Source organism: Diceros bicornis, chromosome 5 (assembly GCF_020826845.1).
Source record: "Diceros bicornis minor isolate mBicDic1 chromosome 5, mDicBic1.mat.cur, whole genome shotgun sequence".
NCBI classification, from domain to species: domain Eukaryota; kingdom Metazoa; phylum Chordata; class Mammalia; order Perissodactyla; family Rhinocerotidae; genus Diceros; species Diceros bicornis.
This window is the reverse complement of record NC_080744.1, coordinates 47,029,098-47,138,377: the sequence shown is the minus strand read 5'-3', so window position 1 is coordinate 47,138,377 and position 109,280 is coordinate 47,029,098. Positions and strand designations below refer to the sequence as shown.

General features: G+C 38.6%; 1 protein-coding gene across 1 annotated transcript; it reads right to left on the bottom strand.

Annotated features, from left to right (window-relative positions):
* Positions 1–30,452: 30,452 nt before the first annotated feature.
* AP4E1 (adaptor related protein complex 4 subunit epsilon 1) lies at positions 30,453–86,113 on the bottom strand. The gene is made up of 21 exons (XM_058541571.1): positions 85,911–86,113; positions 83,574–83,645; positions 80,697–80,820; positions 76,581–76,654; positions 75,351–75,472; positions 73,267–73,426; positions 71,671–71,837; positions 67,818–67,891; positions 61,566–61,688; positions 61,356–61,465; positions 59,723–59,862; positions 58,400–58,512; positions 58,169–58,287; positions 53,266–53,568; positions 51,174–51,288; positions 46,344–46,467; positions 42,051–42,309; positions 38,384–38,938; positions 37,100–37,287; positions 34,967–35,124; positions 30,453–33,623 (listed from the first exon to the last, which is right to left on the bottom strand). Exons 1-21 carry the CDS (start codon positions 86,058–86,060, stop codon positions 33,463–33,465), a joined length of 3,411 nt encoding a protein of 1,136 aa, XP_058397554.1. The 5' UTR covers positions 86,061–86,113; the 3' UTR covers positions 30,453–33,462.
* Positions 86,114–109,280: the final 23,167 nt, after the last annotated feature.

The window sequence follows — 109,280 nt, the reverse complement described above, 5'->3', positions numbered from 1 at the left end:
TAGCTCATGGACACGGTGACCGCTTTCTCTGTCTCACAGCCTCGCTTTCACACTGTGGCTCCTGACATCTGTTCATCATAGTCTCAAAAAACATCAGGCCGATGCATTTATTGCCTTATAATGTTGTCTGGAGGACGCCACATCAAGATACTTGCTCTTCCTGCATCACCTCCCGTCCTGCTGTGCTTCTCTCGTATCTGATGATAATGTAGAAATACATCAGCTCAGCCCCATTCTTCATCCCACCCCATGGTCTCGCTCTAGCAAGAGCATGGAGAGATGGTTTGTGAGAAGGTGTGAAACCATGTCCACTGAACCTACCAGTGGCCGTTCAGCCTCAACTGGCTCCCATGTTAACATCCGTACAAACCATCCAGTAAATTCTTCAGCCACCAGCACTCAAAATTAGTTCATAGGAAGGATGTCCAGTATGGAATAGAGAATAGTTGTCAGCCCCTGTTCTCCACATTTGACAAGCATGGCCTAGCCCCTCCTTGCAGACCTGAGGATGGAACAATGGAGCCCTGTGCACATCTGGGCTGGAGAGGTTGTTGGTCATTTGGGCAGTGCTGGTGGAAGCTGCAGGCAGCAGGCTCCTTCCTTCCCACCTGCCCACTAAGCAGCCAGCATCCCAGCACTGGCCAAATTTTCACATACAGAGTCCTCAATACCTGCTTTGGAGTACTCGTCTGATTAAGAACAATTTTCTAGAGGCCGGCCCCGTGGCTTAGCGGTTAAGTGCATGCACTCCGCTACTGGCGGCCTGGGGTTCGATCCCGGGCACGCACCAACGCACTGCTTGTCTGGCCATGCTGAGGCAGCGTCCCACATACAGCAACTAGCAGGATGTGTAACTATGACATACAACTATCTACTGGGGCTTTGGGGAGAAAAGGGGGGAAAAAAAGGAGGAGGATTGGCAGTAGACGTTAGCTCAGGGCCGGTCTTCCTCAGCAAAAAAAGGAGGATTGGCATAGATGTTAGCTCAGGGCTCATCTTCCTCACAAAAAAAAACAAAAATAAAAAAAATAATAACTGCTTTCTACTTTGAGGGAATGGTTCTAGAAGCGGGTTCTTTTTTCACTAAGTTGGTGGACCTATCCAGAAAACTCAGACCCAAAAGGAATGGGTGGAAGTGTCTTCTGTCCATCTGAGACACAGCAGGGAAGAAGGGGGATCCCCAGCCAAAGAGGATTACAGGTACTGCCCGCTCCGCAGGCCGCAGCACACAGCAGTGGCAGCAGAGGAGGGCTGAGCAGGTCCTGATAACCTGTGAGTCTCTAGAGGAACCGGCCCTCTGTGTTCTGGTCAGAGATAGAACAGCACTTCCACCAGCAGGTCTCAGCAAGTGCAACAGCAGAATGTAGATAGAAACATGTTCTACTGCCTTAGGCCTCCCCACCCTGAGGCAGCTGAGGGGCTCTCTACTGCAAGGTCAGCTGGGTGTATCTCAAGCTTATCAACAGTAGCCTGGGGGAGTTGGGCTACCCATGTACAAGTAACCCACCACAGCCTCTAAAAATAGCCAAAACCAATCCTATGTGTATGTTTCAAACACACCACTGGCATGTAAATTCAAGTGATTATTGAGTTTCATCAACCAGCTGGGGGCCGGCCCAGTGGCGCAAGCGGTTAAGTGCGCGCGCTCGGCTGCGGCAGTCTGGGGTTCGCAGGTTCAGAACCCCGGGCAGTCTGGGGTTCGCAGGTTCAGAACCCCGGGCAGTCTGGGGTTCGCAGGTTCGGAACCCCGGGCACGCACGGACGCATCGCTTGTTAAGCCATGCTGTGGCGGCGTCCCATATAAAGTAGAGGAAGATGGCCACGGTTGTTAGCTCAGGGCCAGTCTTCCTCAAGGAAAAAGGGGGAGGATTGGCATCAGATGTTAGCTCAGGGCTGGTCCTCCTCACAAAAAAAAAAAAAAAAAAAGCATCAACCAGCTGAAAAGCTTACAAATTTCAAATACCTTGCATAACAATCTAGTGACCAGAGAAAGAATGTCTTTATTGGTTTATCCTGAGGACTTCAACCACGTCACTTCGTGGCCCTGAAAAGCTGTTTTGGCTGGAAAAAATATGACAGAGGCCAGCAGATGCTTTCAAAAACAGGACTCTGTAGATGTGCATTTGTGCTTAGAACTCTGTACAAAATTTTCGATAATGAGAACCCACAAAAGCGAATGTGGAATATCTACATTTAGGTGGCACCCAAAAGAAAACTGATTTCAAAAGAAGCAGCAGGGGGCCAGCCCCGTGGCTTAGCGGTTGGGTGCGCTCGCTCAGCTACTGGCGGCCGGGGGTTCGGATCCCGGGCGCACACTGATGCACCACTGGTCCGGCCATGCTGAGGTGGCGTCCCACATACAGCAGCTAGAAGGATGTGCAACTATGACATACAACTATCTACTGGGGCTTTGGGGAGAAAAAGGGGGAGAAAAAAGGAGGAGGATTGGCAATAGATGTTAGCTCAGGGCCGGTCTTCCTCAGCAAAAAGAGGAGGATTGGCATGGATGTTAGCTCAGGGCTGATCTTCCTCACAAGAAAAAAAGAAGAAGAAGAAGCAACAGCACAAAATCACTCAGTTGATCCAGCCCCATACAAGCTTCAGAGAGCAGTGCCTGGCTCAGCAAACAAGGGCAGAGACAGGACTCGTTCTTTAAGGAGCAGCTTGTCACCTGGAAACATCACTGAGTCTTCAACCATCCCTGAGCAATCAGCTCTGTCCCCACAGGGGGATACTCCACTCCCGGTTACGTGTCCTGCTTCGTGTATCTGAAAGCTGCAGAAACATGCCCTGCTGCCTGTGCCTGCCGTGTGTCCACATCACTTAGTCCACACGCTCCCTGTGTTTGCAGCTGTGAGTCTTGACACCCTCAGCAACTCCAGGTCTCTGCTCAGTGACAAATCAAAATGAAAAGACTTCTCCATCTGTGCTTCTCCTTCAAACTCCCATCTCCCCCATCTGTACATTTTTCAGAAGCAAATCAGTGCTTTCACTGGCTGCTCCAATGAACTTCTTGTATCCATTTACATTAAAAAAGAAAGGAGCTCAAATCAGGCCTACATGCCCTCTGCCCCAGAATCTTTGGGGCCTTTTTTTTTTTTAATTCAACATGGCCCCAGATGTCAATAGCAAAACCAATCAAGTGAAAATTCTAGATCAGCCAACTTTGGCAGCCAACTTTGCATTAGCAGGAGCTGTCCAATAATGGACTGAGATGTTGACAATAGGGTCATGAATTAGATGGCCTTGAAGGAGAGGGTCACCAATGCCCTCCCAACTCAGAATTGTGTGGTCAGTGGGTTTCCTTTGTTTAGTCTGACCCTGCTGTGGGGCCACAGACCCGGCCCACCTCCTGCTGTTTCCTTGGAGGGAAGTCTTGCTTGTTAGGAGGAAGGACTCTTCTACAACCCTGTTCCTCAAAATGGCATCTAGGAATCCCTGAGAGTTCTAGGGGAATGGGGTGGAGGAGAGGGAAGAGACCATGAGTTCTAAAAGAAGTTATAGATTTTTGTTTCACTCTGACAACTTTTTTTAAAAAAAATCAAAATCAACACAAGTACCTTCTGAATCATGTGGGGATGACTACTTTAGAGGCAAGTGATGGCATCTGGCTTCAGGGTCTGAGTTTCTCTGTGTTTACAATGTCATTCATGCTGATTGTTCAACTCAAGCGAAAGAAAAGAATTTAACTGAACGTATTTCTCCAACTAGGCCTGGCATCCTCATCCCCCGGGTCTGCAGGCATAGGTTGGGGGTCCATAAGTTCTCAATTTTGAGACACATTACTACAACATATGAAAGTGTAGGCTTGCAAAGAATGAATGAGTGTCACCCTACCCTTGATGGTGACTCATTTGTGAGAGACCAAAGGTTGAGGGGTGAACCAGCGTCTGAGGCATAGAGCAGCTGCAGAAAGAGGGGGCCTCCCACATGTCCTGCCTGCCCTTTGAAAACTGGCCAGGAAGAGGTACTACATATAAATCAGAGAATTGGCCAGTCCATCTTGGCAATTCTAATCACAAATCTCAAAGGTACAAGAGAGGCCATCGCTGGACACACCCGGCACTGTTCCTTTCAAGGAAGGGAATAGAGGAGAAACCTTGCAAAGCTTCATTGCGAAGAAAAGTCACCTGCACCCACTCACACTCCATCCCAGTTCCAGCTTCACCTGCTGGAGTGCAGAGTCCCAGGTGTCAAGGGTATGTGTCGTTCAGGATCCCAGGAGCGAATTCCTTGGATGAATTTAAGAATAAGGCACATGGCACTCGGATACTGGAGGCACTGAATTCCTCCCAGTCCCAGAAGAAGGAGGCGTCAGCCAGAGCAAGGACTCTCTCACACCCCACCCCCAGCAGCACCTCAGTGCAGCTACCAACCTGTCCCTTCCTTTCCTTGTCCTTCCATTGCTGAGCTGGGGCAGGTCTCTACAGAGGAGGGGTCCTGGCTGCCCACTCCAGCAACCAGAGCTTGGGCAGCCAGGCCCCCCAGGCTTTGGTATAAAGCTCCTCCTTGCTGACTGCTAAGACCATTCTGGACTGCTTCCTAGGACAAGGGAGTCTGGGGTTTGGCTCCACCTCAAAGAGGGGCTGGGTGGGAGCCAGAGCTTGGTACAGAGTGAGTGCTGGAGGCTAGTGGGGAGGCAGCAATTAGGTTATGTTGTGGAGGGAGAGAAGTGCTCTTCCAGACTCTGTCACTTGTAAAGGAAGAGCCTGTGGCCTGGTCCTCCAGGAGTGATTTGGGTTCCTTCCACCTCTCAGAGCAGCCGCTTCCCAGCTGAGAGGGTCATATTCCCTCACTGCTGGAGACGGGGCTGCCCCTGCTCTGTGTTCCAGAAACAGTTACAAGTTGATTTTAGAAACAGATTGTTGGGTTTGGTGTGGGGAGACAGGGGAGATGGGTATTTTGGGTTTTGTTTTCTTTTCAGCTTTCATAGGCAGCACAAAGCCTAGAACGTGGAACGAGCCACGGGTCAGAAGGTTTAGTCTCAGCTGGCCCGCTACCTGGTGATTTCCTTATCCTTCACCTCTCTGGGCCTCAGTTTCCTCAACTGTAAAAGCAGAGAGTTGCACAAGGTCTCTAAGAATCCTTCCAGTTCCATAGTTCTGTGTTCTGAGCATCATAGGAGAGATGCTCTAGGGCACTTCTGCATTGTAGGTTTCTTAGAAGGAAAGCTATTATGAATAGTGACACATAGTGAATTATATATTCATTATATATATATAATATAAGTATAAAATATATATAGCAATAGCTGCCAAATAGACTAACAAATGGCTCCTTGATGATCCCCTTCAGGACTTTTGATCATAGATCTAAGTTCATGATTTCAGAAGGAAAAGCTTTAAGCCAGAAAATGCAAGGTAAAATCAGGACTCCATGAAGACCAGAGAACTGGACAATGTGGGCCCAGGTGGTCAGCCAGTCACCAACTTAGCTGGAGCCCACTGGGATTCAACGTCAGGACCGACCCTCTACTGAGACATACATTTCAAACTGAACTATGTCAGACTCCAATACTGTACTTCTGTAGAGATAACAGGGTAATAAGCAAAGTCATGAATAAGTCATTACTAATTTGAATCAAATATCATAGGAATTATCAGAATTATTTTTAAATATATTAATAAATTCCCCCAACGAATGGGACATTTTATGGAATTCTCAAACCTTTTTTTCCCTCTACCGTCTGAAACATTTTTAAAACATGTCCCTTTACTTAGTGTATTCCATGCACCCCGGGGCGGTGAACACATTGTGTCACTGAAATAACACTATCCTTATTCATATACACAACTTGCATTCTTTGAAACATCTTTAACGTGTGTCTTTAGTGTTTTCCATGCACCTCAATGTTGTGAACTGACTTTTTTTTAAACAGCTTTATTGAGTTACAATTCACAAAACAAACTATCCACCCATTTAAAGTGTACAATTCAATAGATTTTGTTATATTCACAGATATGTGCAACCATGACCACATTCAATTTTAGAACATTTCATCACCTCAAAAAGAAACCTGATACCCTTTAGCTATCCCCTGCCTCCCCCCTTAGACCTTACTAGCAATATAAAAGTTGCTCACCTCCTCCATAAATATCACAAATAATAATTTCTCAATATTGGAATTGCACTATGTCCATAGATTCAGAGCAAGAAAATCTCATGTGTGACTAATAAAATTCATTGTGCTGAACCAGGTTGAGCCTCAAGCCTCATCTGTGTCATTCCCATGAGAACAAGCCTCCTTAGCCTCTTAACAGGGGTGGCCGCTGCCGGGAGGTAGATTTGGCTAAGTGTAATGACAACCGGGCTGACTGCAAGAGACGCCTGAGTTGGCAGCACTCTCATCATCCTGCCACCCCATCACTGGACACAGAGTCAATGGCCATGTGCTGGGGGAGCCACAGAAGGAGCTCAGTCATCACATGGGGCAGAGGGCCTCAAAGTGAGGACCACGAACCACCTGCATCAGAATTCCTGGGGACAGGGGATGGTTGCATTAAAAACGCAGAATGCTGGGGTCCACCCCCAAAACTATCTGAGTCAAATCTCTGGAGATGGGGCTTGGGAATCTGCATTGTGAAAAAGCCCCCTGGTCATTTTTAGACAAGTGAAGTTTACTGACTCTAGTATAGAGAGCTCCACTTGAAGTCCTTTGCATTTCTTAGTCTATGCTTCTAAGAGAATGTGATTCCCCATGAATTGTTTTTACATCCTCCCTTTTCCAGCTTTGAGACTGAGTCCATCCCATTCTCCCTTTGTGTCCATGAGGCACCCCCGGGGCACTCGCTGTTCTCCTCGTGTATTCCATCACTCTGGGACTGTCATAAGCCCTGTCCTCACCAGCTGCAAGTGCCCCAAAGACAGCTGCCTTCACTGCAGTGGACATCGTCAGTTATCTCCAATACAGAGAGCCATGGGAACCATGGGAAAAGTGGCACGAGGTGACCCTTGCTGTCCTGGCAATGCCGTGAGTTTCACATTTGTTGTTTTTTCTATTTCTCCTCTCTCAATTAATTGATTACCTTCTAAAGTAGCTCTCTGAAAATTTTCTTCCAAGGTCAATGACCTGGGATGCTGATCTGGAAATATAATTTCCAAAATTATAATTGGTCCAATTGCTCCAGGAAGAATAAGAGTCCCTCAGGGGCACATTAAAGATGGCATCTTCTGCTAGACTCCTCTTTGGCCCTTTTCTTTCCAAGACCCCCTCTCTACTAATGTAGGATGACCTGGAACCACCAGTGAGGGGCAGGGTCGCTCCTGGAACCTGGAAGTAAAAGGGAGCAGAAAGAGCCCCCCAGGTGACCTGCCTTTCTTTCAGCTAGTGGAGAAATGATCTAAAAGTTGAACCTGGGCTCAGATGAGCCAGCCATGGGACTCCCCGACAGAAGGGGGAGAGGAGCCAGGGGCACACAGGGACACACGGAGACACAGGGGAGAGGACCCCAGGCACATGGATGTTTGGTTCTATGCGGTTGCAAGTTGATCAGGGCTACCACACCCCTTCAATGGTCCCTATCCAAGCTCTCTTTGAGGAGAGGGGAGCTGGCTTTTTGCCAAAGGAAGACAGACAGGGGCTTCCTCTCAGAAAGGGACCTTAATGAAGCAAAAAAAGGAATGAGGGGGGCTCCACCCATGTTGTGGGGGTGAGTGTTCATAGGTCTCCCCAAAAAGCCAGGTCCTCCTCATTGTGGGTCCCCTAGCACAGGGCAGGACTACAGATGCTGGTATGCCAGGCCCTTCCTGGCCAGAGTTGAGTAAGGCCCTGCAAACATGAGGGCTTGCCCCAGACCTCCTGCCTCTAATCTGACAATGGCAGCTCATTTCTGGAGAGATCAGCCAAGTGATGGTTCAGGTTACCAGGCCATATCCTGGCTACGCCCCAAGCTCAAGTGCCTAGAAAACAATGGAGTGCTTCTCTCCATTCTATGTAGATGGAGGCACATTTGCTCATCATTTATTTGTCAGGGGCAGAGAATTTAAACTGTGTTTCCTTCTTGCTTCTCCACACAATGACAAGCACATTCACTTTTTTCCCCCAACTTTTTTTATTGTGATAAAATACACATAACATAAAATTTACCATCTTTACCATTTTTAAGTGTACAGTTCAGTGGTATCAAATACATACACATTGTTATGCAACCATCACCATCATCCATCTCCATAACTCTTTTCATCTTGTAAAACTGAAACTCTATATCCATTAAATGATAACTCTTCATTTCCCACCTTCCCCAGCCCTTGGAAACTACCATTCTACTTTCTCTGTCTATGATTTTGACTACTCTGAGTACCTCATAATTAGTGGAATGATACAGTATTTGTCTTTTTGTGATTTATTTCACTTAGCATAATGTCCTCAAGATTCATCCATGTTGTAGCATGTATCAAAATTTCCTTCTCTTTTAAGGCTGAATAATATTCCATTGTACATATATACCACATTTTGCTTATCTATTTACCCATTGATGTACACTTGGTTTGCTTCCATGTTTTAGCTATAGTGAAAAATACTGCTATGAACACAGGTGTACAAAAATCTCTTTGAGACTCTACTTTCAATTCTTTGGGGTATACCCAGAAGTGGCATTGATGGATCATATAGTAATCCTATTTTTAATATTTTGAGGAACTGCTATGCTGTTTTTCACAGCAGCTGTAGCATTTTACATTCCCACCAACAGTACATAAGAGTTCCAATTTCTCCACATTGTCGCCAACATTTGTTATTTTCCGTTTTTTTGCTAGTAGCCATCCTAATAGGTGTGAAATGGTATCTCATTGTGGTTTTGACTTGCATTTCCTTCATGATTAGTCATGTTAAGCATCTTTCATGTGCTTATTGGCCATTTGTATATCTTCTTTGGAGAAATATCTATTCAAGTCCTTTGCCCATTTTTGAATTGGGTTGATTCTGTTGTTGAGTTTTAGGAATTCTCTATATATTCTGGATATCAATCCCTTATCAGACTTATGATTTGCAAGTATTTTCTCAGATTCTATGGGTTGCCTTTTTACTCTGTTGATAGAGTTTTTGGATACATACAACTTTTTTAATCTTCATGAAATCCAATTTGTCAATTTCTTCTTTTGTTGCCTGTGCCTTTGGTGTCATAACCAAGACATCATTGCCAAATACACTGTCATGAAGTTTTTGCCCTATGCTTTCTTCTAAGAATTTTATAGTTTTAGGTCTTACATTAAGTCTTCGAGCCATTTTGAGTTAATTTGAATAGCACTTTATTGTAGTTTTCATTGTACAAGTCTTTCACTTCCTTGGCTAAGTTAATTCCTATTCTTTTTGATGCTATTATTAATGAAATTGTTTTCATAATTTCCTTTTCAGATTGTTCATTGTTATTATATAGAAATGCAACTGATTTTTGTGTGTCAACTTTGTATCCTGCTACTTTGCTGAATTATCTATAAGTTCTAACAGGGTTTTTTTGTGGAATCTTTAGGGTTTTCTACATATAAGATCATATTATCTGTGAACAGAGATAATTTTACTTTTTTTCCAATTTGGATATCTTTTAATTCTTTTTCTTGCCTAATTGCTGTGGTTAGAAGTTTCAGTATTATGTTGAATAGAAGTGGCAAATGCAGGCATTCTTGCCTTGTTCCTGATCTTAGAGGTAAAGCTTTCAGAATTGCACCATTGAGTATGATGCCAACTGTTTTCATATGACTTTTATTATGTTGAGGTAGTTTCCTTCTGTTCCTAGTTTGTTGAGTGTTTTTACCATGAAAGAGTGCTGAACTTTGTCAAATGCTTTTTTTGCATCAATTGAGATGATCATGTGTGTTTTTTCTTCATTCTGTTAATGTGGTGTATTACATTGATCAATTTTCATACGTTGAACTATCTTTGTGTTTCAGGAATAAATCCCACTTGCTTATGGTGTACGACCCATTTAATATGCTGCTGAATTCTATTTGCTAGTATTTTGTTGAGGATTTTTGCATCAATGTTTATAAGGGATATTGTTCTGTAGTTTCTTTCTTGTAGTGTGTTTGGCTTTGGTGTCAGGGTAATGCTGCCCTCATAGAAGGAGTTAGGAAGCATTGCCTCCTCTTCAGTTTTTTGGGAGAGTTTGAAAAGGACTGGTGTTCATTTTTCTTTAAATGTTTGGTAGAATTCACCAGTGGAGCCATCGGGTCCAGGGCTTTTCTTTGTTGGGAAATTTTTTTATTACTGATTCAATCTCCTTACTAGTTATAGGTCTATTCAGATTTTCTATTTCTTCATAATTTAGTCTTGGCGGTTTTTGTGTTTCTAGGAATTTGTCCATTTTCATCTAGGTTATCCAATTTGTCGGTGTACAGATGTTCATAGTACTCTTTTACATCATATATATCTCTTACTTGTATCTTTTTTATTTCTGTAGAATTGGTAGTAATGTTCCCCACTTTCATTTCTGATTTTAGTACTTTGAGTCTTCTTTTTTTCTTAGTCCATCTAGCTAAAAGCTTGTCAATTTTGTTGATCTTTTCAAAGAACCAGTTTTTGGTTTTATTGATTTTCTCTATTGTTTTTCTATTCTCTATTTCAATTATCTCTGCTCTAATCTTTATTATTTCCTTCCTTCTGCTAGCTTTAGATTTACTTTGTTCTTTTTCTAGTTCCTTAAGTTGTGAAGTTAGGTTGTTGATTTGAGATCTTTCTTCTTTTACTTTTATCGTGGTAACACTGGTTTATAACATTATATAAATTTCAGGTGTACATCATTATATTTCGATTTCTGTGTAGATTACATCATGTTCACCACCCAAAGACTAATTATAATCCATAACCATACACATGTGCCCAATCACCCTTTCACCCTCCTCCCTCCCCCCTTCCCTTTTGGTAACCACCAATCCAATCTCTGTCTTTATGTGTTTGTTTGTTGTTGTTTTTATCTTCTATTTATGAATGAGATCATATGGTATTTGACTTTCTCCCTCTTACTTATTTCGCCTAGCATAAAACCCTCAAAGTCCACCCATTTGTTGTCACAAATTGTTGTCCACTATTTGTTGTCACAAATAGCCAGATTTCATCCTTTTTTATGGCTGAGTAGTATTCCATTGTGTATATATATCACATCTTCCTTATCCATTCGTCCCTTGATGGGCACCTAGGTTACTTCCAAGTCTCGGCTATTGTGAATAATGCTGCAATGAACATAGGGGTATGTTTTCACATTATTTGGATAAATACCCAGCAGTGGAATAGCTGGATCGTATGGTAGTTCTATTCTTAATTTTTTGAGGAATCTCCATACTGTTTTCCATAGGGGCTACACCAGTTTTCACTCCCACCAGCAGTGTATGAGAGTTCCCTTTTCTCCACGTCCTCTCCAACAGAGATCTTTCTTCTTTTTTAATGTAAACATTTATAGCTATACATTTTCCTCTTAGCAATGTTTTCGCTGTATCTCATAAGTTTTGGCTTGGTGTGTTTTTCTTTTCATTTGTTTCTAGGTACTTTCTAATTTCCCTTGTGAGTTCTTCTTTGATCCACTGGTTGTTTAAGAGTGTGTTGTCCTATTTTTAAGAGTGTGTTGTCCATTGTCCTATCTTCAAGTTTGCTGATTCTTTCTTCTGCTTGCTCAAGTCTGTCTTTGAATCCCTCTAGTAAAATCATTCCAGTTATTGTACTTTTCAGCTCTAGAATTTCTTTTGGGTTTATTTTTAAGTTTTCTATCTCTTTATTGATATTTCCATTTTGTTCATACATCATTTTCCTCACTTTCTCCATATCTTCCTTTAGTTCTTTAAGCATCTTTAAGACACTTGTTGTAAAGTCTTTATCTAGTAGGTCTGCCATCAGGTCTTTTTCAGGGACAGTTTCTGTTTTTATTTTTTTCCTTTGAATGGGTCATACTTACCTCTTTCTTTGTACGCCTTGTGATTTTTTTGTTGAAAACTGGACATTTGACTCTAATAATGTGGTACTCTGGAATTCCCTCACTTCCCAGGGTTTTCTGGCTTTTGTTATTGTTTTTATTGTTATTTTTTTATTGTTGTAGGCTGTCTCTGAGCCAGAATCAGCCTGAGATATAAACATAAGGTCTTCTCATGTCTTTTCTGAGCCTGCACCTTTCCCTGGGCATGTGCAGTCACTTTCTAATTTTTCCCGTATATGCAATTGCCTTTGAATGTCCTAGTCTTCAATATCTGGCTCCCGAAAGAGGGAAAAAAGAGAAATATAAAGGAGGGAGGGCACTAGCCCTTTGAATCTCCTGGAAGTTACTTCAGCTGGAGGAGGGGTTTGCAACAATGGCAACAGGTGAAGCAACAATGGCCACCTGCCTCTTCATCTGCACCTCTGTGATCAGAAGCAGCAATCAGTGATCAGAGCACAGATCCCCAATATTTGGAGGACAGGGTACTTTTTGCCTGCCCTGTTTCCTGCAAGCTGTGTGCACAGCTGCCTGCTTCATGGCTGGGGATGGGGGATGGGTAGCTGCTACTGTGCTAAGAGCTGAAATTGACCAAAATTAACCATCTAAGCCTTTCCCTGGAAGTTGCAAGCCTTATTCAATAAACTCCAGGGCTCTAAAATAGTTCATCGGACAGATTCTGCCAATGCAATTGTTGTCTCGCTGAGGAGACAGATTCCTGGTGCTTCCTACTCCACCGTCTTTTCAGAATCCCCAATGGCACATTCACTCTTAGGTCTCCTGCCTACTCGCCCCATGCCCTGTCACGCCTATATATTTATGACCGCCAGCTTTCCTGCTCCACCCCCTGCTTGGATGTTAAGGCCATTGAAGTGGTCATGAGTCTGCTCAGCAGTGGGCACCGGCCACATGTCAGGATTCATCAGTCCAGGAGAACCAAGGACCCACCTCTTTAAACCTATCTCACTCCTCCTCCTCACCTTTTTGCAATCATGTATCCTTTCACATTTTTGCCCAATTTTCTACCACTGTGATCAAAATCCCAAGAAAAGGAGAGGGATCTCCATGCTATGTATATGTGTACACACATGTGTGGGGCACATGCACCTTCTCCTCTAACTCCCAAAACCACAGCAAAATATTTTTTTTTTCATTTTTTAAAGTCAAATCCAGTTGACAAATTTCCCAAAACTCGCTGAGTTAACTACAAACAGGAGTGCTTGGAAGATTCTTGGCAAAACTTATCTCGGAGAACTTGAACAAGGAAAATCAGTCCATGAGCACGCATGCTTGATGCCTCCAAGCCTAGAGCAGGTCCTCCAACCATCACTAGTGGAGGGAAGAAGTGGTGACGTTTTGCCTCCCATCCCTCCCCTTGCCACCTCTCTCCGTCGGAGTGATGTTGGTCTCATTTGTGGACTAATTAATGCCGGGTTGATGTGAGGGGAGATTATAGGCCCTTTCACCCAGGAGAGAACTGCAGCTTGACTGCGCTGCTGAACTGGGCCTTTGTAGGGGATGGGTTCCCCCTGCATCTCCTCCCCCACCTTGTAAATGCCCAGGAGAAAGAGCCCACAGGGGAGTGGATGACCCTCACAGTCGTAGCTGGCCAATTCCTTACTTGCCTGTGAGTTCCCAGAGGAAATGCAAACAAATCAGACCACACTTGGCTGCTGGCCAATGAATCTTTCAACTTCTTCAATAAAAGTCTTTAAAACTTTGGTTCTGCCCCAAATCTTTTGCTCCAGCATAAAAACTGCTGGGTCTCAAGTCTCTCTGTTTAGGGAAACAGTGTGTCTGTGGCATTTGAATAAGGGTGTTTATCCCAGAAATGGTTCCTTGAGTTCCACCAGGTTCTATAATAAGTTGACTGTGCCTCACCTTCAGCCATCAAACCTTCCTGAATATTTAGTATGTTTCCCTACACCCCTTACAGTGGTTGTTGGATGTATTTACTTGTGAATGTCTCTAACTCTGTCTTCTTTCTTTGTAAGCCCCCAATTGTGCTTTGTAAAATGGCCCAGAGATTGCTGAGTTTCCACTGAAACCAGGACAAGAGAGAACAAACTCTCCAGCAGGAGGCGTTTAAAAGGTATTCATCACTGGTATTCACTATACAAAGCGGTCCTGGAGCTACTACCATTACAAAAAATAAAAAATAAAATTTAGGGAATTGGTGAAAAATAAGGTGTAGGTTTTTACTTTTAGACTAAAGGGTATATTAGATTTTCTTTTCATGCCCCATTTGTTGCTGCTTACTTCCAAAGCAGATTATATGGCAGACACCCGCTCTCCAAAGCCACATCTCCTGCTAAACAGAAGTCTCAGGAGGAGGGAGAACCAAGTTTTCCAGACCTAGGCATTCCTCTTAGTCCCATGTGTTCTCCAAATTAATACCCTCACCACCTCCACTTCCATACCTTCCTAGAAATAATATTATTGAGTCCACTTTGAGCCTTTGAGAGGAAGTTTGGAGGAAATGAGTTGCCAGCAAGCCACTAATCAGTGGTTTTTTAATCTACCCTATCACCAATTACATATACAACATGGACATTCAAACAGCAGCCGAACCCACCCCAGTGTGTCGCCTGGATACTACGCTTGAACCTTCTCAACCTGAAATCTGCCGGCTCCAAACCTGCAGCACATCTGGGGATCAAAGGCATCAAGAAAGTTCCCCAGAATCCCAAGTAGCTGGAAAAGTAACTGGGAGCGGAAGAGGATTCCAGACTCAAGGAAAGAAGAGAGAATCACAGATCATACTCTACGCATATTTTTTAAGAAAAGTGGAGTGAGCAGTAATTGTCAACCCACTTCCATAATTGCTCCCTTAATTAACACCTTCACAGAGTCAGGCCCAAACTGTTCATTTTCACCTGAATGACTTCTGGTGACAATAGATGGGAACCAACTCCATTTCAGAATTAATTTTCTTTTATGGCACATTTTCAGACATGTCACAAGGCATGGAATGTTGTAAAATAACATTTTTTGTTACTCTTAAAGTGTCAGTATAAATTTACATGTACATAAATGTGCTGGGTCTAGTATTTTAAGACACCGCCAAATCATTTACAAAGACGGACATCATTAACTAGAGAAAAAAAGAGGTTCTAAAGATGCCTGCTCCTTGCTTTCCCTATTTTTAGGCATCCTTTCTTTCTTTTTAGACTGGTGGCAATATACATAACATCCTCTCCTCCCCCACCAAAAAAGGTTTACTTTAACCACCCATAAAACAATTTCATATTCTATCATAACATTTGTGGATTAAATGTGATACTTGAACTCATTTTGTTCTGCTTGTCTCATTTTTTTACCATTATATTCATATATTTACATGGAAACTTCTAAAATTGGCCAGAACTCTCTTGAAGCAGACAAATTATGAGAACAGATGAAATAACATATTCATAGATATTTATGATGTTGTAACTTTCTAAAGCACTATGAAGTCAACTCTTCGTATGAAGATAATATTGCTAGCACTGGTATTTATGCCAAGTCATAAACGAACGTGTTCGATGCCTATTTTGGGTAATGGCTGCTTTTAAGGCTTTGGAAGAATCCCTCACTGTAGGTCACTTTGTTTACATTACTCCTTCCTCTGGGGAATTTCTGGATGGCTCTTTAAGAGGAGGCTGATCCTGGAGGGAGACCGCCAGAGCTACATATAAGGGGGTGCAGTCATTGTCACCTGCCCGGGTAGAGTGGTTTCTGTTGGTCTCAGGTTATAATGTGTCCTATTTTGGGCTGCCCTGAACTTTCATACATTGCTGGTGGGAATGTAAAATGGTGCAGCCACTGTGGGAAACAGTGTAGCAGTTCCTCAAAAAATTAATCATAGAGTTACCATATGACCCAGCAATTCCACTCCTAGATATATACCCAGGAAAATTGAAAACATATATTCATGTAAAAACTTAAACACAAATGTTCATAGTAGCATTATCCATAATAGCAAAAAAGTGGAAACAATCCAAATGTCCATCAATTTGAGTGGATAAACAAAATGTGATATACCCATACAATGGAATACTATCTGGTCATAAAAAGGAATGAAGTGGTGTTAAATGCTACAACAGGGATGAACCTTGAATACATTAAGCTAAGTGACAGAAGTCAGACACAAAAGGCCATATATGGTATGATTCCATTTTTATAAAATGTCCAGAATAGGCAAATCCATAGAGACAGAAAGAACATTAGTGGTTGCCAGAGGCTGGGGAGAGGGAAAAATTGGGACTAACTGCTAATAGGCACAGGGTTTCTTTTTGGGTTGATGGAAATTAGATAGTAGTGATGATAGTACAACATAGTTAATATATACTAAAAACCACTGAATTGTACACTTGAAAATGATGGATTTTATGTTATGTGAATTATATCTCAATTTAAAAATTGCTAAAATTTAACCAAATTTAATTATGGTTTCCAGAGAACAATATCAACAATTTCAAACTTACTAACTACAAAATGCAACTTTGAAGAAGATTGTAGGCAATTTTAAGAAAAAAAATTAATAAGATATATCTTATAATGCATTCTTTGGAAAAACACCTGTGACATGTTTGGGGACAGAAATGGCTAAACAATATAAATATGTTCCAAGAAAAATAGTGCTGCTTATGTTATTTTTTAAACGACCAGATAATCAATATAAAGATGTTAACTTTTGCTTTGATGTACATAGATTTGTGGGGTTTTGTCCAAAAATTTGTTGGAAATAGCTTTTTATTTTATCTATCTTATTAATCCACCAATATAATAAACCAATTTATCGATCAATATTTCAAAAATTATATAATTTAAATTATATTTAAAGCCCTCATTCACTTTCAAAAGTGTGTTACTTTCCACCATAAATTATATGGTCATCCTACCAAGAAAGAAATAGTCCAGAATAACAGGTAATAGCTCCTTTGTACCCTGAGGAACCAAGACACTACACATTCCAAGGAGAAGGTCCCCTCCAAACACCTTGTGGGGCTCCTGCCGTTACCTGTGTCCCCACCCCCTACACTCTGCCATCTAGATATTTCCCCCAAACGGGGAACTCCCCATTGACAAGAACCCAGTCTCATGCTCCAGGACCTAGCACTGTGACTAACCTATAAAAGGTGCTCAAAGGAAGGAAATAAGGGAAGGAGGGAGGGAGGGAGGGAGAGAGGAAAGATTACCCCCACTTGTCCACTCTATGCTCTGTTCCAGCAGCTCCAATCCTTCGGCGGTTGTGTCCCCTCTGTTCTCTAGTGTGGGGTCCGGGGAGAATCGTGGGAAGCCTCGTGTGACAACTGGTGCTTGCCCCCTCTCCTCTCTGGGCTTCTGGGACTGGCAGCCACGCACCCCTAGACCAGACAGTGAAGCCTCACATCCAGCCTCAGACAGCCGACCCGCCCGTGGTCGAGACACGCATCCCCTGAACCCCGGTCCTGCAGCCCAGGGCTTGCTCCCAGCACTGTGGACACGAGCTGGTGCTCTGATGATTCTATACTGTGCCCTGTTGGGAGCAGCCAGGACACACTGGCTGAGAAACTTTATATTCAGAGGGTCTCAAGTTGATGTGGCTGAAATAATTCATTAATTTAAAAAAGATCTTTAACATATATAAACAAAATAGTTAATAATTTCAAACATGTTTATTTCATTAAATAATTATATATGTACATGAGTGTGTATCTGTGTATGGACGCTGGATTAATCTACTTATCAGTCTTTTTTAGTGACGACTGTTCTAATACAAAACCAAAAAAAAAAAATACCAGTGAATAATCAATCTTCAATGATTAACTTGTTGAAAATAGTTTTCCTCTGGCTTCACAATTACCTGCTTCAATTAAATAAAATCATCAGAGCACTATTTAATTTCCTGACCCAACTGCCAAATTAATCTAAAATAAAAAAAAATTGCTATAACTTCTCAATTTTCTTTAGACTAGCTGGACTTCTGGCATTCAGAATGGCTTCAAATCTGGAAGTAATCAGGAAAGGAAAAAGCAAAATGTGTCTCTCCCCAGTAGAAAAAGAAGAACCCTCCCAGTGACAGGCTTGTCAATCTGCTCGCAGAAGTGATGGCACCCTCTAATTGGCAGAACTCCCAAAGGGCCAGCTGCTCCTTACCACAGCCAAGAGGTGTGGAAGAAAAAAAAAAAGGAAAAATGAAATAAGAAAAGAGGCAGAGGATATTCAAGGTCGATCATAAAATCCCAGTCTGAGTCCTAACTCTACTGCTAGATATCTGTGTGACTTCAGGCAAGTCACTTAAGTTCTCTGAGCCTCAGTTTCCTCATCAGTAAAACAGGAAAATAATATCTGTGTTTATGGGTTTGGGAAGATTCAGCACATGATAGTGTTTAGAAGAGCTGCTGACGTAGTGGCACTCAATAAATGTTTCCTTTTTGTTGTAATGACAAATTACTTTTCCTTGGAGGCCTTTTGGATTTCATTAGGGGTAGAGAGTTATTATCAATAGTAGATAAATTACATGGAGAGGTAAGGCTGAGAGGAACTTGCAGTCTACATGTTGGGAATCCCCTCATGTGAGGGAGGTTGATATTTTAAACCAACTATGTACTCCTTAAGACAGAGAGGACAAATAGGTTTCATTCTGAGTGCCAACTCAGACTAACTAGTAGTGGATGCCTGAAGTGCTATGGTAGGAAGGATTCTGAAGCTGAGTCTTGAACACAGAAGCAGGAGGGACATGACCGATTGCAACGTCTGCCCTGATCTCAGAAGAGGAAGTGATGGCCTGTGCCATTCCTGATGTTCTAAGCACAAAGGACACACCTGCAATGACTTTGGTAGCCAACTTCATAAGAAAAACTCAGACAAGTAATAGTACTTTTCAAACCAAGAAATAATTCAATTCAGAATCACTTCATTTAAAAAAGAGTATCTAACAAAAATGCCAATACTGATAAGATCCACGGCATTTACAGGGACAACTCTTCAGGGATATCCTACCTTACTGACCTAGGCTCTTGAAACTGGAGGAAGAGGTTGGGAAGGGAGACTCTGTTGGGCAGCCTACCCCCCAAAATCCTACTATTATGCATGGACAAATCAGTAGTTCAAAGTCCACAGTATTCTCCCACAAAGAACATTCCCAAACACCACTCCCAACGCTGGGGAGAGTTCAGCTCAGACTGGCCTACCTCAGAGTTCTTAGCCTGGGGCTGCTCCAGCAAAGGCCTCTGCTTGTGCCCTCCTGGCCTGTCCCACAGTGTCTGTTGATGCAAGTCTTCAGAGGCTTCATTCTGATGGGAAGATTTAATAAGTCCTCATCTACTCCACTCTGCTTTTTGTGTGTGTGTGTGAGAAAGATTAGCCCTGAGCTAACATTCACTACCAATGCCCCTCTTTTTGCTGAGGAAGATTGGCCCTGACCTACCACCTGTGCCCATCTTCCTTTACTTTACGTGGGACGCCTGCCACAGCATGGCTTGATGAACAGTGCGTAGGTACGCGCCCAGGATCCGAACCTGCAAACCCCAGGCTGCCGAAGCGGAGCGTGCGATCTTAACCACTATGCCACCAGGACAGCCCCACCACTCTGCTTCCTTAATCAACACTTTGCTGCCACAATGAGGGGCTCTTCCTTTTGATGCTAGTTGTATTCCCTAATTGTAGGTACATTATCTTTAATAACCCAGCTAAACCTAAAACATACAGAGGAGGGTTCCGTGTCTACACAGAGTGACACACGCCTCTTCCTTCCAAATGCTATACTGAGTTTGATCAAGTGCCTCAGGAATTCCCAGAATAGGGCAGGAATGTATCCTTCATGAAATGAAAACCTGGTTAGGACACTGCCTCTTCTGGCCAAGAGTAACAAGGACTAGATTTATCCTCCTGCCTTAAACAACTAGGAAACTGGAGAAATTATATGAAACCATGATTTTTTAGACACTGAAAAACAACCAGCACAGGACTCTGATTTCCCTGAGAGAAGGGAAACAAAAACAAGGCCAGCCCTGTGATTGTCCCAGCTTACTGGCTGGAAGCAGTTTCCAGGGCACAAGATAGGGAGGAAAAATTCTAAAAGTTCAGGGAGGCCAGGGGGGATAGAATTTGGGATGGAAATAGTTTATGTTTCTACCAGCCAGAGTGCCCTCATGATACAGAGGTAGAATCCTCAGACAGGTGTTGCCTTAGTGGGGATAAATTAACCCTAGACCAAAGACTGCTCTGGATTCAGCCTAATAAAGCTTGAAGGCAGGTCTTGAAAGGATCACACTGATCCCAAGCAACTTAACTGGGCACCAGAACAAACTCCAACACTATGTAAAAGAATACAGTAAAATCCAGCACCCAACAAGGTAAAATTCACAATGTCTGGCATCTAGTAAAAAATTATCAAGCATGCAAAAAGGCAGGAAAATATGACCAATGACCAGGAGAAAATGCAATCAACAGAAACAGACACAGGCCCCATAGTATAATGGTTAGCATTCTGGGCCCTGAAACAGACACAGAAATGACAGAGATCCCGGAATTACCCAACAAAGACATTACAACAGCTATTAAAAATACACTCCATATGTTTAAGAAAGTAGCAGAAAACATGAGCATGATGAAGAGAGAAACTGAAGATATTAAAAAAAACCCCAAAAGGAACCTCTAGAGATGAAAAATATTATATCTGAACTGAAAAACACATTATTAGCAGTTTAGACAAAGATAAGTTAGATATAGGAAGGAGACAAAAAACAAGAACAAATAGATACCAAATTCTTCCAGAAGTAGAAGGAAATTCTTCCTTTTAAAAAGACATAATTTGAGCCAGCCCTGATGGCCTAGTGGTTAAAGTTCAGTGCACTCCGCTTTGGCGGCCCGGCTTTGGTTCCCAGGCACGGAACTACACCACTTGTCTGTCAGTAGCCATGCTGTGGCGGCGGCTCACATAGAAGAACCAAAAGAACTTACAACTATAAACAACTATGCACTGGGGCTTTGTGGGGGAGAAAGGAAGGGAAAAAAAAGGGGAAGATTGGCAACAGATGTTAGGTTAGGGGAAATCTTCCCCTGAAAAAAAAGAAGACATAATTCTCTCCAAATTTAAAAATAATGGACTTAATGTCAGGATTAGCAGCAAGGAAGGGACAGAATAATCACTGATTGTTTTTGATCTTTATAGGACTATAAATTGAGACCTTGGTTGAATGTTAGATCCAAGACAGCACTGTCCAACAGAAATATGATGCAGTCACATATGTAAGTTTAAATTTTCTAGTAGCCACATTAAAAATGAAAAGAAACAGGTGAAATTAATTTTATTAAAATATTTTATTTCATCTAATGTATCCAAAATAGTATAATTTAAATATCATTAATATAAACATTTTTAATGTTTGACGTTTTTTGTACTAAATCTTTGAAACCCAATGCTTATTTTATACTGAGAACACATCTCAATTCTGACTAGGCACATTTCAAGTGCCCAATCACCACATGTGACTAGTGGCTAACATACTAGACAGCATGGGTCTAAGCAGTGGCATCAGTCAGGGTAATGGTAGGTGGTGTAACAAGCCCAAAAATCTCAGTGGCTTAACACAACCTAAGACTTATTTTTAATTCAGCTCACAATCCAGGGAGTTTGATAGGGAAAAGAACTCTGCTTCACTCAGGGGCTCAAGCTTCTTCTTCCAGTCACCCCCCCTGTCTCCTTTCTGGAGACTTTTCACTGGATTCTCTTCATCCAGCCATCTGATGAGCAAGGAGCAAGGGCATGCCACTGAAGGAGCAGCAGCTACTGGTGCATTCTCTCCTTGTGACAAATCACAATTATACAAGAGCCAAGCCAAACCACACACACATTGAAGACCTCTCCTCATATTACATTTGCTAACGTTCCATTGGCCATACGAAGAAGAATGGAAGGAGAAAGGAAAAGGGGAATGAATGTGCTGAACAAAGAAGTATCATATCTTGTGGATGGTTCACTTTCAAAAGTCTTGGGAAAAGGGAGAAATTAAAGCTCAGCAACTGATGTGTTTCCTTCCACACAGGCAGTGGTAGTCTTGCTGCCCCTACATTCTCCAAGTAAGATACAACATAGATTAATAATAAGCAATAATATGGGCTAAAAATAATCATCATTATAGGAAATGGCTCAAACTTCATCACTAGGGGCCTCTTAATGACCTAAAACTTTTTTTTAGAAAACTTTTTTTAAACTGTAAAATAAAACTTTGATACAGAAAACCACACTATAGCAATGGATAACCTAATAAATTATTAATAAGAGGGAAACTGTTGTAATAGCACCCAAGTCAAGAAATACTTTGCCAGCCACCCAAAAAGGCCCTCAGTGTGCCCAATTCTAATCACAATCTCCTCCCTGCCTCCAAAGTAACACTACCCTGGCATTTACTACAATCACTTCCTTGCATTTCCATTAGTTTTAGTTTAGTTTTTTATTTTTTGGTTTTTTTTTTTCTTTTTAAAGAAGATTAGCCCTGAGCTAACATCTGGCGCCAATCCTCCTCTTTTTGCTGACGAAGACTGGCCCTGGGCTAACATCCGTGCCCACCTTCCTCCACTTTATGTGGGACGCCGCCACAGCGTGGCTTGACAAGTGGTGCGTTGGTGCACGCCTGGGATCCGAACCCTGGGCCGCCGCAGCAGAGCGTGCGCACTTAACCGCTATGCCACTGGGCCGTTAGTTTTAGTTTTAATACCAACTGCGAATCCCTAGACACCATAGTTTAGTCTTGCCCATTTTTAAGAAACCTGATATGTCTCTTTTAATCTGAAGATTCCTCTCCATCCCTTTCTTTTTCTTATCTGTTGAACAACCCAGGCTATTTGGCCTCTAGAGTTTTCCACAGTATGGATTTTGCTGATTGCAAACTTCCAGTGCAGTTTAACTTATTCCTCTGTCCTCTGTATTTTGAGTTGCAAATTGGCAACTCGATCTAGAAACTTGAACAAACTCAGATTATTCTATCACTTTGGTGAAGACCATAGGTGATTTGTATTCTTTCATCAGGAAGCATAAAACATCTGGTTGCCTTTCTTTGTGATATTAGCAGTTGTTGGTATTCAATGCCTAGATCCATTAATTCATTGAAGATTGCAAAGTGTAGTTATTCTATCATTTGTTTTTTCATTTATTAGCAGGAATACTTTATTAAGACATGCCTCTCTTCATCTACTATCTGGCTACCCAATGGTTTGATCTCTGTATTTGCTAGTTTTCAAGAGAATGAAATTATTCCCTACAATCCTCCAAAGGTCAACATTATGAACTCAAGGATTTAATCATATTTGGATTTCAATGCATACCTGTAGGGAAGTTCAAATTATCTCATTTTTGGCCAGTGGGAGCCTCTTCAAGTTAGCTACTTTGTCCTTTGTTATGACTTCAAAAGTCTTTGATAGATTCTTTGCTACCTGGTTTTGAAAGACATTCCAGGTTCACCTTGTATAATTTCTGCCGCAGACCTGGAATCAACCATTTCTCCAAGAAACCTAGTTTCTTTTAGTGGGAAATGGTGTTATAGTATTTCAGGACCATAATCTGGGCAGTAGGGGTGTGCATCTGTGTGTGTGCCCTTAATACAATATGAGAACTACAGAGTTTACTCATCCTCTTCTATTTTATATCTGCATTTACTTTCCGCCACTCTGAGAATCCTGCTCTCAGTATACAGATTATGATAAAACTGAAATATCTCATAATTACTCATTTATTTTATCCCACATTACACAAAGAGTCTCAGATTCTACTACTACTGATATAATTACTAAAAATTTTTTTAAATTTTGCATATGCATTATCCATTTCCCCTTTCCCCCAGTTGTACTATATCTACATTTTCAGTGCATACAGCCATTACATACTTTACTTTCTCCCTTTTAATCCTTACTTATTCCTAGCTCTACAAATAACCATATATTTAATGCTTACAACCAGTCCTTATGAATCTCATTCTATAGTAAGTTCCTCAGGAAGGGCTCATAGCAACAATATTCCTTGACTACTTACACGTTGATAGCAGTGTATGCTCTTTATACTTGAAGATCAGTTTTACTCAACATAAAATCCTTGGTTCACACCTTCTTCCCTTGAGTATCGAAAATATATTATTCTATTTTCTTCCGGCATAAAGCATTTATCAAAAAGTCTGACAATAACCAAAAACTCTTTTCCTGAGTCACTTCATCTTTTTTCTTAGATGGCCAAGGAATTTTTTTCTATTTTTAAAATGGTTTAGTAATCTTACTAGAATGTTTTGTCTTGGTGTTTGTCAATTCATATCCTCAGGTACACAGTGTACTCCTAGTTTCAAATCATTTTTTTTTTTTTTGTGAGGAAGATTGGCCCTGAGCTAACATCTGCCAATCCTCCTCTTGTTGCTAAGGAAGACTGGCCCTGGGCTAACATCCACGCCCATCTTCCTCCATTCTACATGGGACGCCGCCACAGCCTGGCTTGCCAAGTGGCGCGTTGGTGCGCGCCCGGGATCTGAACCGGTGAACCCCAGGCCGCCGCAGCAGCAGAGCACACACACTTAACCACTTGAGCCACCGGGCCAGCCCCTCAAATCATTTTTAAAAATTGTACTTTCAGGAATGTTTCCTTGGATTATCATGTTTGGTATTTGTTTTGGTCCTGTGCTTTGATTTCTTCTTTTTTTGTATGAGGAAGATCAGCCTTGAGCTAACATCTGTCGCCAATCCTCCTCTTTTTGCTGAGGAAGACTGGCCCTAGGCTAACATCCATGCTCATCTTCCTCTACTTTATATGGGACACCGCCACAGCACGGCTGGACAAGCAGTACATCAGTGCGCACCCAAGATGCGAACCCCGGACCGCTGCAGCAGAGCAATGCACTTAACCACTACACCACCAGGCCAGCCCCTGATTTCTTCTTTAAGAGCTCCTATAACCCATTATGTTGGACCTTCTTTGCCTATCTTCAATATCTGGCACTTTCTCTTGCATTTTTACCACCATTTCCTTTCTTTATTTTAAAAATATCCTCCTTTTCACTTTTTTTTTTTGGTGAGGAAGACTGGCCTTGAGCTAACATCTGTTGCCTATCTTCTTTTTGCTGAGGAAGATTGGCCCTGAGCTAACATCTGTGCCAATCTTCCTCCATTTTGTATGTGGGACACCGGCACAGCATGGTTTGATCAGCAGTGCGTCAGTCTGTGCCCAGGATTCAAACCTGCAAAACCCTGGGCTGCCGAAGCAGAGTGCGCGAACTCAACCACTATGCCACCAGGCCAGCCCCTCACCCTGTTTCTCTTAAGGCATTATTTTTTTAGTATATTTGCACTTATGTTTCTTCTGATTTAGTCTTCAGTTCTGAAATTTTTAAAAAATTTCTATTTCTTCCCTAAGTTTTGTCACTTCATTCCTGAGTTTATATAGCTCTAATTTATGTTGCTCTTTCACATCTTGAATCATTTTCTTAATTTCATTTAGCTTGTTTTGAAACAGTAGGTTAATAGTTTTGATCTATTTTGTGAGCATGTTATACTAGTATGCTTTTATTTTCTGTAGAGATATTATTCCACTCTCTCTTCCCTCTCCTTCTCCCTCTCGTCCCTCTCCCTCCCCCTCATAATCAGTTTATATGGGATTTGACCAAGGTATTTTTCTGTTGCTTAAATTTCTACAAAATCAGCTTTTCTAAATATTCAGGAGACATGGTTCAGAACAGCTTTTCTAACTTCACAAAGCTCTCTTTTTTCTGTTTTTTCTATAAGGTTAAAAAATATATCAAGTTGGGGCTGGCCCGGTGGCATAGTGGTTAAGTTTGTGCGCTCTGCTTCGGCAGCCCAAGGTTTGCAGGTTCAAGTCCCGGGCACAGATTGATGCACCACTTGTCAAGCCATGCTGTGGCTGCATCCCACATACAAAATGGAGGAAGATGGGCACAGATGTTAGCTCAGAGCCAATCTTCCTCAGCAAAAAGATGAGGATTGGCAACAGTTGTTAGCTCAAGGACAATCTTCCTCACAAAAAAAAAAAATGGCAACTTGCTTTCTGATGTTTTCTGGCTCTACTAAACTTCCCCACATTTATCTGGACCATTTCTTTCCTTCATCTTTATTGCCCCCTCTTTTTTTTTTTCATTTTTTTTCTCCTAATGATGTTAAGAAACAGAGATCATGATCACATGAATCACTATGTACCTGACCTCATTTCACAATAATCTCATAAGGTAGATATTATTATCATCTCCATTATACAGATGAGAAACTGGGACACAGAGTTAAGACAAAAGTTAAGACAAAAGTCTCAACGAAAGTTAAGACATTTGCCCAAAGACACAAATTAGTAATTAGTGGAGCCAAGAATCAAAATTTGATAGTCTGACATCATCAGAGCCTATGTGTCCTGCTCAATTTTGATACCTCTCCAAGCAGTTTCTCCTCAGTATGTTGTTGTCCTATTCTGGAAGGGAGCCTTGACCAGTCAGTTCAAGAGTTCATAGGGGCTAGACTGCTTCAGATCTTTATTGTGCCTCACACCCATTCCCTGAATTGTGCAAAACCCCTTCCAGTTTCAGATGCTAATCTCAAATTGACCCACTGTGCATTCCAGAGATCTCTTGGCTATTCTGGAGTTGTCCTGTTCTCAGGTCTATAAGACAACTGTTGTTTCCCTTTGCTTCCTCCCGTAGAGCTGCAAATAATATGCACATATTTTGGCTGCAGTAACTTGTCCCCACCTGCTTGTATTTTGGGGCTCATGGGGTTACCCTGTCACTTAGTTTTGTTACAAAAATTGTATGTGGGTTTTCGGGTTTGCTATCTAGTTTCTCTGCCCATTTTCATGTGGTAATTCAGGGAAATTCAAACACTAAGTTGCTACTGCCACCATCTCCCCAGGACCTACAACTTTTTATATACTCACACAAGATTCCTCCCCTATACCTACCCAATCTTCCCAAATAACACCATTACTTACCTCCCAAACACTCAATACCTAATTACTTTTAATCAATCTCAATTGCAGGAAGGAGTGTGGGGAAAACACAATCACAAACAATCCCATTGAGGAAGAGAAGAGCAGGGTAAGACAGCATCTAAAACAGTGGTTCTCAGACTTGGCTGTGCATTGTAATTACCAGTGGTGTAATTGCAGGTGGAAGCCTGGGTCCCAGCCCTCAGAGATTCTGATTTAATGGTCTCAGGCATGGGATTTTAAAAAGGTCCCCAATCTAAGGGACAGCATGGTGATTACAGTTAGTAATACCATATTGTATACTTGAAATTTGCTAAAATCTTAAGTTTTCTCACCATACACATAAAAAGTAACTATGTGAAGTGATGGATGTGTTAACTAACCTGATTGTGGTAATCATTTCACAATGTATATTAAATCATGTTGTACACCTTTAAAAAAAATCTCATTGTAGGGGCGAGCCCAGTGGCATAGTGGTTAAGTTCAGTGCACATCGCTCTGGCAACCCGGGGCTCGCAGGTTCGGATCTCGGGTGTGGACCCACACACCGTTCATCAAGCCATGCTGTGGCGGCGACCTACATACAAAATAGAGGAAGACTGCCATAGATGTTAGCTCAGGGTCAGTCTTCCTCGAGCAAAAAGAAGAGGATTGGCAACAGATGTTAGCCCGGGGCCAATCCTCCTCACCAAAAAAATAACAAAAACAAAAACCAAACCACATTGTACAACCTAAGTATATACAATATTTATTTGTCAATTGATGCATTTTTTTCCCACACCACCAAGCAGTTCTCCAATTCTCAAGAGACATACACTGGGTGTCCTACAAATTAACTCAACTCTGACACTATCTACCTGAAGATAGCATCAGATCTTACAAGTTAAAGGCTCAGTCCCACAAGACTGCTCCCACTTCAGATGCCAATTGCAAGTCCAGGTTGTCTGACCAACTGGCTATAAACCGGAGGTTCCCACGACCCCCTTTCTCAGGTTCAATTAATTTGCTAGAGTGGCTCATAGAACTCATAGGAACATTTACTTATGTTTACCAGCTTATTATAAAGGATATTATAAAGGATACAGATGAACAGCCAAATGAAGAGGTACATAAGGTGCGAAACAGAAGGGTCCAGAGCACAGGATCTTTACCCCCATGGAACTGGGCTGCACCACCCTCCCAGGATGTGGATGCGTTCACCAACACTGAAGTTCATCAAATCCCATGGTTCAAGACTTTTTATAGAGCTTAATCTCCAGCCCCCAAACCTTCCCTTCCCTGAGGTTGGTGGGTGGGGCTGAAAGTTCCAACTCTCTGATTACTTGGTCTTTCTGGTGACCAGTCCCATTCTGAGGCTATGTATAAAGAGCCCTACTCTAAGCCATCTCATTAGTATAAACTCAAGTGTGCTCAAAGAGGCTCCTTATGACTAACAAAAGGCACTCTTATCACTTCTATAGATGAAGAATGGTGCAGTATTTGGGTTCAAATCATTTCTTTTTTCCCATAGCTCACAATAACTCTTCTACTTAACCCCATCATCCTTTACTCAGCCAACTAAGATGAAGAAATAAATTCTTATGCCTTGATATCTATCATCAATGGGGATCAGCTTGTTCTAGTCACTGATTTTGCCCTTACCATCGTTAAATTATGTAGTAGCAATTCAGACCAAATGCCTCTCCCTAAGAATATATATGCCTTGCCCTTGTTCCTACTTGTCACATAATATAAGGGGTGGAGGAGATGTGCAATTAAACAGATGTCTAATTACTTTTCTCTCACTGAAATACAAATAATCTCCTGGCTCTAATCTTTATCCACTTGGCATATGTCCTGCCAGATCCCATTAGGGAAAAACTTCCTAAGCTCAGCCATTTAGTCACATTGGCAATTGAATGTTTTGGGGAAGGAAAAGCACTCATCCACTTAGGAAAACAGTTTAAAATAACTAAAGGAAATTGATTCCTTCCCTTGGAAAGAAGCCCACAATCTAGCTGCAAACACTTACAAGGACACTCTATTTTTTCAGCATTACAGGTGCTCCAGAAAACTCATGGTGTTTGTCATCATCTGTACTTTCCCCACAGCCAGCCCATCTACTCTGTATCCAGGCCATAATCTCTAAGTTCTCAGCGTTCTCAGAGACTCATTTTTTGGGTACGCTCCTATCTTGGATCCATGCACCTATCATAAATTTTCCCATGTAATGCAAATGAAACACATTTCCTTTTAAGTAACTCCTTTTCCTGCTGCTTTACCCCAGAGGGCCTGTTCTTTCCCAACTTTCCTAATGCTCTTGACGTTATTAATGTCAATGTAGTTGTCTCTCCCATTATCATAGTGCTCACTTTCTAAAGAAATAGATGATGCTAATTTAGCTGGTAAATCTGCCTTATCATATTCATTAGCTCCCTATCTTTAACCTCAATGATCAAATGTCTACCGCTTTCTGCCCCAGAACAAGTTCTTCTAGACCAGTAAAACTTTATGGACATCTGCTATAATACAGAAAAGTCCCCCTCCTTCAAGTCATGATTTCTATTTGTAATCACACTGCGTTTGCAGAGAGATCTCTTAAATGGCATGGCAAGGTCTCATAGGACTTAGCCTTCATGCTGGTAAGGGTCTCATCAAGCAGTCATGTTTCCTCTCTCCTACCTGGCACAAACTAGCAGAAGCTATTTTCACCAAAACCCTTTTCCACTGACATATCTATAAACCAGATAAGATGATCACTTTTCTTTACTTCTGAGAGAGCCACAGGATTACTAAAATCAATTCCTGTATATTACCTGGTCTCAGATTACTTATTTCGAGGGGACAGGTCTCTTTAGTCATTCATTCAATAAGCCAAGCGCCTATTACTGAGTCCCTATTACATACTAGGCAAAAGGGACATAAAAATATGCACATGGTTCCCAAGCATAAAAGGCTCACAGTCTCTCATTATGCACACACATAAGCAAGCAACTTTCACAAAGTCATTAACCCTGGCCCATTTGGCTGCAGGGCACCTCTCTCTTCAAGTGCTGCCTTCTTTTCAATTACTGCAGTGGGTGTGGTGCATTTAAACCTCCTTTACGTTCAGCGCCCCAAAGAAGGGGCTTCAAGTCTCAGAACTTTTTTCCTGCTATACATTATAGCCAACAAGAGGCATAAATCAGTGAAATTTAAACGCCATTTCTGATCTAGCTTCGTGTTTTAGAATACACAATGCAGAGATAGCCAGGGGACTCAGAGTCTTTGGTCACTAAGTCTCCATCTGACTTACTATGTTTCCTGCATCTTGAGGCAGCTGTAAGGAAACGGCATTATAAAACAGAACACTCTGCTTTGAATACTCTGGTCAGGCTAGGATAAAAGCAGGGGATATGGACAGGCACTCAAGGACCAAACCACACTCTAACCTATCTGAAGCCCACAAAGTTCTCTCTGAACATCACATGGAACCGCAGTATCTTTACTTTTAACCAATTAGACCAGATTCTTTGGGGCTACAATGAGTAAATTACTCTTTTCATCCCATACCAATTGCTTCTGCTCTTTTTAGCTAATGTTTATCAAATTACTGAATAGTATTACTTATTATTCAGCTATTTAGATAATAAAGAATATATAGACCAAAGAACAGTACAGATCACTTTGTATTTATTACATGTTTAACTGAATCTTTTCAAATTACAGAATTCAACTCCAAAATAAGGTAATTAACGCCTGTTAAGTTGTTATTCACTTGCATTTTTCACTCCTAAAATTTTAACACAGCAAAACACCTTAAAGACATGTGAATAGCTTCAGTGCACTTTCAGTGGCTCTCAATCATGAGAAAAAGACATTTATCCGTGAAAAATAAGACAAACAGCTCAATATTTTAAAATATTATTGACGTGAAATAAAACAAAGGAAAAAATAAAATACTGCCTTTTCACCACCACTGTTTTGGTAGATGGTAGTAGAATCTCGTTTCAAACACTGCTCCTCTGCAGAGCATGTGCTGGGCTTGGCAGGCGTGGCACATTAGCACCTGACAGCTGCTCAGCTTCCATCCGCAGTTTCTTAGAATGACCCTTCCCTGGAGCCCACTTTCCCCTGAGCCTGATCTGCCTGCCTCCACAGGGACTATTCTGGTGGGAGCCTGATCCTTCTTCCTCCACCTGCTCGTAAGGCTTTCCCGTCTGCCCTTTACTCTCCCCTAGATCCCCACTTGCTGCCACCTGCACTCCCAGCAAAGACGCCCAGCACAGAACTCACACAGCTGAGTATCCCCGCACAGCTCTCACTCGAGAGGTTGCCCCTTCACTTGACTAAATTATGTCTGTAAGGTAAAGAGACGATCTACCCACAAAAATCATTCTCCCTACTTTATAGTCACATCTCCTACAATGCAAAAAAGGTTGGTGATGCCCAATTTAGAACTTAAAACATTGACTTAGTTTAGGCAGTATAGATACTGCTCTGAAGTGCTTTAAAATCTACTCTTTCCTATTATTGTTGTTTGTTTTTAAAACCACAAAAATATAAAAATTGTAAACACTCTACTAAACATTTCAGTAGAAACCCTGTTACCCCACTTTTTATTTAGTGGGTTCAGAGAGCACAAAAGTGACACCGTGTCCCCTTTGGCAGACCCAAAATCACGCTCCCAGCCCTAACCCTTAACCTGCCATTACACACCTCCCACCATTAGACAGCTCTGTAGGCCGAGCACGCCTCTCGTGACAACTGCTGCTGCCACTCAGGAGCAGCCTTGTAACAAAGCAGCACAGCAGCTCACTGTAATCTCTCCCAGACAGCTGTCCCTCTGCTTGCTGGGCACTTTACATCTACTGCTCCACACTAGACCCACACTCGTGAACCACGCAAACACGTGGAAGTAAGGACACAAAAAACTGGAGCACCTCCTTTGCTACACGCTGCATTCCTCCGCAAAGTGAGAGGGCACGTCCTATCTCTGTCAGAGTAACAGCAGAATCAGGTGGGATGGGGGGTGCTGCCGACAGAAGTAGGAAGAAAGAGGAAGCTGATGAGTTCAGCCACAGTGTCTAGCACACCCCCCCAGACAGCACATTCCCGTCACCATGACACTGCCGGGAGCTTGAGGATGAATCTGATCTTCTATTCAAAAGGAGAAACCTACACAGGAAATTCCAGTCACTTTTCATTGCTGTTGTAGCAAGGTTTTACTGTATGTTTTTAAAAGCATAAAATTAATGAGGTCTTACATTTTTTTTTAATGAATAACTTAAAAAATAGTTTAAAAAATACTGCTTTTGTTTTTAGGGAGGAATACGCTAGACATGAATGACTAATGAAATCTATCAGCTCTGGGGAACCCCCTTAGCATCTTTATCAGATATGATTAATGAGATAACCTAAAACCAGAATTCTACACCTCGGTGATAAACAGTACCAATTAACCAGAGTATTAACTGCAATGACTTAAAACTGTATTACCTGAATAGTCTTCATGGTGAAGTATCAGAAAAAGTGAAATAATAAATATTTTCCACAGCACCGTAAGGTTTTATAAAATACTATTTCAGTTTTTAACCTTAATGTACAATCTCAAGATTCTGGTCCATCATTCATATTGGGCTTAACCTCTTCTTCTACTGATAACAGTTCTGACAGAGGCCATATGGGCACAACTATCACATGAAAATGATGTATTTTACTGAAGAACCTGTATGGTATACTTATGTTTCTGTTGTATGCACCGAGTACTAGTGGATTCAAAGGCCAGGAAAGACAGTTTTGCCATTTATACTCTAATCACAAATTTTAATTTACCAAAAGGACTTAAGTGGTAACTGACTAAGATACTTGCCATAACCAAAAAGTCCTTTTACATCTATTTGCATTAGTACTGTGTGCTTTTATGGGTTTTGTTTCTGTATGATATTTTGTAATTGGCTCTAAGTTTTTAAAGTAAGTTTTTAAAATAAAATAAGTGATTCACTTTGAATTTTAAAAATAAATGCAAGTGGAAAACAGACAAATTTTGTAGCCAAATTATCTGCAGTTATGTGTAACAAGTTATCTGCAATAAAGACCATATCACAGATTGAATCTCCCCAATATCCAGCATGCTCCTGGATCTCTTGAACGGTTAGTGTGTGCTGTGCCAACTTAGTTCAACACTGATACTTAGTTTCAACATAACTGAAAGTAATGACTTGCCTACCAAAAAGCATACACTGCATTCCAAAGCCAGATATGAATTAGGTTTGGGATTATCAGTTCCATGTCTCCCCTCCATTAATGCAGAGAACTGAGACTTGGCTTTACTACAAATCAGCTAGCACTAGAGTAAATCTGCTATAAAATTATTTATAACAAAATAAATATTTTCAGTCCCTCACACTAAGTGATATAGAAATCATTAGCAGTTTATAATATTAGCTTAGGTCACTTTTTTGGGACCCAAACAAACTGTACAATCCTGAGTAAAAGGTTAGGGATACAGTTTCTTGGGGATCCTTCTTGATCAAGAATCACAAAGAAAACACATAAAACCACAACTTGTAATAATCCCCATTTTCACTAGAAGTACCATGAGTTCTTTTTACTTTGGTAAATAAGTTTATCTATGTAAACCATTCATTTTGATGGAGTAAAATATAAACACAACTTCTGCTAGGATCCCTCCATCACCTTTTGACACTGATACAGTAAATAGTCAGGAAGAGTAGAGCAGGAGGATCTGAACCACAAGGCTAACATGTCACCGTGAACTCGGAAATGCAGCAGGCAGGGGATGCATGGGAGCAGCTGACAGGCCAATAGCCCTTCATTGCCTACAACAAAACAAAAATTAAAAATTCTTTAATATAAAAGGACTTCAACAGACATTTCTCCAAAGAAGTATACAAACGGCCAAAAAGCACATGAAGATATTCAACATCACAGATCATTAAAACAATACCAACCAACCCACAATGAGACACTACTTCACACCCATTAGGATGGCAATTATCAAAATAAATAAACATAAAAGTGTTGGGGAGGATATGGAGAAACTGGAACCCTTGTGCATTGCTGGTGGGAATATAAATGGTACCCTTGCTGTGGAAAATGATATGACAACTTCTCCAAAAACTAAGTATAGAATTACCATATAATCCAGTAATTCTACTTCTGAGTATATAACCAAAAGAATTGAAAGCAGGGACTCCAACACAGATATCTATAAACCCATATTCAGAACAGCAATATTCACAATAGCCAAAAGGTGGAAGCAAACCAAGTGTCCATCGACAGACGAATGGAAAAACAAAATGCGGTATATTCATACAATGGAAAAATATTCAGGTTTAAAAAGGAAGGAAATTTTGACACATGCTACAACATGGATGAACCTTGAAGACATTATGTTAAGTGAAATAAGCCAGTCACAAATGAATAAACATTGTATGATTCCACTTATATGAGGTACCCAGAGTACTCAAATTCACAGAGACAGAAAGTGGAATGGTGGTTGTCAGGGGCTGGAGAGGGAGAAGGAATGGGCAGTTAGTGTTTAATGGGTACAGAGTTTTAGTCAGGGAAGAGGAAAAAGTTCTGGAGATGATAATGGTGATGGTTGTACAACATGAATGTACTTACTGCCACTAAACTGTACACTCAAAAATGGTTAAAATGGTAAATTTTATTACGTACAGTTTACCACAAAAAAAAAATTCTTTAATAAAGTCTGAACAACACATTTATCTGAAAGATACTCATAACAAGAAATATAGCTCTAAGAAATATGACACTTATGAGTTGATTTGTGGGGGGGGCAGCCCAGTGGCACAAGCAGTTAATTGTGCGCCCTCTGCTGCGGCAGCCCAGGATTCGCCGGTTCGGATCCCGGGCGCGCACTGACGCACTGCTTGTTAAGCCATGCTGTGGCAGCGTCCCATATAAAAGAAAAAAGTGGAGGAAGATGGGCACGGATGTTAGCCCAGGGCCAGTATTCCTCAGCAAAAAAGAGGAAGATTGGCATCGGATGTTAGCCCAGGGCTGGTCTTCCTCACACACACACACACACACACACACACACACACACACACACACACACACACACGAGTTGATTTGTGTTCTGATTGTGAGAAAGCCCCTATAGACATAGGATTGCCTTTTCAATAATTCTACAAACCTATGATGTCAACAACATGAAGTCTTAGTTTCTGTTGCAGGGTCTTTAGGGCAGAAGGCAGAGAGGCTTGAGATTCTGACATCTTTACATTTTGCTTTACATCATTGGCGAAGGATAACCAGAGTTTGCCAAAGTCTTCAGTTGAGATTTTTAAAGGTCTAAAAATAATATTTAAAATTAGATTTATGTCAAAAAGAATGAAAAGATTCTACACAAACAAATACATTTCAAATGACTCATGGGAATAAAAAAATCATTGTAAATCTGGGTCCCATAAAATTTATGTTTTTAAACCAAATAGAATTAGAATGCTTACCATCATCCTCCAAGCTGATGAAAATACTGAAGGCAGGAGATGTTATTAAAGAGCAAATGTCTTTTCAATAAATCACCCAGTTCTCCCTTTCTGAGTATTAGTCATTTCAGTAAAATTTTACCAAGTAACTTCATGAAACATTCAAATATAATATAAAACTTTTCTTCCAGGTATACTTTGGATTTGGGGATAATGAGACACTCTATCAAAGTCACATACAAGAGTATGAATACAAAGACCCACACCTCAAGTAAATTATACCAAGAGAAAGGATCTTAACAGATGTACTTGTTTTTCTTTTTTGTACTGCGTTTATCATGTGTAGATAGCAACATTTTTTTTTAATTATTTTATTGAGGTCATACTGGCTTATAACTGTGTAAATTTCAGGTGTACATTATTATATATCAGTCTCTGTATAGACAGCATCGTGTTCACCACCAATACTCTAGTTTTTTACCCAGCAAACACATGTATTTCAACAGCGGTTCATGAGACTGAAGATCAAATAGTTAACAATGGGTATCTTGGAATGGGATTATAGGGAACTTTCATATGCTACTTATATTTTTCTATATTATTTGAATTTTTATAATAAGTATGTATTAATTTTATAATTAGTAAAAAATACTTTTTAAAGATACAGAAGATTTTATTAATATGCACAGAAGAACTGTTTGTGTTATATATATATTGTGCTTCTTCAGGTAACTTATGCTCACCATGGAATATACCTCCATAGTCACAGAATGCAAGGTTTCTGAAGGCTGGATTCTATCTTATACAGTGCCATGGGCATTAATATTCTTTGACAGATTGATAGACAAGTTCTTACTAAAAGACTTTAAAGACTGAGCAAAAATTATAGTAGTGTAACAAAACTGGATGTGTGGAGGTTAAAAAAATTTTACAGATATTCATTGGTATTCTGCATTCTTGGTTCAGGCAGCCTTCATTTTAAAAATTGTTTGAGGGGCTGGCCCAGCGGCATAGCGGTTAAGTTCGCGCAGTCCACTTTGGCAGCCCAGGGTTCACAGGTCTGGATCCCGGGCACAGACCTACACACCACTTATCAAGCCATGCTGCGGCGGAGTCCCAAATAAAGTAGAGCAAGATGGGCACAGATGTTAGCCCAGGGCCAATCTTCCTCAGCAAAAAAGAGGAGGACTGGCAACAGATGTTAGCTCAGAGCTAATCTTCCTCAAAAAATAAAAAAAAGTTTGAATACAGTACAATATATTCATAAGATTAAAGAAGAGCAGAAGAGTTAAGAGGTTGTTTTCAATTATTTTGGTAACACTGTACAGTGCCTAGTATAATGCTAAATACTGAATGTCTAATAAAAGTTTAATAACTTTGTTGAATAATTGTCTTACAGACCTCTAAAGCTTAATGAACAGATTTTATGAAAGAATTAATCAAATAAATGAAATACAAATGAGAGAAACTTTAAAAGCTTAAAAAAAAAAAGCCATGCAGAATCTTTGAAGTTATTTCAGTTTAAATATTACTTTAATATTACTTTCTCTCAGAAGGTTCCCAAGATCACTAAGCAACCCCAACCCAAACTGAGTCCCATATTATAATTGCTCATTGTACCCTTTACTTTCTCTTCATGGCACAATTATATATGCATTTATATGATTGTTCAATGTCTCCTCCCAAGACTGGACACTCTCTAAAGGTAGGAACTGCATCTAGTTTTGAATTGTTATACTTCCTAGCACCAAGCATAGTGCTTCTGCCCAGAGAAGAGGCCTAATAAATATTTGCTGAATGAATGAATAACTTGAATTAACATTCCAGAAAATATTTACCTAATGAAATCTAATAGTGATAAGTTTACTGAAAATTCAAGCTGAACAGGAGTATCCATCATTTGATAATTTATGAAACCAGAAAGACTCTCTTCTGTAAAAGGCTTTTCCATCTGCACACTATATTGAAAGTCTTTGGTGTTTTCTGCTTCTGTTATAGGCAAGCAGCATCCAGCTTGCTCAGTGATCTGTAAATAAAAGTAATACAAGTACACAAGAAGAGATCAATACAGACTATAACATGAATACCAATTTTCTACTTAATTGAAGTGGTACAAAAACGTACTATTATGAGATGTTAATAACCAACCACATTATGAAGATGACTGACAACTTTACTTGAGAAAAATTCACTAGCACAGATAACTAAGAAATAAGTACACAAGTCAAGATTATGTAACAAATGGCATTACAATGAAAACGGTAAAATTTAACAACAAAAAAAGGTTATTAAACTTTAGTCTTGTGGCTCTCAATCATAGCTAGCACCAGATTTTGAAAGCTAGGAGAGTTAGAAATAAATAGATAAATACAGGTGTCTTCCGTTCTCATTTTCCTCCCTTACTCAAGTTCTGGTGGCAGAGCCCAGCAAGTGGGTTTTGTTTTGCTTTGTCTTGTTAGGTTCCACAAGTGATTCTAATGCACACCTAGAGTCAGGAATTTGTGTCCTGGGTAGGCCCTGGTAACATCCCATTCAACATATTCTAGCTCACAGAAGAAACTGGGTCAGTTTTGTGGAATACTGATCTACTGGTCAAATCTCATTATAACTTCGCCAAGGACACCCACACAATAATGCAATTAGCATATTTCCAGAAATCACAATGGCAGTCTCTTGAAGCTAGGGAAGAAACAGAATTGATGCCTGAGCACTCAGTATAGTACAGAGGCACATACTATTCATATCTTCATTTTAAATGGGAGGAAACAGGCACAGAGCAGTTACGTAACTTAGCCATGTAACACAGCTCAAAAGCAGCAGATGCAAGATTCAAAGCCGCGCAGTCGGAGTCAAGAGCCCACATTCTTAACTACTGTGCTCTGCTGAAACCCACTTTATATTTATGGCCTTCCCCAATACAATCTTTATTATGTTTCCTTGTCTCTTTTGAATAATTCATCCCTACTCAAAATAAAAAAATCTGTCACACCTTTTACTTCTTTTCCTAAAGAGTGAAGAAGGATATGGAAGAAATTTATAAACCATTAGAAGAGCCAACAGCAGAAACACTAAGTAAGCATTGTCCATTTAAGGCAGAAATAATGAACCATTTATTGCCTTACCTTGAAATTTTCTGCAGGAGCAATTTCTAAGTTAGCACTTTTTAATTCTGAACCACTCTTATTAGAAACTGACCAGACCATCAATAAACAATCATCTTTCCAAATCTTGTAAGAAGTCACTGATATGGTTTCATTATTACAGACCTCCATAAGATCTGAATGCATGTGTTCAGGAGTTTCTTCCAACAAAGAAGAAACTAAAGAGATTTCACTGGCAACTGAGGCTGCAGTGGACTGAAGAGGGTGAAAAACTTCCATGTTATTATCAGCAAACAAAGAAGGTGGAGCCAGCCTGCAATTTGAGAGTTTTTCAACCAAGGGCAATTCTGTCAGTGACTCAGAATCCAAAAGTTCTGAATTGAGAGAAAATTTCTTTAATTCTTTGTCTCCTCTATCCTGCAAATCATCCAAATAATAATCTTCATAAGTCACATTTGGAGAAGAACTAAAGGCAGAACAAGTCATATTAGGAGCAGTGGTTGTTTCTCCACTTTTGATTTCCTTGACTTTTGCTTTTCTTCTGAACTTGTGAGAGACAGTATCTGCTTTTCCTAGCTGCAAAAATAAAACATAATATAAAAAGAAACCACTCTACTAGTCATGAGTTTTAAACATTTTTCTATAATTTCAAATGAGCAATTTACTAACTCGCTAAGGTTTTATCTATAAAACATAGATTAACAAAGAATCAGAGATGAATAAAATGTTAAGCCCTAAAATTCTGACAGCTACATAACTTTGAACTATTAGCTAAATCTTACTTCTCATTAAAAACACATAAAATCAGAAAAAGAAATAAGGTCAAAAAGTCAATTGTGAACAATTCTAAAAACTTGTTAGATTTCAGAATACTAGAGTACAAATTAAAAAGTGAGAAACCTAGCCATTTTTTGAGTTTCCAGAGTTGTCCTGTAGAAGCTAAGATACCCTTAAATACAGGAATGGCTCAAATTCTGGTTCAGTAATCCATAATATGATTTCATGGCTTGTGAGTCAATAAACAGGGAAGAAAAATCGATTTTACCTCAAGAATCAGCTGGCAGTAGTTGACTGGAACACACAGCAGAAAAGAATTCTGTCTAGTGATGTTTGCTACAGACTCAGGAGGCAGGAAGGGCAAATTTGCCACCCTTGAGCCAACCCTCCTGAGGAATGGTCTACGAATCTATGTAAGAAGACTGATGGCTCAAGTGTCCCCTTGCCTCACAAAGTTCTGTCTAGACCAGTGCAGCAGACTGGTATTACTCTAAGCTCATGTCTCTAGCCTCCTGGGGGCTTTCACACTGTACGGCCACCCTTCACATGATTCTAGTTAACCAGAATTCTAGTTCCCTTTTCATACCCTCTCATTCCCTCAAGTCCCAACATCTCTTCCAACTCTCAGCAGATGAGTTTGCCTCCTACCTTTCAATTCAGAAGTCCAAACTAGAACTAAAACTCTATTAACACAAAAATGAAAACAAGTGAAGGAGGGGGAAAAGTGGGTGAAGGACTTCCATTTCCAGTGCCCATGGGATTCGAACTAGACTTATATTAGACTGCTCAATATTGTTCCTCAGGTCACTGATGCTCTGGATTTGCCATTTGTTTGGTTTTTTTGTTTTGTCTTTTCTTTCTTTCTGTATTTCATTTTGGATAGTTTCTATTACTTTGTCTTCAAGTTGAATGATCTTTTCTTCTGCAATGTCTAATCTGCTATTGATCAGAAGCTACACAAGCCAGAAAACACAGGACTGACATCTTTGTTAAACCAGTTAAAGAAAACAGTCAACCTAGAATTCATTACTCAGAGAAAATGTCTTGTAAAAATGAAGGTAAAATAAAAGGCGAAGGTGGGGGGTAAAAACAACCTTGCCCCTTACAGTGAACTATGTAAAACAAATTAACTCAAAATGGACCACAGACCTAAAAATAAAAGATAGTTAAAATGAAATACATCAATGTAGCCTTGATCCATGTAATTGAGAACCTTAAACATTAGAAAAATTGTAAGGGAATAGGATCGCTGGAGAAAAACAGCCATCTAAAAGACGGAGCATATCCACTCAGTGCCAATCCTGTGTGCTCTGCCCTAGTGACAGATGAAAAGTTGGGGTTGAGGGGAGAGAGGATACATGCTAATTTTATTAATCATTTGCTTCCCCTCCTTTCTGCATGATGCCTTCTGAGTTACAACACAGTTCCTCACAGAATTCAGAGTCCCATAAAACAGGGAAATACACTCCCCTTTTTTTAAAAAAACTATTCTAGTAATAGCTGAGGGGAAAAGAAAAATATAAGGGGTAACCCAAATGGATTCAGCGTAACTTAAATAGAAAAACTTCTTAATTATATTTCTGATTTCAAGCCCACTACAAAAAAGTTTGATAATTAATTTGTCACCCTCAATGTTCTCTGGAGAAAGACTAACTGAAAGCTATGCACTTTGCTCAGAAGCAGGAATCCTTCAATGCCAGCAATGAGGTTCACAAATCAGGGCTCCATAAGCCTGGGCGCACTCTGACCTGGGTGAGCTCTGATGGCTGAGAACTTGCCCCAGCAGTGCCAGAGCATCCACTGGCACCTTCACCACAGCCTGCTGGAACAACTCAAAGACCCAAGATCAGTCACTTTGCTGCTGAACTGCAAATGCTGACTGAGACAGCATTAAGATACGTTACTTACAAATACTTTTAGGCTGAATTTGTTTTTTCTTAGAAGAGAATATCAAGTCTGACAGAAACTGGGTCTGGAAAACACAGAGATACAGGCAGAGTATAGCCTAGAGTCTGGCCTAGTGTTGACAGAAATGGAGGGAAAATCCCCCCAAGGGAGAAGAAGGATGAAAGAACTGGGCTGATGCAAAACCGAAGAAAATGCAGCTCTAGTCACAGTTTTGTTCTAGGTAGGTTCATCAGCCCATCGAACAGTAAATTACAAGGAATTCTCAGATGCTCAAAAACAGCACCTGTCCTTCACTCCAATTTTTCACTCTTTTACTGAGAACAATATATCAGCATAAAAAGTTTTGAAAATCATCATAACTGTAATGCCTGAATATAATTTTCACTTTTGTGTAATTCCTTTCAGTCTCAACACACTTTTCTCTTAACAGTAATAAACAAGGTGTAAATAAAACTTTATATTCTGCTTTTTGCGCCTAATACATCATAAGTATCTTTTTATTTTACAATGCAGTATTTATCAATTTTAATGGCTGGGTAATATTCTGAGCTAATATAATTTATGTACCCATTCTCCTACTGTTAGACATGTAAATTGATTCCTGTTTTTCACTGTTAAAAATGCCATTTTGAGAAGAACTTTTTCCATAGACATATCAACATTGTTCAACTATTATTACTGACAAGGAGTCATTAAGCCTCCTTTCCACCAAGATCTGTCCTACGGCACCCACAGGGGTGAGAATACCCATGGTCATATTTGGAACTGTATTTGGACCTTGACCCTTGTCCTAGCTGACTGGACTAAAAAGAACACCTGACTCGAGCTGAGCCATCAGATTTCCCCTTTCAAGAATATAAAAGGTGTGTCGCTGGTGGCTCTGGAGCTGGGGAAGCCACTTCCCACCACGTGTATAAACGACAGCAAAGAGCTTTTGTAGAGCCAATTTTTTTGTACAAAACAGGGGACACAGATTCTCAGGGTAATATAACCGATTACTTACCAAATTGATTGTACTTTCTGATCCGAGCCCAACAAATAATGATGATGCCAACAGCTGCTTTTCTTTCTCCTCTTTAGATTGGGTGAGGACTTGAGATTGATCCTTTTTTGTTACAGTTTGATCTGCATTCTCCATTTTCATACTTTCTTGAGGTACAGGTGAAGCTTCAGTTTCATCACCAGTTTTGCTTTCCTTCTTGGGAAGATAGCCCTCTTTCCCCCACAATTTCTTTATACCTTCTAGTTTCAAGCTATTTGTCCTAAGGAGATTGATAATAAAATCTGGTCAATTTAAATAACTGCTAAATAGTTACTTTCTTGAGGCATTTTTTAAAACATATCATTGCCATGGTTTTTTACAAACAGCTTTCACATTATATCCTATAGGCCAGCAGTAAAACCTAGATCTCTAGATTTTATTTTAGTTATAGCCAACCTCCCTCCACCCTTCAGCCAAAGGATTTAAGGCAACAAAACTCTAGACTTAGTTAAAAATTTCAGATCATTTAACTTTCATTTAGTTGCTTGAATAAGTTGTCTAAAAATAGAACTACTGTAAATCAGATCCTTTCCCCCATTGATTTTTCAAAAATATCTTATCTTTAATTCTGAATGCATTACAGATCAGAAACGACTCAAGTTTCTGAGCTATAATCACTCAACAAAGGAATTAACCCTACATAGTCACTAAACCCTAAAAATTCACTAAATAAAACACTATTGAAAGCAAAAGAAATCATTCAAATCCACTACTATGTGTAAATTTACCTTTAATCCAAAAGGTTTTCTTAATGTGAACACTAGCTAGATTTTCAACTATTATAAATGTAATTTTATTAAAATGAAATAAGGTTTGATCTATAAAAGAAAACACTAATATTTCTGGAAAAAGCATGAAGGTTAAGAGTTTTTATACCTGAGTTGAAGAAGAATTAAAGCAGTGATTAGAATTTGAACTCACCTACTATTGTCCCAAAAGTTACACCTGCGAATCTGGAGTGACTAATATAGTCATAAGTGCAGGCTGAAACAGCCAAAGACTGCCTCTATTGTTTTCATATAAGAACTACGTGTCCTTGGCACTTGACTCATTTAAGCAACCCTGTCATAATCCAAAATAGCATTTTTAAAATTTGTACTATAAGATAGGCAGCAGATCATGAGATGAATCTAAAAGAAAGACTCAGAAATATCCACACTGATTATTATTCTCTTCTAATTTATTGGAATAATGAACAATTTGACTTTCTATACTATGCCAGAAACAAAAACAGGTAGTTATACTTCATACTGAGTGAAGAACTGATGCTATTAAGTACTAATTGGCTGAAAGAAAATCTGAATATTAATAAAGAACACCCTACAGGGAATTAGTCCATTCCTCCTCAATCAATTTTACTTCGGAATGTTTCTTTATAAATATCTTCATTTCTCCCTTTCTTTCAGGTACCAAAAGAGTTTTCTAAAAAGTTTTTAAAAAAACAAAAACTGTTAGTTATCTATCAAACCTCTTAGAAGAAAACTGATTGTCCTTGCATGAGCAGATCCAAAAGTAGTCATGGGAACCACTAAAATGATCCCTGGCATCTCTAGGATGCTCAACAGCAGCAACTAAAAGGGATACACAGAAGGATTACAGTGTTCCTGTAACCCTGTTTACCAAAACATATCCTTTAATTATTAAGGAAAAAAAAAAGCAGCTCCCCAAGTTTCACTAATAAATGATTCAACTATTAGTTTAACAAAAAAAAGGCAGGTGTAGTAGACACTGGGATGCTCCATCTAGATCCCCCTTCGATGAAGGACTTCTTGCCCCAGCTGTTGGGAGTGCAGCCCCCTCAGGAATTGCCTCAGCTGCAGAGGGCCACCTCACCCGAGATCACACCCCTTCCCGGGGCAGCCCACATTCAGTGACTGATGAACAGAAGTACAGAGTCCTGGCCACCCATTTTGGCCCAACTCAGGACAACTGTGAAGGGCCATTCTAGCTTTAGAGCTCCCCATAGGGTTGGCAGAAGCTGACAATAGCACTGCATCGCATCTTAACTTCTCCCTCTGCCCAAACCTGCTTCTTTCCCCTTCCTGCCACAGGTGTTGATCCCAAGGGCACTCCTTAATATTCTACCTGCTAAATTCCACCACAGAATGCGCTTCCCAGGGAACCCAACCCACAACAACAGGAAAAACGGGAAAGGGGAGGAAAAATAAGCCTAAAAGGAGCTTCCAGCTACTTTAAAGATTTTTCTGGCTTATTTCATCTGCATACATGCCTATTATCAACATAAATTTTCTTGTCATGCATTACATATAGACAGCCTAAAAAGCAGGAAAATACATGAGAGAGCAGCATAAGGCCATTTCATACACAAAATACACTACTTTATGATATAAAACACATGGTAAAAGAATTTTTTTAAACATGAGTCATCTTTGCCTGGATTTTGACAATGATAATATAATTCATGGTTTTATATGGTATACCTTTGTAATGTTTTTAATCAGACCATTCAAACACAGATGTAAATTTGGCCAAGCAATCTTCAAAAGATTAGGGATATACTTTAATCCAGCTCTAGGAATTCCTTTTTGAGGTAGGGTGCTGCCCCGTAATAGGGCTTAAAGTAAGAAATTCTAAATTGGGCTTGCTACTACTTTATTCTCAGTTTACCAAAGACTACAGAAGAGCAACTGTCTCCTCTCTAAAGCTAATTCACCTTGCCAATTACCACACAGGTTCCTAATATGAAATATGTGTAAGCTGTGGTCCTCTTTGGAAAGAAATTTTAAATTCATCCTTCATGCTCCATTTCATGATAATACAGCATATGTATAACTCCTTAGCAGCTCTGCCAAATGTCACTTCTCTGAGAGTAGTACATGTATATGTATAGGATTTATAAGGCCTTATCAAGTCGCCCAGATCCTAGTTCAATACCAAAAAACCAGATGCTGTCACCTGTTGTGCAGGTAAAAGGAACTGTCTAAGCTTCCTTCCTGGGTTTGGAGCGTTCCTGTCTCTCCTTCCCTTGCCCCTCTGCTCTGTTCCATTTGGGGCACTGAATTGCTCTCACCTCGACCATCACATGCCCACAAACCATATCTGCTCCTCATGCTTGGAATACCACAATCAAATGTTTGGGAAAGAAAAAGGTGTCAACAGGGCAGGAAAAAAAAGACTAAGAAAGAGAATTTGAACTTATTTCATTCGACATATCATTTTACATTCCTCATAATCTGTGTGTCATTCATCTAATAAATACTTCCTATAACCATCTCATTGGAAGACTGACAAATGCAAAGATGAGCATAAAATAAGAAAACTACCTCCTTAATGAACACATGAGAACTCAAAATTCAAATGGCATCTTTCAAAGTTGACACCTTTTTGAGATTTTATCACATTTATTCCAACCATGCTGCCATTTCTCAAAACATATTTAACTCTTTTAGAAAAAGCTCCTTCACAAACAAGAAAGCCATTTTCATTACTTTATGTCATATCAGTACAGTATTGACCAAAGTTATCCAGATTGATCACTAATTTTACCTGGTAAACTCAGCTTTTGGATAATGATGGCAATGACAATGATTATTAATAATAGCAGCTACTATTTATCAATCATTTACTATGTACTGAGTTGTATGAGGCAATTTATATTCATTATCTCATTTTATTAACTTAATCATGTTACTAAAATTTATTTATTTATATTTCCAAAATCAAAATCTACCTAAAAAGGATGAAGATTTGGCTGTATGTAAGATATTTAGGAAAACATATCACCAATTTTCTAGGTGGTTGGAAAGAAGCTCTGAAAGCATTTTGAGCAAAGTGTAGAGCTTCCTCAAGTGAAGTCAGTCTCCTTATTTTACGTTCATCTCTGTACTGTCAATCTTCCAATAAGGTGGTTATAAGAAGTAGATTATGAGGAATGTAAAATGATATGCTGAATACTCACCTGGGTATATAAGTTCTGATATATTTCTTTAAAAAATGTATATATATAGATGTGTATGTGTATGTATATATATTTATACACACATACATAAAATATGCAGTAATAACACACACATCATTACTATGTGTAAGCTTGTATATATCCTATGCTGTCTTGGAAGTAAGCAAGCTCTCTTAAAGTACAAGGACAGACTATACAGTATCAACATCTGAAGGCCAATAAATAGAAACAACTGAAACAACAGCCCACGCGGAATTTAGCTTTCAGGAACTCTTCTACATTTAAAGACATTTAAACACTCCCATGTTCTCAATTTTAATAAGAAAGGAACTTACTCTTTCAGCCCTGTCTCTGCACTATTCCCAGATATATCTGAACCAAGAGAAATGCCAGCTGGAGATTGTCGTCCAGTGAAGCCAGATGAAGAAAAGGAGAGTCCATATGGTTCAAAATTGAGAACTAGAATTTTAAAACAATAACAGAGGTTCATATTTAAAACAAAGCAAAAATTATGGGAAAAAAGCAAAAATTATCAAAGTTACCATTCACTACTGAAGTAAAATAATCGAAGACTAGAATCAGTGACAATTTTTAAACTGGAAGGAACTTTGGAGACCATATAATCAAATATTTATTATAATAATAATAATAATAAAGTAGCTATCATTTACTGAACGTCTACTACAGTCTTCATACTATTAGTTGATCAAAGACAAACAGTCCTTCATTTTTATCTTTTTACCTCCCTTAGAAGCTAAAAAAGGATTCAATTACGAAACACAACTGATAAAACCAGGTGTACTGAAAAGTTGCTGCCTTCACGCAAAAATGTCTAATGAGCTATGAATGAAGAGAGGACCATGTTTTTGCTTAACAAAATGCTCTTAGGCACATTCCTGTACCAAATGGACTGATCGAGCCCTCGATGTGAAATCTCTCTTACTGACAAAGAACAAGGTTTACTTAGGTTCAGATTCCTTTGAGTCTATATACCCAAATGAATTCAACCAGAGCCATGAAAATTCATACTGTTACTGTGGTAGAGCAGATGCCAATAACCATTCTCCTCTTCTTTCTAAGTAATAGAACCCTCCATTCTTAGCTGGGTACATGACCACCAAGAAAAGAGATGACATTTCCAGACTCCTTTGCCATGTGACTGAGTTCTGGCCAATGAAATTATGCACGCATTTTGTGAGCAATTTCTGGAAGGAATCCTCCTGAAAGAAAAAACATCTTTCTTCTCTCCTATCCTCTTTTATATTCATGAGGCCATCATCAAACCTAGGCTGCCTAGTTCTGGATTTCTTTAACGGGAAAGAGCAATAACCATCTGCCTTGTATAGGCCCCACTTTGTTTGTTTTCTAATATGCTATTTAACTAAACCTAATCTAACTGGTACATTTATCTTTTTGGACTGTCTGGATTATAATACAAAGGATCTTCTTAAATCACAAAAAGTATCTTAGAAAATATAAATGTGAACTTCTGTAATTATTATCCTCATTTTACAAATGACAAAACTGTGGCAAAGAGTTTGCCATGAACATACCCAAGATTACAAAGATAGAAAATGATAGAGCCGATAAAAAATTGGATACTCTGGTTCCAGAGCTGCACTCTCAACTATTATATTATACTGCCTCCTCCCAAGGAAACAGCACCTAATCCTAAGAGTACTAAATAAATACTTGTTTGTTAGCTAAATGAATGATACAGAAGAGGAATCAATGTGCAGTAGAAAAAAATAATGGGCTAGTTAATAATCAAGAGAATTGAGTTGTTAATGTAGGTCACATGTTAACTAGGTGTATGAACTAGACCTTAATTTCTTTATAAAGTGAAGGGTTCAGACTAGATCAGCAGTTTCCAAATGCTGATTTGATAACCAGGATCAAGCTGACTTCATGGAATCGCCCATGGACCTTTTTATAAATACAGCCAAACTTCCAGAGATTCAGGTACAGAAGGTATAGGAGCAGGGTTCAAAAATCTGTATCATTTTTAAAAACTCTCTTTGTGATTCTGATTCATAATCATGTTTGGAAACCACTTGTCTAAATCTTTCTAAGGTTCTTTTCAGCTAGAATATCCTCTCTTTTTAAGCTTTTCAATCATCTAGTTTGACCTTCTATCCCATATTGGCCTCTTTCTAATAGTATCTGTGACAGTCAGTCATCCAGCCTCTGCATTAACACTTACAGTAACAGTGACTAGCTCAAGAAATGTCTCCTATGCACAAGTAAAGACAAAGACTTTAGCGGCCGGCCCCGTGGCGTAGTGGTTAAGTGCGCCCGCTCTGCTGTTGGCAGCCCGGGTTCGGATCCCGGGCGCGCACTGATGCACCGCTTGTCAGGCCATGCTGTGGCGGCATCCCATATAAAGTAGAGGAAGATGGGCACGGATGTTAGCCCAGGGCCAGTCTTCCTCAGCAAAAGAGGAGGATTGGCATGGATGTTAGCTCAGGGCTGATCTTCCTCACAAAAAAAAAAGACAAAGAGCTTAAGGCAAGGAGCAACTAAAGATAAAGAGTTTAAGCAAAGAGCAGAAAGAATTCAAAATTAGAGGTAGGGAGTTTGAAAGTAGAGAGAAAAAGACTAGACATGGAAAGGGACAGTATCTGGAAAACAGTGAGATGAAATCTGATCCTGAGACAAAAGAATTAAAAATTGTCATTGAAGGAAGGTCTGGAAAGGCTTGAGAATGAAGTTCAAACCACATTATTTTCATTCTTTAGTGAAAATTTCCCAAGATCCTTACAGAGATGAATGACTAGAAGGGTCAAAGATTTTTAGGAGTTAACTAGATGTGCAAGAGCTGTGCGTGTGGGGAGCTGGAGGAGAATAGTAGTATGCGGAAGGAGTCAGGAGAAGGAAGAAGATGGCCAAACTGCAATTTAATGAATACAAAGAAGTTAACCAGATGAAGAATGAGGGCAAAGGGCAATTCATGCAGAAAAGAAAACATGAGCTAGAGGCAGAGAGAGTCTTTGGGAGTTATGAGTTATTGAAAGTAATCCAGGTGAGAGATAAAATATAAACCATCCCGGGAATTAGTAATTCGATATTTAACCTGTTGGCATCCTTCATGACTATATAAGCACACGTCTTCCTTATCTTACCTTGTACTGCAGTTCTTTTATACCTTGATCACTTGGCTATACTTCTCTGACCATCCCCAGCTGTTATTTTTTTAATTTTATTTTTTGAGAGACTGACAATCTCAACTTGACTTGGTTTTCTAAAAGCCATGGTTTTGTAGACAGGAGATTACACTGCTATTTCCCTTTACTACTTCTGATTTTATCCAACACTGAGGCTACAATATACTCAAATAATGTTTTAATAGTAATCCACACTGATGCCTAAATGCTTTTCCTGAGTGGGAACTGGTAACAAAAATTTGTTTCCCACCATCCCATCTATTTTTGCCAATTCCTCTAAGTATCATTCATAAAAGTAGCATTTAACTACAACTCTCTGAAAATGTTTTACAAAAATCTCAAGTAAGATCCCTATCAGAACTGACTGATACTTGAACTGATTGATACTTCCAGAATTAACAACTTTTTAGGCAGTAAATACTTATTTTTTCCCCTAGTCTTTATCTTCTAATAGCCAGTCCAATTCTAAGACATATAATTTTATAACATTCCTCAAGTATTTATTAAGCACTTGCTATGTCCTCTTAACTGATTTTCTCTTCCATGATATAACAGAAATTATATCTCCTAAGCTTATCTTAGTTATATCTCCTAAGTCATATCTTCTAAGCTCATGAAATTTCAATTTACTTTAGAGAACTTTTGAAAAATAGATTTGGGAGGAGAGGGGAAGAGCCTAATTTGAGAGCTTAAAGCCCATTTATAATGATGGTTCTACGGAAAAAAATGTACTTGGGAAAGGAATGCATTAGCTTGGGGAATTCCAGGGCTATCTATTATATTTTCGTCAGCCAATTAACTTATTTTAAGAATGAAGACAAGCAGTGCCAGGAATTAGGCTCCTTGTCCTACCTCCCCTTCCCTACCCTACCCTTGAATTGCAACAATAGCAACTGACAGCCCCCAGACATTTGAAAATAACGAAATATGGCAATTGGACCATGTCTCCCACTCCAGAACTCCAAATTTTCACTCCATGCCCTGGATGTCATAAGGCCTCTACATGCACTACAGTCACAGGTCGGGCAATTGTAATTCAAAACTTTATTTTTTCCCCCACATATTCTATCAATATATGAGGAGTTAATGGGAAGGAAACTGATTACCCTTTGAAAGAAAACTGAATTTTCCAGGCCATTAGGTATCACTGTGCTAAATAATATGTCAAAAATCTTAAAAGAACAAATACTTCTGCAAAAAGATAACATCATGCCTATTATTAGTGTTTATACCTTTTGGTCTCATTTTAGGATCAACTATTTAGTTGTCTTCATATGCCTAGCAGAAAGCCTGGAAAATAAGTCCTCAACAAAATCATTAAATGATGAATAGAAAAAAAAGACCTTTCAACATTGAACTTTTCAGTATTAACATTGTGAACTCCTATATAGATAATATGCAGTGGTCTCCCCTTATTCATATACATACTTCCCATCCACCATCCAAATATCTCAATTATTTTCTCTCTATCAAAATCATGACAGAAGTCTTCCCCTGACAGGCTACATTTTTTAAATGTAAAGTTATGCTTTCCTTTCTTAGCTTTCCTAATTTCACTGATCAGATATTTTGCCAGAGGAAGCAGTCTAAAATACTTAAGATACACATGACTGCTCAGAATGAAAATGAAACTCACTAGTCCAGAGTAACCAGAGTTTTTTCTGAAACTTTTCCACAGATACACTCACACTAATATCTGTCAGCCCTCTAGCACAGTGACCAACATAATAATTCCACCTTCACGTTCTTTCAAAATTCCAGGATGTCTGTCATAGCTTAGGCACTTATGTATACAGAGCCTATGACTTTGGCAATACCTCTAGGCTAACTTTTTTCTTCTGGGTATCCAAAAAACCTAGTCAGGGTAAATAAGCCACAAGCAGATTTAAAGGATTATAAAAGTAAATATCCTCAGTTATTTACTTACATGACTATAATATCTGTTGCATTAAAAAATGATGTCCCTACAATCTAGTTTATTATACACCCATGAAATATTACCTTTTTCCTGAGAAAGCTTTTCTTCCTGCCGTTGGTGGGGAGGTTTGTAAGGTGCTGCCCCCTGACTGAGTTCTTCAGCCACAAAACCATCCAGAAAAGATAAGGAAGCATCTACCTGTATTAAAATGAAGCAAAAATTAGGAATTAAAAAAATCTACCCTAAACAGTAGACTATACATTCACATAAGTAATTTCGGCCCATACATCCTAAAAATAATTTTTAAGTGAAAAACAGAACTTTAATTCTAAAAGTGCTATCCAACTCCCTAGCTTTCTGAAACATCTATTATCAAATCAATCAGCTAAGACTCTAACAGTGCAAGACATTTGCAGTTATTATTAATTTCATTGCATTCAGAACACATTTTTGAGCACCCAATATGTTAGGGCATCATGTTAGGTGCCATGATTGAGTCTTCGCACATTTCCTACCCTCATTAGACTTGTAACCTACTAGAGGAGAAGACATACACTATGAGCTACAGTGTCTGTATTCATTTCCTGCTGCTGGGGGCTAAAAACAAGGTGTTGGCAAGGCTAGTTTCTTCTGGAGGCTCCAGGGGAGAATAAGTTCCTTGTCTCTTCCAGCTTCTAGAGGCTGCCAGCATTCCTTGGCTTGTGGCCACATCACTCCAATCTCTGCTTCTATTGTTACTCTGCCTTCTCCTCTCTGACCCATTGCCTCACTTTTATAAGGATCCTTGTGATTATATCCTGCCTACTTGGATAATCCAGGATAACCTCCCCATCACAAAATCTTTAATTTAATCACATCTACAAAGTCCCTTTTACCATGTAAGGTAACAGACCTACAAGCTCCAGGGATTAAGATGTGGACGTCTTGAGGGGGCCATTATTCAGCCTCCCTCAGTGTCTTTGATTTAACTACCTAATCCCTTCCACCTGAAAATGCTTTTTCACAAATCTATGGAAAATTACTTAGTTTTAGCAGGAATAGAAAGGTATAAGAGAATGAGTAAATAAAAAGAAATAAGAAATGAAGAGAGAATAAGGGAAAAGGAGAAAAGAAAAAGTGAGGAGTGAAAGAAAAATGAGATATACACAAGAGGATAAGCAGTGATGACCTCAGAAACCACAGACTTGCCTCTCCTGATTTAGCCAAGGGTATGCAAACCACTCAGATAATTTAGAACAGCAAGTTAACTCTCAAATATTTAAGTGGCATGTCACACTCTGAATTTGGAAAGGTTTAGTTTCAATAACATTCTTAAGAGATGAAGCTATGTCATCATCATCTTTTATTGGAGGAAAGGGGAAGTGCAGTTACTTCCTAATTTAATACTACGTATACCACATTTATTCATCATTTCAATGAACGTCTCTGAAATGCCTACCAAATATTAAAGCAAGACCTCTGCCACTGAGGAGCTATTTACAGAACTAATGAACAAATGTTCAAAATGAATACAAGCCACGAAAATCTGAGTCAGAATGTGGGAATACTGCCCATCTTCTCCTCTTTCTCAACTATATGACAACTAACATAAAAATTTGAACAAATCTAGTTTCCTTTTGGAAGTTTTCTGATTTACACCAATCTGAGGAAGAGACTGGTACGAATTTGGAGGGTGAGTAGTAACTGAGCGCTCTGGGTTAAAAGAGGTGGTGGCTGAAAGTAGGTGGGAGAAGGAAAGGTGGGTGGGTGATCAGGTTCCAAGTGGTGTAGAATTTAGATAGCAGATTGACAAAATAAAATGGAGAACTTTTTTGTTACATTCTCAAAGAAAACAGAGTAATAACAAAATGACATATTAGAGAAGTTCAAAGGAGATAAAACTAAAAAATTCTTGAATTATTATATATTAAAAGAGATTGTCACTGAATATAAATCCCTTCACTGCAGTTCTCCAGAAGAGATAATCTTCTACTCCTGATTATTAGGAATGTAGGGTCACTTCCAAATGGAAGCTCTCAAATTCTCTCTCACACTAATGTGAGAAAAACTCCAACCTTCATTTGAAGTGCTACAAAAACTATATTTTGATATATTCCAGATATATGACAAAAATGCAAGAATTATTCTGTTTAAAGACAATGCAATTTTTAAAAAGGTGGAATGCAGATGTCTTACCACCATGTCTTCACAACTCTTATCAACTGGAAGCAAGCTCTTCATAAGTTCCACATTCTCATGCAAATGTTTTAATTCAAATGCATGTTGTCTCATACAAGTATCCAAAGATATGGTAAATTCCTGGACTAATCTCTCAACTATTTTAGAAGAGTGTGCTTTGGCTGTCAACTTGGTCACAGCAGCAATTAACCAGGCTTTTGTTTCTGAAGAAACGGAGTCATTCATAAGTAACTTGTAGAGCTTGGTTATAACTTCCTCTGGCGTTTCCTTATCTAAGAGGTAAGAATACTCCCCTAACACCTACAAGCAAAACAAAGAGATGTTTATATACAAATACCAAGTTATACAGCAAACTATATTCAAAAATCTAAACAAAGTGCCTACTGCTGGATTGAATTTCATCTAGATTAAACATATTCTCACGGTGAAGAAACTATTAGATAAAGACACAATTACACATTTTAGGTTCAAAATTATACCAAGAATTGAAACTTAATACAAAAAGGTTCCCACGACTTTATCATCAACCACATATAAAGCAGAATATCTTTACAACTTAGGTTTCTTCTGAATTTCCAGGTCTGGTTGTTGGTTTTTACAAGAACTTTCACATTCTGTTACTATTTTCCAATACACATTGAAATGAGTGGTTCTCACATGCCAGTATGCATAGAGTCACCTGAGGTGTTTCATAAAAATACAGATTTCTAGGCTGTACCCCAGATATTCTGATTTAGTATGTCTGCAGTAGGGATCTAAAATATACATTTTGAACAAGCATCAGCTGATTCTGATGTAGACGATCCACAGAAGAGACATTGAGGAAAAGTAATCTATGTTTTTTATCCTTTTTTTTAACATCTAACTTATTCAGGTGATATATAATCCTATTGGTCTAAGAATCATTAATAAACTGATAATTCACAGAGTGTGAGATCTTTCCTAAGTGGGATTTATGGAGTATTTTCATGTCTTTGGTGTAATACTGGCACCAGCAAGAAAAAAAAAGAGGGAGGTGAGGTGACAGGCAAGAGTAGATTTATAGCTAGTAACGAGAGGAGGAAAAAGAAATAGGACTAAATAAGCTCAACCCTTAAATAGTAAAATAATGTTTTGAGTGGTTTAATAAAAGATGGAAGGTAGCTCTAGAAGAGCAGGTAACCTAAATCCCAGTTCAAAAATCAATGGACTTATGCTTCTAGGAAAATGGAGTAGATGCACTTTTCCCCTACTCTTCCCACTAAGTACACCTAAAAACCCTTGATGTTAAGTATAAAACACACATAAAAAACTCTGAAAGATGGAGAAAAAAAGGCAGATGTTGGGATGTTGGGACATAAGGGTCAATATAGTGGTTTGGTTATCTGTTGCCTCATATTCCCCAGACTGGGTACCGGAGAGCCAGCAACCTGAAAACACCAGCGGGCACAGACAAAAAAGCACCAAGAAAAGCCTGCCCTCTAGCCAAAGAGCCAGGAAGACAGAAAACTTTTAGATAATAACCTGTCTATTCTGGCTAAGCACCACACAGAAAAAACTGCAGCCCCACCCACACCAGCAAAGGCGGAGTGGAGAGCCAAGCCTTCTACCCCTACGAGGCTATGAGAGGTGCCCCAACTCCCCCGCAAGACTGGTGACAGAGACGACCAGATGGGGAGCCAAGACTTTTCATCCCCACCAAGCTGTAGAGAGGCCCACTCCTCAGTAGTGCCCGTGAAGACCACGTAGGAAGGCTGCACTTCACCTCCACCCATGTATAAAGAAGTACCCCCAACCCCGCCTCTGCTGGGGTGGTAGCAGGGGAAGCCTAGTGGAGAGTTAGGACTTTTACCACTGCTGAGCGATAATGAGGCCACCCTTTCACAGTGTCAGAGGAGGCCACATAGTTAGAGACCTAAACACCCTTCTCTCAACACTATCACCAAAATAATTTCATCGACATTTATAAAACACACCACCCAACAATTGCAGAACACCCATTCTTTTCAAGCACCCACAGCACATACAACGAGATAGATTGTATCTTAGGCCATAAAACAAACCTCAACAAATCTAAAAGAACTGAAATCATAGAGTATTTTCTCTGATGACAATGGAATCAAACTAGAAATTAGTAACAGGAAAAATAACAGGAAATTTTCAAACACTTAAAAACTTAACAACACTCTTCTACACAATCTTTCTAGAAAATAGAAGAGGAAAGAACACTCTGAACACATTTTAGGAAGCCAGTATTACCTTGATACCAAAAACCAACCAGATTAAGTAGAAAAAACTACTGTTTAGTTTTTTCTTTCTGTTACAGTTTTTTCTAAAACTACACAGACCAATATCCCTCAGGAACAGAGATGCAAAAATTCTTAGCAAGGTCTCAAGAAAGGTAGGAAAAGAATTCTAGATTAATAAGTGAGTTCAGCAAGACCGCAGGATCAAAGATCAAAATACAAAAATCACTGTACTTATATACTAGCAACAAACATACGGAAACCAAAATTAAAAATATAATACATTTAGTACAGCTCTAAAGAAAATGAAATACTTAAGTATAAATCTAACAAAACATGTACAGTATCTGTATGCTGTAGAAAGAAATAAAAACATTCTAAATATATGGAGTAACATGTTACATTCATGGAAGAAAAAAACAAATGGCTATCAAATACAATAACCAATTTAGGCAAGGATTATCAGTGCTAAAACCACTGATGAAAGATAGTTGAGGAAAAGATGTTCACACAGCCTCACAGATTAGTTATAAATTACTAAGGAGAAGGGCATCTTTACAATGGAGAGATATGAGGGTCACCATCTTAACCAAACAAAGAAACTTACAATCACCAATAATTGGAGAAACCGACATTATATGCATCCTGATATGATGCAATGGGAAGTACATAATATTGCTGATGTAATATTCTTACTAAAAATGTTTAACTGAACCAGAAATAATCAGACAAATTCAGAATGCTGGACATTCTACAAGTCAACAGTATTCATCCAAAAAATAAATGTCATGAAAAAAAAAAGGACTGAGGATCATTGTAAAATAAGGAGGCTAAAAAGACATAACTAAATGCAATTTGTGAACTCTGACTGGATCTGGGATTGGCAGGAGCAGAAAAACAGCCATAAGAGACATTTTCTGGACAACTGGATAAATCTGAATATGGATTGCATATTTGGTGATATTAATAAATTAATGTTACATTTCTTAGGTGTAATAATGGTCTTATGGTTATCTAGAACAATGTCATTCTTAGGAGATTTATGTTGAACTTTTTATGGGTGAAGTGTCATGAAATATGCAATTTAACTTTATAATTTTATTTATTTATTTTTTTCCCCAAAGCCCCAGTAGATAGTTGCATGTCATTGTTGCACATCCTTCTAGTTGGTGTATGCGGGACGCGGCCTCAGCATGGCCGGAGAAGCGGTGCGTCGGTGCACGCCCGGGATCCGAACCCAGGCCGCCAGCAGCAGAGCGCACGCACTTGACCACTAAGCCACGGGGCCGGCCCTGCAATTTAACTTTAAATGGCTTAGCAAAACAAACTGTATACAGGTAGACCTAGATATAGATACAAACATAGATATGTTTGTAGCAAAGCAAAAGCAAAGCAAAAGTGGTTAAAAATATTAACTGGGGGGGCCGGCCCAGTGGCGCAAGCGGTTGGGTGCGCGCGCTCCGCTGCGGCGGCCCGGGGTTCGCTGGTTCGGATCCCGGGCGCGCACCGACGCACTGCTTGGTAAGCCATGCTGTGGCGGCGTCCCATATAAAGTGGAGGAAGATGGGCACAGATGTTAGCCCAGGGCCGTCTTCCTCAGCAAAAAAAAAGAGGAGGTTTGGCGGATGTTAGCTCAGGGCTGATCTCCTCACAAAAAAAAAAAAAAAAAAAAAAAAAAATATTAACTGGGAATCTAGATAAAAAGTTTAGGCTTATTTATTATGTTAGTTTTTCAACTTTTCTGTAGATGAGAAAAGAAACATTCTTAAATAAAAGTCTGGGTAAAATTTAAGTTAACATGCTAACATCTGGTAAAACTAAACTATTAAAATGTACATATCCTATGACCCAGCAGCTGCACTTCTCCAAATCTCCCCCTAAAGAAACACTCATCCATATGCACAAGAAAGAATACACAAAGGTAAGGTGACAGGATATATTCACAACTATGTATGATTATGTTACATAAAATTATGAACTTCATCTTGCAAAGAGATGATCTCCCTAGCTGGCTTGGATGAAGCTAGCAGCCATGTTGGGAGGCCCACATGGCAAGAAACTGAGGGCAGCTCCAGGAACTAAGGGCAGCCTATAGTGGACAGTCTGAACCTCAAACCCTCAGTCCTATAGCTGCAGGAAACTGATTTCTTCCAACAACCACACATGAGCTTTTAAGTAGATCCTTCACCAGTCAAACTTCAGATGACGCAGCAGCCCCAGCCGACACCTTGATTGCAACCCTGAGAGACCCTAAGCATAGATCCCAGTTAAGCCATGCCTGGACTCCCAGCCCACAAAAACTGAGAGATAATAATTTATGTTGTTTACGCACTAAGTTTGTGGTAACATTATTATGCAGCAATAGAAAACTAACATAACACAGACACATGAGTATTCACATATTCAAATATAGATTTACGTAGAAAACACAACAAATACATTGTAGACAGAGATATCTAAACAAATACCCGTATTTAAAAGACTAGACAAGTTAGATGGCAAGGAGAATGAACAGACAAGTAGTTGAGTGATAGAAGGCAGCCAATGGGAAAGACTGACGGCTGAAGGAGTTAGCTGACTAGAACTGAATGATTTCTGAAGGAAATACATTGTTGGTATTTGGTTTTATAAAAAATAATGTTATAAACATTTACAATTTAATGTACTTTGCTCACCCAACTCATAACTTGAAGAAATCTCTGTGGATAGAACACATTTTCCACATCTAGTAAAGTGAGATAAGACTGAACTGCATAAAGCCTTAATTGTTGGTCTTCTGTTTCATCATCAAAACCTACAAAGAAATTGATATATCGTTTTAATTTCCACTAAATTCTCTAACGACTCTGTAATAATAACATTTCATTTTAAAGTCTTTACTTTACAGAACGAAACAGTTCACTAACCTTCTGCTAGCAGTCTCAGAAAGTTATTTGGAATATCAGGATGCATTACATCTCCTCCCACTGAAAACACAGCATTCATTGTCTGAATAAACCATGCATTATCAGGAGCATATGTGTCCACAGTGTTAAGAACAAGTACACTTCTAAATGCCACTTACTAAAATTATCCTTTCTGTATCAACCCTTGAAAAAATAAACCCCAATTCATTTTTACCGTTAACCTCTGCCAATAAACTGTTCTATACTCCAGTTTTATGTAAAACAGTGCTCAGTATAAGCTTATTTAATAAACGGAGTTCATGTTGCTTTATCTAGCACCGTGCCTTGCATATAATAGGCATCCAATAAATAAATGCGAAACAATTGAAAGAAATGTTCCAATTAACTACGGACAAATAAATATAGTCATGTGCTGCATAACCATGTTTTGGTCAACAACAGACGGCATATATGACAGTGGTCCCATAAGATTAGTACCATATAGCCTAGATGTGTAGTACATTATACCATCTAGGTTTGTGTAAGCACACTCTAGGATGTTCACCTAATCATGCATTTCTCAGAATGTATCCCTGTTGTTAACCAACATGTGACTGTAATGGAAAATGATATACACTTCAAAGAGGCTAATTGTTGTGGTGTGTCTACTTGAACAAGATGTTTAACCTCTTTTCTGATCTGTTCCTCTTCAGTTCTAGAACTATCATTTTGCTGGCCAGAGCTATAGCACTGGCTAGGGCAAAACTACTTAAGCAATTTCCAAGATAATTTGATTACTATTATTCAATCATTCCTTCTTAGATTTAAACAGACATCTTAAAAAGAATGGACTATCCTTGTGACCTGTAAAGTTCCTCTGATTTTTAAAAAACAAATGTGAAGAAAAGTAACATGTGAATGGAGTTCCCAACTACTTTACTGCGACAATTTCCAGGTTAAACAATAGTGTAAAAGATAAATCTTAGCATCCTAAATCCCCCCCAACACTCCACAAAACAACAAGAACTTTTACTCAGAAAAGAAAGTGAGTAGGAAGTAAAGTCAAAAACAAGGAGGGACTGAAAGGGGAATCAGGCAGAGGTTCCTGTATCTTCGTGCTCATAATACTGACCAACCAAATGAAAAGAACCAGAAAAAAAGCCATCCCCTACGAAATCTACACAAATTCCTTTTACTCACAACAAAAGAGCCTTGACTATCAGGAATAGAAGTTATTGCAGGGCTCCTGAACTCAACTTGCAAGTGACCATGTCTATACCAATCACTTTCAAGTCACTGTATAACTAAAGGTATTTTATGACTAATGGTCCAAACAAAGGATATTTCTCAGCCAGCTCAGCTATTTTGCCAACCAAATTGACGATAATATACTCTTCTTTGCTCTGATGTAAATACTCAAGCATTTTCTGGACAATCACAGTTATATTCTGTGCATTAGTAATTCTGTAAAGAAGTTCCAGAGTCTATTTAAGAAAGAGAAATAGAAACAGTATTATAAAACTAGTGCATAACACTAATAAATACAGTAACATATAGGTTTATAACACAGTTGATTCTTCCACTTTTACATAGATCTCCTGGGCAGTCAGTTAACAGGTGCTCAAGAAATGCACATTTTAACTGAAACAGAACTTAAGAAAGGTAAAACTATTGTCAAAAAAATGAATTATGATCAATTCCAAAGTCTAAAAGCCTTCTATTCATACAGATAATTACGATCTGACGTTTCTACATGACAAGCTGTGTAAAGACTAAACACTTAAAAGGTTTATAATCTATATTCTAAAAATGTAACAGCTTCTTAAACCTACATTACTTATGCCTGTGTGTGTGTGTGCATGTGCACGTGTGTGTGTATACACACATACATGCGTATATAAAAATCTAGTCTTGCAAACTGTACTTTCCACACTACCCAAACAACAGAAAATAGCACTTGAGTGGATTTGTCAACTAAGGGCAAACGGCCTCTAAGGGATGGAGAAAAGTCAATGGCTCAAGTGCGTCAAAGCCTGGCAAGGCCTACTTTTCAGAACCTCAGGTATCAAAGAGGAACCGTTTTATACCTACTTTCTCAGTGCTGAGGAATATTCCTCTTGCTGCCTCAAGTAAAATGAAGGAAGACATGGTAAGCTTCCATTTGGCTGGCTTTCTACGGCCCTACATTAAGGTTCTAAAAATATCATAGTTCCCAGAAATCAATATGAGACCAAGGACAATACTGAGAAAGTATCACTTACTGGTGTTTTAGGATCAACAATATTAGCTATTAGTATTTCCACGTATCCTACTTGTCAAGCTTGTTCAAAATATCTTTAGGGCTCTTTATAATTTTTCAATCCTTACAGCCAGGACTTCAAGTACAAAGGATAACAGATTTTGAAAGATTTTTTAAAAAAACTGTTTCAGTTAATCCCTAACTCCATTTAAAATCCATAAATACATAGGTCCCCCTCATCAACAGCTTTCAACTTGTGAAGCTGCTTCAGACATGCTCCCTGTAGACGCTAAACTAGACGTTATATATTTTTAGATAATCTACACCAAATTTATTTCCTACTCTAACACCATGACATTTAGCATTTCCAGGACTGAGTGGGGTCATAAATTACATCTTAAAATTGTACTGATAGGAAGACCTGGGAATAGAATTCAGGTCTCCTAGTGATACAATTTTTAGACCAAAAAGATATAAATGAATCCATACAGGTAACTGGACCTAACTCCTCCAACTCATAATTTAAAACCATTCCTATCGATACTGACACAAGTACTTTTTAGAGAAGTTCATTAAACTTCAGCAGAAAGAATAAAATGCAATCAAAAGTTAAAACACACGTGTGTGCACATACATACACATACACACTGCCCACAAACTTTAATCTCTCTCCATAACACCAACAAAAAGTTTAAAAATTGTAACACTTCACATACACTATTCAAAATACCAGTTTACCTCTCTTTTAATAATAGGATCAGGATGGTCTAAGCATTCAATTATTGTCATCTGGTGTTGAAGAGCCAGAGTGGGATCCTGTTGGATAACATAGGTAAGAGCCTTCAGTCCTAGAAACAAAAATTACATTATACAAAGTGACTTGAAACAAACACCCAGCAAACTTCAAAAGCTCTTTGTAATTTCTGTCAAAAGAACCAATCATCTTACCTAAATATTTGAGATTTATTTTAGGTGATAGAACAAATTTTCCAACGCACTTGGCAGCCTTCTCAAGTAATTCTGATTTAGGATAAATAGAATAGACTGTATGCACACATTCAAACAGAATAGCTAGAGAGAGAAAATATAAAAATGTCAGGGATCATGTTAAGGAATAATGAAAGAACATATTTGTGTAGAACTCAAAACAAAACAAACTAATTGGAAGGTCAGTTTTAGTCAAAAATCTTATTTATGGAAATTTTCAAAGATATGCATTTTACTGTTTTCAGGCTTATGCAGTTATTAGGATTACGTTACCACAGTAACTATTTAAATTTAAAGAGAATTATATATATTAATAGATAAGAATTCATTCATGCAACAAGTATTTACTAAGCACCTCCTATATGCCAGGCATTATTCTACTAATGTGGATACAGCAGTGATCAAAACAGACAAAAACCCCTGCCCTCAAGGAGCTCATATTCTAATGGACACGTAAGTAATATATTCATTATTCCTATATAAATAGATATTTCCAACACTGCTTGAATGCTTTAAAATAATTTATTCCCAGGCAGTTTCTACTACTTATACACAGAAACTGTACATGTAGTTTATTTCAATGTGGTTTATGTCAATATAATCATATTAGGATGCTTTAGCATTTATTTCATAGTAGAGCCACACTCAAAAAATCCTCAAGTCACTTTTTTAAAATTAAACTCAAAGAATATACAACAACCTATTGAACGTCTTGATAGTGTTCAAATTTGATTTTCTAATATAGTCAAAGATCTGATTAACTATGACAGATGATCAAAGTGGATGATAAAATTTTTTTAAACTCTTTTGAAGAGCATGAGGCAAGGAGCTGGAGCTTTGCCATGGTAAAGAAGAATCACTGAGGCACCATTAAGTCCTGTGTGTCCTACAGAATCACAGTATAAGAAGTGAGGCACAGAATCAGCAGACTTAAAAAACAGTTCTACTACAAGCTGAAGCATACCAGGTGTCCTCGATAGAATCACTCCTGCTCTATTTCCAAAAGCTTAAAACATAACAATCGGACATTTTGTGTATAAGATAGATCCTGAACATTCAACTAGCTATGTTTTACACTGTGAAGTTGCCCATCAATTGATGCACACATAAATTTTGTGTAAAAAGCTTTATATAAACGCTTTCTGTAGAAGAAGAGACAGAGAAAAGAAATCAGAAATATAAATTTCTCTTTAAGAAGGGAATGGACTTTAATTAAAGGAAAACTTACAAAGTAAGTTAATTGAACCTAAAAAGACACTTTGTATATTTAGATATTGTGCTGTAAAACGTCTTTACTCTGTGCTATGAAAAAAGTTGACTTCACGACTTCATGAACTAAACAAAGAGAGCCTTGGCCAACTGACTAATTGGCAGAGTAGGCAAACTACCTCTAAATCCAGCCCTCGGCCTATTTTTGCACGCCTGTGAACTAAGAATGGTTTTTACTCTTTTTTTTTTTTGAGATAATATTAGTTTCAGGTGTACAATTATACTTTCTAAAGGTTGTAAAAAAACAAAACAAACAAAAATCAAAGGAGAATATATGACAGAAACCTATTCAACCTACAAAGCCTAAAGTGTTTACTCTGGCCTCCTTTTCAGAAAAAGTTTGCCAAACCCTGAATTAACATGACTGTCCTAAGTAAGATTTAAAATGATGCTGCTCCATCTTCTATCATAACTGACATATTTTCCTGTAGGGATTCCTGCCATTCAGAACTCTCCTGCTATCGAACTGTTTTACTACAAAAGCTTCTCATCACCCATCTAAAATCTAAACTTGTATATTTAGATGCTCATAAGATTTCTTGAAAGCTCGCACAGGCAAAATTAATAGTTCAAAAATTGTACTTATTAGCTGCTTATGAGCTGAAAATGAGTTTAACAGGTTTTTAAATTATTTTCCCACCTAGAGCTAAGTCTCTTTATTTTCAAACTCTACAAAAATCTGAGTATAAGTCCATAAATGAAAAAGCAGCCAGTCTACCATCCCCTCTCTGCAGTGGTTAAAAGAAATGTGCCTCTGAGGATTTCTAAATGTAAAAACACAACGTGGAGCTTCGTTTACTCTCCCAGAGGAACCCAGGGCCTAAGCAAAATACTATCAAGTAAAAATTACCACATTAAAAATTAACAACGTTCTAACATTTGTGACACTGTGGTTTTATCATATTTGGGGTTGCATTATGCACAAAATTTGAAGAAGTTCTACTGATACTTTATCCTTCAGACTAGACGTTACTTTCATTTTAAATAAGTTCTGTCTCTATCTACTGACACCACTCTGGCAGGGAGATGGGGGTACCGCCCAATGAGGGTAAAAGTCCAGGTTCTCCACACTCCCTTCTTTGACATTTGGAGAAAAAGGGGATCCCGGTTCCTTCCCAGTGGGGGATGGGAGTATCTGCTGATACTACCCTCCCTGGGAGAGACAGAAGCACCTCATTACTGCTCCTTACGTGGCCTCCACTGACACTGATGGGGTGTCCTCAGTATCCCTGACCAGTGGTGAAAGCCCTGACTCTCCACTAGGCTTCCTCTAATACCACCCCAGCAAATAGGGGAAGGGTACCTCATTCCTTGCTACTCCTGGATAATATGAAATACAGGCTGCCCACATCATCTCCACTGACAATGCAAGGGAGGAGGTCCCCCTCAACACATGGCAGGGATGAAAGTCCAGCTTCCCTCTTGGGCTTCTCCACCACCAGCCCAGTGGGAGAATTGGAGTGCCTCATTACACCCAGTGAGGTTGAAAATCTTGGCTCCCTACTCAGCCTTTGCTGCTGTAGGTGGGTCCATAGTTTTTTCCGTGTGGTGCTTGGCTGGAACAGAGTGGCTACTGTCTACAAGTTTTCTGCCTCGCTAGTTTGCCCTTTTCTTCTTGGTCCTTTGGCTAGAGAGCAGGCTTTTCTTGTGCATTTTTATCCATGTCTATCGGTGTTTCCAGGTTGCTGGCTCTCCAGTACCCAGTCTGGGGTATATGAGGCAAAAAGAAAACCTAGAGTCCTTACCATGGTGTCGTTCCTTGAGTTCTAAGGTCTCAACCAGTCTACCTCCATTTCTCCCCCTTTCAGAGTCTTCTGTTTGTTTTACATATATAATGTCGAGTTTTCAGCTGTACTTAGTGGGAAAAACAGGGAAAAGTACTTCTATCTACTTTTGATGGTTCTGTCCTTTTTATATAATTCTCCCAATTTACTAAATGGTCTACTAAAAATGTCCTTCTCATCTTATCAGTTCCCTGCCCAAAAACCTTCCATACCTCCAGACTGATACAGTATATCCAAACTCATTTGGCTGCCATGAGAGGACCTCCAAAATATGACTGTTTCACTGCTCCCACTATGAATCGTCCATTCAGGCTGGTGAGTCACTGCTCTCTGCAACTGTTTTAAACACCCCCACTCCTGCACCTTCTCTCACCTTCCCTCTGCCTAGAACCCCCTTTGAATTCCCTTCTGGCTATCTAAATCCTACCTACCTTTCAGCGTCCTATTATATCAATAAATCTTTATGGGCACCCTCAGGACCCACAGTGATCTCTACACCACCTCTGGACTCCTGTAATATTTATTCCCTGTACTACCCCTCTGCATTCTGCCTTATACTGGTATTATGCTTTCATAAATAAGCTATCGCTTCCCTTATATTATAAATTCCTCGAAGGCAAAGATCACTTTTTATACTTCTTTATATCCTCTACATCATTTATACAATGCCTGGCACATAGTAGATACTCAATAAATGTCTCTGATGTGATTTATTTCTTGATTTGACACTAAGTTATAATAATGGAACTTTCATAAAAATATGGTTTAGAAAGTATTAAGACTGAAACTCAATCAGATAACTGATAAAAGTAAAATGACTTTCTCTTCCTTAATTCAACTAAAGTATATTACTCATTGATTAACAAAGTGCCAGATACTAGGATATGCTGGCCAGTAAGACAGACACAGTCCCTGCCCTTATGAAGTTTATAATTCAAAATTCATATTCTTAAGCAATAAAATATTTATATTAGGATTACTAGAGAATACTCTATCATTGATAAAATCAACATAAGCTATAAACTGTATCAATACAAATATGAGGAAAAAAGCAGAACAATGGAAAGATGAATAAAGGAAACAAACAAAAAAACAGAAACTATAAGGTTTCTGTGACAAAGTGAAACACGGGACTGACAGCCTAGAAAGAAAGAAATTGTTGTGTTGGTTCCAGCAATCTTAATAAAAGAAGGGTGTCCTAGTGGAGAACATTAAAAAATATTTCCTGGGGTATACAGTATTCTCCAAATCAAAAGGAATAGGTAACAGTGGTTATCTCCAGGAAGGGGAACTGGGTGGTGGGTGATAAGGGTCAAAGGGACACTTACTGTTCACTGTATACCCTTTTGTACCTTTTGAATTTTGAACCATGTGCATATATTACCTATTCAAAAAAATAAAAAAAAATTAAAGCTGAAATGTCAATTACAAAAAATAAAATAAAATAAAATAAAATTCTGCAAGAAAAAGAAAAGCAGATTCTTAACTGATTTTAAACAGAATTCCTTGAGACCCTTTCAAAGCCTTATCCTAGACACTGATTATACCTCAAGCAAAACTTCTTAACTTACTTTAGCTACACTTGTCTGGATCTTCTGACAGCTCCTAGCCAAGCCATCTGCCTTAGTAAGGGTCATCCTTATCTCTAGCCCCTTATTCTTCTCATTACATAGCAGGATCCTAGATAATATCAACTATTCATTATACTATACACTCATAAGGGCAGGGCCTGTGTCTACCTTATTCTTCAGTTCATCTCCCACACTTCGCATGGAGGAATACCTAAGTCAATCAACTCTTTCCTCAATCTGTACCTAGTTTACAAATCAAGTTTTTGTTTTGTAGGCATTCAATAAATACTGGTAGAACAAATGAATAAGTCACTCTTATAACCTTAATTACCATTTATACATGCAAAACATAAACCTATCCTTCAAAATTTACTATCCCAATTCACTACAATGTGCATTTTTCTTCCTAGACTAGTCTTATGCATGCGATCCTTTCTCCTTATCCCTACTGCACCTTTGTCGAGCACTTGTATTACAAGTAAACTAGTTCAATTTCTGTCCTCTAGTCTACCCCGCACTTCTACAACTACTGTTCTTAAAGACCCACAGTTCACCACTGTCTGAAAGAACAAGTAATGCTCTTCATCCCCTACTTCATGGTATTTTACCAGATTAAGTAACGACTTCTCATTTGAGTTGTATCTCTCAATGCCTCTTCTACTGCTCTTCTGCAATACAAAATTCAAACTGGTTTTCCTGTATCTTTTAAATATCTCCAAGTAACCCAATTTCTTCACTGAGCTTTCTAAGACTGATCGATAAAGAACTAATAGCTCCTCCCCCTGGCTATTCAGATTGGAAGTTTTTTTGGTTATTTTTCTCAGTTCTCCACCCTCCTCCTCCAACTTACTACTGTTTCCTATCACAAAATTACTTTTTAAAATTGAATATAACATAAATAGTTATTGTCTTTTCACAAAATAGTATGTTGTTATTCCACATCTATATATCCTTATCTATATCCTACTCATCCTTCAGTTGTCTTCTTAAATATCACTTTTTCAGAAAAATTTTCCTTGTTCTCCCCCTCACCTAAGACTAGCTGCTATATTCTCCCACAGGACCCTGTAATTCTCCTCTGTAACATTTACAGCACCTGTCCCTTTCCATCTATCCACTCAGTGAGCTCAATGATAATACTGTTTTATTCACTGCTGTATTCCAAGCACCTTGCACACGGCCTGACAAATAAAAGAAATTTAAGAAATATCTGACGACTAGTTGACTGATTTATTTATTTATTATCTGTCTCTTAAATATGGAACAGATCTACTGGGTTACCTTCACAGTCAATTAGATGCTTGATGAATATTTTCAATAAAGAGACAATTTCTCTTAAAAAATAAAGTCTTAAAAAAAAGAGAGAGAGAATTATAATAATGAATTTAGGTCAACAGTTAAAATAATGCCATAATTTCAAATTATTTCTATTAGTTATTCAATGTTTCCATTGAAAAATAATAACCCAAAGAACCACCTTAAAAATTAACATATAAAATTCTACTGAAATTTATAGTATTCTAACACAGATTTAGCTACAATACTGAAAAACATTACCCATTAGAGTAGCATTTACCTATGTTACCTACCATATGTGACGTTGTGATTTAACTCAGCTCTTCGTAAGGATTCATCAAGAACGTCATACATTAATTCACTTGTCCTGTTTAAAAGATATTTTATTTGCAGTAGAATTACAGTATTATAACCCAATAAAACATAGTTTTTCAAACTTCTCTCTCTTTAAAACTGAGGATCTACAGAAAAGAAGTGAAAGAAATTCATTTTATGAAGTTACGGGAATGCCACTTCCTAAAGATTCCATTTCCTCTTTTTCATGAGTTTAACTTCCCACTTTATCCAAGTTAACTAGTCAATGAAGAGATATACATAAGTCAATCAACAGTTTCCTCAACCTGTACCTAGTTTACAAATCAGGTTTTTGTTTGGTTAACATACTACCTTTTATAATATTCTTTGTAATAAAATATTTCTGCCTATTTCACGTTACTACAGTGATACCTCACATATCCAGATTATTCCACACAGTATATTATCTGTAGTTTAACAACATAGTTTTAAAAAAATACTGAAATACTGGTCTTTGAGCAGCCCTAGGTTCTTCAGAAAGAAGATTTTAACTTTCATTTATGTTAAATACAAAGAAATTATATTTTGTGGAATTAACAGATTTGTACCATTCCTATGTCTTTATGGTCACTGATTACAGTTACAGTAAGTGGGTTGAGGTAGATACTGTAAGAAAATGCAGCGCTTTGTAGAGCCCTGGCACTTTGCCTACAGGCCTAGAAAAGTCCTCTCCAAGAGGCCAATGTGAAAACTAGGGCTTCTAGACTGGTATTTTTATATATTTTTATATTTTTTACAAATTCAAAAAGCCCTAATAGAAAAAAAACTACCATCAACACAGAACACAAATAGTAGTCTTGCAGAGAAACTACACTGTAAAACAAACAAAAAGATCAAAATAATCTGGGGCTATACAAATTACATATCATATATGCTACATATTTTTCCGAAAATTTCTTCTTTCTTCCAAATATAATCCAATTTGAAGTGCATGTACTTTTACTTTGCCTTGACGGAAGTAAAAATATTCAGTGAGAATCCAGAACCATATTCTAAAATCCCTCATTTTACTGTGTAAGCATTTCTTCCACAAACAATAACCATATAGCAGACATTACAAATCCTCCCACAAAAAATTTAGTAATACTACACCTAGATTACAGTCTAGTTTCCCAATTTTATTTATTTTTTTGTGTGTGTGAGGAGATCAGCCCTGTGCTAACATATGCTCATCCTTCTCTTTTTTTGCTGAGGAAGACTGGCTGGCCCTGGGCTAACGTCCATGCCCATCTTCCTCCACTTTATATGGTATACTGCCATAGCATGGCTTGCCAAGCAGTGCATTGCTGCACATCCAGGATCCGAACTGGCGAACCCCGGGCTGCCGCAGCGGAGCGCGCGCATTTAACCGCTTGCGCCACCGGGCAGGCCCTAGTTTCCCAATTTTAAAAGCTAATGTCTGGGCCCGCCCGGTGGCACAAGCGGTTAAGTGCGCGCACTCTACTGCAGCGGGCCGGGGTTTGCCGGTTCGGATCCCGGGCACGCACCGACGTACCACTTGGCAAGCCATGCTGTGGCAGTGCCCCATACAAAGTGGAGGAAGATGGGCATGGATGTTAGCCCAGGGCCAGTCTTCCTCAGCAAAAAAACAGGAGGATTGGCAGAAGTTAGCACAGGGCTGATCTTCCTTACCAAAAAAATAAATAAATAAAAGCGAATGTCTGGCATAACAGTCATAATTAACCATATGAAATGCGGAAACACTTACAGACATGATCAAGCTAAATGTTAATAACCTAAGAAGCGAAATGCTATAAAATACATGAAAATATTCAAACAATAGATATAAAAGACATAAATATTAGAAGACTTTTCCAGTAAATTAATTCTTTTAACTAAATACATTAGAATCCTGTTATGAAATAACTACATTTTTACTTTGCCACATTGAGCTAATCGTGTCTTATGATCTATGTGAACATAAAACCTCAGTAGAGTTGGGACAACACAGGAGAAAATGTTCTAATATTTTACAACATTATAAAAGAGTTCCACTATTTATTCATTTAATTGACCCTAATTTCCATTCAACTGAGCTCTCTGAAGGTAAGCAAAGCACTCTCTTACTCATCTTTGTATGCATTCTCCAAATTCATCCATGAAGGAAAGAAGAAAGGAAGATAACGGGTTAATGAATTTAGTAAATTCACCAAACGCCTCCAAAGCTACTTCCTGACAACACATGATTGCATTAAACCTTTTTAGACCTGTGAGGTCTGGATGCATCACTATAAAATTCATGGTTTTAAAACAGAATTCCAGTGAACTCCAACTAAAGCTCCACAATAGGATAAGTTGGGTCATGTAAAATAAAACGTAATTAGAACAAACATTTCTAATGCATATGTCTGCTCCATCACCTCCAGGTTTTCACCCTAGGTTTCAATCAGGATTGAGATTCATAAACAAAAAAGTAAAATAGCAACACCAAAAACAATACAGCCAGTTAGAGTTCATGAGGAGCTCACATCAAGATGGATGCTGACGTGACACTGACAAGGCATTACTAGAAGCAACAGCCTAAAGGACACTCCCTTCGTAAGCTAGGCTAAAGAATCTGAATATAAATGCACCCTATTGCATAAAAGAGAACCATATCTCATTAAAAAAGAACAGTGATTAGCAAATATTTTCTCAAAACAGAAATACATCAGGGACTCAAGCATGGTCCTTGCTCTCATTGGAACTAACATCTAACTGGACTTGCTCTCAAATCATTCAGTAAAAAATTTAAAAATAAAAATATGTGGGCACACATGCACACACAGAGAGAGAAAGAATGATAAAGTAAATGCAAATAATTGAGGAATCTAGGTAAAGGGTAGAAGGGAGCTCCTTGCACTATTCTTGGAAGATTTCTGTAAGTTTGAAAAACTATGGCAAAATAAAAAGTTACAAAAAATATATATAACTGGAAAGATATCCATAAAAAGTTTAACATACTGGCTAAAAGAGTAATTCAGACAAATGAATTAAGAAGGTGAAGTGCTCACATCCAACTAGAGCAAGGTCAGCAAACTCTAGTCCACAGGCCTAACCTGGCCAGATGTCTGTTTTTGTATGGCTGCAGGCTAAGGATGGTTTTTACATTTTTAAATGGTTGGGAAAAAAATCAAAAGAATAATATTTCACGACACACAACAATTACATGAAATTCAAGTTTTAACGTCCATAAAAAGTTTTCTGGGAATACAGCTGTGCTCATTCATTTACACGCTGTCTATGGCTGCTTTTTTTTTTTTAATTTTATTTTTTTTCCCCCAAAGCCTCAGTAGATAGTTGTATGTCACAGTTGCACATCCTTCTAGTTGCTCTATGTGGGACGCTGCCTCAGCATGGCCGGAGAAGCAGCGCGCCAATGCGCGCCCAGGATCCGAACCCGGGCTGCCAGCAGCGGAGCGCACGCACCAACCGCCAAGCCATGGGGCCAGCCCCTATGGCTGCTTTTGAGCTATACAAGAGTAGAACTGAATGGCTGCAATAGACAACATACAGCCCCCAAAGCCTAAAACATTTATTATCTGGCCCTTTACAGAAAAAGTTTCTCAACTCCTAAACTAGAATGATTAAGAAAGCTTCACAGAAGACATGGAGCTTCAGAGGTACCTTTCATTAGGAGAAGGATTTAGATAAGCAGAAAGCCAGATTATCCCAGCAACCTGAGTTTATATACTTCTTACAGTGGTTTACGTATCACTATTAAGCCAACTAAGCATTGGGAGAATCTGGTTTATCATGAAACCTCTAAGTGACTGAGGCATAAGGCTGTCCAACTTACTTAGAATAGTTTACCTTGGATCGTCTTTTCCTAGAAGTCCTAGTATTCTCAAGAGCTGAATTTGTAACCATGGTGCTGGCACACTGTGGTAATTGAAATCTACTGGGAGCTTTCCTCCAACTACTTGCTTCAAAATTGTTACAAAACTCCCAGTCAAGTCTTTATATACAGATGAATTCTCCTACATCCAAAAAAATGAAACAAAATAAAACAAAACAAAAAACTTTCTGTTAATAAAAGTCTTATCAAATATAGAATTGAGCTGGCTGAAATGCCATACAGAATCCATCTTAATAAATGCTTACTTAGAAGTTTCATGTTCACATTTAATGAAACAGTGCTCTAACCTGTATAATTTCTTCCACGCTGAAACTCCTCTGTCTACCAGATCCAAAGCTGAATCATCCCCCAAAAAGCTTCCACCACTCTCTACTTGTACCCACACAGTTTAATCACATTTCAAATTTCTTATAATTAAGTCTTAGATAGAACCTTTAATAGCTAATGTCAGCAATGAAAGCAAAAAGTGAAAAGAACTGGCATACTGAAAAAAGGGCAGTAGTACTTCTACATTTGAGGAAAATCAAGGCCTGTTTGCAATCTCTGTACTTTGTTTGCAAGACTTCTCATGTAAACGAGCTAACTGTGCTCTGGGCGGAAGAGCGTAGCCAACACTACTCAAACATTCAAACCCCCAACATCAGTGAGCCTGCCTGTCAAAAATTCATCAACCCTACAGTATTTAACCATATTTTATGATTCTGAATGAGTGTGTCTTGATTATCTATCTGACTATCTCTTGGATTGGGGAAAATAAAATACACATTTCTCAAAATGAACATTAGGTTCTTCATTGTAATTTTTATTATGCATCAAGGACAAATTTTTTGGAAGGGAAATAATAGCTCTTTCAAAGTTTAGTAAATGCTAGAGGAAAAGTAAGATTTAATATCAAATATCTATTTATAACATAATATTTTGGAACACAATACATAAAAGTGAAGACAAGCTTCAGTTCTGTAATTTTAAATTGACTTCAATGGAATATTCCATTTTGTTATGAGGTACTCACGAAATCTCTCACAAATACATACTTTCAGACCCAAAGAGTTTCACACAATACACTGGGGCTGAATTAGTATAAACCCATGTCACAATTTACAAAATTTTTTTACCACACCATTCAACTCTCCTTTCTCGTCTGACACAGTACCAACGTATGGAGTCAACACTGTAGTTTATACCTTGCACAACCTCCACCGGTTCTCCTCATTTCTATAAGCTGTTATATGCATCTCATGAAGTTGTATAAGAGAGTCACTGCTTGAAAAACCTCAAATCTGCACATTTCAATCTCCTTCCATAATTCCATAACTATCATTTTCCATGCTTCTTTAGTAACATGAAAAAATTTTAGGCTTTAAAAAAAGACTAATTCTGTAACATGCCTACAACTCATGTTATCAACAACTTGCAAAAATTACTATTAAAAAGTCAATGATAAAAACTTAAAATGTTAATTTTACTGAAAAATCTAAGTTTTCTTTTAATTCCATAATTATATTTTCCTAATGGTAACTACTCATTACCTGCTGAAATTTCCAACTTACCTTAATCATCCTAAGGTATATGTGCAAGGAAGCAGCCATGACCCCAACATCTCTGTCACAAAGTGCTTTCCGAAACTTAATATGAATATGCTGTACTTGATTGGGAGCAATGAGATGGAATTTGTATAATGCCAGAACAGCTTTTCTCCGAATAATCTCCCTAAAGATAAAAAACGATATCTAAACAAACCATCTGAATTGTCAAGCATTTAGTCTGAAAAGATTATAGACCAGATGATTTCCAAATATCAGCTATTACCTTAATCTAAAAAGAAAGAGAGAATTATACATTTATTATTAATTTCTTTATTCTAATCTACCAAACTATAAAAAGTAGTTATCTCTAAGATGTAAGACTTCAAGAGATTTCTTTTTTGTGTGTGAGAGGAAGATTAGCCCTGAGCTAACATCCGTTGCCCATCCTCCTCTTTTTGCTGAGGAAGACTAGCCCTGGGCTGACATTCGTGCCCATCTTCCTCTACTTTATATGGGATGCCTCCACAGCATGGCTTGACAAGCAGCACGTCAAGTCTGCGCCTGGGATCCAAACATGCGAACCCCGGGCCGCCAAAGCGGAGTGCACAAACTTAACCACTACACCACCGGGCCGGCCTCCAAGACTTCATGAGATTTTAACTGCCCATGTTACATATTTCCATAGTTACGGAATTTTTTGGTAACAAGCATATATTACTTTTGAAACCAGAATAAACAAGATAAACAAATTCCTTAATTCCCTAATTTCATTTTTGAAGATGATTTCTCTAGAAATTGGAAAAAGAATCAACAATAAGTTTAAATTAGTATGAGGTAATTTTGGCTAGTAATATTAAACAGCCTCTTCATTAATATAAAAAATCTCTTTAACATTCTAGCTTTTCACATTTCTTTTTTTATACCATGGGCAATCACACTCCAAATACTTTAGGGGGACAGGGAAGTATGGGAGGACTCACATTAAAAGATGTTACTCCTCTCATTGCCAAACTCATGTTTCAAAAACCTCATTACAATGAAGAGGAGAGGGGCAGGAGGAGGGAGAAAGGGGTGACCGGGCACAGATGTGTGGTGATGGATGGTAATTAGTCTTTGGGTGGTGAATATGATGTAGTCTACACAGGAATGGAAATATACTGATGTACACTTGAAATTTATATAATGTTATAAACCAATGTTACCTCAATAAAAAAAAAGTATGGGGCCGGCCCCGTGGCTTAAGAGTTAAGTGCGCACGCTCCGCTGCTGGCGGCCTGGGTTCGGATCCCGGGCGCACACCGACGCACCGCTTCTCCAGCCATGCAGAGGCCGAGTCCCACATACAGCAACTAGAAGCATGTGCAACTATGACATACAACTATCTACTGGGGCTTTGGGGAAAAAAAATAAATAAATAAAAATTAAGTATGTATAATTAAAATACTGTAATCACAAAAGAAAAATGGAAAATGACTGCAAACTTTTTCCTAGCTTTAAAGGTTATGAAATTAAAGAGGCTTCGTCAAAAACAAAATAATTCCAAGCGTGGTGAAAAAGTAAGTCAAGCTGATAAGGAGAAAGTTAAGGAATCTTATAAGATAAGATTAGCAGAAAACTACAAGTTAAGGTTTATTTATATATATTCTGCTATAAAACAGAATTTGAGCACTGCAGTTTTCACCTAAAAGCATCCCCAATACACCGAAGCTCTGCATTCATAGCACTTGAACCATTTCCAAATGTTTTCCATTATTTCACTTTATCCTCAAAACAACTTGGTGAGACCTAAGGAGCTTCAACCAACCCCACATAGCCAAAGGAAAAACAGGACCACTGCCGGTTAGTGGTACAAGTGGGAGGAAAGCCAAGGATTCCTGACACTAAGGCTCGCTGTCTCTCAGTTTAACTTGAGAAAGCTGCCTGACATTCTTCTAAACCCACATAAAAATAAAGGACGATGCTATCGGGGATTTCTGCACTGTAACTGGCAGTCAACAAATATCCTCTACCCTGGTAGCATTAAGTTAAAGATACAATAAATTTTTGAGTATAAACTTTTTGTTTTGAAATATATAGTATAGACACCTATTCAAAAAGAATTTACTTACTTAGAATGTTGAAGCTTATCTTCTATTAATGGAAGAACAGCTGGAATCATTTCTTGAGGAAAAATCTGGCTGACGATAGTAAGTGCCATACATACTTCTACCAGGTTAGTGCTCTGCAAGTCCTGACGTAATTATTAAGCACAGAAAACGTTCAGTACAGATTTCAAAACTAGGGATAGTGAGCTCAATATACTTAAGTCCCACATACTTAATAGTTTTCTACTAACTTTACAATTAATTTGTACATTCAGGTTTACCTCATATTTTATAGGAATATCTCTGTTTCATTTTCCTTAATACAGTCATTAGATAAATATAGCCAAAAAGCAACTGATCCAAAAGGAAATAGTATTTCTGCTCTAACACTGGCCAAGTAGTCTCCTTTATTATAGTCCTTAAAACTTTTCTAAACTAATAACAAAACAATTTTACGAATTTTTCTTCTTAATGATATGAGTGGAAGTTTAAAAGGAAATAATTCTCAAATATATACAATAAAATGTATGCATTCATATATACTTATATACGCACAAAGTCTATAAATCATTCTAATAGAACCTGAAAATATGTTTTAGAAAGTTTGGAAAAATTTAAGCTACTAGTAACCTTAATAAGGTACATGACTTAAAATTCAGAAAGTACTATACAAACACACACAGACTCACATATCAAAAGACTGACACAAGATAAACATGAAAAGCTCAACAATTCAATTATACTTCATTACCAATTTTGATTAAAAGTTTAACAGGAAAAAATATTGTGAGTGTGGATTAAATTGTTTTTATTACCTGTATATTTCAGTTACCCAATTATACTCTATTCTCCTTTAAAATGACTTTTAGAATTTAAAAGACTTCAATTATTCAATTTATATCTATACCCCTTTAGAACAGACCCTAGAGAAAAAGACAACAGCTGGAAAGTGCACCTGACTATAAGTCTGGAGACTTTAGTTATAATTCTAACTCTCCTTTTTTAAATGAAACAGTAATAACAGCATCAGTAGCAACTACCACTTTACATAGTGTTTCATTTAACCCTCACAACTTGGCTAAGTTCTCTCTCTCCATTTTATAGATAGAGAAACTGATCTTAAAGATCTTTCTAAGCCCATTCTGTAACCCTACCTTCTTCCAAAAATATCTAATGCAATATGATTAAGGAGAAATGTCAGATGCCTGCAGGAATAATTTAAGACTGCATATTAACCAACATACAATACAGTACCTTTACAACTGTATTCACAAGGAGAAGCAACAGTTCATGACTTTCATGTAGAAATAAAGAAACAGCCAAATAACCTATAAAATTTGAGGGGAAAAGTCTCATTATTACCTGCCAAAAATTAACTTTTCCCAAGAAGTTAAAGCAATAACATATTCGAAAACTTAAGGGTCAAAGATAACCAGTTATAGGTAAATATAAAAACCAATTGCAAAATATGAGGTTCAAAAACTTCAGTAAGGAAGATTCCAGGTGTTCTTCATCCTGAAATCTTTCAGAATTATGTACTTCACAGGATATACCTGAAATGGAAAAGAGGCTATGTGTACCAACTCAAAAGTTCTGTAAATGACAGGAATATACCCCTTCTATCTCCTGTGCAAATCTCTACACAGTCAATCAAAACATCTTCTATCGTGTAGCTAAACACATAACTATTCAAAAACTAATAACTACTACAGTTAACAGCGAGTTACTGGCTATTTGTATTTTTGAATGGGCTACGTAATACCAATCCCTATGATGTAAATCATATATTAAGCCATAAACAATACCTTATTGTCTCAATCTGAAGATGCACTATTGAATAACAGTTATTGAGGAAAGAAACATTGTCCACCACATTAAATGTACTTACTGACTTAGGCATTTTTATTTCAATAATATTAAAACAAAAAAGTATATCTTAGGATTGAGGAAATACATTAATACTACGACAAATGCGATGTAATCTGGATGCTCCATTTCATTTTCCTGTCACCCTTCACATTGATGACATTTGCTAGACAGTTACTATGGGTCAAGTAAGTTACAAGCCTCACCTCATTTAATCCTCACAACAGCTCTATGAGGTAGGTATTATTATTATCCCCAGTATAATAATGAGGCTCCGAAAACAGTAATTGCCCAAGGTCTACAGCTATTACATGGTGCAGCCAGGACTCAAACCCAGCCAGCAGGTTTAGTTCATGTTTTTAACCCCTATGCTGTGATGTCTCTCTACACAGTCTATCTTGAGGCTCTATTCCCTGACCCCCATCCTCATTGTTCTTCATTCTTCTCAATTCTTTCTGCCCTTTTATTAGGGACTCTAATGTGAACTATCCCCATCATCACCCAGCATCCATACTGTCTGTGTCTGTTGTGGAACATGGGAAAACTGTTAGAAACTTCCTATTCTCACAACCAAGTAGTAGCGGGGTGACCCACTGCGACATCTTCACTGAAGGTCAGAGGAGTCGAGCTATCACTCCCACTCAAGAGAGAGAAAAAACTAACCAGGGCCAAGAAAGAGATGAGAAAAACTCTAGAGAGCATTTAAAGCAGAGATTAGGTCTTATCAGACTGCTGAGAACTCATCTGTTCAGCCAAGGTATCACCCACACCCACGTCACAAATATCAAGGTACAAGATCAACAAACCAACCCAAGACCATCTCAATGAAACCTTAATTCTACCTGTTACAAAGACTATGCTAACTGTTTTGACAATCACAAAACAGGGAAAAAGATTTTCTGTAACTCAAAAAATAAGAAAAGTTTCAGGGAAACAAAGAATAACAACTATGATTATAGAGTATATTTGATATGACCAAGAGTGAGGTACAGAATAAGAACACAGGCTGTGGGCCGGCCCCATGGCTTAGCGGTTAAGTGCACGCACTCCGCTGCTGATGGCCTGGGTTCGGATCCCGCGCTCACACCGATGCACCGCTTCTCCGGCCATGCTGAGGCCGCGTCCCACATACAGCAACTAGAAGGATGTGCAGCTATGACAGACAACTATCTACTGGGGCTTTGGGGGGAAATAAATAAATAAATAAATAAATTAAATTAAAAAAAAAAAAAGAACACAGGCTTTGACTCATAGAAACTTGGGTTCATATTCTGGCTCCACCATTTATTATCTCTATGACCTTAGAAAAGTGATTCGACCTTTCTGAGCCTCAGTTTTCTCCCCTGTAAAATGAAATACTATCTCACAAGATAAAGCACCTAACACAATGCCTGACTTAATGGGTACTGAAATCTATCTATTCAACAATATTCATGTAAGAAGTAACAGGGTATTCTCCATCAGAGAAAGCACCAAAGCTAGGCTTAGAAATCTCAGGAGAGTGGATGAAGCAATAGTACCAGGGTAGAGACACATAAACAGTTTAAATGCTCTCTTAGAAAAACAACTTCCAGGGGGCTGGCCCTGTGGCTGAGTGGTTAAAGTTCCCCATGCTCCACTTCCGCGGCCCAGGGTTCACGGGTTCGGATCCCGGGCACGGACCTACTCCACTCATCAGCCATGCTGTGGAGGCATCCCACATACAAAATAGAGGACGACTGGCACAGATGTTAGTTCAGGGCTAATCTTCCTCAAGCAAAAAAAAAAAAAAAAAGAGGACGATTACCAACAGATGTTAGCTCACCAAAAAAAAACATAACAACAATTCCTGCTCATTAGCACATATAAAGAATATCTGATACCTGCAGGTATATATATCTCTCTAGTTGACAATAAAATATTTTCCTAAGGAAGATTATGAATTTCAATAAAAATGACTCTGGGGTCTTCTTTAAGATAAGCCTCCCTAACTATGAATAACACATGTACAAGGTTATTCATTGCAACGTTATTTATAAGAGCAAAAATAAAAAACAATCCACATGCCCACCAATACAGACGTAGTTGAAAAGACTGGTATCCATCCACCCAAAGAAAACCATGCAACTGTACAGAAGTCTGAAGATGTCAAAAGAAGGTGTAGAATAATCTATATAGCACCCTATCTTTTGTGTCAGAAAGATTGTGCGAGTGTGTATCCATGCATTTGCTGGTTTTTTCAACAAGAAACAATGGAAAGATTAATCAGAAACTAATGAAAATAGTTACCTATGAGGGTCTCGGGCAAACTGGGCAGAGAGGCTAGAGACGAAAGTGAGACTTCTCTGATTATATCTTTTTATGAAGTCTTAACTTTTGAACCAGGTAACACTTTACATATTTTAAAAACAAAATTAAATTGAAAATGAAAAGAATTACATGAGAGTCTAAGAAGCAGAATACAGCAATAGTTGTACAAAATAACTACCCCACCAATCACCTAATATTTACTGACTATCTATTGTTTCCAAATTTCCTGCCTTTAGGGATCTTAGAATTGGTTTGGGAGCTAAGACATTAATATATGCAAAGATAACAGCATAAGATAACAGATGGGAGGAGTCATCTGAGTGATCACAGAAGAGTTAAAACTTGGGTTTGGAATATAGAAAGGGAGAGACAGGATGCCAGAGGATATACTACTTGGAGGGAAGAATACAACAAATCTAGAAAATAGAAGAGTATTTTGGGTGGAGTGAGTTTCAACAAGTGGAATATTGTGTGCATATAGTCTCTGAATCTTTACCAAGACATCTCCCACCCCCAGCCCATCATCTGACAGCAAAGGTCAATATAACTTGTGAAGAATGCTGGTCCTTGACAACATGACACTATCAACTCCTTTGAATAAAGAATATCTTCTACTCCTTTATTATTCTAAAGTGCTTCCTCCTTGGGATTCTGATATAAAGCTGAACCCATATGAATAGAATATTTAGGTCCTTGAAAGGATTTTTCCAAATAGCCCTAAAGGTTGAGTATAGAGACAAAATTTTTAAAAAGATATCTCTAATCCTCATAGCTAACATTTGTGAAACTGAGAACAGGAAATTTAAAATTAAATTCAAGTCAATTTCAGTTTCACTGTATTAAGAAACATTTCTGATCATTAAACTGATGAGGTCAGACTTATTAAAATCAGCTTTATTGAGGTATAATTTACATACAAGAAAATTCACCGATTTTAAGTGTATAGTTCAATGAGTTTTGATAAATATATAGTCATTTAACCACCATCACAAGAACAGGCAACTTTCAATCTTCTCTACAACTCCAAAATGCTATGAATAAGGAAAACTGATTTCATTTATAGGCTTTGAGTTTTTGAAGTGTTATTTTTTAAAGCTTTGGAAATTATACGGCAGTGTTCTAAAAACATAATATGTACCTGCCATCATGTATTTTGTATAGTAGCTGGAACTTGAAGGACAACTTTACATAAAAAAGTCTTAAATACATACATACCTACTCTTTTTTCTAAAAGATTTCCTTGTTGTGCCAACTTGATTGCATGTATATAGCCAAAGGAAGCATCATATCCAAGCATTTCACAATATATAAGTCTCACCATACATTCCTTCATCATTTTCTGAAAAGCAAAATATCCAGTAACTATAAAGATAAATAAAATATTTTGATTTTTTTTATTATGTTGTAATCATTTAACAGGTGGATCCTTAATCCTGGCACTGAAAAGATAACACGTATATATTATAAATTAATCATCCAAAGTCAGACTTTATGAATAAAAGTTGCTCCCAAACTTAACTACCAACAGTATTGATTTTAGTAAAATTATTTCAATATTTTGTTAGTGACAACACTATAAAACAAATCAATTGTAACTATTTCTAATTCTAGGTGCCTGCTGTGTAAAATTTGGTTATAATGTGAGACACAGGGTCCTCAGACACAATTTCACCTATAGTAATCTGACTTGGCTTCTAGAATGCAGCACATCATTGTAACATACTTTGTCAAATGAAAACACCCATAAAATTCCCACAAGTCAGTAATAATTTCTGTAATGAAAATATTTCTCACATTTAAAAACCAAATTGCACCTGGACTTTCTTCAGAATTATTATGCTTTATATAATACGCAAAAGTTTGCTTTATAGGAATTCTTTCCAACAACTTCCACAATTATTATGAACTGAAGGGCATGATTTCATTAATGGTATAGCCATTTCAATATTTAATTTTTTAACTGGGTTTTTCAATATTTACCACACAAGCTAATAAGTTGTTTTAGGAGATTCCATAAATTTGTTTTATTAGTATGATAATATTTGCATTTTCAATATTTACAGCAAACCTTAATCTGAAATAAATAATATAAATAAAATGTGTTTCAAAATAAGAAAAGCTCACAGACTATTTTAATATCTAAAAATTGGTTAGGGTTAGTATACTACAGAATTAGTAAATCATAAAATGCTTAGAAAACAGCAAAATAAAATGTTTTAAAGTAAGCATAATAACGTTTAATATTTCATCATATATATTTCATTCATATATATATACACATACATATATATGTGTGTGCGTAAATATGAAGAGTTTAAAAAGAAATCATAGGAAAATCTTAGGGGAATAAGACAATTCAGGTCGCTTGCATTTACAGTAACCAAAGTTAATTCAACAGCACATTAATTAAGACTACTAAATACTGAGAAAACAAGCTTAAACAATATTGGAAGTCCCTCTTCAAAGGCTTCTGCATCAACTAAAATGAAAGAGTTCATTTAAGCCATTAAGTATCAACTCTGGTTTTATAACATTTTATCTCAGTTTTTTTCAAAAGTCATTATGAACTTTATTTAAGTAAAATTATCTTGCATACATTATTATTCTCATTTTTGCAAAAGAAAGTGCCTTTCCCAAGCAGGAATTCACTTTACAATATCTCTAACAAACTGTCATCCAACCTCTACACGACCACCAGATTCCTCTGTAAAGTATGCCCAGAGCTGGATGGCCATAACTATTATAAAATTTTCCTTCCAAACTCTGGCTCCCTAACTTCTACCTATTTATCCAAGTTCTGCCCACACCAGGTTTATGCCGGTGGCAAGAAAAATTGTATTTACTGATGCCAATTACAGAAAATGGAAATCAAACAAAACAAAAACAGAGAAACCATTTCTGCTTAAGATTTCTATCAAGTATAATGAAGCACAGGGATTTTAGATATACACACAGACATATACATATCTATACATGCACACACATATACACGTAGATATATCAGATTAACTATGTTTTCAGTTTCATTTGTCCACATGTTATTATGATCATAAAAGGAAATATATACATTTTCTCAGACTTTACAAGTGTTATTCACATACATGATCATGTGTTCACACAAAATGATCACCCCAATATTTTTATTAGAAGAACATTCCCACAGTGACTTAGACACAGAAGACACTCACTAAATACTTGCTGAATAAATGTTGCTTGGAAAAATCTCATTATATGAAACCACATGAAAATTAAAAGAAAAAAAATGAGGTCTTAATCTAACTATGCAGGGAAGGTCTCAGAGTGGCCTGCATGTAGTGGCCACTCATTAAATAGTTGCTGAATGAATGTTGTTCAAAAAATCAAATTATATGGAACCAATTTTTTTTAAAAACTGGGTCTTGATTTAGCTGTTGTGCAATATACTCAGTTTTACAGCAATAAAACCATTTTTCTACCTTGTCAGCCAACCTATACTATAATACTAAAATGAGAGATCTACAATATATCAATGCAGGTCCAAAAATAATATCATTTTTTTTGCTGAGGAAGATTCACCCTGAGCTAACATCCATCGCCAATCCTCCTCTTTTTTGCTTGAAGAAGATTGGCCCTGAGCTAACATCTGTTGAAAATCTCCCTCTATTTTGTATGTGGGCCACCACCACAGCATGGCCACCGACCAGTGGTGTAGGTCTGTGCCCAGGAACTGAACCCAGGCCACCAAAGCAGAGCACACCAAACCTAACCACTATACCACTGAGGCTAGCCCCAAAAATACTGTTTTAAGTGATATATTCTAAACTTTTCCCAGTGTACAACATTAAAACAATAATATGAGGAGTGGAGTCCCAGGAGTATTGACACATTTATGTAATTATCATCACATTGGCACTGAACTGACATCAGTCAACCAAGTCTTGCTCCAGCGCAGCCAGTCAATAATAAAGGTTAAAGTTAACGTATGACTTGCTACCATCCATAACCGATTTTGACTATGATAAATTAGATTTTAGCAACTGATCAATTAGATCAAGTCCATAATGGACCAGATTTCAAATTCAAAATGTGCTGGCACTGACTATGCAAACATACCAGTGTTGTAGTAGGAGCAGAAACAGTTGCTTTCAGATTACTCAATTCCTGCTGGATTAATTTCTCTTCCTCCTGAAAAAGTGAAAATATTTAAATGCATGAATAACTATCTTTTTAAACTATAACAGTATTTGTTAAAGGAAAAATATAATTTATAATACTTTCAATAAAAAAGAAACATTATTTTAAAGGAGAGTTACAAAAATTATCTACTTAATCCAATGAACCTGAAATCAACAATCCAAAGAGGCTTATGCACCCCTATGTTCATTGCAGCATTATTCACTATAGCCAAGAAATGGAAGCAACCCAAGTGTCCCTCAACTGACAACTGGATCAAGAAGATGTGGTATATATACACAATGGAATACTACTTGGCCATAAAAAAAGACAAAATCGTCCCATTTGCAACAACATGGATGGACCTGGAGAGTATTCTGTTAAGTGAAATAAGCCAGAAAGAGAAAGACAAACACCGTATGATCTCATTCATATGTGGAATATAAACCAACACATGGACAGAGAAAACTGTATTGTGGTTACCAGGGGCAATGGGGGTAGGAGGTGGGCACAAGGGGTGAAGGGAGACATGTATACGGTGATCGACAAACAAAAATGTACAACCAAAATTTCACAATGTTATAAACTATTAAGACATCAATAAAAAAAAATTATCTGCTAAACATTTGCCTAAAGGCATTTCTCCAACCCTCAGAATCATTCCTGGAAAGAATAAATATTTCCAGGCTAACCCACCATTCCTCTTTTCTTCACTGTTACTGTCCCCTAAAGGATGGTTTAGCAGAAAATGGTTTAAAAAAAAATTAATGGTGGAGAGAAAGCAGAAAAGAAATTCTTCATGTACTGGCCCAGGATAAGGTTCTCACACTTAAAAGTAAAATGTCTTCATGGAATAGAGAAATATGGTAAGAAGGCAGAAACAGAAATCGCTCTTTTCCCTTAAACCATATTCTTCTTCCCTATCCTTTTCTCCTCATTCCTCAAATCCTTTCCCTCACTTCCCATCTCTCTCTCACACACATAACAAATACACCAAGGTGGTCACTTCTACTGTCTGCAATGTATTTCACCTCCTTAAGCACTTGAAAATTGGCCCCATTTTTGGCTAATACAATGCTCTCTTTACATTATACATGGAATTAGCAGATGTCCATTAAGTGGCTAATCAAGAACTACTAGTGAAGTACTGCCACATTTACAAACTTTATGTACAGTTTCAAACTGCAATTTAATTATTTTAAAAGAATAATTTTTTTTAATTTCATTCAGCCTCTCAAAAAATTAGCAAAGGACAAATGTTAAGACAAACAATACTAAGTCCACAAATAATGATTTCTGAATGTGAAGCAGACCCTCTCCAGTACAGCATCTTATTTCTGTTTTAAAAGAATATTTTAAACCCTCAGAGCACTTTGAAGAAAAGCCTTCTCTGTGTTTTCTTCTTTCCTGGTACTTATACTTCATTGTATACTGCTTATACTTGTCTTAAGCCCAAGATGAATGATCAATTCCTTGAGAAAAGGAAAGGTTTTACTCTATTTCCTCAGTGTTTAACACATAACCTCTTCCATAAATATCTTTTGAACAAACTATGACATAACACATGATCTTTTTTCAAGATATGAACTCCATGAAGCTTTGAATTAGGTTCTTACACAATTCGTGCAACTACTAAAAGTCTGTGGGAACTTAATTTCTATGACAACTGCTCACTTTCGAAGCCCATCTGAGGCAGAGACTTACTCAGCAAATTTGACATTTTGGGAGAGTTAATACTTTTTCTTTGCCCCATCCGTTGGTCTAACCTAAGAACCTCAAGCTCCCCAAAGATATTCGACAACAAGTTCTGATGGCAAGGTCTGTTCCGGTGTGCGACACCCAGCAGTTGAGAGAACCGGGGGAGAGAAAGAATTTGAGGAGGGAAAGAAACTTTGTAGAAGGTGAATAATGCTGACACTTCCACTTGGTATTTTCACACGCTTGATGGCTCATCTAATCGTCGAAACAACCTATGAAATATGCTTTGGTACTCTTCCACTTCAACGTTCAGGAAATACAAGGAGGATCAAAGATCAAAGAGATCCGCCCCAGATAATAACCAGTCAGGGTCAGAGCCAACTGTGGAAACCTGGCGTCCGAGGCGTCAGTCTGGGCAGGAAAGTGAAGCTTCCAGACAGACACAAGGACGAACCAACACACACGCAGTCCTTGAGCCCCGCGGGAGGGCCAACCCCGAGGCTCGCCGCCGGACCAGGGCCGCCCAGCGCGGGCGCCTCCCCCTGGCGCCCCTGACCTCCCGGCCCAGCGGGCACCTACGTGCTTGGAGGTGAGCGCAGTGATGCCGCGGACCAGGCTGCCCAGCCGCGAAGAGAAGGACGCCTTCGCGGCCGCGGGCCCGCCAGCGGACTGGCTCTGCAGGAAAAGTCCCGGCAGCGCCGTCAGCGTCTTCTCCACAATGTCGCTCATCGCCGCCGCCGCTCGCGCTCGGGCCTCCGCCCGGCTTCATGCCCGACCGCTGCCCCGCCGCCCGCTCGGCCTCCGTAGGCACTTCCTGTTTGTTTGAAGAAGAAATCTTTATTCGCGTCCCGCCGGACAAACACCAGTGTTGTTCTCGAGAGAGGCCGCCGGAGGGCGCGAGAGTCCGCGCAGGAAAAGCAGCTCGCCACGCCTGCGCGCAGAGGTTGGCCGCCTGTGGACCAATGGAAGGACTGACACTCCGGGTTTCGACGGCAGCCCTGCGATCCCGAGCATCTCTGGGTCCTCCTGAGGTAGTTGCTCGGGCCAGTCCCTCTTACACTTCGTCCTCGAAGATCTCCCTTTCCTTTGAGCTGCCTCCGTGGTGCTCGAGACCGCACGGAGAGGGGCACTTTCCTGGCCCTCCTAAGGCCACCGCTCACTGCGGGACCGCGGGCAGTCCGCCCACCTCCCTCCACTGCACCCTGAGGGGCCGGATCGATGCGGGTCCCACGCGCCGCCCTGGCGCTGGCGGTGCTGTGGACTCTGGTGGTGTGGAACGACAGCGTGGCTGCCCTGCGGATTCATCCTGCGTAGTTCAGAGCCCGCCGCCTACGGGGGGATCGTGGCCACTGCCGCTTCCCATCCACCCCTCTTATTCCGGGATTTGGGGAGGCAGCCGGGAAGGAGAAGCGGTCGGGTGGACACCGCTCGCCCACGGCCGACTCCTACTCAGCAGGTCGCAGTTTAAGGATCACTTTCCTGGAGCTGACTTCCTTGGCCCGGCAGACTAGATAGGTCTCCGTTCCGCACCCTCTCACAACGCTCCGTCCTCTTCCGTTTTAGAACTGATCAGAGTTGCCACCACGTGAATATTTATCTCCCTATGGAGAGGATATCTTATTCGTTGCTATTACCCCAGCTTCTACCTAGAACAGAATCTAGTACATACAGTGGTTCTCAAAATGTGGTCTGGTGACTTCCGAGGGTCCCTGAGACCCAGGGCATCCACAAAGTCAAAACTATATTTATAATATTACTTAAATGTTATTTGCTGTTTTCACTCTCATCGTCTTGGGAGTGTACAGAGAAGTTTTCAAGAGAACAGATGATTTACAATCGCTCTATTGGCTGGTGAAATGTATGCTTGAGTACTCTTGTGTTTTCTAGAACCTCCTAAGGTTTAGGGTATAAATATCCACGTTTTCAGAGATTAACTCAGTTTGTTTTCGGTACTTCTAGTGTGTTCTTTCAGGCTATCTTCACATATGCCTAATCTCTGTAACCTCATTAATTGTACAATAAATGTTTTTTTGAAATCCTTAAATTGTCCTTGTACCTATGCAGAAACACAAAAGCCCATTTTGTTGACTTGTTTTGCAAGAATTTTTTTAATTTATTGAAAACTTTTCTAAATATTTAAATTTTTTTTTAAAGTTTATTTATTTATTTGTTTAGTGTGTGTGTGTGTGTGTGTGTGTGTGTGTGTATGGGTGGAAGACCAGCCCTGACCTAACATCTGCCAATCTTCCTCTTTTTGTTGAGGAAGACTGGCCCTGGGCTAACATCTGTGCCCATCTTACTCTGCTTTATATGGGACGCTGTCACAGCACAGCCTGATAAGTGAAGCGGCGCGTTGGTGTGCACCGCGGGACCAAACCCGGGCCGCCGGCAGCGGAGCGCGCACACTTAACCGCTAAGCCACGGGGCCGGCCCCTAAATATTTAAATTTTATCTAAAACTGTTATTCTTTTGGAATTTAATATTTTATTCTAAAATAAAGTTTTGTTTATAATTTTTTGTTGAATTTTTAGGATCTTTCATTGGCTTACAAAAGGGAGATTAGACCACTTGCTTTCTTAACCCTCCCATATCTAAAGATGCTGAAAAAGATATTGACATCAATATCAGAGGCTTCTCTGACTTAGGTAAAGGGAAGAACCTGGGTGAAACTGTAAATAAGAAAGGAAAGTATGGCAAAACTTCATTTTTTCCTTTGGCTTTAGAGATGTTAATAATTTACCTTATTTGTCTTAGTCAACAGAACATTTTCAAATACTATTATGGTGCCAGTTAAGTTGAGGCATCATTTTCAGACCAATCATTCAGAGTTTAAAGGAAAGGGAATTGAATATTTTAAACATGATAAGCTCTTTAAAAGCCAAAGCTTTTTTGTTACCACTTTTCAAACTAGAAATGAAAAACCCATTGAAGCATCTTACAGGTTCAATTATCGTATTGCACTGGCTGGAGAAGAGCATCTGAAAGCTGAGAGACTAATAAAGCCTGTACATTACTGAGTGAATGCCTGCTAAGTGAAATATCAGTCAGAGAAATCATGGCAGTGCTACTTTCCAAAGATGCAGTAACTCACCAAAGTAGAAATTTAGTTGCAAACATAAAGAGTGAGTTAACATCTCATCTGCAGAATTATACTGCCTTTAAGATGGACAAAAATTATATCATTACGGTTGTAGTTAGACTTGTTGCTTTGCTTGTATCTGTCCAGTGTCAGCACCAACAAGTACTTGAAGATCTTTTATAGAAATGCGTGGCAATAAACACAAGTGGTGCTGATATAAAGAACAATTTTTTAATCTCATAGTTTATCCTGGAACAATTGTACTGATATTTGCACTAATCATGTAAAAGCAATACTGGCCAAAACTGCTGGCACCTTGGTACAAATCAAGGCAGAGGCTCCAAACTGTACTCTTCACCACCAGACACTCACATTTAAAAAAGGAAAAAAAAAAATTTCCCCCCAAGAATATCTTTAGTGAAGCAGTGAGAATTCTTAATTTTATTAAATGGCAACCCTTCAGTACAATCCTTGTAAATATTGTGTGTGACAAAATGGGAAATACATAGAAAGCAGTTCTGATGCACAACCAGGTTTCTCAAGGAAAAGCTCTTGCGCAGTTGTTTGACGTGAAAGCTGAACTAGCCGCTTTTCTTCACAGAACACAATTTTCGATTGAAATAATGATTAAGAAACTATGGTTTTCTTGAAAATGAACAGTGAGTCTGTCACTTCCAGGAAAATAACTGACAGTATTTGTTGCCAACCTTTCAAAATTAGAATTTTGAAAAATGTGTATCTACCACCAGAAATGTGATAATTTCCCAATATATAATGACTGTTCTGATAAGATTGGTAGTGATATTAATGAATGTGGTATTTTTATATTGTATAATTAAATGTGTCAACATTTGGAAGATATGTATAACTCAGTGAACCAATATTTTCCAAATGATCAACGCATGATGTTATTAATTATGCATGGACTAAAGATCCATTTAAAGTGCATATAGACCAAAGATTTTAATGTAACCCAGTACAAAGAGTTCCCTGATAGGTTTTCACATTCCACATTGCAACAACTACTTGTTGAGTTTTGGCGTATCAAAGAAGAATATCCACAATTATTTGAAAAGGCTATTCAAATACTCTCTTTTTCCCCCAAACTACGTATCTGTGTGAGACCAGGCTTCTTCATAAAGTTCAAACAAAATAACAACCCTGTGGTAGGCTGATAATGGCTTCCAAGGATATGTCCACGTCCTAATCCTTGGAATTTGTGAATGTTAAGTTATATAGTAAAGCTTGTGCAGATGTGATTAAGTTAAGAATCTTGAGATAAAGAGATTATCCTGGATTATCTCGGTGGGCCCTAAATGCCATCACAAATGTCCTTGTAAGAGAGAGGCAGAGGGAGATTAGCCACCACACACAAAAGAGAAATCAATAAGAAGATAGAGGCTGAGATTGGAACCAATCAGTCACAAATTAAGGAATGCAGGCAGCCACCAGAAACTGACAGAGGCAGGGAATGAATTTTCCTCTAGAGCCTCCAGAGGGAGCACTTCTCTGCCCATATCTTGATTTCCACCCAGTGAAACTGATGTTGAAGTTCTGGCCTCCACAGCTATAAGGGAATACATTTCTGTTGTTTTGAGCCAAGTTTGTAGTAATTTGTTACAGCAGCCCCAGGAAACTAACACAAACCCCAAAGCAACAGATTAAATGCAGATCCAGGCATGAGAATCCAGCTGTCTTGTATTAAGCCTGACAGTAAAGGGATTTGCAAAATCATAAAACAATGCCACTCCTCTCACTAAATTTTTTTGTTTTGAATATATAGCTGTTTGTCTTTTTTTTTGTTTTGTTGTTGTTGTTGTTGTTGATTGGTGAGGAAGATTAGCCCTGAGCTAACATCTGTTGCCAATCCTCCTCTTTTTGCTGAGGAAGATTGGCCCTGGGCTAACATCCATACCCATTTTCCTCTACTTAACATGTGAGATGCCTGCCACAGCATGGCTTGATAAGCGGTGAGTAAATCCATGCCTGGGATCCGAACCTGCAAACCCGGGGCCGCCGAAGGGGAGCAGGCGAACTTAACCACTACGCCACCAGGCTGGCCCCTGTTTTTCATTTTTTAAAAAATGTTCTTAATATATAATGGGTTTATTGTTGCTATTTTCAAATGAATTAATAGCTTAAAATTTTCTCAGTTTTACTTTCTAATCTGGTAAATATTATAAATATAGCCCATGTAAACAAAAGCTTTTGGGGGGTCTTCAATAATTTTTAAACATACAGAGGAGTCCTGAGACCAAAACATTTGAAAACTGCTTATCTAGTATGTAGTAGGTACTCAATTATTTGTTGAAGTAATCATTATATTTATCATTCAGTCACATCAATTGATTTATGAGCATAAGCCAGTGAACAGCAAAAGAGTTTAGGGGTCAGGTGAATGGTTGCAAGAGAAGACAGAGAGTTCTTAGGAAAGAGAAAAATTTGGAAAAAGGCAAAATTGTCTCCAACTGACCAGATTATGAAGGAGAAGTTGCTGAAACAACTTCCAGAGCTTCCTACCCTGTGACCCAGGCACAAAGATCATTGAATCCGGACCAATTCCTACTGTTCCTCCTCTAGCTTTTACCTCGAAAAGCTAAAAATTGAAAATAGAGCTAAGAGGGGCCGGCCTGTGGCGTAGCGGTTAAGTGTGCGCGCTCCGCTGCTGACGGCCTGGGTTCGGATCCCGGGCGCGCACCAACGCACTGCTTGTCAGGCCATGCTGTGGTGGCGTCCCACATAAAGTGGAGGAAGATGGGCACGGATGTTAGCCCAGGGCCAGTCTTCCTCAGCAAAAAGAGGGGGATTGGCAGATGTTAGCTCAGGGCTGATCTTCCTCACCAAAAAAAAAGAAAAGAAAAGAAAATAGAGCTAAGAAACTAATGTCAAAAGCCGGAAAGTGAACTGTCTGGTAGGAAAGTTATAGAATTATATAGCGGGACTTGTTAAGATTTCAAATTATAGGATATGAGAACTGGAAGAAAATTGGAGGTCATCCACACATCCAATCACCTAATTTTGTAGAAAAGGATACTGATATTTAGACTGTGGAAGCCACTTGACCAAGGTCACACAACCTTAGGAGCAGAAGTGAAATTGCAATGAAATCCCTAAATCTAGACTTTGAGCCTGGAATGTTTCCCCCGTGCTTTCATGGTATTGACAGTGAAGAGGTGGCCTGTGGCTTCCTGTTCTGAGACCCCAGCTCCAAGTCCTGTCCTGCAATGAAGGGGGTGTGGATGTTCTCTTTTAAGCTTATATTTTGGACTGTCCGTTTTTTCTGTGAATATGGGCTCTTCTTTCTGCTTTTTCCATCTTCACCTCTGTCCCAGGTAATTTCACTCAGAATGACATGTAATCACAGGGATTGAAGCTATTAAATTAAACCCTCTAGAACTGGATTTCCTCTGTCTCTTCTGGTCAGGGAGGAAGGTGGCTCTCATTGAGCCAAAAATAGAGCAGAGAAGTGATTCAGTACATTTTAAGAAGGTGCAGTGGTCCTAGGACAGCAGGGGGGCAAACTAGTTTAATCCCCACAAGAATATCAGCGGCCCCACCACAAACTTTCTAAGCAGAGCTGTTTCACTTGGAAATATATACAGATGTGCGAAAGAGTAATAAATGTTTTTATTTAGTGCATTTCTTCAGCTTTCTTTAAAAAAAAACTTTTATTTTGAATAGACATTAAATTCACTTTATTCAAAATTCAAAATGTACAAAAAGTTATACTGAGAAAGTCTTCCTCCCTTCCCCTCCCCCAGCCACCCACTTCCCCTCCCTAGAAGCAACTGCTATGATCTATTTCTTCAGAAATATTTTATACATAAACATTAGCTTTCACTTTGAAAGCCTTAGATTCCACCCCCACTCCACAGAGAATTCAGCCCACTTCTTTTCAGCATCCATCTCTAGGGAATCATTCCTTCACGTAACATTTTTCTGAAAATTTCTGCCCTCCGTTGATGGCACCAAGACAGACCACAGTTGTTTTTGCTCACTGACTCCAAGGTTGCCATGCTGTCCCAGCAGTGTGCCTGGGAACCACCTGAAAGGGGAATTCCAAGACACATACATATCCATGGCCCCAGTTCTCACCCTCTGTCCTCAGCCAGATTCTCCCCTAGGCATCCATCCTATTCCCAACCCCCTCAACTTCTAAACTCCATTTAACTTTCTTCATCCCCTTGCTCTTTGGGTTTAACATTTGGCAATGTTTTCCCTGCATTTCCCCTAATGACATGCTTAATACACCCCCATTGCTCGTTTTCCCCTACCACTATCTCGCTTTAGTACCTCATCTCTGTCCTGGATTATTACAAAAATCTTCTAATTAGTCACCCACCATCACCAATTTCTTCTCTTTTCTGCCAACCCTTCATAGACAGAGCTTTCTATCTCAGAAATCTGAACATATTCTCAGTTCAAAATAGTCTGATGGATAAAATGCAAAGTCCTTACCAGGGGATCTAGACCTTGATAACATTCCCATTGCCCACCTCTCTAGCCTCTTCTCCTACTAGACTTGGGCTTACATTTTTTTGTTTTAGCGATATTGAGCTACCAATAGTTCCCTGAATTTGATATGCTTTTAACGCCTTGTGTTTTTGCAAACACTGACTGCCTGGAATATTCTTCCACTCTTGCTTAACTGGAAAATTCCTGTTTATCCTTTAAAACAGAACTCAGGCATCACTTCCTCTATGAAGGCTTCCCTGCCCCATGTTTGTGCCTTATATAACCTCTACTAAAATTGAATTGAAATGATTTATTTATATTTCTCCCTCCCATTAGAACTGAACCCTCAGGGATAGAAGCATATTCTTCTCATTCTCAATTCTAGCACAGAATCTCTAGTTGTTGTCATGGAAAGATATTCATGATACATTGATATACATGAAGAAAACAGTTACAAAACATATGTATGTATGGTTTGAGTCCATCTTTGCCAAAACGCATGTCAATTTCACATTTATCACAATTTATAAATATAAAATTATTTGCCTGATTTATTTAATGTCTTTCTCCCTCACTAGGCTGAATGCTCCTTGAGGGCAAGGATCAGGTGTTCACCACCATTTGCCCAGTGCCTGGGTATTTGCACAGTGCTTGGCACTTAATAAGCACTCATTTTACATTTCTTAAATGGAGAGTGTGGTGGGAGGGAGCGATGTGCGTGGAAAAATATCTGGAAGCATAAATACTCAAATGCTAAAGGTGGTTGCCTAGGATGGTGGAATTATTGTTACTTTGTATGTTTTTCTTTATAATTATTGGTAGTTATTGAATTTTTGAAAATGATAATATATTAATTTTATAATCATAAGGAAAATTGAAACTATTTTAGGAAGGAAACTAGGAAATCAGAGGCCCATCCAGGCCCCAATTCTACCTTGTCTGTCAGAATAGATTTGCCTCAGACATGGGACTTGTGGGAGCTGAGAGTGTCAGGGACTAAAACAGAACCAGAAGAAGAATTCTGAGGAGAAAGAGGTGCTAGGAGGGCATCTGGTTATTTGTTCCGCAGTACTGGCAATAATCTCTGGGAATATAAAGAAGTACCCATTGATGACCATCTCCACTATAACCAATCCTTATATTTGACCCAAAGTCTAAGCAGTTCATTTGTCCCAGCAGCTAGCAAAGTATGTTTCTTGTTGTTAATAGATATTCATTATAAAAGATATTCTGTGCCTAAATTAATTGGAAAATGCTGCATACTTGTTCTACTCACAACCTTGCTCTTAGAGATGTTCAATATATCTTGGCATATTCATGACCCTGTGAAGTCCTGTAATAAAGAACCCTATTTAATTTTAACTCAATATTTCCTAAACATTTGTAAAATATGAAACAAATTTTTTACCAAAGAATAATCTAGTATAAAAACATAATTTTATCTAACAAAAAAAATGGATCTTAGGGCAGGACTTCTCACATGACGGAGAAAGGAGATCAGCAAATCCTCTCTATGGAAAACAAGTATAAAGAAAAATTATCAAAAACATTCATTTCAGTGCTCTAGAAATCAATCAAATGCACACAACAAATTGAGAAGCGTCAATTCATGAAAAACTACTACGCATCAGATAAGAACAGAGGGAATCTGAGGTGTTCCTCCTGGGGGCTGCTCCTCTGTGCCCCAACCCCCTCCAAGTTTGGCTGGTGCTGTAATCTACCAGGGTAGAACAAGTCATGAAAACCAACAGCTTCACTGCTGGAGGGGGCTCACTTGATTTGGAGACAACTGTGAAAAATCCAGCGGCATCTGCTAACCTGGGATTGCAGTCCTAATTGGGATAAGCCATGGATCAAGGACTAGCCAGCAATTTAAAAGAGAGATCAGGAAATAGACAGCTATAGATAGTGGCTCTCCATCCATCCCTGGCTAACCAGAGGCTACATGCACACATAAAGGAGATACAACAGGGTCTATTGGAAAGTAAAAGTTAAGTAGACTTAAAAACTGCCTAAAATGTGAACGTTCTCCTCAAACCACACATATATCTATTAGCAGAGGATGGAAGTCTTACTGGCTTTGGGTGTTTGAGCACAACTTCTGAACAATCACTGGCTGACCACTAAGCTATACAGACACAAGGGTGACCCCTAGAAAGGCAGAGACATCAGTGAGCACACAATGTGATGGAGATATACCCATGCATTTAGTCCAGGCAAGTTACTAAACAAAGAAAAAACAGCAACAACAACTGTCATTGGAGGTGGAAATCAGAAACCAGATTTGCTAAAGAATTTTATCTAAAATATACAGCTTTCAACAACAAAATTATGAGAGTTTCAAAGAAGCAGGAAATTATGACCTATACTCAGGAAAAAAAGCAATTAATAGAAACTCTCTCTGAGTTGTCCCACATGCTGGACTTAACAAAGATTTCACAGCGGTTATTATAAATATATTCAAATAACTAAAGGAAATCATGTTTAAAGAATTAAAAGAATATATGACAACAATGACTTAACAAATAAATAATCTCAATAAAGAGATATAATCTATTTAAAAAAAAAAAAGAACCAAATGGAAATTCTGAAGTTGAAAAGTATAATAGTCGAAAATTCACTAGAGGAGTTCAACAGAAAATTTGAGATGGCAGAAGAAATAATCAGTGATCAATAGAAATAATTTAATCTTAAAAACAGAGAGAAAAAAGAATGAAGAAAAATAAACAGAGGCTCAGAGATCTGTGGGATACCATCAAGAATATCAACATACATGTAACGGGAGTCTCAGAAGAAGAGGAGAAAGAAAAAGGAATAGTAAGAATACTTAAAGAAATAATGGCTGAAAACATCTCACATTTGATAAAAAACACAAAGAGAAAAATATTGAAAACAGCAAGAGAAAAACAATGTATCATGTAAAGGGGAAAACCGATTTGATTAATGACTGACTTTTCATTAGAAACAATGGCAGCCAGAGGCAGTGGGTTAGTATATTCGAAGAGCTGAAAAATCAAGAATTATGTAACCAGCAAAACTGACCTTTCAAAATAAAAGTGAGGGTCTTCGTTTCCTTATGAAGTCTCCTGTGTCACATAAAACCTATATTAAATAAATTGTATGCTTTTCTCCTACTAAAAAAATGAATGTGAAATAAAGACATTTCAAGATAAGGAATTCGTTGCTAGCAGACTTGCCTTAGAAGAAATATTAAAGAAATTTCTTCAAGCTAATAGGAAATGATACCACATGGTAACTCAAACTATATAAAGAAGTGAGGAGCACAGGAAAGGGCATTATATGGGTAAATATAAAAGACTATAAATATATTTTCTCTTTTCTTCTGAGAACTCCTTTAAAAGACAAAAGATTGTGAAAAGTAAGTCATAACACTATATTGTTGGGTTTATAACATATATAGATGTAATATGTATGATGATAATAACACAAAAGAAGGAGCAATAAATGGAACTATATTGAAGCAAAATTTCTATATTTTATTGATATATTATTATTTCAGTTATTATTAATCTGAAATAGACTGTGATAAATTAAGATGCATATTGTAATTCCTAAAGCAACCACCTAGAAAATAACTCAAAAAATGTAGTGAAAAATTAATGTGAGAATTAACATGGTATACAAAATATGTTTATTTTTTAAACATAAAAAGACAATAAAAGGGGAATGGAGAAACAGAAAAAACGTGGCATATAGAGAACAAATGGCAAAATGACAGTTATGAATCCAACCATATTCATAATTATATTAAATCTGAATGAGCTATTTACTTCATTCTGTTAATGTGGTGTATTACATTGATTGATTTTTGTATGTTGAATCATCCTTACATTGCAGAAATAAATCCCACTTGGTCATGGTGTATAATCCTTTTAATGTGCTGTTGAGTTCTGTTTGGTACTATTTTATTGAAGACTTTTTGCCTCAATGTTCATAAGGGATATTAGTCTGTAGTTTTCTTTTCTTATGGTATCCTTGTCCTAGCTTCATAGAATGAGGTTGGAAGTGTTCTCTACTCTTCAGTTTTTTGGAAGAGTTTGTGGAGGATTGGTGTTCATTCTTCTTTAAATGTTTATAGGTTCACCAGTGAAGCCATCCGGTCCTGGGCTTTTCTTTCTTGGGAGGTTTTTGATTACTGATTCAATCTCCTTACTAATTATGAGTCTGTTCAGATTTTCAATTTCTTCATGATTCAGTCTTGGTAGATTTTGTGTTACTAGGAATTTATCCATTTCTTCTGAGTTATCCAATTTGTTAGCATATAATTGTTCACAGTATTCTCTTATAATCCTTATTTCTGTGGCATCAATAGTAATACCCTTTCTTTCATTTCTGATTTTAGTTATTTGGGTCTTCTCTCTTTTTTTCTTAGTCAATCTAGCTAAAAGTTTGTTAATTTTGTTGATCTTTTTGAAGAATAAATTTTCGTTTCATTGATTTTTCTATTGCTTTTCTATTCTGCTTTGCATTTATCTCTGCTCAAATCTTTATTATTTCCTTCCTTCTGTTAGCTTTGGGTTTAGTTTTCTCTTCTTTTTCTAGTCCCTTAATGTGTACAGTTAGGTTATTGATTTGAAATCCTTTTTCTTTTTTAATATATATGTTTACAATTATAAATTTCCCTCTTGGCAATATTTTGCTGCATCCAGTGAGTTTGGGTATGTTGTGTTTTAATTTTCATTCATCTCAAGGTATTTTCAAATCTCCCTTGTGATTTCTTATTTGACCAATTGGTTGTTTATGATTTTGTTGTTTAATTCCCACATACTTCCAATTTTCTTTCTGTTATTGACTTCTAGTTTCATCCCGTTATGGTCAGAAAAGATACTTTGCATGAATGCATGATTTCAACCTTTTTAAATGTATTAAGATTTGTGTTGTGGCCTAACATATACTCTATCCCAGAGAATATTCTATCTGCACTTGAGAAGAATGTGTATTCTGCCATTGTTGGGTAGGGTGTTCTGTATATGTCTGTCAGGTCTCATTGGTGTATAGTGTTGTTCAGGGCCTCTATTTCATTATTAATCTTCTGTCTGGTTTTCTTTCTATTATTGAAAGTGAATATTTGAAGTCTCCAACTATTATTGTAGCACTGTATTTCTCCCATCAATTTTGTCAATTTTTGCTTCTGTTGATGGATAGAAGATCTAAGTGAATGGATAGATATTCCATGTTCATGGATTGGAAAGAATCAATATTGTTAAGAATGCAATTCTCCCCAAATTGATCTATAGATCAAATCTATAGATCTATGCAACACTGCAACAGCCTTTTTGGCACAAATGAAAAATCTGATCCTAAATTTTATATAGAATGTCCAAAATAATTTTGAAAAAGAACAACAAAGCTAGATGACTTACAATAGCCAATTTCAAAATTTTCTATAAACCTACAGTAATGGAGACAGTGTGGTATTGGTGTAAAGATAGGCATATATAAATTCTTACATTTATGGTCAACTGATTTTCCATGAAATAGCGAAGACAGTTCAAGGGAGAAAGGACAGTCTTTTCAACAAATGATGCTGGCACAAGTTGATATCCACATGAAAAAGAAGTTAACTGAGACCTCTACAGAATACACATATACAAAAATTCACTCAAAATGAATCTTAGACCTAAATGTAAAACTATAGAATATAATATAAATAAGTAAAACTATAAAAAAATGTAAAACTATTCATATTTTAAAGTGTATATTTACAAATTATATATCTGGGAAAGAACTTGTATCCAAAATATACAAAAAATTCTTATAACTCAGTAATAAGAAGACTAACAATCCAATTAAAAAATGAGGGAAATATTTGAATGCACATTTCACCAAGGAGGATATATGAATGGCTAAAAAGCACCTGAAAAGGTGCTCAACATTATTAGTCATTAGGGAAATGCAAATTAAAACCACAATAAGATAGTCTTACACATTCACCAGGGCTATAATCAAAAGGACAGACAATACTACCTGTTGGAGAAGAGGTGGGAAAATCTTCATATACTGCTGGTAGGAATGTAAAGTGGAATAGCCACATTGTCAAACAGATTGGTAGTTTTTTTTAAAGCTAAATAAATTTGCCATATGACCCAGAAATTTCACTGCTATGTTTCTACCCAAGAGAAATGAAAATATATGTTCACACATAGTCTTGTACATAAATGTTCATAGCAGCATTATTCATAATAGCCAAAAGCTGGAAACAACCCAAATGTTCATCAACTGATGAATGGATAAACAAAATGTAGTATATCTATACAATGGAATAGTTTTCAGCAATAAAAAGGAGTGAAGCACTGATACATGATACAACACGGATGAACCTCAAAAGCTTTAGGCTAAGTGAAATAACCCAGGTACAAAACACTATATATTGTATGATTCCATGTATATGATATCACCAGAAAAGGCAAATCTGTAGAGACAGAAATCAGATCAGTACTGCAGTTGCCTGAAACTGGGGGTGAAATTGAGGATTGACTGCAAATACTCATGAGGGAACTTTATAGGGTTTTGAAAATGTGCTAAATTTGGATTATGACAATGGTTGCACGGCATTATAAATTTATTAACAATTATTGACTGTACACTTACAATGGGTAAATTTTATGGTATGTAAATTATATTTCAATAAAACTATAAAATTTTTTAATGAGTTTCAGAAATGATTGATTGACAGTTTGCTACAGGATCTTTCTGGGACTTAGTGACCAGAGATGCATGAAGAAATGGAAAGAGAAAGAATTTGTTTAGAAAAATTAATACATTGAGGAGGATCTAAAGGGGGTGACCAGAGAAAAACTTCAAGAGAGAGGCCTTGAGAATGGCCAGAAGTTGGTCAGGAAATTCTCCAGGATGAGAGACAAAGCCGAGAAAATGAGACATACTGAGGACTGCAATGGTGGGGATTTAGGCAACTTTAAAGAACACAGTTCCACTCTCATGGCCAAGGGGGCGCCAGAGGAGCAAGTCCCTGTTGTGACTAGACATTCCCCGCCCCTGATGAAAGGGCACTGTCCTGGGATTGTTCAAAACCCAACCCAAGTTCTTCAGAGACCAGGACTCTCAATTTCCTTTTATCTTCTTTCTTGGGAGGAAGAAGGAATTTGCCTGAAGGTGGCTTCCTTTTAAGTCTGAAAATGCGGCAGGAAGAACCAAGTGAGGCCCTGTTACTCTCCAAGGGAGAGGTAGCAGTTACCGCCAAAAGAAACTGCCCTAAGAGGAGCTTTTTCAGAATGACACATGCTATTTTCTTCCTCTCCCTCCGTGACTCAGATTCACATTTCACACAGACTTTTGCCTGTGTTTTCTTTCCTCTGCCTTAACCACTGGCCAGCAGACTGTGTCCACAGTGTTTTCCCACTCCTGCTTCCCAGTCTGAATCAGCCTGATGAAAACATTAGCTGGAAGAGATCTGTGTTTACCAGGTAAATTCCTCTACAACAAATACCTTTGCAATGAAAATCTATTTAACCAAGAGTCCTCCACAGCCCAGCTTTTGTCTAACCTAGTTCAAGCCGTAGTCAATGAAGCAAAATTCTAACCCATACCACATATTTGGACAGTTCAGTCGAGCTTACATGTAAAAAGATTTGACCTGTAATACTTTCTTTTCCCCAAGGAGCTTGGGAAATAAGTAGAGGCAAAAACAGAGCCCCCTTCATACTTGGAGATTATTTTCCCACAGACACTTGTTTTAAAAATCCAGTTCCCAGGAAATCTTTGTAAGGACTTTTCCCAATAGTCTTTCCGATCCTGGACAAGAAAGAGAGAGAGGCTCTAGATTCGATAAGCAGAAATCTTCTCAGAAGGAAACCATGGGAACTTTCTCAATATTCAAGCAGGCCCTGATCCAGAGCATAGGAGAAAGGGATCAAGGGATCAGAAATGAATCAAGTTAAAGGAAACAAAAGTGGCATTCCAGAGAGCTGATAGTACTGTTGAGGCCTGAGGCTATACTAATGTGCTAATGAGAGGTAAGTCTTTAAAAATGCAGTACCTAGATCATATCACAGAATTAATTACATCAATCCTTCTTACACACTGCTAAGAGCAAGATGCTTCTCAAAGGGCATTATTGCCGGGAGAAGCCATTTTTCTCCCTCTCCCAGCTCCGTAAAACAGAAACTTCCACTTCAAAACTGTGAAGAGCATTTGCCTTCCTGCTATTGCCCTCTCAGTGCTCCCCGAGGAAGGAGCGACTCATCTGACTGGGGCCCTGGGGAAGGAACTGAGTATGCTCGGCACCTTCTGCACCTTCTCCTGGGACTAGCCTGCCCACCAGACGGTGCATCCCAGCCCCGAACACCGCCCCCCCCCCCCGGACATGTACCCACCCCTGCCTCCCCAGAAGGTATCGTGGGCAAGTATTAAGAAATCTGGTTGTAAGCTCCGACCTGTGGCTTCTCCACTTTGGCCTCACCCCCATCAAAGCTGACACCTTTATCTCTACGTGTCTGACTCGTGTATCTATTTCTCAAAAGGTTCTGAACACAGAGAGGGTAAGAGCTGTGGTTTTACTGGCCTCTTCAAAGCCCCCAAATCAACACTTTAAGTAGGCTGCCACTGAAAAGTTTGAAAACCAGTGAATAACCCAAAGAAATGATTCTAGCAGAATAAACTCAGCATATCCCTTGAGCAAGAGCTGAGCTCCTCAGTTAGGAGAGGAGCCACCTCTTCCAGAAGAGAATGCAGCTTGAGGGGCTTCCACACGAGGCAGTGAAGGATAAAGAGACAGCCTCCCAGGAGCCCGGAGTGGGAAGACCAGCCTCGCTGCCACATTCCCTCTTGTCTGAAGTGTGAAGTGGTGGCAGGAGTCCTGAATCAGGACCTAGAAGACTTGTATTGAAGTCTCAGCTCTTATCAGATGTGCAGGCTTTACCATTTTGAGCCTCGGTTTCCTTATGTGTAAATGAGAGTAAATATCATTCCCGCCTACCCTGCAGGGTTACTGTGAGAATCACGTTACATCATGTGTATGAATGTTCACACACACCAGAAAGCACAATAGAAATATAAGATAGCATGAAAAAAGTGGTGAGGAGAAGGTACTTGAAGATATTTTGGAGTGGAAGTGCTGGGTATTTTCTATTTGTTCCTCCAGATCCCCTCTCCACTCTAATCTGTGTCCTGGAGGCTGAACTTTCTGAACCGCATCAGTGGGCTCCCTTGCCTTTTGGCTGCTGGTTGAATTTAATCAATGAGGAGCATTGGAGATTGGAGAGGGGGGCTGTTCGGCTGATTGGATCAGGTTCCCTCGACATCCTCCCTGCTGGGTCTCCTCAGGTTGGCTGCACTTCTCCCTGAGGGCACAGCTTGAGTCAAACTGCCTTCTCCGCACAGTTTTCTCCCCAAAGCCAGCAGCACTGCCATCACCAGGGAATTTGTGAAAAATACAAATTCTCCAGTCCTACCTCAAACCTCCTGAAGCAGACATTCCAGGGTGAGGCCCCGCAGTCTCTGGTTTAACAAGCGCCCCCCCCGCCCCCGCCCCGCAGTGATTCGGATGCACACAGTGTGAGAACCACTGCTGTAACTACTCCCTTTCCTTTGCTTACAGCTGCTAACCCTGGGATCCTGTCCCTTGTTGCTTCTCCCAAAACCCTGTTTACCTTTGTAAATAGTCCTTTTATTATACTGTCCTCAAATTACTCATTTTGAGTGTGACATCATTTCCTGCAGGACCCTAACATCATCTAGCAGGGGCTTCTTGGGATCTCAAAAATAAGACAACTAATCACTTTGTATTCCTGTGAAAAGGACAGGCCCACTGACCAAAGTGAAAGAAAAAACCTGCCAATGGGATAGCCGAGTAAGGAGATCGAGTTACAGATCATCCCAAAATCCTGGAGGCAAAAGCTTGCAGTGGGTCTCTGTGTTTCAGGAAATGTCTCCATTTGGTAAACTAAGAAATGATGTAATATCCTTGCGAGACATATGACTAAAATCTGAGGGTTTTGTGTGGGCTTGGGCTGTAATGTTGGTTTCTACCAAGGACTTAAGTCTGAAGAGGGAAAATGCTAAAATAAATTGCTACTTGCAAAAGGAAGCTGCTGGTGTTTCTTTCCTTTGGCTAAGCCAAAACTATAGTGAGCTAAATTCATGCCATTTATTTTTCATCCAATATGAAAGTTGTTTGGGCCAAGATATAACATTCAAGCAGCTGTAGAGAACAAACAAGTTCAAAGCGTCCGTCTGACTAGCGTGTACAGTGCCTAAGACAAAAAGACACTGTTTCTAGGTGTTTGTTTCCTCAGATCTCTTGTCACAGGGACTCTCCTTGTTTCCAGGGCGTAAATCTGAGGCAGAAATATTCAGCAGAGGTCAGGAAGGGAGCCTGGAGTAAACTGAGAAGCCCCGCTCCAGCAGGGCATTTCCTTTGTAAATGGGAAGGTTAGGAAGCCTGGAGTCAGGGTAAGAAAGAGGCTTTGGGAAAACTTCGCCCCACGTGCTAAACTAACCCAGGTTTTTCTTGCCTTTGTGGATTGAATTTGTTGCTTTTGCTACAAAAGGAAGAAACTTTTCAAAGTTTTCAAAGCAGCATCTCTTGTTTATGTCTTATGATTTATTAATGTAACAAGTAAGAGCTAGACCCTGAAAAATGGTGAGGCAGGCTAAGCTTGTCTTCAAATTTTTTCTTTAATCTACTTTTTTAAAACAATTCCCCCAAGTGCCCCCCACCCCCAACACACACACACACACAGAGATCCATAGTATCCTCAAGCTGTAACCTGTCTGATCATAGCCTACCACTTGAACAAAGTTCCCAGGTTTTCCCCTCTTTGAACTTTTCCACAGCATACTCAGAATTTAAAGAAACAGGGTCCTATTCCTCAGTGCCTATTGTTGATGCGATTATCCAACTAACCCTGATGGGCAATGGCTTCCTGCTAGTAACTCTCTTGCCTAAGGCAGCCCACTAGAGTGGACGGGGAGGGCAGAGCAGCAGGGTTGGCGGGGTGGGGGTGTAAGGAAGCTGCAATTCCTCATCCAGTCACTAGATGGCCACGTAACTGCACCCAGAGGGGAAAGATGAGGAAAACAACTCCAGCCCCAGAGCCAGGATGGTCCCAAAGTGGCAGTAAATCAAATCCGGGTTTTTCTAGGAGCCTTTCCAGATATAAAATGGTTAGGAGGCCCAGAGTATTCTAAAATACACTATGACTGGCATTAGACTTAAAATGCTACTTACTCTGTTCCTGGATATGTTAAAATACAACCATAATATTTTATCCTTCATCTTGTGACTTCTGGATCTTATTCTCTCCTCTTTTCCTTCTCCCTCATCCATTAGAATTTATGAGAGAGGCACAAAGCCAAATTTTGATGGGCCCATGATTGAAACACACTGACTCAAAATGTCTCAAGGGACAGTAGGTTTACAGGCAGATCAGTAGCTCTCCAGCCGGAATTGTTAAAGGAGACTGAGCTTACTGTCTTATGAAAGAGAACACACATATTTCAAGAACATTTGGAAACTTTTGTTTCAAATCAGATCAAGATCCATATAAATAAATATTCTCTCCTTGACAATTGCTGCTAATAAAGTGATATGTATGCCTCCAGATATTTTTTCCTTAGTACATACTATCATGTTTCTTGTTTATAAAAAGACAAACTGACACTTTCAAATAATCTTTAAAACTTTTTTATTTTATTTTTGTGAGGAAGATCAGCCCTGAGCTAACATCCATGCCAATCCTCCTCTTTTTTTTTGCTGAGGAAGACTGGCCCTGAGCTAACATCTGTTGCCAATCCTGCTCCCTTTTTTTTCCCCAAAGCCCCAGTAGATAGTTGTATGCCATAGATGCACATCCTTCTAGTTGCTGTATGGGGGACGCCACCTCAGCATGGCCGGACAGCAGTGCATCGGTGTGCGCCCGGGATCCGAACCGGGGCTGCCAGTAGTGGAGTATGCGCACTTAACAGCTAAGCCACGGGGCCGGCCCCTAAAACTTTATTGTAAAAAGGACTATTGATTAAACCATGACACCTATCTGTTAACCTCACTCCACATTCTCTTTTCTTACTTTGAACATTCATGGATTTTGGTAAAGTCGTGTTCAATTATTTCTTATTTTATCTTTTAAAAATAATTAGTATTAATTTGTTTTGGTCTCCTTCTGAATCTTTAAGTGTTATTGGCATTTATGCCACAAAGGTATTTTAGCCAATTCCTACCAACTTTCTCTTATTCTTTTGAATTGCAAATTTGATTACTGAATCTAGGTTATAATTTTTAGATTGATTTATAACTTTTGAAACATATGTTGCTCCATTTTATTATTGTTGCTTCCTTGGTTTCAAGCACTACGAACTTTAGATAGGACTAGTAACCTCTACTGTTCTTCATTCTACTATATTCATAGAAGTTCTGTGACTCTCCTTTTGTATTCATTCTTTAACACGTTTTTTTGATTATTATTATTTTTTTTTTTTGCTGAGGAAGATTGGCCCTGAGCTAACATCGTGCCTATATTACTCTACTTTAGGTGGGATGCCACCACAGCATGGCTTGATAAGCGTTGTATAGGTCCGCACCTGGGATCCAAACCCCGGGCTGCCGAAGCAGAGCATGCGAACTTAACCACTACACTCCTGGGCCTACCTCTTTGTAACAGTTTTAATGCCCCGATGTTTTAAAAGCAGATAGAATATCAGAGATGAAATAATAAATAAATAAAGAGCTATTTTGGAGACCACAGAGAAAAACTTCAACCTACATTATATAAGTACCTTCAACCTTAGCATTATATAAGAATAAAATGAAATAATGAATGTGAAAGCCCTTTGAAAAATATAAAAGTATGCCATGCAAACGTAGTTTTTGGCTTGACTTCAAATGGAAAGCGAGAACTGCTGAAATAATAGCTTCTTAGGATTTACCAACTGCTGGGGTCAAACATCTGAGGAAAGAGCTTGAGACACATAACTAGTATCATCTCTTACACTAGTTGAATACTCTACATTGTTTACTTACAAACGTTCTGGCTACTATTGTGACTTAACATATTTTAGTAACAGAACAATGGGAGAATATATTTTTTTACAGTAACCTAGAAATTCCGGCAAATATCAGGGGACATAAATTAGCACGAACTCTTAAAAGTGGTTGGTCTGACAAGAAGGAGCCAGTGTAATGTGGCTTTTCTATTAGCTTGGCTATAAAGTTGGCTATTAACTTGGCACTTAATTGGATCCTCCTACAGTGGAATCATAAAAGCATTCAGTCCTGCAGGCTAGAGAACATGTTGTACCTGTTGAATAGTGTTTAAGGTACTTTAAAAGTCTGCTTATAATTGAGTAATGGCTAAACATGACTTTATTATATTGGACATTTAGAGGTGACAGGCATGGTGTCTGCCTACAAGAATTGTGTCTGAAGTACTGCATCTGAATCCTAGCACCACCGTTTACAAACTGTATGACTTTGGTCATATGTTTTAGCCTGTATGAGCCTCAGTTTCTTCATCTGTATAATGAGAGTAACCGTATCTATCCTTACTTCATAGAATTATAAAAATTGTTAGATCATGCACAGAAAAGAGCTTTGGAGACTTAAGCACTACACACACATTAGTTACAATTACTGAATGTAACCATCATATTTTAGCAATGAGGAAACCAAGGGCCAGAGAATCTAAATGATGTGGTTAAGGCCCTATGATGGCAGAGTTAGATCTAGAACACAGAACACCAAAACCTCTTTTCTTTGCAGTGTATCAATCAGTACTATTTTTTGACATTTTATATAAACTAAGGTCTCCATCCGTGACTCATTTACATACAATTTATTACCCAGCTATAAAAGGTCATTAAAATTTAACTTCAAGTTTCTTAGAAGCTAGATTTAATTACCATGTATGTGTAGATGCATTACTGAACTTCCAGCTACAACTATAGCTAGGGCTAGTCCCTGAAGGAAAAAAGTTTTTGTTTTTATTTTGCATGTCAGGGCTTGACTAAAACTTCTGTTTTTATAAGAGAGTCACATGAGATAATCTAAACCCTAAATCTAATTTATGAGGAACAATCTACAAAACAAATTCAAACTTTGTATGAAAGCCAAAACTTTCATAGACTTCGTAAAATAACTTTTTTCACCTTCATCCTAACATATGTTCCAAACCTGTAATTTTACCATCAACATGAAAAGCACCAGTTATACCCTCAAAGATATCTTATTCTAATATTATTTTTGTCTCAATAGATTCATTTATCAATAATATGTGTGTGAAAATAGCATTATATCTAAAGGCACTGTTTTGTTTTAAATAAGGCTATTCTGAGTTTTCCCTTATACTTAAAATTTATGATGGCTTTGGACTAAATAATGTATAAAATTTGCTTACAACTCTGAGTTCTTATGATCTAGAATTCAGAATTATAATAAGAAACTAGATCAATATTTATTTTTCCAGCTATAGTCACATGGAGATTTGAGACTAGTTTCTTTTCCACAGAAAAAAAATACATAGGGGCATGTTCAACCTTGGGGCCTTATTAAAGAATGTCACTCAAAATCACTGTGAGATTATAGTAGTTTAAATTTACAGGGTTGTACAATGGAGAATGCATGGAATTTATATCTCAAGATTTGGGATCATGTCCAGGCTGATCTTGAGCAAGATATTAAGCCTCTCTAAATCTCAGTTTTTTAATCTTTTAAATGGGATTGTTTCAGCAGGATGCCCAGAAATTATAAGATTTTTTAAGGGGTGGCGAGGAGGGTTGGCAGGCCACTGAAAAATCTAGAAAAGCTATTTTTCAAAGCTAGAGAGTTTTTCAAGTTTTTCTGGTTTTTTCAAAGCTAGAAAGAGGTAAAAACTTGACCATTCATTGTTGCCACTCTTTGCTCTGGTGAAATGACCCAACTGGCCCTTTACAAAAAGTAACACTCGTAGTCTCCCTGGGTCATGGAGAGCACTTTGGAAAAATCTAAATGCAGTGGAGAACTTGGCTGGATATTCTCATTGGTAACACAGTTGTTGGCTTCTGAGCCTGTACTTATCTCTGCTCGCTTTGTCACTTTTGAGGTGGAAGCAATGTCTCTTTTCTTTCCAGACGAATCTAAACGGATTAGGGCAGCCCTGTTGCTTGTGCCTGGGTAATGTGTATTCTTGCCGAACAAGGTGCTATCCAGAAATCCCAAGCTGAGGCCTCGGACATACCAAGATATTCATATGTAGAAAGCAAGGACAATGAAACTTACCTTGGAATGTGGTTGTGGGAATTAAGTGACCTAGTGCATATAAGGCTCCTGGCACATAACAGACACTCAATAAATGATGAACATGCTGTAGGAGAGCAGAATTTGCCACCCCAAAATGTGTCTCTTCAGCTTGAGGATTATTTTGGGCTGATTATTTTTGAGAAACAAAAGACTCAGAAAGAAACTTTGATCTTCTCCCTAACTGCCTAAAAGAATTTAAGATAGAAGGCCTGTTCCAGGAAGGAGCTAGTACCTTAGATAACTATAGTATAGTATGAACTAGGTGTGGTAGACAGGGAGGAACCTAGCAAGGCCCATTTGATCAAAGTCCTTTTTGTGTCCTACTGTCTCTAGTTGGCCCAACAAACATTTGTTTACCAAACATTAACTCTTTTCATCTTCCTGTGAATTCCCTCCTTTTTTGAAGGCCCAAACCCCTGCCCTCTTCTCCTTAGTCCAGAATGATATACAGTCATACGTTGCTTAGTGACAGAGAAACACTCTGAGATACGTGTCCTTAGGCAATTTCATCGTCGTGTGAACATCATAGAGTGCACTGACATAAACCTAGATGGTGTAGCCTATTGCTCCTAGGCTACAAACCTGTTCAGCACGTTACTGTACTGAATACTGTAGGCAAGTGTAACACAATGGTAAGTATTTGTGTATCTAAACATATCTAAATACAGAAAAGGTACAGTAAAAATACAATATAAACGATAAAAAAAAGTACACTTGTATTGGGCACTTACTGTAAGTGGAGCTTGAAGGACCGGAAGTTGCTCTGGGTGAGTGAGTGAGTGAGTGAATGGTGAGTGAATGTGAAGGCCTAGGACATCACTGTACACCACTGTAGACTTTATAAACACAGTACACTTAGGCTACACTAAATTTATTAAAAGTATTTTTATTTCTTCAATAATAAATTAACCTTAGCTTATTGTAACATTTTTACTTTATAAACTTTTAAATTTTTTTAACTATTGATGCTTTTGTAATAACACTTAGCTTTAAAACACAAACACATTGTACAGCTCTACAAAAGTATTTTTCCTTTATATCTTTATTCTATAAGGTTTTCTCTATTTTTAAATTTTTTTTTTTTACTTTTTAAACTTTTTTCTAAAAGCTAAGGCACTACACACACATTAGCCTAGGCCTACACAGGGTCAGGGTCATCAGTATC

Bases quoted from the DNA above. Each gene is read 5' to 3' on its own strand.
- AP4E1 (XM_058541571.1), bottom strand. From the start codon at position 86,060: ATGAGCGACATTGTGGAGAAGACGCTGACGGCGCTGCCGGGACTTTTC. The intron at 61,466-61,565 runs GTAAGATGATTG...TTTTGTTTCTAG, and splicing joins AATAAATCTCAAATATTTAG to GACTGAAGGCTCTTACCTAT. The intron at 38,939-42,050 runs GTAAGTAATCGG...TTATTTTTGCAG, and splicing joins CAGAAAGTACAATCAATTTG to CTAGGAAAAGCAGATACTGT.